General features: G+C 37.8%; 1 protein-coding gene across 1 annotated transcript; it reads right to left on the bottom strand.

Annotated features, from left to right (window-relative positions):
- Window positions 1-2,065: 2,065 nt before the first annotated feature.
- Window positions 2,066-66,953, bottom strand: LOC132119460 (leucine-rich repeat neuronal protein 2-like). The gene is made up of 2 exons (XM_059529447.1): window positions 66,683-66,953; window positions 2,066-5,389 (listed from the first exon to the last, which is right to left on the bottom strand). The coding sequence occupies exon 2, from the start codon at window positions 5,136-5,138 to the stop codon at window positions 2,967-2,969; it is 2,172 nt and encodes a 723-aa protein (XP_059385430.1). The 5' UTR covers window positions 5,139-5,389; window positions 66,683-66,953; the 3' UTR covers window positions 2,066-2,966.
- Window positions 66,954-110,930: the final 43,977 nt, after the last annotated feature.

Genomic DNA, 110,930 nt, shown 5'->3' with positions numbered 1-110,930 from the left:
ATATTTTTTTCTCTCTCTCTTCAGGTATCAATCACTGTTTCAAAGATCCTGTTTTTAGACAACGGGCTCTTTGCGGTAATTGTGAAGTACATAAGAGCACTGAAGGGGGAGTACTGGGTGATGAATATAGCATTTGCTGCTGAGAGGAAGAGCATCACCAGCCTGAGGCTCTTTTCTCAGTGAATATAAGAAGCCGAGGGCTGTTTTGCAAGCCTTTAGAAACTGGAGTAATTTGTTTTGGTGATTCCATTTCCAAAGAATGAGTATTTGTTCTCATTATTATTGGAGGATATGTTGCTCCAGTTAACTCTTAAGGCAGTTCTATGAAATTATGCCAGGAGCATTATGGACCAGTATCTTTAGGGCTTCATGAAAACTAGCGACACATTGAGATGTATCTCAAGACCCTGATTTAGAAAGAGCCTGTATTAAAGGTTAGGTCCTGTAATTAAATGTAAAATGATGTGTCTCGTATCAAATCAATATGAGATGCAATTTGTCCCATATTTTACAAAGACCAACAAGCTGAATCAACTTAAGTATTTTGCACTGTTTTTAATGCTAATAGTAATTATAATAAAATCAATTTCATAAGAAGTTAGAGAAGCTCATCTTGGTGTCTTTGTTTCCATGGCGATGATGGAGTCTCCAGGGGCAGGTAGCATAAAAGGTTATTCTTAATAGTTGGTTACCTATTGTTCAGTAGAAGAAAGAATTTGGAGGTTTAGAACAACCTTGGGTAAATTATGACAGAATTTTCATTTTTGGGTGAACCATAAGGCAAAACCCTAATGATTTTATTAATATCGGGATAGTATGTTAGAGCTTGGTAGACACAATTATTATATTTTTAGTCATTATTAGACAGATTAGACCCTATTTATTAATTTATCATTTATATTAATCATAAATATACACATTATAAATAAGCATATACAATTTGATGTTGTGAATGGGTGTCCCTTATTTTGGCTTGCTGTGAAAGTGGCAACCCTATGTCCATACCATTAAGAATCTTTACATGCACAGTGAAAAACTGTCTGATCACTGTGTTTTGGATTAAGCACAAAATGCTGAGGCTAATTTGTAGTCTGATTAATGTGTATACATGCTGGATGAAGCAGAGGTAAAAATAGTATCGTCTTGGTCTGTTTTTGAGATTTTGCAAAAACCAGACCAAAATTTTTTCATTTAGAATAAAATGTTTATATATTGCTTTAGACCAACTGAAAACAAACTTGTAAAGTGCGTGTTAACACACTGACCTGCAATTGATCAAACCTTGATATCAGTCAAATATGTTTTAATAATAGCTAAAAATAGAATTTAACACAGAGTCATCTAAATTATTTCAGAAAGTGGTATATTGACTAGGAAATTCAGATTGCCTTATGTACAGCTTTGGGGTGGGGAATAGACCAATGAGCAACAAATGGATAATGAAAGAAAACCAATTTGAGGACAAGGAGTCAAGTTAGAGAGTCACTGAAACAGGAGGGCACATCAACCATAAAAAAAGAAAAAGAAAATCTAAGCAAACAAACAACAACCTGTAAAAATATATATATATTTCCCCATATTTGAGAATATAAGATAACAGTTCATAATCCCCAATGCTGCTTTATTTCCTTTCACAAGTAAAAGAGGAGCACACTGGGTATGTCACTCATTAGTGTAGCTGTCCAGCAGTCAGAACAGAGCTCATATGATGTGCACTGAATAATCACCTGACACCCTAAACTGCATTTTTTCCCCTTGGAAAAAGATAGAGTTGGCACTATCTTTCCATGTAGTGTGTCCCATTAGCAGCCTGACAGGACCTGCACTTTTCATCAGTACTGAAAGAGATGGGATCTCTCACGTGCTTGCTTTGTACAAAACAGTGTGCATGTAGACGTGAATCTCTTTCCTATCACTAAATGGATGCATTCATTGCTGGAAAGGTTGGTATCATGTAGCTGTTCCACATGCTTTCTCTATGACTCTCTCTTCTTGTTTGACATGTCTGAACAAAGAATGTCTAGGCAGTATGTCCATCAAAACTAGAAAGTCTGTTCACTTTAGTTGTTTTTCTAAGTTAAGGTCTTTCATATTTCAGGAGTGAGGGGACCAAAATGCTCATCCCACTCTGAGCATTTTAGGTCATAAGTTGTATCAGATGTATCGATCAGTCCATTTTTGAAGGGGAAAAATCATTTTCTTTTATGCTCAAAAACTAAAAGAAAAAACTGAGATGGTCTTAACTTTGGAGAATTCTCTTGGGGTCCTTATACAAAGCACAATTTAACACACTTTTAAAGAGACAACATTAGTTATATAACATTTAAAATACCTCCCTTTATATCAGATCTTTCCGTAATGCCTGCTTTGAGATTTTCACCACAAAATGAAAAGTATATTGTTGCTATCAGCTTGCAGAACGCCTTTCAAAAGACTGAAATTCTGTCTTCTTTAGTTTTTTAGAGGCTTCCTTGCTATTTGTGTTTGCTTTCATGTGTCAATCCAGTCTTTTCTTCAGTATTAAAATAGTTAAGTGCTTATCTTTCTACAACCATTTGGGTTGTGACACAGACTCATAAAGTTGGGAGGTTGCATTTAAACAGACTCTATATGAACTGTTATTTATGATTGGCAGCACAGCTTTAGTGTCCTAGGTTGATATACAGTATGTGAATATATGAACAAATGCTTTTAATATACATATGTGTTGTATCTTTTATTGTTACAAAATAAATACAAATATCTTTTTCTTTCTTTCTTTCTTTCTTTCTTTTTTTGTTTTGATTTTATTCTATACTTTGAAATTGTATCGCTGTTATTTGAAGCGGTCTGCCACTTAAATGTCTAGTATTGTGTGTCTCAGACATTCAGTAGTTTTGACTGTCAGATCAGTAAAGTGAGTTTTGTGAGACTTGTACTCCAGAGATTTTTTTTTTGGTCCATCCTTCTTTAACTCTTTATTCTGCTCAGCATGCCTCTTTTATTAGCCCCCGAGCATCTTGCCTCAGTGAAGTATTTCTGAGATCTTTCCCTCTGCTGTCGGATAGGGCTTTGTTTGGATCCTGCTGATTCAGGTACTTTACTAGTATTGGAGGAGCCATGAAAGCCTTTGCCTCCTGGGTCAGAATGGTGATGTGGGGTTTTTCAAGCTCCAGTATGTGGTCTTTCCAACCAAGTGAGGCTCCCCCATTACTTGCTCTGGCTGCAAAAAAAAGGAGCAGAGCAGAAACTACCAACAGTACAGCTGGGGTCAGGTCTGGTAGAGGATCTGGCATGGACACCTTCTTGGTCCTTAGATGGACACATGAGGTGACATTAGGCCCCATGTGTAGACAAACTTTGTAATGAGTGCCAGGTTGCAGACGGGTTAGGTTGAATCTCCTGGTGCCAGCTAAAATTTGAGTGGTATGTCTATGATGGTCTTCCAGACTGCCATTGACCACCCATGATAAATGGGTGGTAGGGATGTTATGGCTTGCTTGCCAGGTTAGTAAGGCATACCTTTCTTTGACATCCTGAACTTCAAAGCTGTCCTCTGTCTTTTTGTATGTATTTGTATGAACCATGTCACCTCCCTCCACCTGTAGAGTCAAGCTTCTAGTATCAGCTCCCACTAGGTTCTGTGCAACACAAGTGTAGAAACCGGCCTCTTCAGCAGTGACTCCCAAAATCTCTAATGTGCCTTCTGTGAGAACCTGATAACGCCCATAGCTGCTGGATGGAGTCAATCTCACACCTTGGGGAATGACCCAGTAGATACTTGGCTCTGGCTCTGCCAGTGCTCGACAGTGCAAGGCTATGTTGTCTCCATGTTTGACTTCAATGTATGAGGGAAATGTGCTTGGGGCAATCAAGGGCAGGCAGCTGTCTGTCATCTCTCTGAATGAGACTTCTTTAACTTGTCTGGCTTTCAGCTCAGGAGGCTCAGAGCAGAATGTGTATTGAGGCTCAATAAAACGGACTGGCTTGTCATTGTCGGCTCCCACCCAGCGGATCAGGCAGTCACAGTGAATAGGATTGGTGTGCAAGCTGATTTCTTGAAGGCTGGGCAACGACCTTACTGTTTGGCTATGCAGGGCACTCAAGGCATTACTGTTCAGCATTAGACTTTCCATACTCGACAACTTTTGGAATGCCTGAGGGTGGATATATGAGAGCCGAGGATTGTTTGTGATCTCCAGTTTGGTCAATTCAGGCAAGTTTTCCATTGCTGAATGCTCAATAGAGATAAGCTCTTCCATGTTGTTTAAGCCAAGCTCTTTCAGGTGAAGCATATTTTGAAAGTCTCCCCTCTGCACTAGCTGAATGGGATTCTTGTTCAAGTCAAGGAACTTTAGACCTGGCAACTTTTGCAATGCCTCTTTTGGAACTTTTATTAGTTGATTATCATAAAAGCTAATGCTTTCCAAATTTTGAAGCCCCTCTAGCGCTCGTGCTGAGATCTCACGTAAGCCCATGCCTGCCAGGACAAGACTGCGCAAAGAGCTCAGTGGTTTAAAATTTAGGTCCTGAATAGTGTCCACAGAGTTTCCGCCAATCATGAGAACTTCTAATTGTGGCAAAGCATGGAACCAACGCCGGTCAATTACAACCAATCGATTAGAGTTGAGATGAAGCCTTAGAAGTTTATCCAGACCCTTGAAGGCCCCAGGGGAGATGCTTCGAAGCCTGTTGTGATTGAGGTACAACTCCTGCAAGCTAGGGAGACCAAAGAAAGCTGCTTCTGGGAGGTGTCTCAGCTGGTTTTCCTCCATGTGTAAGCTGAGAAGAGCTGGCAAGTCGGTTATCCTCAGGTTACGGGTACTGGTAAAGCTGTTATGGGAGAGATCCAGCTCTGTCAGATTGATAAGACCCTGGAGTTCACTCTGGTCCAAAGAACTGATGAGGTTACTTTGCAGCCGGAGGGCTTGTGTCTCTTGAGGGAGGGAAGTGGGCAGCTGGATAAGTAACAGGTCATTACAGTCTACTGTAGGAGCCTCTCTGTACACAGACTGGGGAGAGTACCAGGGCTTGATTTGGCAGACACACTGGTAAGGGCAGGGCACTCTCCAGGGCATTGATTGAATGACCAGGGAGCTTCCGACTCCAAGCAGCAGATGTGTGTGCAGAAGAAATATTGCAATCTGTCCCATTTTCATAATTAAACTGATATGATTTAATGCAGATTACATGTGACAGGAGAACCAAGAGTTCAGTTGATTTTTTCTAAATAAATAGTTTCAAAGACGAAGCATGCTCACTTTCTTCATATCCTGTCTTGTGAAGCAGTCACATGAGTATATCAAAATCCCTTTTCTCCTTCAGATGGATGTAATCACTCCAGTCTCACTCCATTGATCTTACATCCTTGCAAAGTAGAGTAGGTTTTAGGATTGATTTAGGGGCATACCTGGAAAAGAAAAAAAATAAGACACTTAGTCACAGCAGAGATTACCCAAGAATTATATCATGAAATTTCATAATTCCTTTTGTTAGACCAACACATACTATTCGACTGTTGTTGCTTCATTTAACTTTTCTCTTTGTTTGTAACAACTTTGTTCACAATTGTCCTTTTTCAATAACCAAAAAAACACTTTGCATGCTTCTCAGCTTGTATATTTCTCTAGTAAAATACTAAATTCATTCTAGACCATTCCAGTTTAATTTCTCTTCATGTCTCATGGATTTGTGGAAAAGGACTACTGTGACAATACGAGAGTAACGCATGCTGAAATTTAGTGAGTCTAATTTATGGCTTAGGATTTAGATCTGCAAATAATCAGGGCCCTGGTATTACTCACATGCTGGAGGCTTGTAAGAAATGGGGGGAAAATTACATGTTATTGGCTAAATTCACAAAACGCAGACTCAGAGGGGAGATAAAAATGCATTAAAGGGGTCATATGATTTGATTAAAAAATTTCCTTTCTCTTTGGAGTGTTACAAGCTCTTGGTGCATAAAGAAGATCTGTAAAGTTGCAAAGACTAAACTCTCAAATCTTCTTTATAAAAGTTAAGACTTGTCCACACCCTCCCAAATGCCTCATTTAAATGCATAAATTAACGCGTCTATGTCACTGTGTGGGAAGATTTGCAAAACACCTCCCAAATGTTCACGCAAAGAAAGAGGGCATAACTTTTATTCTCACTATAGTAGTGTTGTTGCCGCCGTTGCTCCCATGTTGTGGAATATGTTGTCGCTTTTATTGTGAAACCAAAACAACATTGTTTGGCCTTCCAAAAGAGTACAATATCCACTTCATGCCTAGAGATGATCTGTGCTGGTCGCTTAGGAAATACATCAACCTCTTGCTGTGGATTGCCGCATCTGCTTTTACCATGGACTCCTTTTTGTCCAGCCCGGGGTGGTCACATGTGGTTGCCGGTAGCCCACCGGTCGCTCCGTCGTCGAATCCGGCATCCGCATCGTTCTCAAGTCCGCCAGCCGTTCCTCATAGCATTTTTGAAACAACTTCCTGTCCTTGTAAGTTGTAACTAGCCTGAGACATCACTTGCGAATCAATGACATGAAGCTATAACAGCAAATGAGCCACTTTATGCAATACATCCAACTAACTTTAACACTGCAGTGCAGTGCATAAAAACACAGTATAAGTCATTATGATCAGTAATTATGTCCCCACTGGATGCAAAAAATACATCTAATTTGTAATGGGTTTTATTGGTTTTGCCGGGAGATGGCATCTGAGTATGTTAAGGGGTGTAACATTTCCGTCACACGCTTGAGGTATTCAACCAATCTCAATGCACTGGATAGTTGGCCAATAAGCATACACCAAATATGTAACATAATGTTTTTTTAGCAATGTCCAATGACCCCATTAAGGGGAGTAAACTCTGACTGTGGTCTAACCTAGTTTGTTTAAACTTTGTGACTTGGTGTGTAGAGAAAAACTTTCAGCTGGGAATTAGAGCTTCTATACTTTTGGAAAGGAGTTGAAACCTTTTTTTATAGTTAACTTTCAGAATACCAGTTTGGGAGTCAATGCAATATTATTATTGCACTATAAATCGCAATACTTCATCATCTGGTTTAGTTCTTGTTATTAGTATTCTTACCTATAGGCAAAAATTTTTAAATAATAATAAAAACTTTTTTGGGTTGGGTTTATGATGACATCGCATAAATCTAGACAACAAAAATTAATATTAGATTCTTTTCTAGAGATAATTTTTGTCCCTCAACAGCACCTTATACACAGTAGCGATGCAATACTTGTGTTTCAATTAGACACCACATGAATACTTGCTCTGATCGTAGCATCCACCTTATCTCAAAGCTCTGCCACAGTAATCCATCCTTCTCCTAAATCGCCAAATTAGTTTAATGTTCTCTCTGTCTCTCTTTTGTCCCACAGGGATCTACCTGCCGGTTCAGAGACTGTGCTTCCTCTTTGCTCTCTTTCAAAGATGCACACTGGCGTGGAGGAATAAAAGAATGAGCCTCAGCTATCAACAGGCCCATGTGCGCATAGTCCTGAGCTCTCCCCTGCCAGCCATCAGCATGTGCACTTCACCTTCAAGGTCAATTACAAATTGTCAACTTCTCAAGCAGAAGCTTGGCCCTCATGATGCACCATTACTTGGCCCAGCTGGTGCTGGGATGTGTTGCGTACCATTCTCTGTCTGTGTCATAATGAGTTGTGAGGGTGTCTTGAATGCCCCTAATGTGAGGTGAATTGAGATGTTTGCATGTGGGCTGCTCGCTTGTGCATGATGAATAATGCATTTGCAGAGTTCACCAACTAATCTTCCTTCTCACTGCTTTTCGCTCTCACTTTATCTAGAAAGAAGTAGTGCAGGAGGCCAATGATGAGCACCTTCATTTACCTCCAGAAGGAAACAGCTGTTATGGTGCCATGCAACAGGTAGTGTAATCTTGCAGGTACCATTTTATGTCTCCAAATAAATGTGTTTTCACCTTTTAGCTGCCATTAGAGCTGAGTATCGATACAGTTTTCTTTATTCAGTGCAGTTCGGTGCCACAAATTCTTTGATTCTGATTAATTCTGGAATTTTTCTGAATTTGTCTGTATTTTGCTCATAGAGTATATCAAAATAACTGATTCCGTAACTGCTTTAAAGGATTTAGATGGAGTTCATCATTATTCCCATTATTCCTGTAATGATTCATAAAAAAGGACTGGCTCAGAAGAATGATTTGTTTGTGACTAGTTGTAGTTATATGCTGTATGTTTTTGATTTATTAAAAAGAGCCAGTTTGAAAGTCATTTGTTCATGAATTGTAGTACGGCAGCGATTGAATGGTGAACTACAAAAATGGCGAATGTGTTGACTACTCTTTAAGGATTTCCAGTCAGATTCTGTGATGTTTGATGCAGCCTGCACAAATGAGAATGGATCTGACACGTCACTCTGAAAGCTTCCTGTTAATAATAATTGTCTTTTGTTGACCTTAACAATGGATTATGCAAGCTACTATTATCTCTCGATGGCAACAAAGAATATAATGGAAAGACATGCTGAAAGACATATTTTGACACCAGCCTGTAATTTGACTCATGAAACATAGAATCCTGTCACTATCCTGACAAATGCATCTCTACAAAAGCTTTTTTCCTGTCAGGTTCTTTTCAAACCAAAATAAAACAGTGTATTGTTTTGGTTTGATCAAAATGTATGTTCTTGATTTGCTTTGCAGATTGCAGGGATTAACTGAATATGCTGCTGTCAGTTTCCTTACGGGTCCAATGTTCATTCATGGCATGATTGCTGATCAGGGAGTGTACGAGCCACCACTGGCTACATGCTGATGCCTGGATCTCTGTGCAAATGCTCCTCCTGTCCTCTCCTTCAACGACTCATTTCAGAGCTTAATGGTGAGTGAAAAAACAACAAGGTCTGTTTACACGCTAGCAGTAATGCAGATTTGCCAGGCTCTATGAATAATTATTTGCGGTTGCACACACCTGCACACACCTGATTGTCCAGTCCTCAAAGGTTGATTTGCACATTGCATTAACGGCTGTTTTAGGTCAAACAGTATTTATGTTTGTTTATTCCGTGCCAAAGAATTAACTTCACACCTACATTATTTATTTAATTCCTTCGCTTTTGCATGCTTTTATCTTATTATAATCTAGTACATTATCCATACCATCACAAAAAAAAAGTTTGTCCTTTGTTTCATCATGATTTTGTTCAAGACATTTTTCTTTGGAAAAAAAGTCTATGCTGATTCATATTTAATCAATGGACTGAAATGACTAGCAGTATTCATCATTTATGAAGCATGCTTCAGGTTTTGAAATAAAAGGGAATATCTGAATCAATATAGAATCCATGAATTGTTATGGATTTTTAATGAAAGGATGTAAATGGACCTTTTATCTTTTACCTGAATACAAAACACACTATAATCAAGACTGGATATCCTGTCACGTGCCGAATGGACCCAAAAGTCTGAATTAATTTGAAAAGACTTAAAAATAATACTTGACCACAAACTTCTGACCCTCGGATGTCCCTTTGGACACACAAGTCACTCTTATACTTTATTTATTACAATTACACATGCAATTACATTAAACAGAACATACAAAACCAACTGGAATCTGCAAACAAATATGGTTTTCTCAAAACTTACTTAATCATTCTTAGCCATTGTTTCAACTACCTTTGCTTAAAAAGTATGTAATAATTCTGAAAGAATAAATGCAACTTTCTTTTGTATTTTATTGTGCAATGCAATGACTTTTGTACAGTTGTGCGTAAGTCTGGCTTAAATGTCCAAATCATTTTGAGGTCTCCAAACATCAACTGCTGTTACATTGATTTACATTGCAGTGGTAGTCACTGTTGTTTAGCACTTCTGTTCTGTAGATATCTTTAAAAAAGTAGTTTGTCGTCTTGTGTGCTTTTCTGAAGTGTGTGTGTGCAACATTGGAATTCAGTGGCAGGACAGGTCTCCCTTTGCTTTCACCTGCACTGACCTTGCCAGCCTATTTTCTGCCAACTCACTCAGCTCATTTAAAAAAAAGAGGTAAGGGCACAGACATGCTGGTTATGACATCACAAAATGACATCATAGTCTTAACCTTGAATGCTTGAATCTGATTGGCTGCCGAATGTTCTAAGTTGTGCAGTTATTTTCAGGGAAACGCACAGCAAACGTATTTTCAGGCAGGTTTTCCAAATCACTTTACCAAACGATTTCAGTTATTTCAAATGTCCTTACAGCCTAAAAATAACCAAAGACCACAACAGCACTGACCAAGCTAATAAATATAGTAAACAATAGGAAAAAAACAAGATTGTTTCCATATTTTTGCTACAAAATTACATTTTATGTACAGAAAGCACATGCTATTTCTCTTTGCAGACACATACAATACAAACACTTGCACACACGGAAACACACACATGGTTAGCGCTTTTCTGCTGATTTTATCTGTAAAATTCTTTAGCAACTTAAAAGCTACATAACATTTCTCACAAGCAAGGTAACAGCAGCGTTGTTGTTGTAGAAAATGAACTTAAAGTTTCACTATTAGTATAGAAGCTGCCGCCGTCGCCAGTTATTCTTACATATATAATTTAGGTGAAGCATATGTAATCTAGATGATCTTTTACTGTTTTTAAACAGTGATTTATTGATCTGAAAATCAGGAGATGGATACATTCTTAGACCTAGCAGTGGATAAATGCTGATGTTAGTCTATTTGTAACATTTTAGTTTTGACTTAGTTTGCTCTAATATAACAAAATGCAGCTGTACACGTTTGTGTACTTTTTTTTTTTCTTTTCTTTTTTTTTGGTCAGAGGGAAATGCAAAAGATAGATTAGGCTCTGACAGCTATGTGCTCGATAGAAAATGTTACTGCTGTTATTTTTCTCATCTAATATCAACCATAATGGCCACACAGTGTTAAAAATACTAAATTCCTGCACCATATCACCACTCATTTTAACTGAAAAAGTGAAACCTGCTCCAAGACCGGAGATGCTTGCTCTATATTAGATGACAAAATCATAAATTCATAAAGTGGCGGGGACTAAACCTGCCATGGCAAAAGCGGTGTGGACTTTTAATATTGTCTGCGGTACTGTCCTATTCAAAAGTAACCAGATTTTGAATATTATCAAAAGCTACTGCTTTTCGAGCATGTTTGTGTTTGTTTGGTTGCAAGTAATCCTTATTTGTCCCACTCTTTGCAAGAGTTGTTTGTTTTCTAGGTACATGCACACAAACACGTAACTTATGCATATTCATGCTTGGTTTATGCCAAAAAGTGAGATCCACACCTGGTTTCACTAACCCTTGAGACAAAGAAGAAAGCCTTTGAATAATAACAAGGTGAACAACACCTGAAGCTGCAACCACACAAGTTAATTCGAATATTCCTGTTTCTTCTCAGAAGAGGCTGATACAAAACATTAAGATGGGCCCTTGAGCATGCCAGCTTTGAATTTACCCAAGGCTGTCCAACGTCGGCTGCTGCCTCGTAAACATCCACTTGGTGTTGTGGTGACTCAAAGCCCGGCTAATCCACCATTGCCACAGATGGAATCTGATTGGGGATTTTCATCCTGTTATCTTTGCCTTTATCCTCGTAAGTCTACCTTACCAAGACTTTGGGCAATTCCTCCAGAGGGATGGAAGGATAAGCACTCTTGTATTATCATGACTTCAGACAAACTTCACAGCCTGAAAGGGTCGTCACTGCCTTTAAAAAAAAAAAAATAATAATAATACCTTTCTGATTAGCCCCCAAGCTTACCTGCTTTTGAAGCGAAATGAGTCAGCAATTTTATTTTATTTTTTCTATGTGCTACAGTACATGGACGTCTTTGACCATGATGCATTTGTTCTGTTGCAGCTGTTTTTCAAACGCAGGAGCTTGTCCTGTGTGAACGAACCCTAATAGTGTTTCCTAAGCCTCTTTGTGCAATTATAATGCACCTGATGGAACATGATGGAGTTATTTAGAGAGTGAATTAAAGATTTGTCCATAAAAGCTTGAAAGAATTGCACAAATTTTACAGATTATACTGGTTTGTACATCTATCCATCTTCAAATCAAGGTAATGTACGTTTGCATATTTTGTCCTAAAAAACAAACAAAAAGCCCACATAATTTCATATGCGACAGGTTGAATAGATATAACGAGATATTATAGATATTATATCTGACAGTCACACTTTTTATCAATTAAAATCAACTGACAGAGCTTTATATTACCTGTATGTCCATCCCATAGATTTTTTATGAAGCAGTTTTATATGCTAGATAGGTTCAAACTAGATGAATAAGAATTATTCCATCCTTATGACAGCATCCCCCCTTCTGCGTCTCAGGAGAGTGTCATATATTCTCATTCACCTTCCTGAGGAATATTGACCTTTTTAATAATTAGATGAGTACTGCAGCAGTGACTTGATAGCAGCTTATTTTCAGAGTGGGACAAGAAGCTGTTGACCCTTTATAGAGTAAAAGAATGTGTCATCTAGACCAGCCATTTGTGTTTTGTGTGTTTAAATAAGTCATGTATTTTATTAGTAAAAAAGGTCTCTCTCTCTTGTTACCCTCTGCAGAGCCACCATCATTTATTTCTTGGAAGGAGCTATTGCAGTGCTCGCTGCAGAGTTGCCATGGAGATCTGCCTCCGTGTTTCACAAGGTCAGTGTGAAAGTTGAAGGAGCTCTGCATAACAGGTTTGCTCCTTCACACAGCTGGCAAAAAAAAACAAAAAAACATTTGAACAGATAGGCACATTTATGAATTGTTAGCTGATTATGTCAGTCCATTATAAAATGCAATTTCCATGTGCTGTTACATTTAAATAAATACATTAATTAAATAAATATATGCATTTAGCAGACGCTTTTATCCAAAGCAACTTACATTGCATTCAGACTAACAATTTTTACCTAGCGTGTTCCCCGGGAATTGAACCAACAACCTTGTGCTGCTTATGCAATGCTCTACCACTTGAGCCACAGGAACACATTTAAGTAGAGATTTATCTCCATAAACATTTCTTATTCTTATCAATGTTGAAAACACTTGTGCTTTTTCACTTTTTTCAGGATTATTTTATGAATAGTGAGTATTTGTTTGAAATAAAAATATGTTGTAACATTATAGATGTCTTTACTTGTCACCTTTGATCAATTTAATGAATACAATTTAATGACAATGCTCCCTTTGTATGTTTTTTTATTATTTATTGTAAATTAAACAGTAAACCAATTAAGCAGTAACCACACAATATATAATCTATCAGTAGCTCTATCCACATGTAGTTGTCTAACTCACTGAAACATTTAGATGTTCTGTGAAGGCTAGATTTTATGCTGTACTCCATACTTAACAATGTGTGATGACAAAGAACTGACAACCTAAACAGCCATTATTCATCAGAGGAACAGTACTATCCAAGCATAAAAGAGGCAGAAAGCTTGGATTGTGATGCAGAATGACAGTAGGGCTTATCAAACACTTTCTGCCTCTCTCTCTGTGTTGTTGTTTTTTCTCTCCTTGCAACTGTTTTAGAACAAAAAGATTGCAGGTGAAAAGTGGACAATTTATTCTATTCAACGTACTGTCACTTATTTAAAACTGAATTTTTTTTTTTTCAATTTCTGGTTGGTGACAACATGGGTTATATCTCTTCTCTTCTCATTCTAGTTCAAAGATACAAAACGAAGTATTTGTTTCTGTTACAAAAGAATTTTGGCCTGAGGTTTTTAATTAATGGGAAAGTCTTTCACACGTGGAATAAACAACAGCTCTCTTGTACTTCATCTTTTATATTTCAGGAAAGCCCTGCAGTAATTCCTGAATATTAAATGCTTGTTCTTGATTAGCATTTGTATCTCTTGGTAATTTTTTATTTTATTTTACTTTTTTTATGTTGATTACACTAACTATTAACAAATGTGAATAGTGGCCGCCTGATGCACGGTATAATTGTGAAAATGTGTTAATGACTAATCTCATTTTTCTTTTCATTCAGTCTGTCTGTGGTGTTATTGAGAGACATACTGTATGAATATGCCAAAAAAGTTAAATGTGTGTGTGTGTGTGTGTGTGTGTGTGTGTGTGCGCGCGTGCGTGTGTATAAAGGATAAATCAGGGGTTAAATTAAGATGGAGCGAACAAGAACATTGTTCAATCCCAATTTAGTGGGTGTACTTGCTCAAAAAAACAAAAAACAAACAAACCTTCCTTAAACATTAAGCCTCTAGTTGGTGGTAGTCAGTTTTCCATCACAGTAAAGTTGCAAAAAATGTCCCCATTTCTGAAAGACATCCACTGATTTGTAGTAGCAAGACAGTTGTGCTGCTTAAAGGGGTCATTTGATGCGATTTCAAGTGTTCCTTTCTCTTTGGAGTGTTACAAGCTGTTTGTGAATAGATAAGATCACTAAAGTTGCAAAGACTAAAGTCTCAAACCCAAAGAGATATTCTTTATTAAAGTTAAGACTCGTCCACGCCCTCCTAGAATGTCTTGTTTAAACATGCCCCCCACATGTCTACGTCACTGTGTGTGTGCAATGCATTTAACGGGGGACTGTTTCCTGAACCTACAATGCCGGCTGTTCTGACTGACAATCTGTAAGAATGTTTTCATATTTAAAGATTTTGCCACAGATGATTCAAACACAAGTTTTAAGCAGTGTAGAGTAGCACTTATTGTTTGTCGTTTCTCCTATCACAAATGCAGACAAATGGTTTTATGTTTAAGTGGCACGATATGGAACGCAAGTGTAAAGGCAAGGCAAGGCAAGGCAAGTTTATTTATATAGCACATTTCGTACACAATAGTAATTCAAAGTGCTTTACATAAAAGAAAGTAAAATAATAGTAAAGAAAAATAATAACAAGAATAAAACAAGCAATTTTCAAACTTTTACATTTATAAAAAAAATGTACTTATTTAAAATTTATTTAAAACAGTTAAATGATTACATAAAAAAAAACAGTGAAAATATAGTGCAATCAGTTCGGACATTGCACAGTGATCATTCAATAAATGCACAGCTAAACAGATGAGTTTTAAGTCTAGATTTAAATGTGACTAGTGTTTTAGCACATCTGATCTCTTCTGGAAGCTGATTCCAACCGCGGGTGGCATAGTAACTAAAGGCAGACTCCCCTTGTTTTGTGTGAACCCTTGGTATTTCTAACTGACTCGATCCTAGTGATCTGAGTGGTCTGTTAGGCTTATATTCAGTGAACATATCTGCAATGTATTTCGTTCCTAGGTCATTGAGTGACTTATAGATGAGTAAAAGTACTTTAAAATCAATCCTAAATGTAACTGGAAGCCAGTGTAAGGACCTGAGGACTGGTGTGATATGCTCAGATTTTCTGGTTCTAGTCAGAATCCTGGCAGCGGCGTTCTGGATGAGCTGCAGCTGTCTAATGGTCTTTTTTGGGAAGGCCGGTGAGGAGCCCATTACAATAGTCCACCCTGCTGGTGATGAAGGCATGAACAAGTTTCTCCAAGTCTTGGCTGGAAACAAAAGATCTAATTCTTGCAATGTCTTTTAAATGATAGTATGCTGATTTAGTAACTGCTTTGACATGACTACTGAAACTAAGGTCTGTCTCCAGAATCACACCAAGATTCCTGACTTGATTTTTAGTTGTTGACTTGATTTTTAGTTGTTTGACCCCTAGAGTTAAGGTATGCATTCACCTTGAAAACTTCATCTTTGTTTCCAAATGCAAAGACTTCAGTTTTTTCCTTGTTTAACTGAAGAAAGTTCTGGCACATCCAACTATTAATTTCATTAATGCATTGGCAGAGGGAATCAATGGGGCTGTAGTCATTTGGAGATAAGGCTAAGTAAATCTGGGTATCATCAGCATAGCTGTGGTAGGCAATTTTGTTCTTTCTCATTATTTGACTTAGTGGAAGCATATACAAGCTAAACAAGAGCGGTGCAAGAATTGACCCTTGTGGGACTCCGCATGTCATGGACGTCCACTTAGACTTATGGTCTCCTAGACTCACATAATGGCCTTTTGCTTCTAAGTATGACCTGAACCATTTGAGTACCATCCCAGAAAGCCCAACCCAGTTTTCCAGTCTCTCTAGAAGTATGTTATGATCGACAGTGTCAAACGCAGCACTGAGATCTAGCAATACCAGCACCGATATTTTGCCAGAGTCAGAATTTAAGCGAATATCATTTATTATCTTAATGAGTGCTGTCTCTGTGCTGTGATGCGGTCGAAAACCAGATTGAAAATTGTCCAGGTATCCATTTGAATTTAAGTATTTGTTCAGCTGATTAAAAACTACCTTAAAAAGACAGTATAAGTCATTATAATCCATTTTTATGTCCCCACTGGATGCAACAAATGCCACGTTTGTAATGGGTTTTATTGTTTTTGTCTTGTTGCACCGGGACACACGGCATCACAGTATAGTGAGGGGGCGTAACATTTCAGTCACACGCTTGAGGTATTCGGTCAATCACAACGCACTGGATAGCTGGCCAATCAGAGCATGCCTCGCTTTGTAAAAATCGACGTGTTTCAGAAAGGCAAGGGTAGAGGATCAACAATAATGTACAGTATGTGGAATATAATGTTTTTTTTTTTTTTACCTTAAAACACATAAACACATTGCATTACACCAAATACAAAAAATTATGTTATTTTTAGGAATGTCATATGATGCCTTTAATATTTTTTTAGATTGTAGAATGTAGAACATTAAGTTAAAAAAAGCTGCATATTGTACCATTATAAAAGTTTTTACTCTCACTTTTGATCCGATTAATGTATATTTTCTGAATAATAGTAGTAATTAAAAGGGAAACGATCTTTTAAATGGTAGTATATATGCTCTTGTCATAAGCCAGAATCATACATCAACACACATCATGTCAGCTTAAGTGATTTCCCTTTTCATTTGTTGGTATTATGGTTCAAATTCCAAATCTCCATAATTTCTCTCTCTCTTTTTGTTTCACCAGGACAAAGGTTAAACCGTGAGATAAGGATAAATCCATCTCCAGTAGAAAGAAGGGGACAAATGAAAAGAACACTTTGTGGCTGATGTGATCAAATGAGCAGCACAATTAAACAGCCATTACCACAACTCAACGTATGTGACACTTTCATTGCTTTAAGGACAAAAGGAAGGGATCAGTCTGGGCTGTTTGCAGATCATTCAGAAAGAGAGCATATACTCATGTTACCTCAAGCGTTCCTCTGAAACTAGCTATGTTGGTTAATTCTTCCGTGCTGGTCCCCTGCTGGTGAGAGGATGACTCATGCTTAGAGTGACCTTCTTTCATAACTCCCTTAATAATATTGACAGAGGCTTGCCTGTAGTCCTTACATTCATCTTCATTAGCACTTGGATTTAAGCATCGATGTCATTGTCCACTCCTGGGAGGCCTTCATTGCTATCTCTGCCTCTGTCTGCCCCAGTCGCAACATCTTTCATCCTCTTCCTGCCATTGCTTAGCTTAGAGGGAACTCAATCAGACTATCATCCGAGACATGTTTGCCAGCAGTCTGCCCCTTTTACTTGTGAAAACTAGGCCAAAGAGGACAAAAACACTGATCTTGGAAGGTAATTGCTTAAAGGGATAGTTCACCTCAAAATTAAGATTTGTAATAATTTAATCATCCTCATATTGTTCCAAACCCTGGATAACAAAAGGAGAACTTGAGTGAATGGAAAATGGCTTAAAAAAAAAAACACCAAATTAATTTCATATGAAACAGATATGAATTTTCTTTTTCATAAAAGTATTCTGAAAGAACTTTGATTTGGTTTCGTAAACACCAAATTATCATATAAGAATGTTTTCTAAAGGATTGTGTGACATTGATGGATATTCATAAAGAACAGATATTATTCATAATTTAAGTTTCAAAGAAGAAATAGTCATACAGCTTTGGACAGACAATCTGTTTAAACACAGCTTTCTGACAGCTTTCTTATGGCTGCTGGTTGTTATAGAGTTTTTTTATTTTGTTTAAAAAATAAAAAATTTTATTAAAAAGTTTAAGGTCCAATATTCGAAACAGCTCACCAAAGTGAACTTTCAGGGGGAGTTCGTTTTGGCTCCTAAAAACCTTTGAGAAACCAATGGTCCATGGCGATCAAGCAATCGTTGGGTGTGTTCTGGAACTCCACCTTCTTTGACGTGCATTTTTTTCATTCAGTGGAGTTTAGACGGCAGGAGAACATCTCCAAGTCACTAGCAACATAAATACACTGTGTCGAATAGTTGAACTGCTGTGTCGAATAGCTGAACTGAATAGCTCTAGCAGGGAGAGTCTCTAAAGATTCAGAGAAAGCATATAATCCTAGAAAAAAATTGCAACGAAGCTTGGTGCCGACGACTTGGAGTTACTGTATGCAAAAAGCGACGTAGCGAAACATCCAAGACAAGTTTTCCAAAGCCATGAAAAGAATGAAAGGAAAGCGTAAAGATATAAGGTAGCAAGTACCAAATACATGTGTTTCAAATAAATGTTACACTACACTGCTGCTGCTGCTGTTGTTCTTTCAATAAGCGAATTTAAAAGGTATACAATAAATAAAATGCCAAAAGAACATACAATAATAAACCTTTGTCTTTATCAAATCATGACACCACATAAAATATAAAAAGGTTTCATAATTTATCCAGTTTAATAAAATAAATGATCACTAATAAAATAAAGTAACAATCAGGTTTGTGTCACTGAGATGACTCCAATATTTTTTTCCACATCATGCTAAGGTTTCGGACTATGAACCATTTACAATTAGGGCCCTATCATTCACCCGGCACAATGCAACGCAAGGCGCAGTGCAAGTGTGTTTGCTAGTTTCAGTCCGGCGCCGTTCGCATTTTCCCATCCGGTCCCACAACGTTTAATTAGCAAATGCATTTGTGCCCATTTGTGCGCCAATGGGTGTCCTGGTCTATAAAAAGTGACATGACATTCAGCAGAGTATAGGTGACCTATACTCAAAATTCGTGCTCTGCATTGAACCCATCCAAAGTGCACATACACAGAGCAGTGAACACACACACCCGAAACAGTGGGCAGCCATTTATGCTGCGGCACCCAGGGAGCAGTTGGGGGTTCGATGCCTTGCTCAAGGGCACCTACGTCATGGTATTGCCAGCCCAAGATTTGAACACACAACCCTAGGGTTAGGAATCAAACTCTCTAACCACTAGGCCACGACTTCCTTCTGAGGTGTGTTCAGGCGCATTGCTGGTGCATTGCTATTTTAAGGAGCTGAAAATAGACTGCAATATTTTTTTGTTATTTAAAGAGCACGTTGGTAGAAAATGCGCCTCTGGGCGGGTACACAGTGCGCGTTGACTTTGCTGATTACATCCAGGGATGCGCATCACACAAACATGCCAAATATTAAAAACAAAAGGATTACAGTGTAAAAGTATATTATTGTGTAGGCTACATAAATATAAAAATGTAATGATGGATAGTCATTGCGTGTATTAGAATTATGCTACCTATTTGCAATTCAACCTATTACTACTTATAAAGATGAATGAAATTCTACTTCATCCCACGCCTTCTTCAACTCGGAAAGCTTTGGTGGATTCCTGCTTGTCCCGTAGATGATCTGTGCTGTGCGTCTTACACTTTGCGTTTAGATCGTTAAAATAGGGCCCTTAAAGACTGATTATGGGAATGGAATGGTTATTTTGTATTGCAAACATGATACTTGACTGCTACTAATTATTATTATATTGTCTATAATATTCTGACCATTAGTACCCATCTCACACCTAGATACAAGTAGATACACCATCATTGCATCATTATTGTGTTTAGGGCATAGACTACACATGAGCGTCACAACACGTTTACATTAATCTACACCCTGCCTCCAGCAGCGCAGGGGTGTCAGAATGTTCGAAGACAGTATGCCGTCGCTCAGCCTTTTTGAACTTCTTTTTGCCCCCAAACGAGGAACGAAAACTAACTTCGTTTGAAGTATATCGGGGCCTTAATACTACTGCTATTATTATTTATTTGTTTATTTTATATTTGTATTTTTGTATTTTAGAGCATTTTAAAAACTCTGTACCTCAAACTATACCTGAAACCTCACTGCAACTAAAACACAACCAAATACTGTACTGTGGGGGAGAAAAAAGAAAAAAAGATTTTTGTGCTTGCTGGGTCATTCTACCACAAAGCTTCAGTCCCCACATTTTTCAAACTAACACATACACACGAAACACCTGACAGTTTTATATTTAAGTTCAGCAGTTTTTGCTTTTTTTATTCTCATGTACTGCATTTTCTTAAGATGTTCAAGCCAGAACTCATTTTTTTCTCTCCCTTTCTAATATAGCACACTCTGCTTCTGCCTTCCTATCTGATGTTATTCAATCTATAAATCTAGGCTACAGAATGTCTTTGCACCGGAGGCAAAACATGCATCAAATATGCAGAATAATATTAACCTGCTGATTTTTTTTTCATTAGGGTCAGCAGTGAACAAGACTGATCGATTGTTTTGTTGCAAGTTGCTGGGTAAGTATTTATTTTTTCCTTACAAACATAGCGGGATTGTAGATTGCCTCATTTTAAAAGTGCTTCGCCCTTCTTTGTTTTGCCTCCATGTTTTTTTTTGTAATTGTTTAGCTTGGCTGATTTATTGTTGTGAGTTCTTTACTTCAGCACCACCTACAAGATTTACTTATATACAATAAATGCATTGAAGCTTATGTCCCCTCTACATGCTTTCATCTACAACTTCACAAGCCCACTTTGCGCTCATTGTTTCCATATTCATTTTCATTTTGGTAATAAAAACAGACGGTGCTTCCAGAAGCCTCTGCCATCGATCGAGACAGACACTGATGGATGACCCATTTTTTCCATTGTGCTGATGGATACACTAAAGCTCCTTGTGGAGTTCAGTTTCACCTCAGCAAAACCAATGGTTTCGGTGCAGGGGTTTAAGTTTGATTAACAAAACCCTCCTGCAGACCAAGGAGAGCCAAACTCCTCCATTGCTGTGTGATGAACCCCAGGCAGGCATTTACTGACCTACACAATCTTTCAAATCCTCCAGGATGTGTGTGAATGTGTATGTGCATCTGTTCTTGTGTATTTATAACAATGATTGAAAACCACCCAATATATTTCACCTTCACTTTAAAATACTGCAGTCCACATGTCAAACTCCAAGCTTATATCATGTTTGGTTTGCTTTGTGTGTATTTTCTGGCCAACAATAGACTACCTGTGCATACAGTGGCTGTGATATTCTTGGCAGAGTATGTGGGTACAAGGAAAAACTGGCTTGGAGAAGACCACTTTGCATGAGGACATATGAGATACTTGGCTCATTCTGGATATGTTCTCAAGAGTCATAAGAGTCCTCGATGCATCATAATGGAGTTATGAAGGTATTGTTTTTGTTCAGGATTCTTCCACCTACTTAATAATCCATAAACCTGATAATTTTATTACCTTTCTACACCACAACTACTAAATTTAGGTGTGGGACATTGATCTAATAATAATAAAAAATAATAATATATAATTATATATACATAAATATCAATGTTGTTATTTTTAACCAAGACTATAAAAATAATTTTGTTAATCAAAATAAAAAGTTGAAGTAAAAGAAAATATAAATTAGATGGAAAAATTAAAGTTGAAATACATGAAAAACTTAATTGTTGTTTGGCAACTAACTGAAATGAAATACTAAAATTAGTAATACAATTACTAAAACTGAGATAAAAGTATAGCTAAAAAATAAAAAATGTCAAGTCTATAGAATACCCCATGTTTAGATGACGTGTTACTAGTGCATGGAGGCTGGTGACCCCTTCCTTACCCTCTGTACTTTCCCTCCAGTAAATGACGCCCTTTTCTTTTTCAGTGTCTATTTGGAGTAGGCTATGGAGTGATGTGGAAATAACCCCAGCATGCAATATGGTCCTCTCTAACCTCCAGGCACTAACACACAACAGACACATACTATCACTAATAAACTTTTAATTAGCTTCAGAGGAGACACCTTTCATTTACAATAGGGGATAGAATCTCAGAGAACTGCAAAACTGAAAGAGGTATTTGTATTCATTTATCGTTTTCTTTATTTCCTATGCATCTTTAGAACATTACAATGACAATCTATACCTCACCTTATGTTTTTTGTCTATTATTGATTAATATGCTTTGTTTCTGTTGGCCAGAGCCGAGATTTTGCTCTCTCATAAATCTAAAATCACTGTGAAGTGAAACCAAACACTCCTTATGCCCTGAGAAAATCACTTCATCAGTCCCTATCTGTGTTTGCTTGCTGACCTCCTGGCAGTCTGTTTCTTATGCCTCCTCCGAGACCAAGAGTGTGTGTTATCCCATCACCTAAGGTAATTGAAACAAAGCCATCTATCAGCCTACTTTGGTAATGGTTAAAGGCTCAATTCTCTCTGGGCTTCCTTAAGGGGAAGATACACAAGATGCTAGACTTAAGACTCACATTTGAGACAAGAAGCCATATTGTCAGTCGTCAAGCAGATGTAATATGATCATTGGCCATAACAGAAGAATGCTGCTCATTCAGGTAGTCATTTTAAATTTGTTTTGAGTTATCTAAGTTGCCCGAAATTGTTGTCACAAACAATCCATCCTGTATAGTGTGCAATATTTGGATAAGTATCTCCTGTTATGTTGAAGGAGGATTAGACAGGCAGGTATATGAGGTGTAATGTAGCATTTCTACTTCACTCAATGCGTCCTTTTTCTGCGCTCACTTCTTACACCAATTGAGCATACCACATAGTAGACATGAATAGTATAGCAATGCAAGAGGACACAACATCTTCCCCTTTTCAGAAAGAATACAGCTGTTTATATAACAAAACATTAATAAATGGTAACACTTTATTTTAAGGTGTCCTTGGTACACATATTACATTCTATTATAATAACAATTAATTATGCATAATTACATGCAAGTAACCCTAAGCCAAACCCTAAACCTAACCCTAACCATATAGTAAGTACATACAGTATAGTTAATTGATATTACTCAGTACTTAAATATATAATTACACTGTAACAAGGACAGCTTAAAATAAAATGTAACCAAATAAACATAAGCAAGTATTATAAACTCAGTGCAATAAAGAAAATGTCTAAACTTTGCATCTCTCCTTCATTGTGAATAATAGTCCACTTAAGGCGAATGTAGACGAACCCAAGTCCAGCTTTATCAAATCCAAATGTGAGCAGATAACAAAAAAATAAATGAATAAACAAAGACTTGCCTTGGCTTGACTTGACTTGGTACAAAACATTAACTTAAACTTGAACAAAAAACTCCCCCATAGTGGTTACACTGATAAAACTAGACCAGACAATGGCAACACGAGGGCAATACATACAGAGACTAATGACTAACTAGGAACAACTGTGAATAATCAAGACAACAGACAATGAGAAACCAGAACACATTACAAAACAACAAATAAGAACCTAGCACATGGGACTAGTGAAGCATATGACATGATCACATGAGGACAAGGGAATCACATGATAAACCAGGAAACATAACCATGGCTAATCTATGAAATAAGAGACATGGAAACAATGAACATGAACCAGAAACAGACATGACAGATCCCCCTATCTATGGGTAGCTCCCAGTGCCTAAACAGAACACCCACCCAAAAACATAAGCAAAACATTTCAGGAGGGTGGTAGGCAGTTTTGGGGGCGGGATGGATGGCCAGGCCAGGCCCGTGAAGTGGTAGCCCATGGAGTAGTGGAAGTCTAGAACCATAGAACAGAGTTGAGCCTGGACCGTGGAGGAGAGGGCAAGACCATGGTCTGTGAAGCAGTGGTGGACCTGTACCGTGGAGAAGAGGTGGGCCTTGATTGTGGAGCAGTAGTGTGCCTGCATCGTGGAATCATGGTGGACCTGGACCATGGAGCAGTGGCAAGCCTGGTCTATGGAGCAATGGAGGGATCTGGACTGTGGAGCAGTGGCAGAAGACCTCGGGCTGAGAAGCAGAGACAGTAACTATGGACTATGGAGCAACCATGAAGGACCAGGGAACCAGGGCGAGCAGGCAACCAGGGTGGATCTGGAGACCAGGGTGGAACAAACGACTCACAGAGCAGGAAGCCAAGGTGGAGCCGACTATTACTATGGAGGATAAGGATAAGGCAGAACTGACAAAGAGAGCACAGAGAGTTTAGAAACCGCCTCTGTGGTCGTAGCAGTGCAGACAAGGATTTCAAGAACTTTGACAAGAGATGAAGGGTACTCAAAGATGGCCCCCAGGATCGTGACACGACAGGCTGAGAGCTCAGAGATGGCCTCCTTGTCCATGACAGGACATGCAGAGTGTTCAAGGATGGCCTTGTTTGCTGTGACAGGGCAGACTGTGAGTTCAGAAACAGACTATTGTGTCATAACCAAACAGGCTGAGAGATTAGAGATGGCCTCCTTGGCCGTGATAGGGCAGACTGTGATTTCATAAACGGCTTCATTTGCCATGATAGGACTGGCAGAATGTTCACATGTGACCATTGTTGTGGTCAACCGATATATCGCTGTGTCCGTTATATTGGCCGATATTTGGAATTTGTAAAATATCAGCATCAGTCGATATGTTTTTCCGTGTGGAAAAAGCACAGATAAAGAAAAAATCTTCGACATGGCAAATGTTTTCAAATGTTAATGATTTTGGCTTTTGCATTTAGTGAAGATGTGCCTTTGTTAATTAGATTAGTGCCTGGATCTCTTCAGTAAATAACCCTTGCTTAGCTCAAAATGCAGAGTGATCTGCAAATGGGTCATCGATTGAGAAGACTGACAGATAGCGTTTCAATCCCTTTGGTAAAAAACCGAGGGTCAGAGAGGGACCAGAAGATCTGACAACCCTTTACCCCAGCCAAGGATGAATTAAGTTACCTTGCTGAAGCTGCACTTTTAATCCAGGGCTCTCCTGATAGCAGCCTATGTGCTATAATGTTAATTACAGTTAGCACATAAAAGCAATGTCAACCCATGGGGGGTCGATCTGTTCACAGATTGTTTGAAAAATCAATAATAATACCAGAGTTTTATTAAAGAGGGACTAGCTTCTATTTACTTTTTTCTCAGCCCTTTAACAGCATGTTTGTGTGTAGAATGGCAACAATGCACCTCGCTCAAAAGGACAGTTTAAAGTAACACAGACGGTGGACAATTAAAGGCAGACCAAGTACAAAAGAAAAAGAAGCTACATTTTGTTTTTTTAATCTATTCTGCATTGGATCTCACAGTATTCTAACAATAGCAAGCTCATGTTAACTTATGAGTGTAACCACGTTGTTTTTTTCCTGCTTATATATATTTGATTTACCTCCTTGTATGACTTTCATTATGCATTAGATGGTTTTTGATGGTGTGTGGTATTTCACAACGCCTGCACTAAATAACTTTATCAACTGGCAGCTATGCTAGGTTGGTTCATATTCACAGACAAGTTGTATTAAAGGAGTCATATTATGAGGAAGCCAATTGAGGTCAAATTGTGTGCTTTTCCTTGTTGTGTGTAGCACCTTGCCACTCTGCAGATCTGAAGGATCACTTTCTCTTCTTTTTTTTTTCTTAAAAGTTTTTGTGGCATATTGTACAAATCTGCCAATGTTTTGCAGGCTTTTCAAAGAGGCTCTTATTGAAGAATGGAGTGGTTAAACTATACAGAACAAACCAGCATCTCATAAGTGAAAGTGTAGTCTTTCATTTCACATGTGAATGGGGTGTTTCTTAAAGGCACAGTCTTTTTAACTCTTGAAAGTCAAAAAAGGGATTGGAAAATTGTCATGAAAACGAAAAGGCATTGGAAAATTGTCATGAAAACAAAAAGGCAAAAAGAAGTTGAAAAAGAGGTGCACTTTTCTGCCTGACATGCGGTTTTCATTTTGATGTTTTTTTTTATTATTATCATTTTATTTTTTTGCATGCCTCCAAATATCTGCTGATGCCAGCATAATTACAATCTGGCTGTTTGGTGATTCAGTAGATTTTAGGGGCAATTATGAATTAATGTTCTTCCCTTCACAGTATACACTTTGCTTGGTGATACACAGCATCCCCTCTGAAATAGTGATGACTTGGCCTAAAGACATGCTGGCAGGTACACTGTGGGCCGAAACGGTTTGTAATAAATCATACCACCAATACCATTCATCTTCAGCTATGCTCTAAACATTGGCTCTTAAGACTGCTTGTCACAGCCACAAGAAATCCTGCATTTACTTCCATTTGTGGCTTTTAAATAGCTTTGGTAATTGCATTTCATCATTGAAATGATTTATAGCCCTCATTAGCTGTTGAATAAACACACCCTCTTTATACGTGAAACTAAAGGGATTGAACAGTAAACTAAGAAGAACTGAGTGGAACATTTATTTATAACATAGAAATGTGTATGTGTAATACTGGACAGGCAGGAATTTTCTGTCTTGGACACGATTTAAAACGTTACATATATTATCGTATAGTATCTGACTTTTGTGACATTTGTGTAGACAAAAACAAGGGTGAGGAAATGATGACAGAATTTTCATTTTGGGGTGAACTGTCCCTTTAAGTTGGTAGTCACTTCCCAAAACTGCACAAATGCTTAAACATTTATCAACTTAAATGTGTCCAATAATTCTCCATTGATTTACAGACAAAAGCTCAAAGGCTTTGACTGCCCCAGGTGTAGCAGAGAAAATTAATTAGCAAAGGTGTCATTTCCTGTCTGTGCCATTGCCAAAGCCGCAAGATCACATTCGCTTTTAAGAGAAGTACTGCTGGCTATAATTGCTGCCCCGTCGGCCTAATTAGGCCTAAATTCTATTTGCGTCAACCAGAAAATCCAATATTGTCTTAGAGAGATTTCATTCCTTAAGGTGAAGTAGAAAGAGAGAGAAGGAGGGCGGGGCAAGCAGAAAGAGTTGGCATGAAGCCATCACTTTCACCCAGTGGGGTTTTCTGAGGTGTGTTTACAGCTCTGTGTAGACACGGATCCTCAGTGTGTGTGAACATGTCAGCTTGTGTTATGATCTGAATTTAATGGGCTTCACATTGTCAGTTTACTTTTAAAACTATGGCCTGATATGTATACAAGTTTTCATTTATATAAATGTCTGTTGACATTTAACCCATGCTCTACAGTCTTCTGAACCCATATGATAATTTTGTGTGAGCAACAGAATGAAGTAATCCGTCCTTAAATTAATTTATTTTTGCTTTGTAAATTTCCTGTCCACCGTTGCTCTCATACCTCTCTACTGAAGCTTGTTAAAGTTAAAAATGAGAAAAAAGTTAACACTGAGATATAGAATTGCAGTTGCAAAATATAAAGTCATATTGGGAGTTAAAAATTTGTACTGAGAAATAAAGTTGCATTTGTGAGATATAGTCATATCAGATATAAAGTGACATTTGGAAAATTCCAAGTAAGTTTAGTTTGTCAGATATAAAGTTATAACACAAGATAAAAAGTGACAGTTGGGAAATGCTTAATGTAATGTCACATTGTGAGTTCTAAAGATGCAACATGCAAGAAATAGAGTTGCATTCGTGAGATATAAAGTCACAATTGGAAAATACAAGGTCACATTGTGAATGATAAAGTCACAATTGCTAGGGGATATATAAAGTCATATCACAAGATATAAATTGACAATTGGGAAATGCAAAACATAATGTCAGATTATGAGACATCGTTGCAATTGTGAGAATGTAAGATATAAAGCCACATCGCAAGATATAACGTTAAAATTGGAAAATATGAAACATAAAGTTAAAGTTGCAAATGAAGTTGCGTTTGTGAGATATCTATTCACATTGTGAGATATAAAGTCACATATTAAAGGGGTAGTTCACCCAAAAATGAAAATTTGATATTTATCTGCTTACTTCCAGGACATCCAAAATGTAGGTGACTTTGTTTCTTACAAACTGAGATTTTTAGCTCAAACCGTTGCAGTCTGTCAGTCATATAATTGAAGTGAATGGGAATGACAGCTTTGAGAGTCCAAAAAAACATACACAAATACGGTTAAGTACTGTTACAAATACTGTTCAGTTTCTTGCACAGACCTATTGTTTCATGTCTTTACACATCAATGTATCGTTACAAGCCGCACGGTTTAATTTGGTTTCGTGTATGTTTTTTTTTTTACTCTCAAACCCGTGATTCCCGTTCACTTCTTATGAAAGTGAAAGTGAAAGTGAAGTGACATTCAGCCAAGTATGGTGACCCATACTCAGAATTTGTGCTCTGCGTTTAACCCATCCAAAGTGCACACACACAGAACAGTGAACACACACACACACACTGTGAGCACACACCCGGAGCAGTGGGCAGCCATTTATGCTGCGGCGCCCGGGGAGCAGTTGGGGGTTCGATGCCTTGCTCAAGGGCACCTAAGTCGTGGTATTGAAGGTGGAGAGAGAACTGTACATGCACTCCCCCCACCCACAATTCCTGCAGGCCCGGGACTCGAACTCACAACCTTTCGATTCGATATCTTTGTTTGTGTTCCACTTAAGAAACAAAGTCACCTACATCTTGGATGCCCTGGGGGTAAGCAGATAAACATCAAATTTGTATTTTTTGGTGAACTATCCCTTTAAATCGCAATTACAATAATTAAAGTAATAATTGTGAGATATGCTGTAAAGTTGCAATAAAATAAAATCTCAGTGAGATTTTAAGATAAGTCAAAACTTTTTCTCTGTGTAACTATAATACAGCAGTGGCTTCCATACATGTCTTTCTGCTACATTGGAATGGATACAGATATAAAAAAGAGATTGAAGTGAGTTATGACATGAATATCTGCTTGTTAGCCACACAAAGCAATCACATGGCTTCAGAAGATGTAGAACACAAGTCATATTGACCACTTGTTTGGTGCTGTTTTGTCATTTAATGGTGCTGTTCAACAGCCTGGATACCCATTATCTTTTTGAGTGAACTATCCCTTTAAGATCAACATTTAGCAGCATTATATATGACAAAGTGGCCCGATGTGACCCTCAATGCAATGCATCAAGACAGTCTTTTTATAAGACTCCGAAACCGACAAATGAGGAAAGGGAAAGGGTTGGCCTGAAGTTGAGAAGAGATTGCAAAGATGAGACAGAGAGGGGGCTATAAATCAGAAAATGAGAGGAGTGCAGCAGTAAAACCCACTGCTCAGCTGCAGTCATCTATCTACACAAGGACGAGGCTATTAGAGAGATGACAGACCCATGGACTTGGGTGTAACCACTCTCTCCCACTCTCTCAGTCCCCCTGAAGTCTCTTCTGCAATGCTTTTTCTTACCAGTAAACACTGTATACTATAGGCCTTATATTGATTTAGAAGATTATTTAATGAGAACAGATGGCACCAGAAAAAGCTGGCAAGCTTATTCATTACTGCCTTCCCATCAAAATGCATCTGCTTCATCAAAAACTAGATGACTTTTCTTATTATGTAACATCCATTAATCAGAGCTGAAATGGCAAATGAGATGACTTGCATCCCCTTTTGTAAGTATGACCTCGGCGCACACAAACACAAGACCGAGGCACATCATCATTTGGATCTCCTCTTACAAGCGTGCAATAATCTGATTTGCAGGCCAGCTATGACTGCACAGCCCAATTAAACTTTGAGTCATGAGAATTAAAAGAGCACGAGGACCCTCTGGCCTTGGCCCAAAAAATGGTTACTGTAATTTTTTTTGAATATCCAGCAGAAGTGTTACGATGGCATATAGTTGACATGCATACATTATACTTGTGCAAAGACCAGCTGTGATTTGGGCACTTGTGCACTCGCACAAATGCGTTTCTGTGGAACGCTTGAGTGTATAAAACCAGCATGCATCTGAGGTCTAAATTGGTCTGTGACATCTTCGAATGAGATGATCCTATTAGCGACCAATAGCTTTTTAGAATATGGAATTGGATTTTCTTAAGCAAAACAGCAAACCTTTGGAGAGTTCTAATTTCTTGAAGCTTGTAATATTGATAAGTCTCTGAGTAATGTGGGCTAAGAAGCCTACCGCCAACAATTTTTTAAACATATTTGAATTAATGACGATGATTGAATTAATCTTTGAGTAAAGTGCAGTAATTCACTTTCATGAGGGTTTGAAAGCATGTTGACTGGTTCTGAGAAGAAGAGCAGATGTACTGCTTTGCCTTGGTGCTTTATTGTGTGCTGTTGTCAGCTATGCTGTTTGCTAACTGTGGTGGTGGTTAAAAGCCCTAATCCAGACTCAGAAGGCCTGGGCATGAATATAAAATGTTAATGGTGATCTCAATTTGTTTTAATGCAGAACAAAAATATATACTATTGACTATAATGATCAGCCTATTTGAAAAGTAAAATGACTGTGGTAAGCCTACTGTATGTAATTTAGGGTTGTGTTATAGTGGGTAATTGACCGAAAGATGCATGGGAGGTAGCTGGAGGTTTCTAAAATAAAAAGCTCTTTTTTATTTTATGTTTTGTAACAAAACAAAATGCCTCTACCTAAAAGATATTATTAAAATAGATGATTCTTTAAACAAAACAAAAAATTCAGTGATTGGCCGTCCCTGAAGCTACAGTATCTGAACACCAATCAAACAGCTTAGCTAATCAAAAGTGCTTACTTTCTGTCATTCATTTTTATTGACAACAGGTTGGCTGACATGTCTGTAAGCTGTCACTGGGGCGACACCCTTTCAAAAGGTACTAATATGCATACTTTAGGGAAACATAAGGTACAGAGGTTTACTTTTTGTGCACAATAATAAAAAATAATTGTAAATACAGTTTGATGGCTTCAGCATACACTGATTTAGAAGTAGTTGTAATGGTAAATGTTTATATATTGTCACCCAAAATAACCTGAGTGTTGCAATCTGTGGATTTGCTTTGGGGTTCTACACTGACTCAACTAAATATCCAGATAGAAGTATTCAGCACAACTCTATCAGAAGTTAGCAAAATTGGCTAAAATCATTTACAGCACTGTTGCAAATCACATGAAATGCTGCAGATACGTTCATGTGCTCTTTATTCACAAATAATGTTATTGATCACTTCTGTTTAAGCACAGTGGCCTTCTCCCATGGTCATCCTTGTGAAATGTGGTTCATTTCAGGCGACAGGTCTCTGGAAGGTCTGCAGGAGCTTTTGGTTGCTTTATTGTAAAGATCTAATGGCAAAGGAACAGTCCTGAGATTGAGTAACTCCAGCAGAGAGAGAGAGAGAGAGAGAGTTTCACCTTGCTGTGACGCTGCAGGATATCAAGTACACACATTTACATTTAGCTGACACTTTTATCCACAGCGACATACAAATGAGGACAATGGAAGCAATCAAAATCAACAAAAAAGCTATGATATACAAGTGCTATAACAAGTCTCAGCTTAATGCAGTACACGTAGCAAGTTTTTTTATTTTTATAATATAACAAAGAAAACAGGAAGAATAGAACAAGAATAGAACAAGCTAGTGTTAGAGGTCTATTTGCTTTTGTTAATTGTATAATAAATGAAAAGAAAACAGATAGAATACAAAAAGATTAGAAAGCTAGTGTTCGTTTTTTTTTTTGTAAGAAAACAAGCAGCAAATTAATAGGTCCTTTTTTTAAGAACATAATTAGATTAGAGAGTGTTAAAGTTAGAATGTCAAATAAAGATGGATGAGATGTGTTTTAGCCGATTCTTGAAGATGGCTAAGGACTCGGATTGAGTTAGGCAGGTCATTCCACCAGCAGGGGGCAATTAATTTAAAAGTCCATAAAAGTGACTTTGTGGTTCTTTGGGATGGTACAATCAAGGGACGTTCACTTACAGAATGCAAGCTTCTAGAGGGCACAAATCTGAAGTAATGAATTTAAGTAAAGGGGTGCAGAGCAAGTGGTGGTTTTGTATGCCAACATCAATGCCTTGAATTTAATGCGACCAGCTGTTGGTATCCAGTGCAAATTGATAAACAGAGGTGTTCGGTGCATTCTTTTCGGCTCATTAAAAACTAATCTTGCTGCTGAGTTCCGGATTAATTGTAAAGGTTTGATAGAACTGGTTGGAGGACCTGCCAAGAGAGCATTGCAATAGTTCAGCCTGGACAGAACGAGAGCTTGAACAAGGAGTTGTGAAGCATGTTCTGAAAGAAAGGGCCTAATCTTCTTGATGCTGATAAAACAAATCTGCAGGACAGGATAGTTTTAGCAATGTGGTAAAAAAAGTCAACTGATCATCAATCATAATTCCAAGGTTTCTGGTTGTTATTGAAGGAGTTAAGGTTGCTGTGTCTAACTGGATGGTGAAATTGTGATGAAACAATGGGTTTGCTGGAACCACAAGCAGTTTGGTCTTGGCAAGGTTGGGTTGAAGGTGATGGTCCTTCATCCAGAAAGAAATGTCTGTTAGACAAGCTGAGATGCGAGCAGCTATCATCAGATGATCAGGATAGAATGAGAGGTAGAGTTGAGTGTCATCAGCATAGCAGAGATAAGAAAAGCCATGTTTCTGAATGACAGAACCTAATGATGCCATGTGGACAGAGAAGAGAAGTGGTTCAAGAACTGAGCCCTGAGGCACCCCAGTAGTTAGGACACCTCACCTCTCCAAGATACTTTGAAGGACTTATCTGATAGGTAAGACTCAAACCACTGTAGTGTGGTTCCTAAGATGCCCTTTGCCAATAGGGTTGACAGGAGGATCTGGTGGTTAATTGTGTCAAAATCAGTGGACAGATCCAGAAAAATAAGTATTGAAGATTTGGAATCCACTCTTGCCAGTCTTAAGGGCTTAGGGCTTCAATAACTGAGTACAAGGCAGTCTCAGTTGAATGTCTGAAACCAGAATGGTTGCTGTCAAGGAGATTGTTCTGTGTGAGGAAGGAAGAGATTTGGTTGAACACAGCTCGTTCAAGTGTTTTTACAAAGAAAGGAAGAAGGGAAAGCGGTCTGTACAATGTTCGCGAAGAACATCAGATAAAAAAGGGGCAGAAGAGTGAGAGTGAGCCTAGGTTAGGTCGAAAGATGCCATGTGTAGGGGTATGTGTCGTGTCAGGAACCATGTTGAGGTTAAGAGTGTGGAGGAAGTGATCCGAGGTGTGCAGTGGAGTAACCATTACATTGATGCAAAAGTGGGTGTTTGGCAATTTTGGATTTTGAAAAGCCTGTTGAATTTGTGCTGTTTATCCTAACATTTGTTTCTTATTTAATTGTTTCCACATTGTTTGCTGATTTTTAAACTTTGTATCATTTATTCATTTTATTTGCCATCAAGGTGTAAGCTGTGGCTCCAAGCTTTCTTACTCGTTTTGATAACAAACATTCTATGTTTCTTATATGGTTATGTTATACATGTTTACTTAGCCTATTTGTATACCCATGTAAACTTTATGCAGTTGATTTGTTATTTTATATTAGGCATAGCCTGCCCTATATCATAGTGCCTTTTTATTTGTTTTGTTAATAAAAGTTATATGTTTTATATATAGGCTAAAGTGAGTTTGATGCCGCTATATGAAAAGCGAGGTAAGCGAGGAAAAAAGGGGAACGCCTCGCCCCCATGGTATACCGGTATTACCGGTGTTGTCACACGACGATTAACCGGTGGGAAAATTTCCTTACCGTCACAACCATACTAGGTGGATGTTGAAGTTTTCGAGCTTAGCAAGGGGAGTACCATCCTCAGGAAAGGTTGAGAGCAGCACATCTAATTCATTCAAGGAGTTACTTAGTGGTCCTGGGGGTCAGTAAACAACTACAAAATGGATTTTAAGAGGGCAGGTAATAGTAACTGAATGAGATTCAAAGGAGCTGTTGATACCCAAAGATGGTAAAAGATTACATTTCCAATCATTAGAGATAAGCAGACCAGTATCTCTACCTCTTCCAGTCAAACGTGGGGAATGGGAAAATGAGAACTTATTAGAGAGTGCTGCAGGTGTAGCAGTGTCCTCTGGTTTGATCCAGGTCTCTGTAAGGGCCATGAGATTTAGCTTTGAACGACTAAGAATAGAAGTAATGAAATCGGCTTTGTTTACAGTGGACTGGCAATTCCAGAGTCCAATAGAAAAAGAAAGCAGTGTATTAGCAGACATAGGCAAAGTGTGCAGGTTGTTAGGATTGCGCTGCCTACAGTGTGTGAAATGTGGTTTGCGAGTGGTAGGGATAATAGGGATATAGAAACACGTAGTAAGAAATGGTTATAAAAACTGAAACAGAAGTGAAACAAGTAGTAGGAAAAAGGATGAATCAAAAGCGATACTTCTATCCCTTGCCGGTTTCTCTGCCTGGTGGAGTAGCACGGTAGAGTCGATGGTCTTTACACTCTTCGGTCTTCAGATGAGGAGGGCTTAACAGGAGGGCTGCGACCACTGCCGTGATATACTAACCTTTTCCATACCCATAACGGAAATTTAATTCAGCTGAACACACTTTACATTTTCTTTAAAAAGATTAAAATTGATTGTATTACATTATGCTTGCCTTTATTCAAAGGTAGATGTGACATACTCGCCTGAAGCAGGCTTAACAGGAGGGCTGCCGCAATATAGTAACCTTTTTCATACCCGTAACAGAAATTGAATTCAGCTGAACATACTTTACTGTTTTTCACAACAAAGGTCTAAGCGCACAACACTGACAAGGTATGCGATAGAGTACGAGACCAAACGCCAGCACGTGACACACATCTCCTGCATTCTGCAGACTCACCAGCAGTCACCTGTCTCACACAACATGATCCATGGAAGATTAATGAAGAAAGGCCAGTGCAAGTGTTTATCAACTCACCAAGATATGAGGGCTAACTATCAAAGGCTAATTAAACACAATTATTAATCATTAGTTTGCAGCAGAACATTTCAACAATGGCTTCTCTCGACAGGATGAATCAAATCCTTCCCACATCATGCTGGAATTACACAGAAGGCTGCTGGAATGCCACACATGGCCCCTGTCTGCAGCCACCATTTGACAGCAGTATATTTTACCATGACTGCCCAGTAATGAGCTGACATTCTCTGGAAGAAAGGAGATTAGTCTTAACTGCCACCACACATGATGGTTAAAAACTCTTAAAAAATAAAGTGGCTTTGTGCATTTAAGTGGCAACACAATTTTAAAATGTTCCCTGGAATGAAAACCGTGACCTGCATTTATTTGATGATTTGATGCTGGTTACCAGTAGTCTCTTTCTGTTTACTACCAAGCATAGCATGAAATAAAACAGAATTAAAGTTATGTTGTAAGAAACTTTACTGCTTACTGTAAAATATCCATTGCCATGTAATCACAGTTTCAAAAGCTTTCACAGAGTGCTTCAGTATACCCTAGCATAGAGCCTCAAAGTGTCAAAGCACAAGTAGATACCTTTTATATGTCCATCGGAGTAATCATTAAAGCTACATATCATCTCTAAATGACTCTGGATTCTGTAATAAGAACACTGTAGCGGTAAGCTCACATCAAACCAGCATTTAGCTCCTAGTTCAGCCCAAAGATGTCAATAAAATGTCAATAAAACTTTATGAACATAATCTGATGTTATGTTTACCTCAGGACTCAGAAAAGTTTGTTAGTTAAATTTATATGAAATATACATATATTCGTTCAAATGCATATAGTTTTATGTATGTATATATGTATAATTTTATGCATTGTTTTTTTTTTAATGATTATATCTCAAAATATAATAATTTTATTTTTGGAAAGCCTAGACTTTTACATTCAGTGAATAAAAATAAAATTTTATTTTTGAAAATGACTAAAATTATGAAGCAGATTACAATTTAAGTTTTATGATCTAGAAGTCTCCCTGTCCTCCCTTGCAAAAGTGTAAATTTAATGATCTGGTGTCAATGATTAATGATCTTAAGACATTGATGTGTCACTGATCTTTATTTTTATCTGAAGCGATCCAGAATAACACACAACTTCAATATGCTCTAGTAAAGAATACACTCTGGTCTTCATTCAGCGAGTGTGTTTGTTTTTAAAAAGGTTAAAATGTAAAAAAAAAATGTTGTATTACATTATGTTTGCCTTTATTCAAAGGTAGACATGAAATACTCTCCTGAAGCAACACAGAGCATCCTGAACCCTGATATCATTTTTATTGTTTCTCTTGGAACAGACTCCAGTGTTAAGCAGGTGTGTTGGACCTAGATCAGTGGTGCTTCAGGTAATGATAAAGATGGCAGATTTAATTGCAGTGAGGCTGGTTGGTATGCCACCTGCAGATGTCTCGCCTACAACTGATCTGCTGTCTGCAGTCAAGCTGCAATATGTATTTCAGTTTTTTTTTCATGCCATAAAAGCTGTAGGAATATGGGTGTCTATTTACTTTTAGTTCTGCAGTATAACTTGGCTAATTATGTGTAATGGCAGTGTTGATCAGACCTTGTAACAAGCTGACCTCCAGTGAGTCAGCTTGCCTGTCCTCTCTCATTCACTTTAATCCTGTCTTTTGGAGGAAAAGAAGGAAAAGCCAATGGAGAAAAATCCATACCCATCCAGATGGGCCATCCTCATGGCTTGTGCCTCAAAAGAGCCAAAAGGATCGATGACTTTTGTGTAATTGGCTGGCCAAGGGTCTCTGGGACTCTTCACAGTGCAATTTCTTCTCTCTTTTTTATCTTGGGCAAATTGATCACCATGTCAGAAGATTCACCAAACAGTGCAAGAGGTGACAATTTGTTTCGTCAATGTGCTTCAGTCTTTCATTCTGCACAGAGTGTGAGTTTTGGAGGGTAGTGCTTTCAGAGAATATGACTCAGAAAACAATATGATTTTAACCAGGCTCTATCTTCTGCAAGTTCACATCAATTACAACCCGAATTCCGGAAAAGTTGGGACGTTTTTTAAATTTTAATAAAATGAAAACTAAAAGACTTTCAAATCACATGAGCCAATATTTTATTCACAATAGAACATAGATAACATAGCAAATGTTTAAACTGAGAAAGTTTACAATTTTATGCACAAAATGAGATCATTTCAATTTTGATTTCTGCTACAGGTCTCAAAATAGTTGGGACGGGGCATGTTTACCATGGTGTAGCATCTCCTTTTCTTTTCAAAACAGTTTGAAGACGTCTGGGCATTGAGGCTATGAGTTGCTAGAGTTTTGCTGTTGGAATTTGGTCCCATTCTTGCCTTATATAGATTTCCACTGCAGGCAGGCCAGGTTAGCACCCGGACTCTTCTACGACGAAGCCATGCTGTTGTTATAGCTGCAGTATGTGGTTTTGCATTGTCCTGCTGAAATAAACAAGGCCTTCCCGGAAATAGACGTTGTTTGGAGGGAAGCATATGTTGCTCTAAAACCTTTATATACCTTTCAGCATTCACAGAGCCTTCCAAAACATGCAAGCTGCCCATACCGTATGCACTTATGCACCCCCATACCATCAGAGATGCTGGCTTTTGAACTGAACGCTGATAACATGCTGGAAGGTCTCCCTCCTCTTTAGCCCGGAGGACACGGCGTCCGTGATTTCCAACAAGAATGTCAAATTTGGACTCGTCTGACCATAAAACACTATTCCACTTTGAAATAGTCCATTTTAAATGAGCCTTGGCCCACAGGACACGACGGCGCTTCTGGACCATGTTCACATATGGCTTCCTTTTTGCATGATAGAGCTTTAGTTGGCATCTGCTGATGGCACGGCGGATTGTGTTTACCGACAGTGGTTTCTGAAAGTATTCCTGGGCCCATTTAGTAATGTCATTGACACAATCATGCCGATGAGTGATGCAGTGTCGTCTGAGAGCCCGAAGACCACGGGCATCCAATAAAGGTCTCCGGCCTTGTCCCTTACGCACAGAGATTTCTCCAGTTTCTCTGAATCTTTTGATGATGTTATGCACTGTAGATGATGAGATTTGCAAAGCCTTTGCAATTTGACGTTGAGGAACATTGTTTTTAAAGTTTTCCACAATTTTTTTACGCAGTCTTTCACAGATTGGAGAGCCTCTGCCCATCTTTACTTCTGAGGGACTCTGCTTCTCTAAGACAAAGCTTTTATAGCTAATCATGTTACAGACCTGATATCAATTAACTTAATTAATCACTAGATGTTCTCCCAGCTGAATCTTTTCAAAACTGCTTGCTTTTTTAGCCATTTGTTGCCCCCGTGCCAACTTTTTTGAGACCTGTGGCAGGCATTAAATTTTAAATGAGCTAATTAAGTGCATAAAAGTGTAAAATTTCTCAGTTTAAACATTTGCTACGTTATCTATGTTCTATTGTGAATAAAATATTGGCTCATGTGATTTGAAATTCCTTTAGTTTTCATTTTATTAAAATTTAAAAAACGTCCCAACTTTTCCGAAATTCGGGTTGTAGAACAAGATTGTGTTCTTTCAGTAAAAACAACATGTTTAAGCCAGAACATGGAAAACAGCAATATCAAAATGGTTATGATAGTAAAAGTTTATAGATTGCATTTTATCAAGTTGGTTTTGTAGCACTTTTACTGGTGTTTATATATATTTATTTATGTACAGTACCATTCAGAAAATATATATATACTTTTTTAAATGAATTAATGAATACTTTATTGACCAAGGATGCATTAAATTGAATAAAACTGACAGCTAAAACATTTATAATGTTAAAAAAGATTTATATTCCATATAAATGTGAAATGTAATAATGCATCATGGTTTCCATAAATCACAGCAACGGTTTTCAGCATTCATAATAATTATGTTTCACGAGCACCAAATCAGCTTTATTATAATAATAATTTTGGTAGGCTATAATAAATATAATAACATAAAATTAATAATACATCATATATATAATAAATTATAATAATAAAATATAATAATTATAATGAGCGTTATTAGAATGATTTCTGAAAGATCATGTGACTGAAGACGACTATAGAAGTGACTGCAGGAAATTCAGCTTAAATAGAATGAAACTTTAAAATAAAATAGAACTGCTGTATTAAATTTTAATGATGTTTTAATAAATACGTAATATAATATATAATAAATGTAGCTTTGGTGAGCATAAACATATTAAAGTATATATATTAATATATAAATAAAATCTATAAATATCTAAATTAATATAAAGTTATATATTATATATAATAATTATAATTAACAAAAACACTTTTTTCTGCTACATATTCCTCCTATTTCCTATTTTCCATTTACTTTTTTTGTACTATTTTTCCACTATTCTGTAAAAAAAAAAGAATGGCTTAGAATAGATTTCGAATTTCTAGAATAGATTTTCAGTTTAAGCACAGGTTTTATGTATTAAAGAGCAGGTCATATGGCATTTCAAAGTGTGCTAATATTGTGTTTGAGTACCCTACAACAGGTTTAAATGCATCTAAGGTCAGAAAAAAATTAGTTCAAAGTAGTTCTGAGCTTAAGGTCTGTAAACTTCTCCCTTCCATAAGCCTACGCTACTCTGATTGGTCAGATGGTCAAGTCTGTTGTGACTGGTCTTTCCGTATACGATGCATGTCGGAAATGAAACGCCCGTTACCATAATTAATTTTGTGCTCCGGAGGGTTACTTGTAAACAGAGATGCTATAAGATTACAAAAATTATTACCTTATCAATTCAAGCCAGAGTCCAAGGATGATACTGATGCAGTCGCTCAACTGGAAACAGCATTGTAAGCATGACTTGATCAGGATGTTTCTCAGTGGTAAGTTTAAACTTTGCATATAGTACTTTATGTGATGTGACAGCAGTTTTATTGCATTCATTATTATTATTATTATTATTTACTTATTTGAGGTGCAAGTGTGGGAACTGTGTTACAATGCCCAGCGAAGCTGAAAACACAGCGTCCTCTTGACATGATGTCAACACACTAATTAGTGGAAGTGTTCGCATTTCACGGGCAGGCAGAGATAAAAGGTGTGTTTAACTTGAAGCTGCACTGTGCAGACCGATTGGCTTATGACATCAAAGTACTGTGAGAGTGATTGGAGAGCAGACGATTCTTTAAGCTTTTGAATCACTCTCGCAGTACTCTGATGTCATACGCAGATTGGTCTGCACAGTGCCGATGCATCTCGAACAAGCCTCTTATGTGTTACCTTGTGACGTATATAGGTAACAGGCAGAAGATTCAAAAATATGACGATTAGTTAAGGCGGTTGAGCGTCGACTCTTTCTTTTGAGAGACAATATCTTTTAATTTATCATGCACATTTTTGATTAACAACTTTGCAGACTGTTTAAATTTGAAGGATAGCTACATTACAAACTGCAAAAAAATATATTTTTTGAAATCCCATATGACCTGCTTTTTAATGTTTGTTTCTTAGGAATTATACACCAAGCTAAATTATCCCAAACTAACCAGCGAAAAAATTTTTTTATCTACCAAACAAAATTGACTTCTGTGGTATTAAACCTTACATTCACTTAATCACATGTTTGATGCTGTCATTTGGCAATAATATCCAAACCCTAGTCCGTCTATAAAGCTAAGCAGCATTCATCCTAGAAGAGTTCTACCTGATTGGAGTGCTTATGGCTCCCTATGCCGCCTGCTAGAGTTAACCATTGGAGATTCATTCAGTGCGATTTGAGTGGGACTCCACATGGAAATGAAGATGGCAAAGAAAAAAGGGGACGTGAATGGGGGTGAGGCCGCTGTATGTCCACAGCATTCAATTAAATGCAAATGTTCCTCTCCAGTGCTCAGTGAGAGGGGGCACCTGAGGGGTCTCTCTCTTTCTCTCGCAGCGCTCCATAGAAATGTCAAAGCTGTCACTCAGATACTTCTCCATCCTCTTATCAGCTATTATGTGAAGGGACATTTGACTACTTTCCATTGGCCATAGAACAAAACATGCCGAAGGGAAGGTTTATAGAAATGTTTGCTAACAGAGAGACTTTGTGGAGGTATGATGGGAGTGTCACACACCTGGACTCATTTTATGTGTTTTTGCCCCTGTGACCCAGTTTCTGTCTTCCGTGTCTGGTTTGATTAGTTTCCAGGTGTATCTCTTCATTTCCCCATGTGTTCCATGTCCCTGTTAATTTAGTCATTCCATCCACCTGTGTTTTCCCTATTATCCGTTGTATAAAAGCCTTGTCCTTTCTGTTCTGTCGGGTCTACTCGTCTACTTGTTTCTTGTCTACTTGTCCACTTGTTACCTGTTACTTGCCACTTGCCACTTGCCACCTGTTATTTGCTACTCACCTTACCTATGTTTGATTTAATAAATCCTTGTTTCGTTTATCCCTCGGCTCCGTGTTCCTTCCAGCAGCATAAGCCGTGACAGAAGACCCGACCTAAAAAGTTAAAAACTGCGTGTTTTCCCTCCATTTTGTTTTCCGTTTTTTCACAGTCTTTTTCTTTCCGTAGTGTGTCATGGATCCCCTCTATCGCCCCGAATACCTCCTCCTCCTGCTGGAGCAGGAGGGACTGTCTCTCGAGGACCATACTAGACGGTTTCTCGTGCTAGCTAATGCCACCAGCTACCCGGACCACGCGCTCTGCACCTTTTATCACGCCAGCCTGAACTCCAGGTGCAGAGCGTTGTCGCCCGAAGATGGTCCTCGGGAGGATTTCGCCGCATTCATAGAGTGGAATCTGGTGAGAAATGGGTCACCTCTCACGGTCGGCCCAATGGAGGATCTCGCCAGGTCCACTCTGGACCCAGAGCCCAGCCTACAATCTCCCCACGGTACGAGGCATGAGCCCGAGCCCACCGATGACGGAGAGCCAGAGAGCAACCCGTCAGACCAGGTGCGAGAGCCGGCGACACTGCCCACCACGAGGGAGCAAAATGTGGAGCGCCAAATGGGTCAAAATGAGGGGGTTTCCAATTCACCTATGTCAGATCCTCCTTTAAGCCCAGGACGGGCTCCTGTTCCCCCGTTAAGCCCAGGACGGGCTCCTGTTCCCCCGTTAAGCCCAGGACGGGCCCCTGATCTTCCGTTAAGCCCAGGACGGGCTCCTGATCCTCTGTTAAGCCCAGGACGGGCTCCTGATTCCCCGTTAAGCCCAGGACGGGCCCCTGATCCCCCGTTAAGCCCAGGACGGGCCCCTGATCCCCCGTTAAGCCCAGGACGGGCTCCTGATCCCCCGTTAAGCCCAGGACGGGCTCCTGATCCTCCGTTAAGCCCAGGAAGGGCTCCAGCCCCAGAGCTTACTCCAATGCCTGCTCCTCCAAAATTCCCACCCTCCCACCCACTCCTGCCTCCTCCTCCGCTGTCGTCTGGCTGCCCCTCTGCTCGCCCTCAGCCTACCATCATTGTGGTGCGAGCTCAGCGGGACCGCCATCCTCCAGCGACGCCTTGGTCGGCGTCTCCCTCACCTCCGCCTCCAGCCTCTGAGGCCTGGACTCCGCCTCGGCCCATTGACCCGTCGGCTCCACCATGGCTCCTTCCTCTCCGCCGTGGCCCGGCAGTCCACAGGCTCTGCCTGGCTCCCTCGTCCCTCCGGCTCCGCCTTGGTCTGGCGTCGTCCGTCCTATGCCTCGGGACTCCACTCCTCCGGCTTCGCCTCATCCCTCCGTCCCTCCGGCTCCGTCAGGCTCCTTCATCCCCTCGGCTACACCTCAGTCCTCGGTCACTCTGGCCTCACCGCGGCCTTCCGGATCCACATCGCCGCGTCAGTCACCAGAGCCATCAGTTCCGCCTAGGACCTCCGGCTCCTCCCCGTCACCCTGGCTCTTCGGCTCTCCGTCTCCACCTCGGGCTCCTCCTCCACTTGCTCCGTTGCCGTGGGTCGAGTCCCTGGAGTCGGTGACCATTCCTCCTCCATGGCTCCTTCCACCGTCGGCCCCACCTTGGGCCGTTATGGCTGTGGCCTGGGTCCTGCTGGGTACCTCCTGCTTCAGATCCTTCCTGTCTCCTCCCTGGCTCCTCCCTCCGTCATCTCCTCCCTGGCTCCTTCCTCTGTGGTCCCTGTCTGCTGGCCCCCTCCTGGGAGGCTGTCCTCCACCGGAACCTCCTCCCAAGTTCCCACCCACGCCTCCCTTTGTTGTTTCTACGGTGCGAGGACGCACCTACCGGGAGGGGGGAGTACTGTCACACACCTGGACTCATTTTGTGTGTTTTTGCCCCTGGGACCCAGTTTCTGTCTTCCGTGTCTGGTTTGATTAGTTTCCAGTTGTGTCTCTTCATTTCCCCATGTGTTCCATGTCCCTGTTAATTTAGTCATTCCATCCACCTGTGTTTTCCCTATTATCCGTTGTATAAAAGCCTTGTCCTTTCTGTTCTGTTTTGTCGGGTCTACTCGTCTACTTGTTTCTTGTCAACTTGTCTACTTGTCCACTTGTTACCTGTTACTTGCCACTTGCCACTTGCCACCTGTTATTTGCTACTCACCTTACCTATGTTTGATTTAATAAATCCTTGTTTCGTTTATCCCTCGGCTCCGTGTTCCTTCCAGCAGCATAAGCTGTGACAGGGAGAAGGCTGAACTTTCAGAAGATCGCTGACTTAATAATGTTTCAAAGTGGAGAAATTTGATGGTAATATTTTCTATCTCACGGCATCTGCAAGATTAATTCTCATTCTAATATTTCTAATATGCTAAGCATTGTAGAAAGTGATTTTTCCAAACGTTTTTCCCATTTGATTACCCTGCTGAATAACTGCTGGCAGAAAATGACAGTCGAACAATCTGCTGACCTATTTCTCTCTATATTTGAACCAATTCCATAAGCTCCTAGAAAACTTGGTAAAAATGGTCAAAACTTTTTACAGAAAAGCCCATAGCTCATTTTGCATGACTACTGCTTCCTTATATATAATGGAAGCAGTTCCTGGATTTAAAGATGACACCAGCTTAAGTTCAGCCTCTGTATGTGCATGTTACAGGTGAAGAAAACCTCAGGCACTGACCTACCACAAACTCTCACTGACCTACTAATACTTATAAGACTTATGGGAATTCTCCATTACATCAGCTTTTAACCATGGCCTTCATAGTGGGCAGTTTTCATGAGGTCTTAAATTATAAATGTAAATGTGAATGGGAAGATTTGATCTATATGTGTCACCTGAAAAAAAAGAAAAAGAAAAAAAAAGTGTTGTGTACTTGTGTTTCCTTGTTTTACCCCTGTCTTAGTTTCCGTTTACCTTTCCGTGTTCCTGTCCTGATTATGTTATTTTAATCCCAGTTGTTCCCCGTGTAATTTCCATTGATTCCAGGTGTGTCTCGTTTTCCTATTATCCTGTTCTGTGTATAAATATATACGGTATTATGTCAACTCCTTGTGCTACTCGTGATTCCTGTGATATGAATAAATTATTTGGTTGTGTACTCCTGGTCTCCTCGCTCTGTATTCCCGCACCGTGGCAAACCGTGACAGTATGTTCCTGACACATTACATTATTAGGGTACAAAATAGGGCCTGTTTAAATGACATACTTTTTAATTTATTTTCTTTTTTAACATAGTCGGTGAAAGGGTGATAATGTAAAAGGGGTCATATGATGCGATTTCAAGTTTTCCTTTCTCTTTGGAGTGTTACAAGCTTTTGGTGAATAAAGAAAATCTTTAAAGTTGCAGACTAAGGTCTCAAATCCAAAGAGATATTCTTTATAAAAGTTAAGTCAACTATGCCCTCCTAAAACACCTTGTTTAAACACGCCCCCACATGTCTACGTCACTATGTGGAAAGATTTGCATAACGCCACCCAAATGTTCCCGCAAAGAAAGAAGGCATAACTTTTATTCTCACTGCTGCCGCCGCCATGTTGTGGATATGCTGTGTGTTTTGTTGTGAAAGCAAAACTACTTTGTTTGGCCTTTCAAAAGAGGACACAATTAGAAATCAGTGGTTAAGTTGTATTTACAAAACTGTTCCAGTACAGTTCAACCCAAATATTCAGATGTGTGCAAACACATTTTACGGAAGACGAGGACTGTTTCCTGTGAGAGTAGCCTACAATACCTGGTGTTTTTTTTTATCTCTAAGTGGGGCAATTCCAACTTTGCAAGGACAATCTGGCACTTCTGACTCACAGTCTGTAAGTATGTTTTCATATTTAAAGAATTTTGCAGCTGATGACTCAAACAAGTTTTGAGCAGTATACAGTAGAGTAGCGCTTGTTGTTTGTCATTTCACCGATCACAATTGCAGACATGGTTTTAATGTTACGCAGCGCGATACGCAATGCAATGCGTAAAAAGAGAGTATAAGACATAATAATCAATAATTATGTCCCCACTGGATGCAACAAAGGCCTAGTTTATAATGGATTTTATTGTTTTTGTCTTGTTGCACCAGGACACACCATCACAGTATGGTAAGAGCATAATATTTCCATCACACGCTTGAGGCATTCAGCCAATTATAACGCACTAGATAGATACAGGCCTACCCCTCACTTTTCAGAATGATGAGCTTTGTAAAAATCGATACATTTCAGAAAGGTGGGGCGTAGAGGAGCAACAATAATGGTCATTATGTGGAAAATGATGTGTATCCTGAACCTTAAACTGAATAAACACAGTGCATTTCACCAAATACACAAAATAATGTTCTTTTACACAACATCATATGACCACTTTAATTTATTTTTGCAAAAATTGAGAATTTTTTTTATTAAGATTATTTGTGTGAGAGGATTAAATATAATCTTTTGGCAATTAATATGAATTAACAATTAAAATTATTATTATTATTATTATTATTATTATTATTTTTACAAAAATGATTGGAAAGCATAATATCAATTCAATAAATTAAGTCTTTTTTTAATTGTTGGATACAGTCAAGAAAGTCAAAGACCTCTAACCCTTGTTATTGTAAACTATGAACTATGAAAAATTAATAATTACATTTATTTTAATCTAATGTTTTGGTAATAATTATATATGTATATTTTACAATAATAAATGTAAATCATAATTTCAATTCAATAAAATCTGTCAGTATGACCAAGTTTGACCAAATTGTTGGATACAGTCATGAAGGTCTAAATCCTCTAGTGTTTTTTTTTCTTTCTTTCTCCAGGATATAGTTGCATATCATGCTAGGAAATGTTATCGTTACTGACTTTAATTGCAGCATGAGCCTAGCATGAGCGCTAACTCTCTGGATAAATGCATGCAGTCACAGACTTCATTGTTTTTGAGGGTTAATTCCAATATATATTTCTTGCTAGTAAAATTTGTTATTTACTTCAGAGACTGTATGCGTTAAACTAGCATGAATTTTAACTCTCTGGTGAGTTCTGGTTTTCACTAATAAATACATGCAGTCAGACTGTAATTCCAGAATACAGTCGCTTATCTTGCGACTAGTTCTTGTTTAGTACTTGGGTTGTTTTTCTCCTTTTTCTAAATATATGTGACATTGTAACTAACAAACCTGTGAGTATTCTTCCTTTATTTTACTCAATACTTGCCTTTTACACGTTAGGCCCAATAAAGTGCCCAGCTCCTCAGTCCTTTTACATGTCTGGCCATAAACGGGAATAAAATACTCTGGCCCTGACCCTGCTTATATTGGTCTACACATCAGATCATTGCAGACAGCTATGTGGTACGAGCATTCAGTGAAATTTGTAGGTCATGCCCCCTGCAAATAAAATGCTAACCTGTATCACATCAGCTTATGTGTGGAGTCTTCTTTATTTCTTCCTTCAGTCTGACTGTTTTGCATCTTAACTCTAATTGCAGAAAGGTGTTTGGGAAATGATCTTGGCACAATCCCCAAATGACAAATTAGTTTGCATTAGTGTGTGGATCCATCCAGATCCTTCAAATTACTTCCTGTATGTAATCAGACTTATTACAGAACCCTGCTGTTTTTGAGGGGTTTTTCTGTCATCTTTAAGGAGAAAATAAAGGTTCTGCGAAGTGTGAAAATATGCTGATCCAATTTTGGGATTTTTAACGGCAATGAGTCTCCTTAAATTATGAGGAAGTTTAAAAGGGAACTGTCTGCTTTGAATAAATGGCCTGGCAATAACTTTTCTTTGGGACACAAGCTTATTGAAGAATATAATTTAATTTCTCGTTTAAATGGCTCAATGAATCAGATAAGGGTAGCGCACTTGGAGGCAAAGGATGGCACATAAAATTAATGGAAGTGAAGGAAGGTGGGAGTGTAAAATAGGGGGACGTCAGCATCAGGCATGTCATTGTAATCAATGCACTACCTATCAACACCAGCACGCTTTGCAACCACAGATGTATCACAGTATCTCTCTTTATAGGACTGCTCAGCCTTCCTCTGTAAAGAAATGTAAAATCAACACTTTTTTTTATAAAAAATGGATATCCAGAGAATTGGAAAAGTCATCATAAAATTGTAAAAGTCCCCTGTCCCTTTGGACATTCATTTATTATTCTATTTGTTAATTATTTTAAAAAGAAAAGAAAAGGACATGAGGCCAAGTATTGTGTCCTTGGAATTTGTGCTCTGCATTTAACGCATCCCACCGACAATTCCTGGGGCTTGAACCCATGACCTTTGGGTTAGAAGTCCAACTATCTATGCAGGAGACTACAGTGGCCCAGTAGTGCACAGCACAACGACATTAAAAAGCAAACATAAGCTAACAACACAACGACATTAAGCCACAACACAAATACATTAAGCCACAACACAACGAAATTCTCACAACACAACGAAATTAAGCCACAACACAAATACATTAAGCCACAACACAACGAAATTCTCACAACACAATGAAATTAAGCCACAACACAACAAAATTAAGCCACAACCCAAAGAAATTAAGCCACAACACAACGAAATTCTCACAACACAACGAAATTAAGCCACAACAAAACGGAAGTGCTCCCGACCACCAGGGGGCAGTGTTGAAAGTTAAACACCGATATTTCATCGAGACGTATGTGTAACTTAATATGTGTAATCGATTTTTAAATGAAAAACGTGTTTTTATTAAATGTTTTGATATCCTGATAATCTTAATGTATTGATTCATGAATCGAGCAAAAAATAAATTGATCATATTTTCAATTTGGACCGTTTAGCTCTGCTCTTGTACACAATGTTTTTCCTCAGGGGGGCTTATTTAAATCCGGTGCTGTGCGGGGAGACCATTGCTCTTTCCGTAGAGCTTTCAAATTGACAAGAGGAGAAGATTTTTCATCTTACAAGAACTTCTCCTGATGACTGTAAATTAATTTCATCGCGCGGAGAAGGGCATTGAACGTTACATCAACAACTTTAGGGTGAGTATTGTTCTATCGTCTTCTAGCAAATAGCTAATAAGGCTGGATAACGCTGCTGCACTGACTTGATCAGCTCAAATATAGCAGGGCTAAGTTAGAGTTTAGCTTTAAACTCCGTCTACCTCATCTTTTTATAACTCGTAAGAGATAGTAGAACTCCCAGTAAGACTCCCGGTAATCCACGTTGATTTGCATTGGTGGTTCTGATAGGTGTTTGCTGTGATATAAACTTCTTCACTTGATATAAAGTATTTTAAATACTGTTGCCATTTTTTTAGATTGCCATGTATCGTAATAAATCTTAAAGGACCGTTCACACCAAACTATACAGAAAACGATAAAGATATTTAGTTTTAAAAATCGTTCTCACTATTTAAAAAAGAGTCCACACCACAGCTATAATGATAAAGAAGAGAAACAATATCATTGGAATCACTTTGAGAACTATTTTTTTCCAGCTGATGAACGATAAAAAACATTGACAGCCAATCAGAATCCTGCTATAATGAGCTCGAGAATGTAAAGCAGCTGACAAGCGTGTGCACGCTTAGAATAAACAGATTATATCGTTCGCTGCTGTGGACTCTATCGTTATCTTAATAGTTATCATTCATTGTGTGAACGGGGCTTTAGTCTGACAGTTATTGTTATGTTTTCAAATTATATTATCTGTAACCTGAAGCTTGAATTAATTGTTCACATTTATATAGCAGTTTTCCGGGGATCCCCAACACAAGCATGATAAAGCTATTCAGTAAAAAGCAAAAAAGATCAGAAATGGTTAAGAGAGAATGGGACACTTTTTTTGAAATATTACTGATCTCTTTACAGTCTATTGGCATGTTTGTAACATTATATAAAATATTAATTATTTGTCATAATTTATTTTAAATATAGAGTAATTTACAATGTAATAATTTAAAATGCAACTGAAAGTAATTCCAAATGTATCTGAAATCAATTAAATATGTAAACCAATGTTATCTTCACAGATTGTTTTAACAGACTCCCATCCATACTGTTGCAGCACTGTAGCAGACAGCACACTATTCAGAACTGAAATTCAGTGCAGTTCCTCCTGTACAGAGCTGCACTGAAGGGAGCAGAGCTGGCACAAACCTACAACAATGGTAAGTAAGAAAATGATCAAATTCTTTAATGTATGACATAATTAATAAACTTTGATTAATAATATTAACACGCCCCATTGGTATGAGTCAAGCCAGGTCCTGTCAGTGGGATGGTGGTCCTGTTTTCAAGAGAGTGGTTAAGGTATGAGGAAAGTGTCTAATGTTGATACATCATCTTTTCATATCTTGCTTTTATTGATAATGTATAACATGCCTATTTGATTAGCCCTAACAGAAAAACAAAACAAAAACACAATCATAATGATTATGGCTCTATTCATTTTGCATGCAACTTGTAATGATGGTGGAAATTTTTTTATTTTTCTTAATGGTCAATTTACACTATACCTTTGTTTTTCATCTCAGGAGAATGTTTACAGTGATGTCACCAGTGATCTGCCTGACCTATGAGTTCTCCAAGTGGCAGAAGTGGTATAAATATAGTAGTGTTATAAAAATATAGTAACACACCATTACACTGTCATAGTTATTAGTATTTGTATTTTACATAACTATCACAACTGTATCAAAGTTTAAAAAAATTTAATTGTAGATATTTACATGTTTACACTACACTGGTGAGCAAGAAAACATATTAAAGTTACATATATTTGCACTTACATAATATTTAATTTACATTTTATCTTGTAGTCTGTACAAATAAAACCAAATGAATCCATCCCAAGTTTTTTGTGTAAGGCCAGATCTCTCTGTGCAAGATCGACTGAAAGGTGGACCATGAAGAGGGGGAACTCATCGAAGGGCTGCAGAGACTGACACTGTCAAAATAAATGTTAAATAATTATGATACATGCATGTAATGTGTGTATCAAAAAGTGAAAATAAATATAACATTTTCTTTCTCTGTCACAAACAATACAATATCAATATTTACCATTGCATTGCTTGTTATTCCAACTTCTCTCCTCGCTTTAGCTGTCCTTGCTCTGATCACACGAACCATGTGGAATGCAGGTTCAATAACTCTCCAAATGGCCATTAAATGGATCTACTTCTCAAATCTAGATTGGATGAGACATGTTTTCAGAAAATACACACCAAACAATGTAAAAAGTTTGTTTGCCTACACTGAACCTGAAGGATACTTAAAAATGTATAATGTTTTGACATACAAGTGGAAAAAAGGTAAGTCTGTAAAAAGATTTTAGCTGGGGTTTTAGCTTATTCTCCCTCGTGTCATTCTAAACTGTTCTGAATTTATTCTGTGGGGTCTATCTAGATAGCTGACTGACGGTAACATTATTTACAACATTTCTGTATGCCAATGAACAAAGCAAGCCATATGGGTTTACAGCGACATAATGTTGAGTATATCATGACAGCTTTATTTTTCTATTTTTGGGTTAATCATCTATTAACACGTATTGTCTTGATCCACGGAAGAGTTTTTTAAACAAACAGGCAACCACAGCGACAAAAAATAAATAATGACAATTTAAAAATTCACAATAGGCCTACATTGTGCTCGTTAATATAGTAATAAAGGTTTAGATCTTACCTAGTGTAGATTCGCATGCTGTTGTCATTCTTGAAGAGGCGCCTGCAGACTGAAGTATCAGAAGTGATGTTGAAATCCTTACATCTAACATACTAATTTGAATCCACTTATTTCGAGTTTCTACATCCAGTGGAGAAGTGTGAAAAACCTTTGAGGAGCCTCACAAAACGGGTCACAGCAATAGCTGTGTAAACCACCCACACAGATGTTTATGGAACTCTTCATTAAATAATTATATTGCTGTGGTACACTTAATTTGTCGTATTATAGCAAAATGTATAAATATTATTTAATATTCATCGTTTATGGATAAAAGTTTGCAGCTGGTAATGCACTCTTTTATTCGCCCTGAGATTTCACAGGAAATATGTAGTCTATTGCCCGTTTCTGCAGACCAACTGCCCCCTAGTGGTCGGGAGCATTTCCGTTGTGTTGTGGCTTAATGTATTTGTGTTGTGAGAATTTCGTTGTGTTGTGAGAATTTCATTGTGTTGTGGCTTAATTTCGTTGTGTTGTGAGAATTTCGTTGTGTTGTGGGTTAATGTCTTTGTGTTGTGGCTTAATGTATTTGTGTTGTGGCTTAATGTCGTTGTGTTGTGAGCTTATGTTTGCTTTTTTAATGTCGTTGTGTTGTGCATTACTAGGCCACCGTAGGAGACTGCCCCAGAAACAGCTGAAATATCACAATAAGTATTATGGTGATAAAATTCATGTTGTTTGGATGTGCAGTTTTGGGTGTTTGTTGTTCATCTTTTGTTCAATGCTGTGCAGTTTTAATAATAGTCTCTAATAATAGTCAGTTCTAACAGTTTAATAATAGTCTCTCTTTAATAGTCTCTCACCAAGGATGCATTTATTTGATCAAAACTAAAGTAAAAAAACAGTAATATTGTGAAATATTATAACTCCAGCACTTATTTCAGACTTCTGTCACAGGATTTGTTGCTGAAGAAACAGTTCTTATAATTATCAATGTTGAAAATCGTTGTGCTGTTTAGTGTGTGTGTGTGTGCGCGTGCCTTTATTGTGACTTTTGATCAATTTAGTGCATCCTTGCTAAATAAAAGAATTAATTTCTTTTATTTTAGATAAAGGAGAGATAACATTAGATCAGTGGCCACTGTGTCATCTTATAAGGCAGAGAAATATATATTAGAGCTGGCTGATTCACCTAAATATTTGATGAAAAATGAAATGCAGATATTTGCTTCGGCATTCCCTTGTAAAGTATATAACTGCATTTGTTCAATCATGCACAAACAGGGTTACATAAGTTTGCTTACACTTTTGGCCCACAAGCTTAATGGACGTGCGTTTGATGGTCTGCGGGGACATAAACATGCTTTGGGATAACAAACAAGTGCTACTACTCTAGTACTTTTGCACGCAGAAATCTCACTGAATGCGCAGTGACCCATATCTTCTTTTTTATTCATGCTCTTTGGCAACAAGGGGCTGAAGGTTTGTGCGAGTGCACAAGTGTGTGCATGCAAAGATGCTGATGGTGGTGATTAAAGGCTTCCATTCCTTTAGGGAGATGCACAGATGGCCCATGGCAGGATGGATCATGTCACATGGCGGCGGGCGAAAAGGGGGCAAGGTGTCCCCTCCCTGCTCTCCTCTGCTCGCTGTGCGACCTGTCACCAGCCATCGATGTCAGGTGTCGCTGCAGGGAACGGACTGCTCATTAGGTTTGCCTCAATTTCCTCCACCTTCCTGCACCGAGAGGAACAACAATCAATTTGTGTCACGCATTAAGTGTTTTATTCTCACTGACACTCCACAGAGTGTCACACTGACCTCCTGCTCGGGAATTACTGATCTTTATAAGAAAGATTTGTATCATTCCCAGAAAGAAAAGCCACCCTCAAAACGAGGCGACAGCATGTGCATGAAGGTGAGGCCTCAAGTTGTTAACATTAATTTATTCTGAGAGACCTAAGTATAACGGTCTGCTGACTTGGGAGGCGTTTAGCACTGTCCACTTGGTTTTTATTCTGGTGTGTACATATTTTGCAGCAGATAAATTTAGCTGACTGGCTACCTTGAGGCGTCTGATGCAGCTAAAATCCTGTCTCTTGCTGTATTTTCATCTCTTAAGCATGACTTCTAGCAAAACCTGTTTTATAATTAGTATAACAGAGGGTTATCGTTTTATATAAGAACATCTGTGGAGGCTGGTGGAGGGCTTTATTTCAATATATATAAGATCAGCTGGCATTAGTAAAGAGTTTCTTATGCAAATGTCACAACTTCACATTTCATTACAAAATATTAATTTGCGTAGTACTTTGCAATTATTGTTTTCCTGCTAAATGTCACCCACGAAAGCTGTTTATAAAGGAGGAATTTATATGAAATACTACAATTATGTTTCTTATCAGGAAATTAAGAGAAGCAATGATTCACAAGGGGGAAAAAACTTAAAATTCTGATATCATAATACGCATGCCAACCTTGAAACATGACTAATGCGGTAATGGAAAACTCAGCATGCCGAAGTGAGACTGGCCATCCAATTTATGGATATCAGTGTGACCATTATGACTTAAATGGCCTTGGCTTGTGGGAATAATTGCATTTCTATGGTTGGGCAGGGGTATGCCTGAATGTGGTAATAAACATGCTATTTTCCACTTCGGCTGAAAATAGGAGTGGATGTGAACATTATGCTTGAGTAAGATAGCAGCTCAGAAAATTCATGCATGTGGCAGGATGCCATGTATGGATACAGTCATCATTATGCACACTGCATATATAGGCAGGAAGACAAATGTCTGTGTAAGTAAACTGCGTTTTATGCTTATTTAATTCCAAGTAATTGCTGCATTTTGGAGTAGAATTACTTGCCATTGTAACACCTGTACAAATCAAACACTCAATTATTTGTTATATTTAACAAATAATCTCTAGAACCTCTCAACAAGCCAACAATGAGGGTCTATGGACTTCCCCCGAAATACAAATATCCCTAAAAGGACAGAACAGATCTCTGGTTATCAAAGTAACCAGACAAACTTTACGACTTGTAGACATAGTCAAAAGTCTGAAACAGACACATACCGCCTGGAAAGGATGAAGGATTCCTTTCATTGAGTCATAGACAAACCTTTCCATGAATGAACATATCATCAGGTAATTGTGTGTATTACTTGTATATTCTTTACAGTATATTGTCTTTTGTGTAGAACCACTAGTTAATGTAACCTCAACTATACCATGTTTGGTATCTACTGTATGAATTTTTATTTTGATGATCTAAATGAGAGTGCTGATACCTATGAAACATATTGTTCTAAGAATCTTAAAAAGTTTTTGCATCAGCACCCAATCCAGTTACGGTACATATGCTTTCCCTCCGAAAGTTTAATTCACCATTTGCTTGCTGACCCCCTGGAGGTGTGACCTCCACAGAATTTAAAAGGCCTCACATCAGTGACCTCCACTGTCTTAGATCTTCTTCTGCTCTTCCTCCTTGTCTTCTTGTTGCTGCTCATGTGGCACTCACTAAATTTCCAGCAGCTGTGCCTAGCAGACCTTGACTACAGCTGAGACTACATCCAGACACTCATTCAATGGCCAAGAAATTGCACTGAATGTTCACTTGATGAACAGATTAGCTGATGGTAATATTAATTCTGCAACAGTTACTACTGGCAGCTGATATAAGTAATTTTAATTAATTAAAATTAAGCATAATTATGTATATACACTTCCCTATTTATATAATTTGCTACACTATGAAGGGATGCAAATATATACGTGTAAATTCACCAGTGGATGTTAAGAAATATGCTCTCCACAGAGGCCGCCACTGCCTTTTGCTCAACAGATGGTGTGTGATGGTTTCAGGCCAGTTACAAAACTTATTTCCTGGGTTGATATGTTTTAGTTTTGTTCCCTGTGTACTTTTTAATGTTTTGAAAACTTAAATATTTGGTTTTGTTTGACATAATAAATGCTCTGAATTCTGATGATTTAGTATGTCACGTGTAGACAACGTCATGTCTTACTGAGCCAGCAGAGAAAAAAGAATTGTCTTGAGCTCTGCTTTGCATAAGCCTTGATCTGCTATCCACCGTTGTCCACTGTTTATTAGTCACTTCCTTTTAATTTAATATATTGGGGTACCTTATAAATAATTCAGCTTCATACCTTCTGATATTTCACAAATGCCTTGAGCTGTTGAAGCAGACAGCAGCCTGTCTGTCTCACTCTTCTATGTTAGGCTATTCTACAAAGAAAAGTCCATCTGTTCATTTATCTCCTGGTCTGTTTCTGGAACTGGCACCTTAATGAATGTTAATGACAAATTGTCCAAACATTTTGAAAACTGAAGGCCAAAAAATAAAAGCATGTTGCCATATCCATTCAAGGTCCCACATTTTTCTTTCTTTCCTTTTTTCTTTCTTTTGTTAATAAATTTCCTAGATGATCAGTTGCTCTGACAGTGCAATATCGCTCAGCCAGTTGCTGTGATACTGTGATAAGTATTAATTGGACAAGTCAAAAATGCAGTAATGACCCAAGCTAAGTTGCCTGTGAGAGCAATTAATGAGAAGAGATGCCTTAGTATTAATTACTTTTTTTTTTTTTTTGCAGTAGACTAGGATGACCAAATGTGCCATTTTTCCATGACACGTCCTGTCCAGGTTTTTGCTTTGGTTTCCTGTTGTCATACTTAATGAAGTTAATGATCATTTGACCAACATGTAGACATTGTAATCGACCAATCATGGTGTGTGAGAACCAAAGTCAAAGCGATGCAAATACATGTACGTATTAGTGTTCGACTTGACGCAGCATTGAACATACCGTGTATTGTGTATGACACCAAAGTAACATGAGAGCGATTCAAAAGCACAAGAAGAATCATACAACAACTGGTCTGCGCAGCGCAAACAAAGCCAAAACTTGGATATTTTAGGCAATATAGAAATCCTGGCCAGGACTTGTCCTGGGAAAATGGCACGTTTGGTCACCCTACAGTAGACCTTTTTTAATGAACTGCTCAATTGCTATAGGCCTGCAAGGATATATTTAAGAATTTAGGGAAAAACTTGCATAATGTGGTTACTGAAGCAAGTTTTTTGACTTTCTCATTAAGAAAGACACTGATTTCTTTATCTTAAAAAATGTTTTATCTCTCGCCTGCATGTCTGTTTAGTTTTCTCTGTGTTTCTGAACCACATTGCTAAAGTGTGTTCTTACAAACTAAGGGATTTCGTTTAATAATTGTATCTTGTTTGTACAGATATTTTTCTGTATGTCCAAATGAGTTCAGATTTAACACTTAGAAATGTCAGTGTGAATCAGACAATAGGCACTATAAGTTGTAAACTAAAGTTATAAGAGATTTGATTCAACCAACACAGAGAGTAAACAATTTTCCACAAAACAACTCAAAATCTTTGTAGATAAGATTAAAAACTCATTGTCAAATCAAAGTTATACAATCAGAGTGATGTGTCGTTGCTATTTTATGTATTTTCTCTTTTAAATCTTTTAAGTGTAATAGGTGTGTTAATATCACACTGAAAAATGGCTTTTCAGTTTCCCTAAAAGTAAATATATATACTGTATATATATATATATATATATATATATAGAGAGAGAGAGAGAGAGAGAGAGAGAGAGAGAGAGAGAGAGAGAGAGAGAGAGCAATGTTTAATGAAAATTAATTTTTTCATTGCAGGTTTTGGTGCAAACAATCTGGGGGAAAAAAGAAGTAGTTGAATTAATATGAGGTTTGCTCTTTTTTTCTGTTAAGTCTACAGGGCACAAAACATTGTTCTGTTGAGCTCCACAATGAAATGTTAAAGGGGTCATATGGCGTTGCTAAAAAGAACATTATTTTGTGTATTTGGTGTAATGCAATGTTTATGCGGTTTAAGGTTAAAAAAACATTATTTTCCACATAATGTACATCATTGTTGCTCCTCTATGCCCCGCCTTTCTGAAATGCCTACATTTTTACAAAGCTCATTGAAAAGCCTGTCTGAAAAGCAAGGTGGATGCTGATTGGCCAGCAGTCCGGTGCGTTGTGATAGACTGAATGCCTCAAGCCAGGCTGTCCTTGCAAAGTTGAAATTGCCCCACTTTATAAAAACAGACGCCAGAATTGTGGGCTACTCTCACAGGAAACAGTCCTCATCCTCCATAAAATGCACTGCACACATCTGAATATTTGGGTTGAACTGTTCTGGAACAGTGTTGAAATACAACTTAACCACTGATTTCTAGTTGTGTCCTCTTTTGGAAGGACAAACAAAGTAGTTTCGCTTTCACAATGAAACACACAGCATATCCACAACATGGCCCCGGTGTCAACAGCCAGAATAAAAAGTTACGCCTTCTTTCTTTGCGTGAACATTTGGGTGGCATTATGCAAATCTTCCCACATCGTGATGTAAACATGTGGGGGTGTGGTAGAATGAGCCGTAGGAATAGTTGACTCTTAACTTTTATAAAGAATATCTCTTTGGATTTGAGACTTTAGTCTTTGCAACTTTACAGATCTTAATGCATGATGGCTTGTAACACTCCATAGAGAAAGGATAAATTTAATTTGAATCATATGAATCCTTTAAGGGTCGACTGTTTGATAAACCTGTTCGAGTTGTTTTACTGTCATTACTGTCTTATTTGTCTTCATGTAGGGTGCCATGTAAGGCCATGGAGCCAAATGAGCTACATGGAGGAGACATCATATCCCGGTCCTGTCATTCACTTTGATTCAATTTGATTTCTTAGCTCCTTTAGCTGATTTGTTTGTATATGTGCTTACAGAAATTCAGTGCACAGACAGAGCAGTGAGTCTGGGTGCATGTGCGGTGATGGGCTGCGTTCTGACAGTGCAATTTTTTTCTTTCTCTTTGAGACAGATGTCTGCAATCTTTCCTGCACGGAGTTCGTCTGCCCTCTTCAGCAAGTACAAGAGGTAAAGTCCTACAGCCCTTATGACCCTATTATGCATATGCTCACTCACATTTGTATATATCTGCACATACACACATGGCTCATTTGATCTACTGCTGTTTCACAGCAGTCCGAAGTGAGCCCTTGCCCATGGATGACCGACCCAGGCCTGATTTTTTAGAAAGAGTGAGATAGAGAGAGAATAGGGAAGAGGAATGGAGAGGTGTTCCTTTTGTTTGGTGTTCAAGAAACATAATTATTACTATTCTTTCTCAAAATTCTTTGATGAATAGAAGAAATGCATTTATGCATTTATTGAAATCTTCAGCAACATTAGAAATGTCTTTACTGTCACTTTTGATCCACATCTGTAAAAAATAAATAAACACATTTAAAAAAATGTTGACATTCAAGAACCATTAACAGAACTGAAAATTGTGAAAATCCTTCAGTTCTGGCATTGTTACAAAAATGGAAACAGCTCTAAACAGTTTTTGATTCCCAACCCTGGGAAAAATTCTTGCTCTGTCATCATATTTTTTTTCAGCTGTACCAAATATAAACTTTATATTTCTTTTTTAGGAGTTTTCCCCCCAAGTCTCTTCACATCAAAACCCATTGCTTTTTGTTGCTATACATTTTTATTAAGGCCAGTTTACAGTTTTTCTCAGTCGCTTTGGTACATTTCTCGAATCAAACTCACAATAGTAAGTGCATTTCTCAAAACAACTCGTACAAATAGCAAAACACCATGGATTACCTGGAAAAGCCAGTCTCTTGCTCAAAATCCTTAGTTCATCTCTCAAAAATAAATATCTGTGTCAATGAACATGTCAGTGCCATCGAATGACAAGTCCTTGTGTCATAGTTTAAGGATAAGACGGTCAAATTGCTTAGTCATGTTGTCAATATAATAGTGTACTCTAGAGGGATGTTATGATGTAAACTATGCAACATTTTGGATGACAGTTACTGTATTGAACAGTATGCAATATGCTTATGTATGCCATATATCCATTTCAAAAGTAGAAATTTACACATTACTGTATGTGGGATATTGATTGAAAGAGACTGGATAGAATTCCCAGTTACACTTTTACTAGTGGTCTGGCCAAAAAAATTATAATAACAGTTTTTCTCAGTCACTTTGGTACATTTCTCAGATCAGAATTGAAATTCTCAAAACTACCTGTTCAATTCTCACATCATTGTGTCACTTGTGCACATCAAAAAAGCAGTTTCTCATTTCTTTGAACAAGTTGCAAATGCTTTGGTACATCCATGCAAATGATTATGTACAATTCTCTGTTGTTTCCTACATTATCAGTTTCTAATGTCATGTTGCTCAAAATTTATTATATAGTTTTCTGTGCAATAGTCTTACCCCCCAAAACATCGGGTCTTTAGTTCATCGTATAAGTCATTAAATGCAAAATGATTAATCTAGTTGTCATAAACTGCCAAGCACACTTTTTTTTTTTTTTTTTTTTTTTTTTTTTTTACACATTATTATTACTTTTTGTCAATTTGGCATGAATTGTGCAAGTGAATATTTACTAATGAGGAGAATGTAGATGATAAACCATTTCTCTGAAATAGCTCAAAGGTTCATCTCATGAATCTTCAGTTGGAAAGCTTATACTATAGACAGAGGACAACACAAGAGTTACACATTCTGACAATTTATTTAAGACTTAACAATTTAAGACTTATTTTCATCTTTGTGCCCATATTTCTTTTTCCTTTTCTATATCACAATGACATTGTAAAGGTTTTTTTTTTGGCCAGACCACTAGTAAAAGTGTAACTGGGAATTCTATCCAGTCTCTTTCAATCAATATCCCACATACAGTAATGTGTAAATTTGTACTTTTGAAATGGATATATGGCATACATAAGCATATTGCTAACTGTTCAATACAGTAACTGTAAATCAAAATGTTGCCATAGTTTACATAGTTTCATCTCTCCAGAGGACACTGTTATATTGACAACATGACTAAGCAATTTGACTGTCTTATCCGTAAACTATGACACAAGGACTTGTCATTCGATGGCACTGACATGTTCATGCTATTTCAGAGAAATGGTTTATCATTGGTTTATCATCTACATTCTCTTCATTAGTAAAGAATCACTTGCACAATTCATGCCAGATTGACAAAAAGTCTAATAATAATGTGTAAAAAAAAGTCACTAGATTAAAAGCACTAGATAACTAGATTAACCATTTTGAATTTAATGACTTATACGATGAACTAAAGACCCGATGTTTTGGGGGGTAAGACTATTGCACAGAAAACTATATAATAAATTTTGAGCAACATGACATTAGCAACTGATAATGTAGGAAACAACAGAGAATTGTACATAATCATTTGCATGGATGTACCAAAGCATTTGCAACTTGTTCAAAGAAATGAGAAACTGCTTTTTTGATGTGCACAAGTGACACAATGATGTGAGAATTGAACAGGTAGTTTTGAGAATTTCAATTCTGATCTGAGAAATGTACCAAAGTGATTGAGAAAAACTGTAATAGGGATTATCTCGATTTGTTCACTGTCCAATCCACGATAATAAAAGGGGATTACAGCGGCTAGATGGCAGGGACGTTCATGGAATGATTAATTAAACAAGACATCACATGCACAAATCTTAATTTGGTTTGAGGCTCTTGCATGTCATTGTCAGCCACATGGAACAAGAGCTGTTTGCATGTGGTAAATAGCATGAGACTGTTTCCTTTGTGGCAGATCAATAAACATAATCGATTCTGCCGTTATAGTCAAGTGGGCCTGTTTTTGCAACAGCAGATATATCTGCTAAGCAGCACCTAGCTTGTCTCAGCTTCTTAATCTTGGAAACATCTGCCCTCACTGAAGACTCATCTGTAGGGGGACGGAGGGATGTGCTGCATAAATGTTCTCCCATCACTCACACTTTCATTTTCTCTCTTTTTTCCAGTCTCGTCTATGTATCTCTTTTTCGCACTCTGAGACATCTGTTCTGTCACACCCTTTGCCTCATTAGCGATGCTCACATGAGGAGGATTTAACAGATGTTTATGACAAACCAGCTCACACTACCTGCAGAATGAAGACATTGAGAGACATACAAGATCAAAAAACACCTCCTAAAAGGCCACACAAGCCTCAAAGCCAGCAAAAATCAGTGGGATAGTGGGCAGAGGAGCTGAAGCATTGTATTTGTATTTGAAAGGTAACCCTTCGTAACTGTTTGCAGCTGTACTGTCAGCCCCCAGTGTTTTTATTTTTAGAAAGCAGTACCGTGGTAGCATTTCACCCTTCAGTGGGGGTTCTTGTCTTATTCTCAAAGTGAAGTGGTTGTTGTCATTCTATAGGTGGAATCAGTAGAGAACACGCAATTTAAATGGATGAGTTATAAAAAAAATTCACCCCCCTCACAGTTTTCACGAAGGGCAAAATTAGCTATATAGACCAAAATATAAACATGTTTTTTTCTGCTGTAAAGTTGGGCATTTTAACATGGGGAGTCTATGGGATTGACTCCTTTTTGGAGCCAGCCTCCAGCTGTCATTTCTTGGCCAGTCAGTAACTTAAAAAGAAAACACTCCAACCAATTCAATAAATCAGTTTGATTCAAATCATTAAGTTGTGATTTTGAGTCTAATAAAGTATCTTTGAATGAATCATAGGTCATGTTAGTCATTAGTAATAGGCAACTCTAACTTTTTGTTTGCTACTTGTATATTATTTAGTTTTAGAGTCACTCTTTGGCTCCATATTTTTTCTTTTCTAATGGAGACGGAGACTATGAGCTCGGCTCAAATAAATTGCCTCTCATTTAGATTGCCTTTGGATCTAGATGAGATGTGAAGCATGATAAAGGATGATTTAGAGAACAATAGCTGCGTTATGAAATCAAGACATCTGAGGATTCAAAGTGGATTTGAGTTTAACAAATTAGTTTTCAGAATAGGCAAAAGAACTTAAACTAAAAAAAGAACATGATTTACTATCTACTTCATATACAGCACATTGGGACTGTCAGTGCAGCTAAATCATTAATTAGGAGCAATTCAAGGGTCATGGCATTTTTCATTGAATTAAATGTAAAAAGCCATTGCCTCTAAATTTATTGTTGTAGGTAGCAATAATCTATTGGGTTGGCTAAAGTTTGCCTCATAAAAAGGACATCTTGAGTAATTAGGAGCTAATATAAGCCACTAAATGATGAGGAACTGTGAAGATAATAATGTTTACAGTGATGCACCTTTCAGAGACTGTAGAGCTCCCTCATGCACGAAGAAGTGTATATTTGCATTCAGTAATCATGCCCATACAGCACTGAGGGCTAATCAACGTTGTGATAAACAAACTATGCAATTATCTTTCCAGTCTAGTTGTCAGGACAAGTCATGTGTTTAATTTCTTAGAACGACTTATAAAAAATTTATTCATTGATGTCTGGGTGGATTTTTATGAGCTGTCAGAATATTTTTCATCACAAAGTGGAATGTGATTCACTGTCATCAACATCCCATGACTAAAACAAATTTAGGACTATTTTATTTATTTATTTATTTTGGGGGTCACATGTAAATTTGTGTCTTTGGGAAAAAAAAAAAAAAAAAAAAAAAAAAAAAATATATATATATATATATATATATATATATATATATTAGGGGTGTAACGATACGCGTATTTGTATTGAACCGTTCGGTACAAGGCGTTCGGTTCGGTACGCAGGACGCATTATGGACCGAACGGTTCGTTGGACTAATTAATTATATTTGGAAAAAAAAAAAAATTGTGAAATATAATGATATGCGTTCAACAAGGTAGCCCAATAACCCAAACGACGTAACAGGCAATGCCCCTGACACCCCCGAAGAAGAAAAAAACACCAACTTATATGTTTATGTTAGGCTACTCAGTCAGGCGCTCGCTCACTCAGTACGCTGAAGGCTCGTTGCAAAATGGCCAATGCGTTTAACAGACCAGAAATAGAAAATCCTTCAATAACCAACAGGTCTGGTGTTTGGGTGCACTTTGGATTCCCTGTAAGTGAGCGAGCGCCTTTATGGGCCTTTCACACAGGATGCGGTATGCGCTGCGCTTTAAAACCCATTCATCTCAATGGCTTGCTCCGCGCAAGGACGTTTTGTTGCTGCGTCGACCAAAAGCGCAAGCGCAGCGGTGCGCACCATTTGCGTGCTTGCGCGCACGCCGCGGTCAAAGTTCAAAATAGTTCAACTTTTGCCGCTGCGCTCTGTGACGATTACCAGCGCGACCAATAGGATCCAAAACAAGCACGGAAATCAAAATGAATGAACGGCTAGTACAGTACTGTGTGTGTCAGAATTTCCTGAGCTGTACGATACAAGTTTGAGGTAGTATAGGGACATCGTCAGGAAAGCTGTGTCATGTAGACATATCTCCATTCAAGGAACAACAGACTATGATAGAGCTCCCGCTAAAAGTTTTTAAAACTCCGCCTACGCCATAGCGCAGCGCAGCGCAAATCGCGTTGTATCTGAAGGGCAACGCTGAACCCAGCGGCAAGCGCCGCGCATACCGCGTCCTGTGTGAAAGGCCCACTCTGTAGTGGAAAACGTAGGTTTTAAGAACATGCTTAATGTAATTGAGCCCCGTTACAATATTCCTTCACGAGCCCATTTCAGACATTCCGTAATTCCTGCTTTGTTCCAAAAAACATAAGCCCTATAAGTTTGAGGTAGTATAGGGACATCGTCAGGAAAGCTGTGTCATGTAGACATATCTCCATTCAAGGAACAACAGACTATGATAGAGCTCCCGCTAAAAGTTTTTAAAACTCCGCCTACGCCATAGCGCAGCGCAGCGCAAATCGCGTTGTATCTGAAGGGCAACGCTGAACCCAGCGGCAAGCGCGTCCTGTGTGAAAGGCCCACTCTGTAGTGGTAAACGTAGGTTTTAAGAACATGCTTAATGTAATTGAGCCCCGTTACAATATTCCTTCACGAGCCCATTTCAGACAGACCGTAATTCCTGCTTTGTTCCAAAAAACATAAGCCCTATAGAGAACCAATTGAGTAAAAACACACTCAATATAAAGAGTTATAGAGTTCCATATAAAAAGTTACATCTTTGTATTTGTTCATAACTACTACAATAAAATAACATTTTCATTTTTTTATAAGGAGCTGTTTTTGTTTTATACAGTATGCTGCTAAGAAAACACTATAGAAGATGGGTAAAGAATAGCTCCATCATTGTTCAATGTAAAAAAAAAACATACTTTGTTAGTTTTAATAAATAAAACATTTTTCAAAAATCAAGGAAATTTATCTGCCAATTTTTTTTTTGCTGTATCTAAAACGTACCGAACCGAACCGAACCGAACCGTGACACCAGTGTATCGTATCGAACCGAACCGTGAATTTTGTGAACCGTTACACCCCTAATATATATATATATATATATATATATATATATATATATATATATATATATATATATATATATATATATATATATATATATATATATATATATATATATACACATACACACTCACCTTAAGGATTAGGGCATGGTTCGGAGTATTTCACAATCTGCTCAGTTACTGGGATTTTCACGCACAACCATTTCTAGGGTTTACAAAGAATGGTGTGAAAAGGGAAAAACATCCAGTATGCGGCAGTCCTGTGGGCGATAATGCCTTGTTGATGCTAGAGGTCAGAGGAGAATGGGCCGACTGATTCAAGCTGATAGAAGAGCAACTTTGACTGAAATAACCACTCGTTACAACCGAGGTATGCAGCAAAGCATTTGTGAAGCCACAACACGCAAAACCTTGAGGCGGATGGGCTACAACAGCAGAAGACCCCACCGGGTACCACTCATCTCCAATACAAATAGGAAAAAGAGGCTACGCTTGCACGAGCTCACCAAAATTGGACAGTTGAAGACTGGAAAAATGTCGCCTGGTCTGATGAGTCTCGATTTCTGTTGAGATATTCAGATGGTAGAGTCAGAATTTGGTGTAAACAGAATGAGAACATGGATCCATCATGCCTTGTTACCACTGTGCAGGCTGGTGGTGGTGGTGTAATAGTGTGGGGGATGTTTTCTTGGCACACTTTAGGCCCCTTAGTGCAAATTGGGCATAGTTTAAACGCCATGGCCTACATTAGCATTGTTTCTGACCATGTCCATCCCTTTATGACCACCATGTACCCATTCTCTGATGGCTACTTCCAGCAGGATAATGCACCATGTCACAAAGCTTGAATCATTTCAAATTGGTTTCTTGAACATGACAATGAGTTCACTGTACTAAAATGGCCCCCACAGTCACCAGATCTCAACCCAATAGAGCATCTTTGGGATGTGGTGGAACTGGAGCTTTGTGCCCTGGATGTGCATCCCACAAATCTCCATCAACTGCAAGATGCTATCTTATCAATATGGGCCAACATTTCTAAAGAATGCTTTCATCACCTTGTTGAATCAATGCCACGTAGAATTAAGGCAGTTCTGAAGGCGAAATGGGGTCAAACAAAGTATTAGTATGGTGTTCCTAATAATCCTTTAGGTGAGTATATTATATATATATATATATATATATATATATATATATATATATATATAAAAATATAAATATAATTTTTTTTTCTTCCATTGGATATTATTCCAAATTACATAATATTTTAAAGGATTCAGCAAGCTCTTATAACTTGCCTCTAGAACTAGGCTACTTTCCTTTCGCCTGACGCCACTAAGTCCCGGCAATTAGGTCAACAGGTTGCTAACTGCTTTACACCTTAGCTTTAAAAAAGTGTGAGTTTCCTGGGTCCCTCTAGTAAATGTTTTAGTTAAACTCTATATTTAATCCACAAACAAGCAACAACTACACAGATATATAGATAGATAGATGGATGGATGGATAGATGGATGAATAGATAGATAGATAGATAGATAGATAGATAGATAGATAGATGGATAGATGATAGATAGATAGATAGATGGATAGATGATAGATAGATAGATAGATAGATAGATAGATAGATAGATAGATAGATAGATAGATAGATAGATAGATATGAGAATCATATAATGTATTCATCACACCCAATTTGTATTTATCACACACAATTTGTCCTCACTGCACTCTCTCTCTCTCTCTCTCTCTCTCTCTCTCTTTCGGAGCCGCATAATGCCCCTGACACCTGCCAATACTCTCACGTGTGTTGGTCCGTTCTTCCAGGATGACACCCACACGCGCATGCTTCCTCCCCACACTTGAAGAGGCAGAGAAGGATTAGCACGATGAGCTGACACCCTCAGAGGAAAGAGTGTGGAGGAGGCAACAACAATAGACTTGCTGTGGAGAAGCACGCTGGCTTCTGCAATTCAACTGCGACAGCGGCATAGACGCGGATACGGATAGCAACAGCAGGGAGGAGGAAGAGGATGAGAGATGAAGAGGGAGGGAGAGTTTATGGATGATGATCACTTTAATGAAATGCCAGATGCGTGCCCCTACATCCACACAAATGCGCAGGCATACTAGTACATTATCCTTATTTTCGCAAAGCTCTGGTTGTGGAATTTCAATGCGACATTAAGCGTCTCTCTCTCATGCACACTCTCTCACTCCTCGGCCAAGCTAATGTGTGAGTCAGTGCTACTCTAACCCGATGTGCTCTGCATGCTGACCATAACTGCCATGCAGCGTGGAAAAGTCTCGACCTGTCAGTGCAGCACACAACTTGAGCTGCGTATCATCACCAGATCTTGTGACACAAAACCTTTCGATTTATTCTTAAATATCGAGGAATTACCTGCTAAGGTTAATTTCTGACAGGTTGTTCTCTGTTGGAATTATTTTCTGCCCTTTCTCATGTCAACACAAATACAAAAGCATCTGCAGTGCGCGTTCAAATAAAGCGTATGAATTTCGATTTCGAGAGAAAATAATAAACTTCCCTACCTTGCAGAGATGGGTAATTTCAGTGTACATCTTGTCTCTTCTTCTTCTTTTTTTCTTCTTTCCTTTTTGTTGTCGCGTTTCTTCTCGTTTTCCTTCTTGACGTTAGTCAGTCAACCTGTATCCTCACTCAGATTGTGTATTAGCGCACCGCCCAGGGTCTCATGCAAAACAGGTTGTAAACTAAGCTCTATTTCTGACACTATGTAGGCGATCTACAGAGGACGGATCTGTGTGTTCTCCAATCTCTCTCTCTCTCTCTCCTTACCGTGTAGCCCCACCTCCTCCTTTTAGAAGTCTCCCTTTCTTGCCCCCAACCCCTTTGCAGTCTGCTCTGTTGTTCTTTCTCTCCTTCATTTCTTTCTCACAGTCAGAATGTCATATGAAACCTGATATTTCCTTGTCACTCGCCACTTTATCATATAACTCAGCTGCTATGACACTTAGTCAAAAGTGCAGCTACTGTAATATAGTCTTCTATTTGACTATATTAAAAGCTAGTTCATGCATTCATGACCTCTAGACTGGACTATTGTAATGCACTTCTAGGTGGTTGTCCTGTTTCTTTAATAAACAAGCTACATGTAGTCCAAAATGTAGCAGCTAGAGTCCTTACCAGGTCAAGAAAATATGATCATATTACCCCAATTTTACACTGGCTAGCTATTAAGTTCCGTAACAGTTACAAATTATTATTACTTACCTATAAGGCCCTAAATGGTTTAGCTCCTGCGTACCTAACTAGCCTTTTACATTACAATCCATCACGCTCCCTAAGGTCACAAAACGCTGGACTTTTGGTAGTTCCTAGGATAGCAAAGTCCACTAAAGGAGGTAGAGCTTTTTCACATTTGGCTCCCAAACTCTGGAATAGCCGTCCTGATAATGTTCGGGGTTCAGACACACTCTCTCTGTTTAAATCTAGATTAAAAACACATCTCTTTCGCCAGGCATTCGAATAATGTATCTTAAATTGTGAGTGTAGTTGCATCTGATCAAATGCACATTTTTATTCTTTAGCTTGGGTTAAACTAATTAATTTTACTTTGTTGGAACAGCAGCTATGCTAATGATGTCTCTATTTGTTTCTATGTTTTGCCACGGGAACACCTGAGAAGAGATGATGCTGACCCTCAGAGGACCTCAGATGATGCTAACCCTGAATCAACAACAGAAACTAACAAATATTGCTACAAGTGTGACTGTATCATATAATAATTATTAATTGTCAAACTACAGAGTAGCCATTGAAACTGCAAGATCTGCCTATTTCTCAAACATTATTGATAATAATCATCAAAGCAATCCCAGGAAGCTCTTTCATACAATTAACAATCTGCTTAAAGCAGATAGTGTCAGTTCTCTGACTTTATCTGACGGGCTGTGTAATGAGTTTCTCAAATCTTTCAGTGAAAAAATTTACAATATTCGCACAAATATCCATTCCTTGCAGTCTGCCGATCTTACAGTTAATACTCCTAGGTTCTCTGGCATTCCTTTATCCAAATTTACTTTATTACAACCTGAGATGCTCTGCAACCAGGTTTCTAGTATGAAAGCCACTTGCATACTTGATCCCATGCCTGGTAGCCTGTTTAAATCCTGTTTTGGTCCTTTATGTCCCTCAGTTCTTGCTATAATAAATGACTCTTTGTCAACTGGGGAGGTGCCAGCAGCACTTAAAACTGCTGCGGTTACTCCCGTTTTAAAAAAGCAAAATTCTGATGTAAAAAATCTGTCAAATTATCGCCCAATCTCAAATCTATCATTTCTGTCTAAAATCTTGGAGGGTGTGGTTGCAGCTCAATTAAACAAACACTTAATTGAAAATAAACTTTGAGCCTCATCAATCAGGATTTAGAAAATTACACAGCACTGAGACTGCGTTGGTGAAAGTCGCTAATGACTTACTAATTGCCTCCGACTCCGGCTCCACGTCCATTCTCATTCTATGCTCCTAAGCTCTGGAATTCTCTCCCGGCCGACATCAGGGAAGCAAATACATTAGTGACTTTTGAATCTCTTCCTAAAACATTTTATTTTAGGATTGCTTTTACATGAACTTGATTTATGTGTTTATTTTCTTGTATTTACATTGTGTTTATTCATTTGCTGTTATGCTTGTCTGTAAAGTGCTTTGAGAAAGCTACTTTTAAAGGCGCTATACAAAATAAATAAATATATTATTATTATTATTATTAATTATTAATAATATTAATAATGTTCATCATCTGGCTGACTATGTCTTGTATTAATTTTTCTACAAATCCTGTCATACGTGCATAAATTGACAGTCACCACTTATAAGCTATTACTAAATATTGTAGAAACATAATTTTCTGTAAAGTTGCTTTGTAACGATTTGTATTGTAAAAAGCGCTATACAAATAAACTTGAATTGAATTGAAAAAATTAACTTGGAAATTTTTGAATTGCGTGGAAAAATCAGTATGTCCAGCTATAGACAGGTCCTAAAAACATGCCATGGTCGAGCATATCCACAAATTTATAGAAGATAACCAAAACATCTAAATATTCCCTCACAGTTTAATAGTAATGACTATGAATTTGATAAAAGATAAAGATAAATTAATAGTGTTCATCTTCTATTTGATTACGTCTTTACCCCCCCCCCCCCCCAATACATTTCTGCCATATGTACATTAACTGACGGTCACCACGGTCATCTGTTGCAGATAAGCTACTACTAAATATTGTAGAAATGTAATTTTCTGTGAAGTTGATTTTCTGTACAATTTTCAAATAAACTTGATTTGAATTGATTTGAATCTTCTTTGTTCTGGATCTCATGAGGTAGCCTTATCAGTAATATTTTGAGGCTGATTTTCCTACTGAAGGCTTCAGAAAACTTAATTCAGTGCAAGAGCACTCTACATTACGGTTGTCCTTATCACAGAAGGAAATACAGTCCAGAAACATGAACATGAAGATGTATGGTTAATTTTTTAAGAGTTTAAAAACTGTAGAATTTTGGATGATCAAGTGATTGCATCATGTTGCCACTGCCACATGCAGATAACATGAACCAGATCTTAGCCAATTAAACAGTAGGAGGTGGGACTGTGTAGGAGTAGAAAATTATGGAAGGGGTGGGTTTTGGGATGTGAAGCTTATGAAATTACCCTCATCAGTCTAGTGAATGGGTCGACGGAAAGGTCCTCTTTAAAGGGATTTTAAACGGCAGAGGAAGAGCAGAAGGACAGGATTAAAATAAAATAGAGTTAAAGAAACAAATAAAAAAGTTACACTGCTCCGTTTTACCAAAGTTGTTGCGTTCAGCGTGACCGCGCCTCACTGTGCTGATATAGCCGATGTGAAGGATGATGTTTTATTGCAATGAAAATACAAACACTATATAATAAATCATATTTTAGCATCCAGATACGTCGGGTATATGGAAACATTTGGATTTATTAATGATGAATTAGAGAGGTAGGCATCAGCTTTACCTTAAATTAATTAGTTTTTGACGTTTTTAATAGCCTAAACTTTAGATGATTTGTTTTGGAGAGAAACTAATAACTGTTTTTAGAATGTGTGTTAACATTTTGCTTTAGCCTAAAGGCATTTTAGCCTTCATTATTTCGGAAAGTAATAGGGCTAATAAAATGCAACGTGAGATGCGACTTATGGTTTTTTTTTTCACTCACAAAACGCAATCTTATAGAAGTACTATGTATTTTTTTGTTGTTGTTTTTTTTTTAAAGTACGCTGTACTTTATTATTATTATTATTATTATTATTATTATTATTATTATTATTATTATTATTATTACATATAGGCAAAGAAAAAAAATAAAAATAAATAACGTTATTAACTGGTATTTCTTCCACCTGAACCGGTTTCGGAACGGTAATAATATCAGAGGAACGCAGGAACAGAAATATTAAAATATCATTGACATTTTTTTTGCTTTAACCCCTGTATCAAACAAGTGATGCAAAGAAACAATTTTCATTCAAGTATAATGATTAATGATTTTCCCAGACATTCATTGTGGACAATGAGACATTTTGTCAGAGGTTAATGATGTATTTTCAGGATGTATTTTCAGCCATCTCGCAGGACAGGTAATGCTTGACAGTCCACAAAAATATTTAGCAACTGTTTTCAACATTGATGATATTAAGAAACATTTCTTGAGCAGCTAATCAGTATATTAGAATGATTTTTGAAGGATCACATGACACTGAAACTGGAGTAATGATGCTGAAACTATATTCATGTGTATTTTTATGTCTGTCTCAGAATGTTCAGTTGGTCGTTCAACACGGGACGTGGTATACTTTGTATGGACTACATGGTCTTTATGCTCCAAATCATCCACATTTTAGCCATTCACAGACAGCTGGGTCCACAAATCATCATACTTGGCAAAATGGTGAGACAATCAGAGAGGTGATCAAAGTTATAATGAAGCTCTAGATGCCATCCAGCAAAAATCATTATGCATGCAATGCATTACCATAAAATCAAGATCTTTCCAAGCAGCCGTCCTGAAAAATATATATTAATTTCATGCTTTTAAAAGATCTCCAAACCTAAAAGACTTCTATACCACTAAAATCCCATTGTCTCAACCGTTTACAGCTTAAAAAAATACATAAAATTAAATTTGAACAAAAATTAAAACAACATTTGGAGACCTTTCACATCTCACTCCTCTTTTTATTTCTTATGAATGAACCACAGATAAAGGATGCGTTCTTCTTCTTCTTCTTCTTCTTCCTGGGAGTGTTTCTGAGTGTGTATGGAGTGGTCATTCAACCTCTTTTATACCAATCAACCCAAGTCCTGATAGAGTGACAAGTCTTGTACAGACCATATTTGCATATATTTGGACATATTCCTGTGGAAGAAATAGACAGTATGTTCACTTCTGGTTTACACTTAAAGGAATATTATGATATTATAAAAATTAAAATTTGCTGAAACATGCTGACTCAAAATGTAGATGTATCTTCACTGAAACAGATTTGAAGAATGGATCCAATTGATCATCTGCAGTGAATGGGTGCCATCAGAATGAGTCCAAGCAGCTTCAAAAAGAAAACAAAGTCAAATTTGTAATTAAGGTGGGAAATTAATGTCAACAGAATGTCAGGAGGCCAGTTTAATGCCTCATCTGCAGGATGAAGAAAATGCCCAGATGTCTTTAATTATAAGTAATTGACGATTTTGTAACTAAATTACATTATTTAAACTTTAGTAATTTTAACTGCTTCTATTAATTTTTATTGTTATTACTTTAGTATGTAAGAGGACAAAGAGTAGGTTTGTGGGTCGGAGGTGGGTCCAGACGGTGGGACAGTAGTCAGCAGTGGTCAAGGGGTCATTGTGTCCCTTTAGTAGGTAAGCAGACAAATAGTAGGTTTGTGGGATGAGGTGTGTGTGTGTGTGTGGGAGGGGGGGTGTCAATGGTCAAGGGGTCATTCTGTCACTTTAGTAGGTAATCAGACAAATAGTAGGTTTGTGGGATGAGGTGGGGGGTCAGTGGTCAAGGGGTCAATATGTCACTTTAGTAGGTAAGTGGGCTTATTGAACTGGGGGAGGGTCCCGAGGGCGGGGCAGTGGTGAACTGTGGTCAAGGAGTAATTCTGTCACTTAAGTAGGTAAGTGGACAAATAGTAGGTTCATGGGATGGGTGCAGGGCCACATAGTGGTCAGCACGCTGACCAGGATGGGAAATTGACAAATGGCAGGTAAGCAGGATGGGGGTCTGCATGCCACAGTATATGGGAAATGGACAGCCCGAAAACAGTCCACTTCCAACTTATTAGCTAGCCAGCTAATCTAGCTTCATGGTACAGTCTCCTGGCCTGGGTTTTATTTGTGTTTTGGTTTTGTTTGTGCTCTGCAGTCGTCTGCGGAGGGCTGTTGTGCTGTTTTGTGTTTATTTATTTATTTTAAGTTTTTGTTAAAACTTAACAAAAAAAAAACGCCTTCTTCCTGACTTATGATCTTTGTTACATATGCATTTTTACAATTATTTTATTTTTAATTTTATAGAACCAAAACCACCCAGTTGTCTTAAATAATTTCACTTGACATTCTGTGTTGACATTATGTGTTGGATTAATGATAATTATTAAGGACACACAGACAGATTCAAAAATAAGAAGTGTGGAAAGAGTATGAATGACTTTCAGTTATAGAATTTTTTTTTGAAAACTGACTTTTTTGAAAAGTCTATAACAAGTATATTGATTCAGCTTTGCTAGGATCAAAATATCATCTTTGCAATGTAGCAAGGTTGCAGCATTCGGTTGAAAGTCTTTTTTAAGCAGAGAGCATCTTCCTCACTATACGCAGCCATAACCCAGGATGCATCTGCAGCAAGAGAAGGAAATGCAATCTAAACTGGGCCATGAGTAAGATGAGACAGCTCTTTTATCTTAGTCACAGAACCAAACCGATACCCCAACATAACATCACTCAACCCAGCACTCAGTCAAGGAGGGTGATTGGAGAAAAAGCAGCTTTATCCATCATGCAGGAGTTGTGGGCTCTCCAGCCACTAAAGTATCTGATGCATGAGTTTTGTCTCTGCCATGCTGGTCCTTCCAACCTAGAAAATGTTTTAAAATTGAATGTCAACAGAAGGATCAGATTTGAAACCAGACACATTCACTCTGGTGTCATGCCTGCAAAGGATATAGAAAAATGAGGGAAAGATTAACCTCAAACAAATACACCCATTTTATAATGTCTCAATCACTAAACTTGTGTCCAGTTTTACCCCTGTTCTTTCAAAATTGTTTTCTTTTTAACTTTATTACTAATTTTATTCTTGTTCATACATTGCTTAATGATGACCTTTTTTATGCAGCAAACTGTTTGCACAGTTTACAGATATTTGTTATATTGATAAAGTGAAATAAAACTGGACCTGAGAGTTTGGAATGATGTAGCCTAGTTCATGAATGTATACGATGTACAGTATATATATATATATATATATATATATATATATATATATATATATATATATATATATATATATATATAAATTAAGCTTTATTCTAAAATTACTGGAGTATGTCTTACAAGAAAATTCAGTCTTTCTACTTCAAAGTTTCACGTTTATTTCAACGTGTTATATAGCATTTGGACCAATCAGACACACAACTATATGTTATATTTATCAAATAATATCTAATGCCCCTTCATCTAACCAACGGGTATATGGACCCTTCCCCCTAAATGTAAGTATCACCTCAAAAAAGGCAGAACAGGCCTCTGGTACCATAGCAATCAAAGGCACACTATCTGATAACGCTAGTTTATGGCTCCCAGGAATGTAGCAAAACGCCTCTTAACTCAAGTCTCTCAAAAACAGACACATAATGACTATAAAAAGGGACTCTTCTCTAATAAGTTCATAGGAAAACCTCTCTTTGAATGAACACACATATCCACATATCATATGATGAGGAGATACCCCCAGACTATGTAAAGCTTTTGAGTGCCTAGAAAAAGCGCTATATGGGGATGAGAAGGATGAGATAGAACTCTCTTGAACCTGCTAAGTCTGCGCCAGGCCTAGTGCCTTGACTTTTCATTCACCAAAGATCTTAGGATCTCAGCTGACCTCTCTCTTAGCTCTTTCCACTGGGAAGAAACTCCCAATCACCATCGAGTCAGGACATCTTTGGAATTCATCATTCTTTAAAACTGGAAGAATGTGATTGCGACTCCTACACCACCAATCCTCCAAATCATCAAGAATTTGCATCCCTTTAAGATTCCGATTTTGCTACATGCTCTGATGCATTAATACTATATGAAAGTATTTTCTGTGACTACGAAAATATCCTTTCTTAGAGTTGATATGAAATTATGCTAAATGTTCACTAGACTAACAGATTAGTTGATGACAATTTAATTCTGCTAGAGTTACTACTGGCAGCTCAGATAAATAACTGTAATTAATCATAATTAATTGTAATTATTTATATACATTTCCCTTTTGAGCTTAAATTTGCTACAGTTACTTGTTTACAATGTGTTCAATGTGTTGTTTCTTTGTAATTAATTGATTTTTACTAGCAATTTCTAAGTATTTTTTTCTACACCAGTTTGAGTTTACTGTACAGTACACTGTAAAAATTGCTGTAGTTTCTACAGCAAAATTTTACAGAATATTACCGTTTAAACATTTTACAAGATGTAGCTGTAATGCATTATGTGTAAAATAAGGTGTTACAGTTGTTAACAGTATATTTCCATGTCCATAATTAAAATTTAAGAGAGAAAAAAATAAAATAGTAATAATAATAATAAACAGGGAAGCATCGATATGAGAGACTATATTAATTACTATAGTGTCATGTGGGTGGTGGGGAGATGAACCCAAATGCAGACAGTAGTCACAGCAACACAGTTTATTGTACAAAAAAAGGAAAACAAAACCCACGAGGGGGCAAAACAAGACAAAAAGGCAAAAGCCTTGACTAGGACTTGACGAAGACTAAACTAACAACAAAACAATTAACATTATACGTAAAACAGAACTCTAGACAAAATACTCACAGCAAGGTATCATTAAAGATAGACAGAGACAAAGCTTCACAACATTTGGCAAGACTTGACGATATATGACAACGTTAGACAACATTTGGCAATGAACCGACAAAGGGACAGAGAAACACACGAGGTAATAAAGGGAGGCTACTAATGAACACAACAGGTGGAACAGGTAAATCAATGAAGACAAAACTAGGGTAACAAGGGGGGCGGGGCAAGGAAACGAGACAACACAAGCACATGGCCCAAAGACAAGGCCATGTGCTTGTACACAAAACACGGGCCTGTCATGATCCTGCCACAAGACTAGAGGAAAACCAGGACATGAAGGCAGAACCATGACATATAGATTATATTAACGTCACATTCAACATCAAAACAAGTTTAACAGCACACATAAATTCAAGGACAATACATTAGGTAAATGTTCAACAGTTGAGTTTATTTATAACATATGATATAAGTAGAATAACAAGTGAGCTGAGTAACACGATTGCAAAACGATTGCAATAGTTCATTAAACAATTAGTTGTTACTTTTTAGACACAATATTGACTGTTGTTCTATTTCATCAACGAAAATAGTTCCAAACAAAAATCAAAGAAAAACTATTTTCCTCATCCTCAAATCAAAACTCAGCGGATGATTCAGCATTTTGAACGGATTGGTAAAATTACTGACCCGATTGACTCACTCATTAAATTATTTGCTGCCACCTAATGGCGGTTTAGTTTCATGTTTAAAAAGTATCATTGCATTTTTCCAACAATTAATAATTGTATTTTTAAAAAATTATGTAAAACATTAATGTCATAACACAGTTGTAATTTAGCATTGTTACTTATTTAATTTGATTGGTGGTACAGTTCTACAATGTAATATTATAGTTTAATTTATTGATAAAATGTAAATGTTTATTTTAAAATAAAAAAGCATCGTCAAAATAGTCCATCTGTCATCAGTGGTTCAACTGTAATTTTACAAAGCTACGAGAATACTTTTTGTACGCAAAGAAAACAAAATTATCAACTTTATTCAACAAAGTTTATATTTTTTATGATGTCAGCCGCACCACACCGATACTCTGCTTTCGTTCAAATCAAAGTGTAAATAAACATAGAAAGCATTGTGTTTCGAAGACGAGCAAAGCTTTTACAGGTTTGGAATGACATGGGGTAAGTAATTAATGGCAAGATTTTCATTTTGGGGTGGAGTAACCCTTTAAGTACTGGTCATTTATTGTATTGAGCTATTTTCATTCAATACTTAACTTTATCCTGATGCTTCTGCTTGTTTTTATGTGCAGATGTATTCTTGGAACCACAACACTCACTGGACAAAAGATGGATACATAAAACAGAGGCAAAACAGAGAAGAGGGACAACCCTCATGTGTGTGCTCATCTCAGAAAGTTGATGGACTTTCAGTGTGTATTTATTAAATTGTCTTTTGCAGGAATATTCTTAATTTAATATAATAATAATTCAACTTTTTGACAAACAAATTTGTGATTTAATGTTAATTCCAGCATTTTATTTGAATCCTTTTCTTTAAAACTTTTGTTATACCAAAATTATAAACATTCTGTTGATTGCCCTTTATTTTTATAGAAAGTTAACGTTCTACTCGGAATATGGCTTTTTTTTAACAGGTATTTGTAGTTATTTTGTGATGCTATGTTATTTATAAGATTTTAACTGTTGAAAGACTGAGATTTTTATTTTACCAGTAAAAGCCTTGCAATGTCTTTATGCCAGTTTTTAATAAATACTTATTTGCAACATCATTGAATTGGTTTTTATTCATTTGTAAATTAATTAAGATGGAGCTCATGATAATGCATTTATATCAGTATTTTACAGTTTACTGTTAAAATTATTCTTTACAGCATTTTCATAAAATTATTACAACATCATCTTGGATTTAGGGGTATTTACAGGATTTCATTGGCTCTTTTAGTTGCCAGGTAAATACTGTAATTTAATTAAAATTATTTAAAAAAATATAAAATGCTGTGTAATATATTTACAGGATGTTATTGGCAATTTTTTTGCCAGGGAAATACTGTACTTTGGTGAAATTACAAAATATTGCTGTAAAATAAGCTATAAGTTTAATTCAATGTTACTCTAAAAACACTACAAATTACTGAATTTCACATACAGCAACTAAATGTAATTTTATTTGCAGTAATATACTGTAATACATTTTACACCAATAAACATAATTTTACAGGATTTTATTGGCAACTTTTTTGCCAGTACAATCCTGTAAATTCTACAGTACATTTTTACAGTGTAGGAAAACATTTATGACCTGTCCATGCATTGCATATTTTGAAAATGTTCACTGTTGCTTTACTGACCGTGTTAGCCATTTTCATGCAAATTACCCATGTTCTCTTCTCTGTCATGCCAGCTATTTCAAAATGTGTCCATGCAAAGCAAAGGTCAACTAGACTATTAAGAAAAACAGCAATTCAAAGACGTGCTCAGTCCCTCTTTTTAATTGTCTGTCTATAAAACAGCCTGCTTTGCTTCCTTAGGGCACAATATCTCTCACATTTAATATCTGCCTTGGCTTTCTGCCCTGTCATTGTCATCTCAGCATGTTATATAAGATGTTCTGTTCATTGCTTTATTTGATATAGATCCAAGCTCTGAAACTGGCACAGATTGGAACCTCATCTGCTGTTCGTGCTATGTCCGTAACGGCTTTGATTACTAAGCCCACTGTATTGTTGTTACAAGTTTTGAAATTACATGCTTGAGATGATAGCAATGGAAAAATGGGAGCCGCGAGGATCGCAGACAGCAGCTTAGCCTCACTGGCCCCAGAAATCATTTTCTTCATTATGGAGTCATTATCAGCCGCTTGACCACTTCTAAAATGTAATGGCAAAAAGGCCAGGCTGGTCAATTTTGTCCACTAGCAACTGTCAAATAATAACTGGTTTGAGCAGCATCTGAGCAAGCAACAAGCAGGTATACGGTTGTAGGAGATCAATGGGTTAAAATTCCTCCACTTCAGGAGCTTTGTCCTGGAACCACTGCCATTCAATTTCCACGCTCTTCAGTCTTCAGACTCTTGCTTCATATTACACCCTCCACTACTCCATTTGCATTTCTTTGCCTGCCTTCTCTCATCCATTCAAAAACACATCTGAATAATGATGGCAAGGCACGGGTTATCGATCAAACACTCACGCTCAAACTGGCACAGGACAAATCCGTCATGCCATTTTAGCCACAGAAAGATACTTTTGAACTGTGATCCCTCCCAAGCTCTGATCTTTAGGTCATGTCCCAAAACCATTCAAGCTGGTGGTTATTAAGCCTCTTAGAAAGAAACTAAGAAAATATGGAGTGCCACAAAGATCTGTCTTAGGTCCTCTTCTATTTCCAAAATACATGTTGCCCCTTGGTAATATTATTAGAAACACGGGATTAGTTTCCACTGTTATGCTGATGATACTCAACTATATATCTCAGTGAGACAAGATGAAACTTTTAAATTATCCAAGCTAACAGAGTGTGTTAAAAATGTAAAAGATTGGATGACCAATTATTTTCTCCTATTAAATTTGGATAAGAGAGATTTTACTTATTGGGCCAATAAACAGTACACAGAATCTCGTAGATTACAATTTGCAACTAGATGGATGTACTGTTACTTCCTCTACAGTCAAAATTCTGCGCATTATATTAGACAGCAGCTTGTCTTTTGAAAACCATATTTCTCATATTACAAAAAAAGCATTCTCCCATCTTAGAAACATTGTCAAGCTATGAAACATGTTACCCATTTCTGATGCAGAAAAGATAGTTCATGCATTCATGGCCTCTAGACTGGACTATTGTAATGCACTTCTAGGTGGTTGTCCTGCATCTTCAATAAACAAACTACAGGTAGTCCAAAATGCAGCGACTAGAGTCCTTACCAGGTCTAGAAAATATGATCGTATTACCCCAATTCTATGGTCTCTGCACTGGCTACCTATTAAGCTCCGTATCAGTTACAGAATATTATTACTCACATAAGGCTCTTTTAGGTATAGCAGCATCTACTGTTTTGGAAGAGGAAGTTACTCACCTCATTTGTGAGAAAATCTGCCTGGAAACACATTTGTCAGAAAAACTCCATGGACGCATTTGTGAGAAAATCTTCCTGGACGCGTGTGAGAAAATCGAGCCGAGAGATCTCATAAAAAGCCAACTGTCTCACAATCATAACAGACAGGTATGCATTTGTATGCACTAGATTTAGTATTTGTTCAAAGGTTGCAATTTGTTGAATTGTTTGTATTTATTTGTGAAATATAATTTAGGCTCATTTATTTATATTTGTAAAACACAATATTACTCAACTGCATTTTCACTCAAATTGACCTTTGTATTTGAACATTGCTTTCTGTTTGTTTGCGAGTAGAGTTTTCCTTTGCAAAGCAGATCGAGTTTGTTTGCAAAATGCTGGATTTGTTTGTTTAATTACGGCACATAATTTGCTCCATACAAGTACTTCTATCATTATGGGTAGGGTTAGGTTTAGGGGTAGGGATTTGCTTAAGTCTATATTTTTTGAAAATAATGTTGAACCACGATCATCAGATGTTGATGAATCAGGAACATGTCTTGGCAAAATCACAGCGACCGTAAGTATACAGCGCACTGCTAACAGTCCCACCACCTCTACTCCATGTGTTTCTCTGCACAGGCCAGGTGCACCCAGGACTTGATCTTATCATCAAGTGGGTAGAACAAGCCATCATACCAGTTATTTGAGAATTGGCTTACTAGTCAAATGGAGTGCATCCTGGAGATGTTGTCTGACAGGAGTTCCGCTCCGACTCTGCTGGGGTGCAGGCCATCAGCACTAAAAAGCCTAGGATGCTCCCAGAAAAGATTCCAATTATTAACAAAGAGCAGTTTCTTTTCTTTACACCATGACAATAACCATTAATTTAAAGCAAAAAGTGTACTGAACCTTTCGTGTTCTTATCAATACACAGGAAGCGGTCCTGACACGGTGATTGTCATCTCTGGCGATCACAGGTCTCGTTCAGGCCTCCCTCTGCCACAGCTTGGTGTCCTTAACCCCAGCGTGAAACACTACAGCTCTGGGGCTCTCTTCGCCCTTCAGGATCATAGGTATCTTTGCAGAAACATCTAGAACATGAGCAAGAGGGAAACAGTGAGTGTTCACGTTAGCTTCAGCTAAATTAGCATGGATGTGCAGGCCGATGGAGCCTCCAACGATCACAGTGTCATGTTCCATGTCACAGAAGGAAGCGAAGTGGTTCCGCAGATTTGCCTTATACAACATTAGGAAGATTAGACCCTACCTGTCAAAGCAAGCCACCCAACTTCTTGTCCAAGCTCTTGTTCTCTCCAGACTTTCTCCAGTCTCTTGGGCCTTCCTGCATGTACTCTCAAGCCTCTGCAACTGATCCAGAATGCAGCAGCTAGGGTTGTCTTCAATGAGCCAAAAAAAGCTCACATTACTCCTCTCCTCATCAGGTTACACTGGCTACCAGTAGCCGCTCGCATCAAATTCAAGGTACTGATGCTTGCCTACAAGATGACCACTGGCACGGCACCAACATACCTAAACTCACTAGTTCTATATTATGTGCCCTCCAGAAGTTTGTGCTCTGCAAGTGAACGACGCCTTGTGATGGCACTTGTATACTGTTGTTGTTCTCTTGTTGGTCCGATTGATTCTATTGTTCTCCTTTGTAAGTCACTTTGGATAAAAGCGTCTGCTAAATGATTAAATGTAAATGTAAATAAATTTAGGAAATAAACAGCTCACAAATATCTCTATCATCTATATTTATTTCTATGCAATGGTAAAGCAGAGCCATGTTCCCTTTTAAATGGAATGTTTATGTTTAGTATAAACAGATGGATGATATGATGCACACTGTCCATCATCTTCCCACTATCCAACCCATCACATCAATTTTGCTTTTAAATAATTAACCAGTTGGTGTCAGCACTTTGTGTATTATCCCTTCTTGTGTCCCTGTGATATTTTCTGACACCCTGGCATTCTAAACCTGGAGATCTCCCAGTAAGGCTGCTAACCACTAGTCATAGCATCAGCTTCAAGGGGAATCATATACAGGTTCCTGTCAAAAATGTCGCTTGTAATCTGCCAAAATAGTATCAGTATTAGGAACACAACAAAAAACACAAATTATATTAATTAATGTGTTGTGCAATTTTATCTACAGATTAAATGAATGGTAAATCAACTACAACTGTACTTTGTATTTACATTTATAACTTTCAGAGGAAAGTTCACTCCAGATAACTCCAGCTGAATCTTTTGCATGACCCACTTGTGTTTCTGCAAGTATTTTTCCTCCCTGAGAGAAATATTTATTGTTTAGTATATTTGAAGTTGCATATTTTTCTAAATTGAAATAGGCACCACATATCAGGGACAAAAAATACTGCAGTCATTTGTCACTTGCCGACAAATGAGAAAGTGGATGAGAGAGTGTGAGAATTAACAGGAGAATGTATCCTGTGGACATAACTGATCTTCAAACACTGAGATTCATTTGAAATTCTGATTTGGGTTCTATTTTTAGGCAGGGTTGTGATGAGTGCCAAATCATGGCAGTTTCAGCTGTTCAGTCTTTTTTGTCCCTTTTACATCTGGGTCCCTCAGGGCTGGGGCTCCATGGCATTACCATAAGTTTTTCTATTAATCCATGATGCAATACATGCTCATCACAGGTCTGGAGTTTGTCCAAAATGTCATCTTTTGGTCGTACATATGATTGAGTTGGATTAACTAATAATAAATCACAAGCAACAAGCAAGACTTAATGCAACAGCAAAGACAAGTCTGTCTGCATGTGCACATAGACCAACAATTTATAAATGGCACAGCCTAAAAACAATGCAAGTGTTATGAACAGCCCCCAAGTCTACAGTGCAGGGATATGTTTATGAAAAATAATGGAAACAAATGTTGACTCCCAAATCCAAATGTCTCTAAACTTAACCCAATATGAAGGTTTTTCTCAGCAAATATTAATACAAATACTAAATATGTATGTAATTCAAAACAATTAAAAATGTAAACATTAAAATTTGCTTAAAAGTAACTCACCCTCAGGCCATTCTATATGTAAATGAGTTTGTTTCTTTATTGAAACCGATTTGGAGAAAATTAGCACATTATCACTTGCTCACCATGGATCCGCTGCAGTGGATGGTTGCCATGAAAATAAGAGTCTGAACAACTGATTAAAACAGCACTCATTCATTCACTGTATATATGAAAAAATATTTTTTCCTTTTCGTGCATCAGTCATAATTCCAGAAATTATGACTTCGTCACATTATCCCATATCAGAAATAAAAAGCTGTTTCTGTTCTTCAGGCAAAGGCAAATACATTTACATTCACATTTCATTTAGCAGACACTTTTTTCCAAGGCGACTGACAAATGAGGACAATAAAAGCAGTCAAAACTAACAAAAGAGCAACAATACATAAGTGCAAATGACAAGTCTCGGTTAGCCTAACACAGTACTCGTAGCAAGGTATATATATGTTTGGATATTTGGATAAAAGCATCTGCTAAATGACTAAAAGTAAATGTAAATATATATATGTGTTAACAAGTTAACAACGCGTTAACTTGCCCATCCCTAACACACACACACATATATATATGACAGTGTGTGTGTTAGGGATGGGCAAGTTAACGCGTTGTTGTTGTTAATTGATTAACGCCGATAATAATTTTATTGCGCGTTAACACAGTTTTTTTTATTATTATGAAAGTCCATTGTTCACTGGCTTTGAATACACATAGCCTACAGACAAATCATGGGTCACAAGAGGGGATGCTCCTGATCAAATTATTTAGACTGTCCACTGTCCACTGTTATTTTTAACAGAAAAGAATGCAACAAGCTCGTAATCACGACTTCATAAATGGGAAATAGGAATAGCACGTGAAGACAGCAGAGAAGTGCTTGCTCAGCACAGTGGAGTGCATTGTTTTGTTAAATTTGTGGTTTATTATTTTGAGTCAAATGGGACATGGTAACACACTGCCCTCTCACAATATATTGCTTTACACATCTATCACTTTTGCCACTCAAAATTATTAACGCAATCATGCACCACGTATCAGAAGATCTGCACTCCGGTGCGGCACACTCACAGATCTATAACTGAACCGCGCTCTGGCCCACCTTATCCAACTGAGCCAGGTACTGCTAAAAGGAGCGATCACACTAGTCAAATGAAACAGGCTATGGGGGTCAAACGTGCTCCAGCACAGTTAAGATTGTATAGTGTGAGCATACTCTAATTATTCTTCTGCATCCCGCACACACAAGTCTCTAAACGCACATCAAGTGTTGTCTCACACCGCACTCTGTAGCGATGGTTCACACGATCATGCAGGTCTCTACTCAGAAGATGACTGTTATAATGTTATGATCGATGCTCTGGACTCTGAGCATAACTGAGCATAACTGTGAACACACACCCGGAGCAGTGGGCAGCCATTTATGCTGCGGCGCCTAGGGAGCAGTTGAGGGTTCAGTGCCTTGCTCAAGGGCACCTAAGTCATGGTATTGCCGGCCCCAGATTTGAACCCACAACCCTAGGGTTAGGAGTCAATATCCTAACAATATCCTATACATGTATATATATATATATATATATAAATATAAAAGAAGATAAATATATAAAGTAGAATTAAAATAGAAAAGAAAAGAGTTAGAGCAGTGGTTTTCAACCTGTGGTCTGCGGCCCACTATGGTATTGCAGGTGGGCCGCCAATTATTTTTTGTTAATTTCCAGTCCATTCTAGGGCTGTGCGATTAAAAGAAATCGTCATAAAATCACGATTTGAGCGTGCGCGATTTCTAAATCGCTTTATAGCACGATTTTCCACGGCCCTGACCTCCCGTAGTATGCTATCCGATCCAATCAGAATGCATTGCGCCTAGCGCGAGAACAGACTGGGCATATGCCTATTTCCAGGTTCACACACTGTCTGTGATGCGCCTTTTTTCCGAGCCCATGAAAACGGATCAGAGCAAGCACGTCTGGTTTTGTGACAGAGCAAAGGAAATCTTCGTGCGAACAGAGAGATTCGCACTCGTGCATTATTTTAATGTGCTTTCACGTTATTTTTATGCACTTTCGCTGCTGACCGCATACACATACTGTATACACAAAGCAAACACCTGAGGCACCGCTACAATTAATGAGCTCTATGAACAATGCATGGCAAAAAAGAAAAAAAAGTCCCTTTACATGGGATTTTTTTTTTTGCCATAAGTCTATACATTTTGTTACATCTTTACTATAGTGATAATTTTAACTTATGTCTGTTCTAGAGACGTTACAACTTTTTGATAAAGCTCTAATTGGTTTTCTTTTGGAAATATGTTTCAAATTAATCCAGAATGCATTTATGACTGTAAAAGTAGGTGTGTGTCACAATCGCAAAATTGATCAAAGAAATCCCGAAAGTTTTTTTTTTTTGTCCAAATCGCACAGCCCTAGTTCATTCAATAAATACAGTTAACAATCTAGCTTCTGAGTACTAAGTTATTAACCTAACAATAGCGGGGTGAGTTAATTTTTTTGAAGTGGGCCGCGCAAACATACGTGTTTGGTTGTGTGGGCCGCGAGTTGAAAAAGGTTGGGAACCACTGATTTAGAGTATAGCGCTAGAGTTCAAATAAAGGGTCAAATAAAGATGGAACAGATGTGTTTTTAGTTGTTTCTTGAAGATGGCTAAGAACTCAGCTGCTCGGATTGAGTTAAGCAGGTCATTCTACCAAGAGGGAACAGTTAATGGAAGAGTCTGTAAAAGTGATTTTGTGCCTCTTTGAGAAGGCACAATAATACACTGTTCACTTGCAGAATGCAAGCTTCTAGAGGGCACATAAGTCTGAAGTCATGAATGTAGGTAAATGGGTGCATGAGCCAGTGGTGGTTTTGTAGGCAAACATTAATGCCCTGAATTTAAATCGAGCAGCTACTCATAGCCAGTGCAAATTGATGAACATTGATTTGATGAGGTGTGACATGCGTTCTTTTCTGCTTATTAACATATCATACAAATATATATATATATATAGTAGGCTATATTACATATTGTAATATTATATAATGTTGTGCACCATCTGTTTAGCTGATAGCGCTAAAGTGAACTAGACCTGGAACATAACCTGCTCTTCAGAGAGCAAGTTACTATGGTTTCTACATACCCTGAGAGTAATCTCAGATTTTGGAACCGAAAGCTGAGATTATCCGGTCGCTTATCCGATTATGTCACATAACCTGCTTTTTGGAATACCCCCTGGCAAAGCATCACTTGTTGTGAAAAACCTAGTAAAATCAGTCAAGTATTATTATAAAGCAATCATAAAATCTTGCTTTGATGCACATTGCTGGAAATTCTTCAGCATGTTTATAATATTTTTCTCAATATTGTTTCTCAATAATGTCCCTCTAAATCACAAGGGTATTTTAATTTCACCTTGAGTATCTGTAGACCCCAATTAAAACCAAAAAGAGCTGTTAAAGATCTGGCTTGATTTTAAATTATAATTAATGTTAAGCAGCAAAATAAGAAACTTTTCCAAGAGGCTAATTAGTTCTCTTAATGGTCAAATTTAATAATTAGTTTAAACAATAGGGAATTTTTATAGAGAAGAAAATGTAAAAACAGTCCTTGAATTTAGAAATTAGCATTTAAATGCACGTGGAGGTCAGTTTGAGTCTAGCTGCCAGCTTTTAGATAATTTGAAATGGAAAGTATTAGACAGTCTCACTCCAGACAAGAACTGAAAGGAACAATGGCTAAAATGGGAAGTCCTAGATTAAACCTCTAGAGAAGATTTGTGGGCTTAATTCTTCTCTAATTCCTTGAAGTTTACAATTTGTATGGTGCAGAAGAGGTAGATCTCACTCTAATGAGGTTTGCGTTCAGAATGCTGTTTGGTTCCAGATGTGGGCGTGTCATTTGTACGTATCTGAGATCAAAGCACATGTATGTGCTGACAGTGTCCTCAAAGCATCTTAATTAGGCAGTGATGCATGCATGGCCTCCTCTTAATTCACACCAACGCAAAATTCCCTTGGATGCAAAAATAAATAAATAAATAAAACGAGGAAAAAAACAACAATTTGGAGTTCTCTCAGGCTTGCCAGATCCTACAACAACAGAATGAGCTGAAACAAATTTCTCATCTGAGAGATAACTTCTAAAAAGACAAAATAAACAAAGAACAGCTTTTAAAACACAGAAACCGAGAAAACGGAAAACGGAGCCTGTATGATCCATCAAAACTGAAATCTTTGAAACATGAGATGTTCTTGGCTAGTTATTGCTATAGTTATTGCCTGATGTTTCATTACAAATGACTTGAGGAGGAAAGGGAAGTGAGATTGAGGCAGAAAAAACCCTTTTACTGATGCACCCGCCTGTTGGGGGTCGGCAAAGGTTCTCAAAGAAATGTATCTTCTGCTGCAATTTCTTTTCCAAATGGCTCACCATTGCTCACTAGTCAGGCAGTTTCCTCATATCTTTTCACTGGTGAAAAGTTACAGAGATTTTCCAAGCAAAAATCATCTCTGTTCAGATATTGTAGCATTAAAAAATGAAGATTTTTCAGCAGACATATTTGTGAAGCCGCCCTCACCAATTCTAGCTGAACGTCTAGTGTCAACACATATTTACACCACTTTCTTTATCAAATGGAGTGTGAAATAAATATAAAAATATAAGTATGAAGTATGTCTTTAAACAGCCAGGCAACTGAAGGATGAGAAGGGAAATGTGTTTGTCAAAAATATCCTTGCACTTTTCCAAACATTAAAGTAATTCTGAAACCCCTTTCTTTTTAAAAAAACTCTTTTGCTTATGCTGTCATTGTGTCAGCCATTCTTTCCTAGGGAAGCTTTGTAATAACTTCCTGTTGGATCAAAAAGGGCAGTATCAGAGAGATGACTGCAATCTGCACTGAGCTCTGCTCCACTGCTCACGATAACAATAGAAAGCAAGAATGAAGGTTTGCAAATGTGTCAGATGTGTCTGTTAAAAGTATCAACTCATAATCTTTTCTGTTGTTCATACTGCAACATTATCATTTTTGGCTAATCCTCTCAAAATTAAAAAGTTTCTGGATTTTGATAAATACCAAACAATGTTTCTTATGTTACATTTTTCAAAATGCAAACTCTAAATGTCATCATCCACTTATATCTGAAATGAATAACATATAGTGCAATGGATTATGGAGATCTTCCATTAAAGATGTTTTTGGATCTTTTCCATTTTTTTATTTTTTATTTACAGTGCATTGTCTTTAACTTCATGTGTCTTGTCTTTGCATTATTAACGCATGCATTTAGCTACTGGCAGCATGCATTACACTGCCATCAAAAATTAGTATGAGACAATTAAACTTTGTTCTTTGAAGGCCTGGGGTGCCTGTCAAATGATGCCCAAACCCCCCAGAAGAACATCAAACCATGTTCCATGAAATAAAATATTTTTTTTTAGTAAATATTAATTTACTAAATATGCATTAAGTAAATATGCATATCAGTGTGGTTGAAAACAATATACCTAAATGTTAGTGTTTCACTGCTTCCAGATAAATGCATATATATAGCTTCAGGAACTGGGTCCTCTACAAGGGGATCATTTTGAGGGTGACATTAGGAAAAGGGACATTGTCATTCTAGAGGGAATCTGACAGTGTAGGATTCTTTTTTTTAAAAAGAGATGGAATTTAAATGTTAAATATATGCAAAAAGTGAATTTGTACACTAGCTTATATAAAGAGAAAGGTTTAAGAGACAACACACTGATTAAAGGCCACACAACTCTTATTTTGATTTTGAGGGATCTTTAACTTCTTTTTAATGTCAAAAAAAGAAAAGAAAAAGAAAGCAATAAAAATTGGCACCTGCATAACTGTATGCAGGGCTGTCATGTGGGCATGTCATTATTTCTAGAGATGAATTTTTTATCCCACGCATTCAAAAATGATCAGAGGGCAAAGGAAGTAGCAGCAAAGAGATAAAGAAAAAGAAAGAGAGAAAGACAGGCATTCTGAAGTAAAAGGAGGGATTATCAATGTAAGACCTTTAAAAAGTGAAACTGAGGATTATTTCACCTTCTCTTGGAAAAATGCATAATTCATGTTGTCTGAAATCCTCAGTGAATGTAATGGCTTCCTCCCCATTTCTTCAGTATCATCTACCATTCTGTTCTTTCATTCCTTCTGGACTTACACAGCGTCTCCACAACATGGCAGCTGCGCAACAGCGAGAATAAAAGTTATGCCTTCTTTGCATGAACATGCATTATGCAAATCTGTCCACATCCTGATGTAGACATGTGAGGGCGTGTTTAAACGAGGTGTTTTAGGAGGGCGTGGACAAGTCTTAACTTTCATAAAGAATATCTCTTTGGATTTGAGTCTTTGCAACTGCACAGATCTTCTTTATGCACCAAGAGCTTGTATCACTCCAAAGAGAAAGAAAAGAATCGAAATCACATCATATGACCCCTTTAATGATGAATCACTAATATAAGTAATAAATAAGGTAATATATTATTCTAAGATGGTTATTATATTTATTTTATTGGCATATATAACAGTTATTTGTATTAAATATAAAACACTATAACAAGGTCATGTTTCAATTATTATATTATATTTATTTATTACATTTTATATTATCATATCACACACAGATCAGCATTTTCTATAATTTCTAAATTCTAAATCAAAATACATATCTGCTATGTCTTAATATATAATTAACATCAAACAAACAATATAAATCATATTCTCAAGCATTAAAGAAAAAAAAAGATTGCACAACCATCAATTAAGTGGAGAAATGCACTAAGCATGTAAATGACCACTGAACAAAAGAAGAAGAAAGAGACAGCATGGCACACTTTATCTGAGCGTCCGTTTGCACAGTGACATGTCGATTCGTTGCTCTGTTGAGAATGTCTTGAGTCTTAACCAGGAACATATTCTGAGTTTAATTAACTTACTCCCGAATGCGTTTTTGGAACCACATACCTCGAGTAAGCAAGGTTTGGAGTTAATCAACCGAAAAATCAGGGTTTAGCTGGCAGTAAGTTAACTGTGCTTTCTGGAATAAACCCCAGGTGAAATTCAACATGTGACTGTTTTCACAAACATAAACAACTCATCCAAGAGCAAGGCTATTGAAGATTTCTGGGAATTTTCTTTTCCCCTCAGGCAATCTGAATCACCAGACAGGTCTTGGAAGTATAAATACACATGTGTATGTATTCTGTCACTAATTAATTGTGTTTAACTTTAGGAAAAAGCTTGCTTTCTGCTTCTAGCACCTGGTATACTGTAGTTAGCATCACAAACTTGCTTAACTACAACATAGGCTTGACAGGAAAAAAATTAAATAAAAAATAACCTGCTCAATTTTAGCAGTCCCATTTTTATATGGTTGACAGTTTATGGTGAAAAACTTCTCAGCAAGCTCCTTGTTGAGTCTGCTGTCATTTTCTCATTTGCCACCGTCACAAATAACATACATTTTTCTACGTCTGATTTTAAGACATTTAGCTCAACTCAGATCTCTCACACAAACCAATTATCTTTGCATTAATCAAACCAATTAGTGGATGGCTGCTCTCTCCTGTGCTTGTCTGTAATTGTGGGTGAAACAGGCTCAGGAACCAAGCACACGTACTGTAGCACACTCAAACAGTGTTCCCTGGGACAAAGATCAGCCTTTCATCAGATGGAACAAATCCGAAAGAACTCCAAACTGTGGCTCAAGGGAAAATAGGCTGCCATTCATTTACTCTTAAAAAGCCGTTGTCAGTTAGTGTGGCTGACTGCCACTTCCATTTTCATGATTTCATTCTTGCTCTTTAGAAATAGGAGAAAGGAAAATTACATGTATTAGATAGAGCTGGGTTCTTTTTGCCAAAATGTTACAGACCATTTGAAAAAACGGAAAAAGTGAAAAATACATATGTACAGTTTAACGTTTTATATATATGTGCATGTGTCTGTGTGTGTGATGATCATGTGATTATCATATCTTCATGATTTGAGAGCATCTGTATGGTGCTATATTAGAATATTAAATATTGCTCTTTTTTATATAATGTTTTCCAAAATCCTCTTTTTTACTTTTTTTTTACCTTTTTTAGAAAAAAAAAATCTGTAAACCGTGTCAGTGCTGACGATTTTAGTGTTTTCAATCTGTTTGCCCTGTTGTGTTACCTGTACAGACAGAGCAGGTGAAGCAGTACAGTGACTTTTCCCCCCAAGCTCCTCTTCTGGATTGGCATCCCCACAGGCTCTGAATTTTTCACACAGTCTCCAAGAGAGCAGTACCAAATCTCAACCATTTGAGCAGGTCATGTCTGCAACCACTGCCAACATTTCTCTGTCTCTTTACCTTGAATGACAGTATACCCGAACCTTGTTCACGTGCAGGCTGTAATATTCACTTTGTTCCCAGAGATTCTCACTTTCCATGGTTTTCCTTTTTGAAGTCAAGCTATGACAACCCCTGGGATATCCACTGTTTGCTGTATGTTTATGCTCTCAGCTATTCGCATTCCATTGTTGACAGTCTTTTGAACTACAGAATCGCACAAACTTTCTGTCTCCTATTTGTCTCACATTTAGAAGTCAAACAGTGAGCTGGAAATTAACTGCAGCGCAATTTGAATACAGCCAAAAATCACTGGGAAAGATGTGCCTATATTTACATGCTCCACTTCTTTAAAGATTGCAAAATATTGGATAATGGTCAGTGAATATTAACATCATTATAATCAAATTAATACTTATGTTGTCTCTTTACAGGACATGACAAATTTTCCTTTTTTTTTTGTATTATTATTTTTTTGACTGCAAACAATGTTCTGACTCATGCCATAACTCAGTCCAGTTTTCACTTCCATATCTTTAATGGACCATTTAATAATACCATAAGATTTTATCTCTCTTTGATTTGGTCAAATAATTTTCATGTTGCATGTATTATTTATTGAAATTTATATTGATATATTTATATTGAAAAAAATTTGCGATACTGACAAAAGCCAGATAAATGTCATGACAGAGTGCTGTAACTAATTCAATTTATGTTCTGCAGATAAAAATAAAGTAGTGAATGATGTCAAAATTTAAGTGAGGTAATCCTGGTCGTTTCAGCTAATATTCCTGTTTTTATAAGGTAAATAAGTAAATTACTAGAAATTCTAACAAAAATCTTAATTTGAGCTTTGTATCATTTGGAATGATGTATGAATTCCAAATGTTAGTTTAGGTAAAAGCAAAAGGATGCATATTATTTCCAGGATGAAGCCTATAGCACAAGTACAAGGGAGATAGTATTTATCATAGGGGCTATTTATTTAATGTTAGCAAAGTCGCATTCCTTCCATTTTCCTCATATTTTTTTGGAAAGCACATAAAGTGTGTCAAGAAGGAAAATAGAAGGGGAGAGAAACAGCACCAGAGGAGATGGCTTCAGTGGCATGACAAGAAAGCGTATTGATTTCTCTTTAGTATAACTGAACTCGGTGGGACATTGCATAGCAGGAAAAAGAGGGCAAGAAAGAAAGAATCGGAAATGCAATGCATTAGCAAAGGCAGCGGAGATGCTGTCTGTTCAGTGTGGTTTTACCCCTAGTCTCTCTCAATGGATGAGTTCACAGGGGAAAAAGTGCTGGGCATTGTTTGATGTGTCTTGAAAAGACATTTTTCTTTTATGTGGACTGCAACCTGATAAACAACAAGGAGGAAATGGATTTGCAGCCATTTCTCAGCTACATATACAGAGTTATTCAGTTTCCTTGATTATTCAGTACTGCTGCTCCATGACTCCTACAGTGCCTTAAGCTTTTGAATAAGAAATATGAGTGAGTTTTTAAACGATGAGACCGGCCCTCTGAGATTCTTTGTGGTCCTATTTCACAGGTCTCTCTCTGTTTCGCATGTGGATTGCCATGGTGATGATGCACAGGCTGTGCTTGGCCTTGGTTTGTATGCTGTGCCCTCATTTCCATCTGAAAGGTTTGTTCGCTTTCACTATCTCACCACTAAATCCACTTCAGCCAGTGATACATATCTTGCACAGCTCTTTCTTACTTTCTCTCGCTGTTTTCACCTTTCATTTGTATTTTACACTCTCTTTGATGAACCACAGGGAGGTACTTTGCCTTGTAGGAAATACAGGACTAAAAGCTCCCAAAAGAGAGAGAGAGATACAGTAGAACAATTTGCTTAAAGGGGTCATATAATGTTGAAAAGAACATTATTTTTTGTATTTGGTGTAATGAAATGTGTTTATGTGGCTTAAGGTTAAAGAAAAAACATTATTTTCAACATACTGTACATTATTGTTTCTCCTCTATGCCCTGCCTTTCTGAAACGCGTCAATTTTTACAAAGTTCATCGGTTTGAAAAGTGAGGTGTGCTCTGATTGGGGACAAAATTATGGATTATAATGACTTATACTGTCTTTTTACCTGCTGCGTTGCATCACGCTGCGTAAACATAAAACCATGTCTGCATTTGTGATCGGAGAAACAAAAAAAACCAACAAGCACTTCTCTACACTGCTTAAAACGCACGTTTGAATCATCAGTGGCAAATCTTTTAAATATGTAAACTTACATACAGACTGTGAGTCAGAACAGCCACCAATGGTCTTCTCTCAAACAGTCTTCTCTCCCAGGATCAGGAAACAGTCTTTCATAAAATGTGCTGTGCATATCTGAATATTTGGGTTGAACTGTTCTGGAACAGTGTTGTAAATACAACTTAACCACTGATTTCTAGTTGTCTCCTCATTTGGAAGACCAAACAAAGTATTTTTGTTTTCACCATGAAACAGTGTCTCCAGACATGGTGCCGGCGGCAACAGCAAGAATCAAAGTTACAGCTTCTTTCTTTGCATGAACATTTGGGTGGCATTATGCAAATCTTTCCACATCATGACATAGACATGTGGGGGTGTGTTTAACCCTCTGGAGTCGATTAACACGTATACACGTAATGAGTCATTTTCTCCTGATAAACCCGAAAAGAACTTAAATTACAGTTTCAGTTTTAATCGTACAGATAAGAGCAATACATCAATCGAATCTGTAAAGGGTCTAATTTTTTTGGATACAGACATAATAACAACAAAACTTTGTGAACTTATAAAATAAAGATAACAAACAAGGTGTGCTGTCTGCAGCCTTTGTCTGCGCTGATCTTCATTTACAAACACGTCATTAAAATGAACTGTAACTCAGTGAATACTCAACGAAGAGACATGAGAGATATATCTATAGAAAGCTTGACATGTCTACTTTTAAACTAAACAAGGGCCACCGAAAACAAATTTTCTGTGATAAAGTAATCCATATGAAAACAACGCGATTTCCATTGTTTTCTATTCAGATTCAATCTGAAGCGTGCGGCTTGAATACGCCCACACAGAAGAAAAAGCAGTTAGACTGTTCTTCGAATTTTTGTATTTAACTGTTTGCTACGCGATGAGAGGAATAAGACATAATTCACCCCAAAAAGATGTGATGTGGTTGAGGATTTGAGAAATGGATTTCCTCAGAAAAAAAGAATGAAGCACTTTATTCAGCAGAGATCATAAACATGAGTAAGTCTCTTTTTATTTATTTATATACTTGTACTAGTTTTCACATAACCTGTAAACATTTTACTAGTTAGACTTTTTCCAAAGACTTTTTCCAAAACTATAATTACTGACTAAATGACTATAATCAAGTGAAATATTATGAAGTTTCAATAACAATATACAATACTATACCATTCAAAAGCTTAATGTAAATATTATAAATTTAACAAATAAAGATTACTAACAAATGTAAAAACAATGCTGTTCTTTACATTTATTTATTTATTTATTTTTTGTAGAAAATAAGATTGGTAAAAGGATTTCTGAAGGATTGTGTGACTGGAGTAATGATGCAAAAAAATCAGTTTGAAAGTCAGCTTTGATTGTTCCTAATAAACTGTTTAACTGCTCCCCCAAGTGGATATTAAATTATGTTGTGGGATAATTAAATATATTCTAAATAAACTACAAACATAAAATTATATAGATTTATTTTGTCCTCACATTCTTTCTTGTAACTCCTCCCTCTCAGTGACACAGCTTACTGAATGGCTCATTATGCAGCTCATTATGCAGGCCTTTGTCTTCTCATGTGTAAATCACAAAGATATTCATGATAGTTGAAGCCTACTCGCATATGACTTTTACCAACAAAAAGTATCTTAGAAAATTTAAATCAATATATTGTTTTCTGTAAGTTAGTAAACAAGATGATTTTCACATAATTTAGAAAGAAAAATTCTAGGCTACAAGCTCCAGTTATCAAAAATCCCGGGAACCATTGTTCTTTATGTGTTTTATGGCCTTATTCAAGTGTTTTAAAATTTTTCGTTGCTCAAAAATAAGTTTGAGGAGTTTTAGGAGGGTGTGGACCAGTCTAAACTTTTATTAAGAATTTCTCTTTCGGTTTGAAACTTTAGTCTTTGCAACTTAAGGGATCTTACCTGTTCACGAACAGCTTGTAACACTCCAAAGAGAAAGGAACACTTGAAATCGCATCATATGACCCCTTTTAAAAAATAAATAAAGCAGGAATCCAGCCTCTGTTTTACCTCGGTCTTCTGTGTCACTGAGCATGTTTAAAAGCAAGTTGACATTCAGTCAAACAAAATAATTTCTTGCTATTGCCTGCTCTTTTCAACTTTTTTTTATTATTTTCTTTATCGCTGGCATGAAACAGATATAAACATCTGAAATTGTTATGTCTTTGGCTCTTTAGGTGTTGTTAATGAGCCATGATGTTTTTGTTTAATTTCTCTTATCTTGAGTGTAGCAGTAGCTGTGTTCCTCCCATCCAGCCCTAATCGTTTAGCAGTCTGTAAAACATCTTTTTACATTTTTTTAATTTCTTACTCTTTGATTGTAGCTTATGTTCCCTTATTTTTAAGCATCATTACTCCAGTCTTCAGTTTCACATGATCACTTCAGAAATCTATTGATTTATTATTACTATCAGAATTGAAAACATTTATTTTAAAAAATGTTGTTGTTTTTTTGCATACTTTTATACATTTTTATTTTAGGGTTCTTCAATTAATAGAAAGCTCAAAGGAACAGCATTTGAAATAGAAATATTTTGTAACAAACTCTTTACTGTCACTTTTGATACAGCATTAGTTCATTGCATCGTTGCTGAATGAAAGTTGATTTCTTATAAAATAAAAAATTTCTGAGCCCATACTTATGGGCAATAGTGTAGCTCTGAAATGTGGAGTATTAGATATTTAGGTATTGCAGACATGCACATCATTATGTTGCGTTGCCAAAAAAATAAATAGTGTGCTATGAATAATAAATAAAAATATAGCTGCAAGCTGTATTTACGGGGCCAAGAACTAAAGAAGCAAGCATCAGACCAACTGCAGAAATTAGTAATTGAAGCCATTTTAGGATTTTAGTCAAAACGGCTGAAAATTCATTAATACAACTTCTAGTACTATGATTTATTGGCTTATCACGTTTGACCAATAGGTGGCGCTGTTCTGGGTGGTGTGTTTTGTGTGAGTTGACAATGGCACACACAAAGTTTGGTGTAAATATGCCAAAGAACTGCAGAGAAACAGCCTCAGGTGTCATTTTGGCATCATGCCTCAAATTCATTGCACAAACCATAAGGCAAAACGTCTCAGGTTACGAGTGTAACCATGGTTCCCTGAGAGGGAACGAGACACTGCGTCCTCTGAGGGGACACTATGGGGAACACCTCGTCGTGACCCGTGTCAAAAACGCCAATGTGTTGGCCGGCGACAGCCTCTGACGTCACCACCAGCGCGACTATAAATACGCGCCCGTAGGACCTGTCACTTATCCTCTTCGTGAAGCTTGCGTCCGAAGCATGGCAGGGAGCTAGAGGACGCAATGTCTCGTTCCCTCTCAGGGAACCATGGTTACATTCGTAACCTGAGACGTTCCCTGTCAAGGGAACTTCGAACTGCGTCCTCTGAGGGGACACTATGGGGAACAGTATACCCACGCCGCCATGCTGAGGGAAGTGCAGACCAGAATCATGGCAAACACTAAGTACCAACTCCACCACTTCACCGGGAGTCGCCCCTGGGACGGTTCGACGGCTGTCTATGACATTATCCCTTACGGCCAAACGCCTAAGCTACATACCAACTTACCTGTAGGGCCCTGGCCCGGGGTAGAGCTGAAGGCTTGGAATCACAAAAGATTCCTTTAAAGGGATACGGCTAAGAACCTAGCACTTTCTTCTACCAAGTCTTGCCTGTCACACAGGGGCTACTGCTAGCTTTTGCAAAAACTTGCCGAAAGAGCTGTCCCAACAGTACTCTAGTAGCGGCGCCCTGATCTAGATAGGTATCAGAGGATACCTGGGTGGAGTGGTGCCCAAGATGAACGGGGCTTTAACCGACTCAAGAAAGGGCACGAAGCAGCCGCGCGAAGCCCTTACCATATAGGATTTTAGAAAGAACGCAGAGTACTAGAGTGCAAATTTACCACAGTGTGGATTTCAGAAAGTGTGCAAAGACTTCACGTGCACACTTACCATAACATGGATTTACAAATACTGTTCTAAGGAGGGGCTCTCGTGGAACTCTGACAGAGCAGCTCGTAGATGGAATGGCCCGGGAGCAGAGCAACGTACAGATGAAGCCTCGGCCACGCCTGTACCATGGCGTCCAGCCCCCAATGGAGCTGGATGAGTCAGAGGAAGCCAGAGGGGATAGTGCGATGCTCTCTCGAGCCGCAAAACCGATCCACCCAAGTCTGGCCAACCTCTCCAACTCTGCTTCAACACCTTGGTGCGAAGGCACCATTCCCCGAGCCTCAGCCCCTGCCTCAGCAGGATGTCTGCTCTCACAATGCGTCTCAAAACAGTATGTAGTACTGGAGCACTCTGAAAGAACCGAGAATCAGTCTCCCATGAGAGGAGGACTCCGAAACCCGAGCAGCATGCTCTTAGGCGACCCTTTCAGAAAAGGGGAGCACTGCTAAACTACCACGAGAATTGCCCACACAGCCCCCCCCATGTTGAGGGGCGATGCTTGAGGTGTATAACAAATACACACCGGTTGAATGAAGCCCAAGGAACCCCGGGGCTAATCATCTCAAGGAAGTGAACGAAGCGGAGCGCGAAACCCTTACCGTACAGGACTTCAGAAAGTGTGCAGAATCTTGCGTGCACACTTAACACTTTACGTGGATTTCAGAAAGTGCGCAGAGTCTTGCGTGCACGCTTACCACTTACGTGGATTTCAGACAGTGCGCAAAGCGTTAACTTGCACACTGACCACCATGTGGTTTTGAGAAAGTACACAGGCTTAGCGTGTGTACTGAAAGGTTGCCTGACAACCACAGTATGTGGGAGCTCACATTCAGAGAGACCTGTGAGAGATATTTCAACTAAGACCACAACGATTTCGCAATTTGAGTATCAAATGTCGGCCGATAGAGTTGTACGCAAACGGGAGTTGGTAAATTCGCCAGAAAAGAAAAAATCGAAGGAGACTGTGATGGCTTCGACAGACCTTGATTGTGCTATACTGAAAGCTGTTCGGTTAGCATTAGCAGAACAACAAGAAAAGTTTGATGCTTCCATTCTGGCAGCTGTAAAAGCAGCGATGGATAGTGTGATAGTACCTCAACTGGCTGATCTACAAGTTCAAATTAAACAAGCAAATGAAGCTGTGCATAACGTGATTGTGGACATAGAACGTCTGGGCAAAATCGTACATACAGACCAGTCTCGACTCGACTCTCTCCAAGCAACGGTGCGGGCTAACAAACGAGACATACATGGTCATGATGAGCAAATCATATCTCTCACCAATAAACTCACCGAAATGGAGGATAGGAGTCGGAGAAACAACCTGAGGATGGTGGGCTTTGCAGAATCCCTAGAGGGCTCAGATGCCATAGGCTTTATAAAAACGCACTTGCCTCGATGGATCCCCTCCTTGGCTGGACGTGAAATAAAAATCGAGAGAGCACATCGGCTGTACAACAACAGTGAGAAAGAGAGGAATCGTTCGCGCACACTTATTTTTAAACTGCTGGACTATGCCGACCGTCAAGCCATCTTGAAGGGCCCAGAGATACCTTTCCCATTACTCATGACCAGCAAACTTTATCCTTTTTCCCTGATTACAGCACTGCCACGGTCAAGAAACGCATGGGGTTCAACGATGTGAAAAAGAAAATGTCCTTCATAGGCTTGAATCCATTTCTTATATACCCAGCGGAACTTAAAGTGACCTTCCGACGCAAAAACTACAACTTCAAGTCTCCAGAAGAAGCAGAACACTTCCTCAGCACCATCCAAACATCCATGGCATCTCCATCGGCGTCTTCACTCCCGGCTTCCCCGACTAATGCAGCGACCACTGATCCTGGCACCCATCGGAACCCTGGATCAGAGATAGATACATCTCAACTTCAGGACTGAGAATTCATCATACCAACGTCAGACAACGGACTTTTTGAACTTCTATGTTGACGGGTTACATAACGGTTCTGACACAGTGGTAAGAATACTGTAGAATAGGTCTGATCATTTAAATCACAGAGTTGGGTTTGGGGGCGGGTTTGCATGCTGTTTCAAGAGTCATGACTCATAGAAAGTTTACTTTTCTTCGAGCCTTGGGGCTTAGGCAATGCCTTACGTCCTGGCGGCTCTTTTTTGTACATAGTTGTTATGTTTTTTGCCGTCATCTCGTTTTTCAACAGTTTATTTTCTGACCTGTTTTGCCGTGGGAACCTTGTTTATAATGCTTTAAAATCAATCAATAGAAATGCTGGCTGTAGCGTCACGAATTATTTTTTGATTTATACTTATTTACTTTATGGGCGACATTAACATAATTAGCTGGAATGTGAGAGGCCTCAATTCTCTGATTAAACGTACCAGGGTTTTAGAATTTTTACAACGCCACCGAGCATCGATCGCCTTAATCCAAGAGACGCACCTCAGACTTGGAGATGTGCATCGCTTCCAGAATAGGCGATATAAAGTGATTGCGCACTCATGCGCAAATACTAAAACAAAGGGTGTTTTGATTTTGGCCGATAGACACTTACAAATGACAGTAGACTATGCAGAAGACGACGGTGGTAGATATGTTCTAGTGGTTGGCACTGTTAATAACACGCGGTTACTGCTGGCTTCCATTTATGCCCCTAATGATTTTGACCCGAGGTTTCTGTCATCGATTCAAAGTAGCTTACTAAAATTTCCTGACACTGAACTTATAGTAGGTGGTGATTTCAATTCAGTAATAAATCCTGCTCTAGATCGATCAACAGGGAATATCTCTGGTCTAGCTTCTTCGAACGCATTAAATACTTTCATCAAAGACTTAAACCTAGCAGACATCTGGCGAATTAATAATGAGGGCCAAAGATTTCTCTTTCTACTCAGCACGCCATCAGACTTACTCCAGAATTGACTACATATTTATTTTTCCATCATTGATCAGTAATATTCCATTTATTAAAATGCTTCCCATCCTTTTATCTGACCACTCTCCTATAATTTGCAATTTTCTTCCGTCCTGCCCAATGCCAAAACTAAACAGATGGCGTTTTAACACTACTCTCTTAACAAACTCAGATTTTCTGGAAAAATTAAAACAACACCTTAATGATTTTCTGGAGCATAATAATGTATGTGACAATCCACAAGTATTATGGGAGACATGTAAATGTGTCATAAGAGGGTTCTGCATATCTTTTTCATTATTTCAGAAGAGAATAAAGAGTAAAAGATTTAATGAACTTGAACATGAGATAGAATTATTGGAGAAACAGCAGAAAGATTTGTTCATAGAAGATAGGGCAAATGCACTCTCTGCACTTAAGGGGGAATATAATGCTTTATCTCTCCAGAAATCTGAATTTATTCTGCATAGGACTAATAGAAATATTATTTCCATGGAAATAGGCCTAGTCGGCTTCTTGCCTGGAAGCTGAAGCAGAATGAAGCTAAATCGTCAATAAATGTCATTCGAGATAAACATGGTAGAGTGATAACAGATCCTGAGGGGGTGAATGAGGTATTCAGTTCTTTTTATAAAGACCTTTACTCATCAGATTTAACTTTTAATCAACAGAAGTGCATAAAGTTCCTCAAAGCTATTTCTTTACCCAAACTGGAGCCTTATGACTCGGATTTTCTAGAGAGACCTGTCACTTTGGACGAGCTGAAAAAAGCTGCAGAATCTCTCCAAAAAGACAAATCTCCTGTATTTGACGGATTACCACCAGAATTATACCTAGCTTTATGGGATACACTAGGACAGTTGGCTCTAGAGTCAATACAATTTGCAATAAAAAATAACACATTTCATAGAGATCAGAAGACTGCTATAATTACACTTTTGTTAAAAAGTGGGAAAGATCCACTTGAATGTTCAAGTTATAGACCCATTTCTTTAATTTGTGGTGATGTTAAAATGTATGCCAAAGTGTTAGCTAGACGGGTTGATGAAGTAATTGATAAGCTAATTAATTTCGACCAAACTGGCTTCATGAGGGGAAGGATTGCTGCTGACAACATTCGCAGGCTCTTGCACATTGTTGATATAGCACAAACCCTTCCAGTTGATTGTGCAGCTCTGTCATTAGACGCTGAGAAGGCCTTCGACAGGGTGCAATGGCCATTCTTGTGGGCGGTTCTTAGACAGTTTGGATTTGGGCCTAAATTTATTTCCATGATTCAAACACTTTATAACACCCCTCTAGCATCTGTAATCACGGGTAGTCTTCAATCCGCACCCTTTACCTTGCATAGAGGGACAAGACAAGGTTGCCCTCTTTCCCCAGTTTTATTTGCACTCTCAGTGGAACCTCTTGCTCAAGCAGTTAGAGAACATAAACGCATCTCCCCCATCACCGTACTTGGCTCAAAACACTTCATCCCTCTCTATGCGGACGACATTTTGCTATATATATTTATTCCATGGGCGTCTAGGGGGATTAACACTTTAGGGAATATATATGATGATAATGGCCTTCTCTCCTTCCAGCAATTACAGCAGAGGTTTGACATCCCAGGTTCTTCATTTTTCCTTTATTTAAGATAACGTTCATCATTGATGGCGTGTGGTATTAAGTGTGATGCTCAAATAAACTCTCATTTTCTATCAGATTGGTTTAACAACAGCCAGTGCGCTCGGGGATGGGTTACCAAGATATACAATGCACTCATAAATTCACCTAGTAAAATATTACCCATTGAGGGGATTTGGGACAGGGAGCCCAATAAAACAGGTTCTCAACCAGACTGGCACAGGATTTGGTCAAATATAAATAACACATCTCGGAATTTAAGTCATCAATTGATCAACTTCAAAGTAATTCATAGATCGTATGCCACTCCTTACAAACGTTATAGAATGGGTTTACTGTCAACTCCTAATTGTACTTTATGTCCGAGTTCTTCTGTTGGGACAGTTTTGCATATGTTTTGGGAATGTGCGAAAGTGAACACGTTATGGACTCATGTATGTCGCATTATGGGTAAAATACTCAGGACTACCATAGTTCCAGATCCTTGTTTATGTTTGTTAAATTATGACACCATTTTGAATTTTAAAGTAACAGATAGGAGAATGCTATTTTGTGGCTTTACAGCAGCAAAAAAAAACTATTCTAGAATATTGGTTTAATTCAGAGATAAATTTGCTGAAACACTGGCTGTTGAATGTGCAATCAATGGCTAATTTAGAATACGCAACAGCCAGATTTAACCGGACAAAGCCCCAAACTGTGTCAAACTGGGGATATTTGGTTGTTGAATTGAATATGCTTCTTCGAGGACCATGACATGTGTTTATTTGTTTTCTTTTTTAATTTTATGGGCCCATCTTCTCTTTTGTCTTTTAGGTTACTGGAATTAAGTGTGTACACAGGTTTCCCTTGATTTTGACTCTTCTCTTTTTTTTTTTTTTTTTTTTTTATTGTGGTGACGGTCAGTGTTTGAGTGTTGTTTTGTCTATGTTTATGTTTGTTAACTTTCAATAAAAAGTTAATCACAAAAAAAAAGAAAGGGAATGAAGCGGAGCGCGTAACCCCTACTGTACAGGATTTCAGAAAGTGTGCAAAATCTTGCGTGCACACTTACCACTTATGTGGATTTCAGACAATGCGCAAAGTGTTCACGTACACGCTGACCACCATGTGGTTTTGAGAAAGTACACAGGGTTAGCGTGTGTACAAAAAGGTTCCTAAGCATCGCAGAGGCGCTGGATCACACGGGAGAGGCGAGCTCCAACCTTCAAGTGAGGGGAGCATCACCTGAGGAAGTACATACAGAACAATTCCGTAACTACCACCTCCCCGGATGCACCAAGCGGCCAGGCGGCCCCTCAGGGTGACCTGGCCGGACATCCATGAAGTTCCCCACAGTGCTGTGCTAGTTCTGACGATCAGCCAGGCTCCTCGGGAGGGGGTGTGGGATGGACAACCGCAGAGCGCTTGCTCCCCACACGCGGTTCCGACACCAGCAACATAACACCCATAAGCAGGTAAAGCAAGGGTTACGTACTCACCCACCCTCCTGTACTGGAGTCCCGCTTGCGGGGCGCCCCCTTCTGGTCCGGACCGTCAGTAAGGCGGTTACTATGAACATAGAACCAACCAAAGAATCATAGGTCCAGGACAGTAGACTGTTATGTGAGAAACTTTCCACCTAACCTCGATCAGGTGGAGAGCTGGTGGCTGCAGGGGAGGATAAAAACAGAAGTTAAAACAGAGGTTAAAAACATCCGGAGCTACTAGGTATCGCTCTGATCCGGGCGAGGACGCTGCCTCGTCTGAATCACATCCCTCAGACCCAAAGAAGAACGCCAGTGGATACAATAGGTGCCTTGGCCCCTAATTAACTGACTTCACCATATATATAACATCATAAATCCTTATTTTGTGATGATTTTGATAAGGGACAATTTATTAAAAAAAAATTAAATAAATAAATACTAGAGCATTTGATAAAATATCTCTAAACTGAGTGCTAATTGGTCAGTTGTGTACTAATCTTAATTGTCAATTAATCAGTAAAGATATAAAGATGTTTTGATGTAAAGATGTGCTTTAAAAAAGATCATGATTTAATCCATCAATCTGTTTTTGGCATGTTTATTTTGCCATCAGTATGTAATCAAAAAGAAAACACTTATTATTGTTTTATGAAGCACTTGCAAGTTACTTAAATGCATTTACTCCAAAGTAAAAGTGTAAGGTGTAAAATGTGAATGAATGGATAAATGTACTCATAAACAAGATGTACTCATAAACAATCAGCAAACATCTAAACCAGGTCATCTGCTGTACATCCTTGGTCCAACTGTAGATGTGAGAATATTTGAACTACCTGGCACCTGCTCAGGAAAATACTGTGAACTCTTTTCTTCTGAATGTGTTGTTCCTAAGGCAACAAGGGCCAGGATACTGACTTCTGTTGTGCATTCTGTGTGTTTAATGACTTTCTCCTTCATTAGCCTGATTTATTCAGGATGGCAGAGCCCCTGTCCCCACCAACACCAATCCTGGAGGCTAAATAGCACAAGGATCTAAGAGGACATGTCACCATGGCAGCACCAGGGGAGTGTTCCTTTTTTAAATGAGAGAATGAGCTATCTCTGTTTCCCCTTCGTTTCCCTTTGGCTTTGCTTTTCTTTTCTTCCCCAACCCCACCTCTCTTCTCTTCATAATTGCACATTTCTGTATTCGGCCTGTAAAGAATGTTTAAATCATCAATCCAAGCCATAAATCAGCAAGTGTCCGGTTTCTATTCCCAAATCTTTAATGGGCCTTTTAATAATGCTGAGATTCCGTGTCTCTCATATTGTTTTCTTTGATCAGACCAGTTTCACAGTATGGTTGCATCTAATGTTCAGCATCTCTGGGCCATGTACTTTGTTTCTGGCAAGTTGTCATGGATTTGCACCCTGGTTTTAATTGAATCCATGTTCACATTTCAAAGAAAACCCACTGTGGAGCAGATAAAACTGTATCTTTATCTTAGTTATTGTGAGGTGCAAGGAATTCATTTATAAGGCCTGCAATGGCCCCTGTCACATTGAGCTGACAGGGCCAAAACATTTGCTGTGACCTGAGCAGAGAAAAGGAGTGGGGATTGAAGACCCAGGCTTCACAACACAAACTTGTCAGTTAGTCTCCCTGCAGTTGACTTACCTGGGTTTTTTCACTGACCCAAAGTGCTTTCCTGGACCTCTCTCACAAAAAGTCACTTTGCCTCTACAATTTGACACAGTGAATTGTTTACTTCCAAACTGACAGTCAGTCCATTGAAAATCTACACAGGAGCATATCTTACAGCTAGTGTTACTTCAGACAGAGTGTCCCATCACCTTTGCAGGTTCTCCGTTTTAAAATGCAAACATTTTAGCTTTGAGGAATTAGGACTAGTCATCATTCTGTACCTGTCAAAGAAGTTAGAGTTGAGGGGGAAATGATGAGATGCCTTTGAAAAAGGCTATCAAGCTTTTTGACTGAAATAGCAAGGAAAAAGTAAAAAAAGAAGGCAAGCAAAGGAGATTTCAGGACTGCACTGCAGGAAGCCTGAATAGGGAAAGAGCTGAGGCTTTCTGCCATCTTTTCAGCTAACATGATACCAATATACTTCATTCCCATTATCCCATCGGCTCAAAGCACTTTCACTTTCAAAATGGGGAAGGATCTAATGTGAAGCCAACATCCTCGGTGGACCATTACTGGAAGCTTTTACCAAACAAGAGTTATTAAAACTGTAAAAATATGACTGAAACATAATTCATCTTTGTGTCGCATCACGTGGGAATGCCCACTGCTGCTGTAGGCTCCCAAATGCATTTAATGTAAATGAAGGAGCTTTCTTCATCCTTAATCAGTTGTGATGTTTTAAACTAGTTTACAAGCCACCCTACCTTGTATAGTGCAAGTGAGCGGTTCTTTAAAACGTGACTTAGGTTTCACTTACTAGTGCTGCTGGGATTGTTTTCCACAAACAGAGCAACAGCTTAATCCGTTTCTAATATGATTTCAGGCAGATGATGGCTAACACTCTCAGTAGGTAAGAGATGAGACTATGTTTTTTGGAAAAGTAGATGGAGCTTCCAACCTTGTTTCACAACAGGAAAGAGATTCTTCATGAATTATTTGTTTTCTTGACAGAGATGACAAGAAGACAACACATACTGCTGCATTTATAAGCTAGAAAGTATCCTTTTAGAAAAAGTAATTCCACCTTGTATATTTATTTTATATTATTTGTTTTCTTTTTTTACTCATTATTGATGATGAATATTTAATTAAAATGTATTTCTGCTTTAGCTTGTGTACTAATCTAGCTTACACTTTAAACTTGGCATTGTGTATTTGCTTCTGATGTTGTTCATTTTTAAGTCGATAAAAACGCCTTCTAAATTAATAGATTTAAATGTACTTTGTTGTTATTAGTGCTGTTTGCTATATTCTAGGGATTTGAGCAAACTTCTTACCTTAATTTATCACATTTCAGTGTGCAATTGCACTGTTTGTTACTGCAAAACATGCAACTTGAGGTGTGCTACTGTTAAGTCATCTTTTTTTTTTTTTTGCCCAGCAGACAAATAAAACTGTCAAAAAAAAAAGACTTTTGATTTTGGCCAGTAAGCAGCCAACTAGAACACCCTAGCAATTACTCATCTGTTGCATTATGTTTTCGTACAAAGGGCGGAGAGGACACTATGGCTTCTCAATAAAACTTCTTAAATGCAGATGTGCATTTCAGATGTATTTAAAGGTTTGATGAGAGAAGTTGATTTCCAACACAGCATATTTTGAGTTTCAATCCTCTGAAAGTGAAAGAAATATCCACTACCCATAAGGTTTAATTATCTAACTAAACAACTGTCATTTAAAAGACCCCTATTGTAAGTCTAGATACAGTATATCAAGCTTTTGATTGGGAAAACCACACAGAGGACAAACAATAACTTTTAACCTGTCCATGAAGTCTGTCTATCATATGGCAGTGCACTGAATCCTCACCTTGGGAAGCATCAGAGTGCTATTTCTGACCTTGACACTGTGAGTGGCAGTTAAACCTGTCAGCAGCTGTCATTGTAGGGGACTACATTCCCAAACTGTGAGGTAACAGTGAGGACAGAGATGATTGTTGGCAAACACTGCGTTAGTAACAGAAGAGGACTTTTGGCTGAGAATTTGGTTTTAATCCTTCAGGGCTCCATTCAAAATAGTTAAAGAATGAATTTGGATGAAGCTGACTCTATATCTGTCCTATCGAGTGCTGAAGTTATGGCGTCACTTTGTAGGCCAAAATGTGGAAGTTAGTTAGCATTTTAGCACTTCAGGTTCCCTCGCCCTAAAGTCTATGGCTTTTTTGAATGGGTTTTTGCTAAATCGCCTAAAATAAGGTCTGTGGTTAACAAAGCCTCTAAATATTTTCACGTTTTGATCTATGACATAAAACACACCAGTTATACCCTGCTTGTGATTTTTTTAAACTTTATTGTGTCTTAAAAACGGTGGTTGCTAAAAGGGACTACATCCTTTGGCAGGGACTTAGACGTCACCATGATAAACAGGAAATCTCCCACTTTGAAAGTTGTCTTAAATACACAGAACACTATTATAACTCCTCTATCTCTCCCTAGTTTTACTACCTAGTTTTACTCGAAAAAACCTTCTCCCTCATGCTGCCCCTTACAATACTGATAAGTAAACCAGCATCTAAGCTGCAATATTCTACATGTCCAGATTTATAGTGGTTCTCTTCTCGATCTATGGTTTTTCTATCGTCTAAGAAAACGGACATAAGATTGGAAATTGATACGGCCATAGCAGTGTGTTATGCTTGTTGCTGGCATTGGAATTCCAGTTGGAAATATAATTTTGGAAAGGAAGAGACTAATGGATGAGGATTATACAGGATCCGTACTCAATACTGCAATATTGCTTTAGTTTGTGTGGCTGTGTGGAGCATCACACAGGGCTTCATTATACACATGGTGAATGTCAGTATTTTAACAACGTATGCCCAAATGATTTCATGGAATATCCCCATTTCACACAAATGCACTGGTCATTTTTCATGTCATAGAAGAGAGAGAAAGGGTTTACAGTGCAAAGGGAAAGAAAATGAGTGAGAATCCGCTGCCATGGCGACTGGCCCAGCAGTATCTAATTGCAGCGGGTTGCTAGGTAGCTGCTGCAGTTTCAGGAGGCTGAGTAGAATAGAGGGTAATGCTGTGTTCATGAAAAATGACACATGGGAGGATGTACAGGGATTGACATATGACCACAGAATTGATCGCTCACAAACCATGCATAATTTCTTTTCATTTGATTGGCATGTTTAATTGCAATGTATCTGAATGTTCTATTGAGGGAAAGATTGATTCAAACTTCAAAAGAGGGAGGTTTGTTAAGGACTGAAGCTCTGGTCTATGCTGATGCTGATGCTGAAGTGCAGCCCACACACTTAATATTGTTTGTTCAACAAATGTTAATACCTGTATCCCAGCAATCACTTATGTTATAAAGCTTGAATTGATCTCAGAAGGGAGAAAGGGCAAAGAATCAGTTGCATTATGTCATATTATTATCATACATTTAATCTCATTTGGATAATTTGCAAGATACTATTAAACTACAGTTTGTAAGTGTAGCAAGCAATGAGCTGTAATTAGTCCCACAGATGTATTAAAGAACAGTTTTCTACCTGATGTCAACCCAGCTTATTTGGCTTTCTGTGACACCAGTTGATTCCCTTGACAGTTCATGAATGTGGGGAATGGTAATGCCTAATTAATGCAGTCAAATGTATTAGTAACAGGTGAGAGAGAGGGTGTACGAGGCAATTTAACCATTGTCTTCACTGAATGGAATAGAATGTTGTCTGCCTGTTTGCAGAGTGTATGGTGGTCTTCCTCTGACATGTCAAGTTGAAGGGTCATACAGTATGCATGGGAGGAGGCTGTTTGCTGTGGTATGTTTATTTAATTTTATTTATATCATGGCTCTATAAAAAACTTAATTCTGGTTGGTCAGTTGCAGCATGATATTTATTCATATTCACCATTGTCCATGTCAAAGCTGTAATCCGGTAGTGGCGCAACAAGCCACTGAAAGTAAATTAATGTCCTGTTCTATTTCTGATATACTACACGCAGTTGTGCAACTTCTAACTGCAGGACAAATTTGATACCAATTAACTTTGACATGTCCAGAGTGGACAGTTACCACACAATACAATTAGATTTTTTTTTATGTATTTAAATATGCTAATTGGACAGGTTTGACTGCTCTTGCAGCATCTTGTGCATGATACAGTGTTAAAAGATGATCAGCATTTAAAGATGCTTCTCTTTAGACTTTTTGTCAAAAACGTCCATGTGTCTCATATCACACCATGGACACATTCCCATATGTTTCATACACAACTCGCAATATCTATCATATCATTTTTTTTCATGTATTCCTGATCATGCTGTCAGCATTGTCTGCATTTATTATGTATTATGTGTATTATAATGTATGTATCTCGCAGGTACCATGCATCAAGGAAAGCAGTGCAGTATTTATGTTCATGTATACATGTCTCTGATAGTACATTATTCATCAGTATTCTGTGTCTGATGAGCATGTTTTCACATTGCATGTATATTGCAAAAGACACATTTGCAATTTACATTTTCAAACAAATGGCACATGTTTAAAATATATGCCTGTGTGGCAGAGAGATATGAGCCATCATTCTTCTTCTTCTCTGAAATTGTTGATATGCCCTTGTTGATGCTTTTGTTTCTTCATTAGAACAGATTTGGAGAAATCTAGCATTACATCACCTGCTCACCAGTGGGTCTTCTGCAGTGAATGGATGCCATCAGAATAAGAGTTCATACAGCTGATAAATACATCACAGTAATCCACAGGACTCCAGTGAAGCCTAAAACTGAGTTGGTAATGAAACAAGTCATTACCATCATTTTAAACTTAAAATTTTCTGACTAAATGCAAGTGTGGATTATTTTCTATGTTATAGTGATTTAGCATCATGTTAGTGATGTCAGTACAATTATGTGTTTGTTCTATGACTTAACTTTTCATTTGTAAGGACGAGCAGAGGTTTGGTATGGTCAGATTAGAGTGCAGAGTTACGGTTTAGAAAATCCTGCTTTATTACCATTGTGCCCTTGAGCAAGACACATTAGATGTTTACATGTTTGCTGAGTCACCTCAGCACTGCAATGAGACAAGAAAACCTGATTATGGTTTTGTTTTGAATACACCACCAGTCACCAGTAGACTACCAAGACTAAATATAAAAAAGAATTATGATCTCACAAACCTTTTGAACTAAATGCTAATGCTTGAATTTATTATAGTGTTGTAGACAAACATGCTTATGAATATTTTAATTAGATTATTATTTTTTTAAAGAATGTGCTTTGTGAAGTTGGTTGTGGCTACTCTGAAGAAGCTTTTTTACTATTCGATTCAAATGCTTCTATTGTGTTGTTTTATATTTCAATGGGTTTTATGGTTATTCTAAAATAATGCACATATTAAAAAATTATAGGTTTGTCCAAGCTTGAGTGATGTTGTGAAATTCATCCTGTGGAATTAGCCACAATTCTGAAACATATTGGTTTTAATTTCATCATGACATTCAGTAAAGCTTTCATACATGTATTTATAAGATGGTTTTGAAGAATTTACCTATCTTTGGTCCATATTTTAAAGAGAATTTTAATAGCATTTTGAAATAAACCTTTGGAAGTTCACCAGTAGTTAAATTTGAATTCATAGGGGTAGAGTTATTTGCCTAAATATTTAATTGTATCCCTGTCTAATCCTATCAAAGAACTCACATCTTGAAACATTGAAAGTAGAAGTCTGTCTTGTCCATAAATGTAACACAGAAATAGAAGACTTCAGAAACTTTCGTGCTGACTTTTACTTTATCTTGAATTGAAACAAATTCTTATTTACCTCAGAAGATAAGCTTGGATCTTACCTCTTTTAGCTTTTAGACGGGACAAGGACAGTGGGGTTCTATTGAAGATATATATGCCCACAGGCTCCATGATCTGATTTCAATTACAATTTGTATTTGGGTTATGATGGGAAGCCAACGGGGATTAAGCAGACAGACACAAAGCAGCTTTATTGGTGATCCCTTATGAAACAAAAATATATTGCAGTATATTGGAAAATATCATGTAATATATTAGGCATATATTCTTATATATGGGATTTAATATTTATTTTTTTCCAATATATTGCAATATATTGAAAGCGGCAATCATTTGTATATTTTGCAATATATTATATGATATATGTATCATCAATATATTATTCAATGTATTCAAATATATAAAATATTAGAAAATAAAAAGGGAAAATAATATATTACAATATATCACAATATATTTTAAGAAATATATTGGTAAATATATTTTCCTTTCGTAAGGGATGGCTTATGGAACACCAGTTAATGAAATATAGCTGCTCTAAAAGAGATTTTCACCTCAGAATACCTTAAAAAAGAAGACACCCTACT

This window comes from Carassius carassius, chromosome 38 (assembly GCF_963082965.1).
Source record: "Carassius carassius chromosome 38, fCarCar2.1, whole genome shotgun sequence".
In the NCBI taxonomy this organism is placed as follows: domain Eukaryota; kingdom Metazoa; phylum Chordata; class Actinopteri; order Cypriniformes; family Cyprinidae; genus Carassius; species Carassius carassius.
Note: the sequence above shows the minus strand (reverse complement) of the source record. Positions and strands in the feature narration are given on the sequence as shown.

Bases quoted from the DNA above. Each gene is read 5' to 3' on its own strand.
- LOC132119460 (XM_059529447.1), bottom strand. From the start codon at position 5,138: ATGAAAATGGGACAGATTGCAATATTTCTTCTGCACACACATCTGCTG.